Source organism: Pteronotus mesoamericanus, unplaced genomic scaffold (genome assembly GCF_021234165.1).
Source record: "Pteronotus mesoamericanus isolate MK-2021 breed Mesoamerican mustached bat unplaced genomic scaffold, CSHL_Meso_final contig_164, whole genome shotgun sequence".
NCBI lineage: Eukaryota > Metazoa > Chordata > Mammalia > Chiroptera > Mormoopidae > Pteronotus > Pteronotus mesoamericanus.
The window spans coordinates 712361-856539 of NW_026555065.1; the positions used below are offsets into that span (position 1 = coordinate 712361).

Sequence of the window (144179 nt, forward strand, 5' to 3'; positions counted from 1 at the left end):
TCAGGAGAAAAGAAGAGGATCTGTGCCCAGGGCCTCTCCCAGGCTGTGGGCAAAGATGAATTTGACGGTTCCTGCTTCCAAGTAACCCACAAAGACAGGTAAGTACAAAAGTCAATGCCCAGAATTAGCCCACTGCCAGCCACCTGTTCTCCCAAACCAGCACCCAGCCACCATGGGACATGGCTGCTCTTCCTCCAAGTAGCCAGGAGGTCATGCCTTCCATTTTTATAGACTTCCTTTAATGATTGGTTCTTTTGCACATACATATGTATAAAAGAGTAAAAGCAAGAAGAGGGAACTCCAAGCCCTTGGGGTTTGGGGAATCCCCTTAGACTCTCCAGGGAGGACCTGGCCACGGCACCCCCAAGTTCATCTCCACCGCAGGAGACACTTCCCATTTCTGATTTTTCTTGCTAAGCAAAAGGCCAGTCAGATGCATTAATTCAGATAAAAATATCTGCTTACCTGAGCGGCGCTGCCAAGCTCTGTCCATATCTGCAGCCCTCATTCATATTTGTTAAAAGATGAGAAGACAAATATATTGACAGGTTGTCTTGAAATAGTCTCTCCCCAAATCTAATATACTGTGTGTGATTCAAATCTATTTATACTCTTTAAAAATTAAAATCAATATTTCTGTTTGTAGCATGACTGTTTGTTCTTATCGAGTTTGTCTTCACAATGAAGGTATGAAGATATAAAGTGTGGTGAGAGCTTTCTCCATTCAGGAAACATGTGTGTTTCTGCAGGTGGCTGATGGAGCCAAGGTTTTGGAACAGGCCATTGCAAAGCCAAGGTCGAGGGTGTCGTATTTTGTGGACTGTCAGTTTAGTTATGTTTTATGGTCATAGAATGTAAGTCCTTGAAATTATGCTTTTGGGGAAAAGAGAGACAGGAACTTGCCTGTACTGCTGGGGTTTCTATTGGTACAAATAATTCATACGTTTTTAAAAATGTGCATATTCTCACATATATGCACAAAGCATATTGCAAGATATTTCCTGCAACATTGTAGTAATAGCATAATGCTGTGAACAACCTAAAAGTCCATCAACAAATACATTTTTGTACCATATACAATGGAATACTATGTGTTTTATGAAAAGCTGGATATATTTGTCATCTAGGGCTGCCATAACAAATGAAACAGGCTGGGTGTCTTAAACAACAGAAATTTGTTTTCTCAAAGTCCTGGAGGCTGGAAGCCTGAGATCAAGGTGTCAGCAGATTGGTTTCTTCTGAGGCTTTTCTCCTTGGCTTATAGATGGCCGCCTTTTTGCTGCGTGTTTACATGGTCATCTCTCCGTGTGTGCATGTGTCTGATGTCTCTGTCTGTGTCCTAATCTCTTCTTAAAAGGACACCAGTTATATTAGGGCCAACCCAAATGACCCATTTTAACTTAATTACCTCTGTAAAGTCCTTGTCTTTAAATATATTCTGAGGTACTGGGGATTAGGGATTCAACATGTTAATTTTGGAGGACACAGTTCAGCCCATAACACTGGACTAGCTCCATATACTCTGACTTGGAAAAATGGTCATGAAATTTAGCTTAGAGAAGAAAGCAAGGTTCAGAAGAGTAAGTATAGTATGAGTCTAATGTTGCTTCAAAAATTGTGTGTGTGTAAAAACATCAGCAAGAACACACACCAAACAGTTAAGAGTGGCTTCCTCTGGAGAGTAGGGTTGTGGTGCAGAGAACTTCAACTTTTTATTTTCTAATTGTCTATATTGCTTATTTGAATTTTTGTTACAACCAAGAAATAAGTTTGTAATTTGTGCAAATCTGGCAGGAAGAAAGGAAGGCTGCTTTTGCTCTCTGGGAAGGTCCAATGATAGTGAGTGCTTCAGCATTTTCATCATTGTCCCCATATCAAATGCCTGCTTTGTGCCAGGTGTTTTACTACAAGTTCATTTGACCACTCCCCAACTATAATGCCATAAGCTACATATTAGCAACCCGATTTTATAAATGGAGTACTTGGGCTCAGAAAGGTTAAACAATTTGCCCAAAATCACACTGCAAGTAATTGGCAGAGGCAAGAGTCAGGTCTGTGTCTTCCAGAAGCCATCCAGTGGGCCATGTGAATGGCTTGAATCAAATCTTTCCCTTTGTCAGAACAACAAGTTGGATTGCCTGCTGCTGAGTAGGGGGTTGTTGATGGTAGGGGATTAGTGACATTTACTTAGAGAAGAGATGCCCCCTCATTGACTACTGGGGGCATAGCCAGAAGATGACCAGGATGAGTTGTCCAACTGCTATTCCTTCAAGCTAATGTTCATGAGTGTTCACCATATCCCTGGCTCTGTTATAAACACTTAACATCTATAAATAGGTCTTTTACAACGACCCATTTTATAGATGAAAATAGTGAGCTATGTCACACATTGTTTACAAAGAGAGGTAGTCTGAGCCAGCATGGACTGTTGGCTTTGTGCATGGTGCTGAATATCTCAGGGCCCTGTTCTCAATTACTCACAATAATAATGAGTCAGGAGAGCATGAATAATACAAATTCCTTGTATTAATCAAAAAGGGTCAATTAAAAAAATTTGTCCAGGTGGCAGTGGAAGTAAATGAATTCACCAATAATTGAGATAATGGATGCTATAGGGCCAAGAGGAGTGCTTGGCACAGCGTATGTCCTCCTGGACATGCAGGAGCTCAGTCTCAGCCCACAGGCCAAGGGCTAGGTGCCTCGGATGGGCACTGCGCAGGGGCCACACTGATCTTTGCAGGAGAGTGTGGGCTTACATCCAGAGGCAAAGCTGAGGTCCAGGGCCAAATACAACGGTGGGCAAAAGAAGGTTCACAGTTGTTCATATTTACCTAAAAGATAAATCATAGGTAAGGATACAAAATAATAACAATATAAGAAGAAGACAAATAATACAATAATTAATAAATAATAATACAAGAATGAACTGTTTTATGTACTCGAGTCTATAAACCTACTTTTGCTATATAGTTCAATCAGGAATCAATCTGGGACTTCAAGACCAGAGCTGAGTCCAGACTTAAGGTTCTCGGGTGCAGCCTGGGCGTTCTTTCTGGTCAGTGGGGCAGAGCTGCAGAAGGGGTCCGTGCAGTTGTCAGGAAGGGGGGATGAGGGAGCTGGAAGGTCTGAATGCAGAGTAGCTCTCAACTAATTCTGAACACAGACTGGTTTCCTTCATTCTGAACCTAATGAGTGTCATTAGTGCATTGGTGACATTTGGGGTGCCTTGGAGCTCTATATTTCTAGTCAACACCTTTTATTAATACCTTCAGCCTGGTCAGCGTTCATTAGGGTATTGGGTCCAGCCAGTGTATTTCAAGGAAGGACCATTGTTCAAAGCTGTGCACAAAAGCAGGTTAGGGAGAAATAGACAAAATTCTCCAAGACAGAATGGGAACCAATAGGGACAAATACAAAGTCATGCAGTGAAGTTCAAAATATCATTGCACAGATGGATTGAGGGGTTAGTCTGGACAACACATTACAACTCACTCACTTGGCCACAAGTTTAAAGTGACCTTAAATTATAATTTGACACAGCTGCTAGGAAAAGCTATTGCAAATTTAGCCTGCATTTCTAGATGCATAGTGTTTCGGTCAAGGGAGCTGTCCTCGGGACTGGCTGGACTTCATGGGGATATTGGGTCAAACTGGTGAAAAATATTAGCTATTAACCAGCAGCCCAAGAGCTGGATCAAATGACACATTTTGTTTGGATTACAGAATGCTGTAAGAAAAGATTTTTTAAAAAAACACCTGATCTGATAAAAATTGAAAGTTTTCAAATAGAAACCCAGATTTCCAGCAACTTTTGAAAAGTTCAAAAGATCTAGCACAATCTTTTTTTTTTTTATTTTTATTTCTTTTCCTAGCAGCATCCTTTAGTGGCAATACTTGGCTGGGTCTGAGCAGTATCTGCTTCCTTTAGATCAAGCGTGTGCTGGCCAGTTTGTCACAGGGCTCACCACTCCCTGTTTCCTCCAACAGGGAACTGGCAGAGAAAAACTTCTGTGTATCCACATCTCTATGAAAAGCCGAAAAATGAAAGAGTGAGGGCCGTGTGATTTCACTGGACCCGCACTGCTCTATTTATTTTCAGTTCTAGTCTTGTGTCTGGAGAAGTTTGTATTTGCAGTTTGAGGGCAGTATACATAGAAGAAGAAATGTAGCATACAGGAAGGTTTTGTGGGCCAGGGTTAGAATGGTATGGCTGTATGTGTTTATCTTGGAGAAGAAAGGCCTAGAGATGCGTGATTGTGGAGTGCAGATACTGAAGAACTGTCGCAGAGCACAGGGACTGACCAGCCTATGTGTTATTTCAGTGGGGAGACCAGGTGACAAGAGTTCCAGAAAAGTTGACTTCAGCTCCATTTATGGATCAGTTTTTGAGCAACCAAGCCTTCCGAATAGGAATGAGTTGTCAAGAGAAGTGGAGAGCTGGGAGAGGTAAGGCAGAAGTTGTCACAGGATGGAATAGAAAGAACTAAGGAGTTGATGGTGTAGAGGCGGGAGTTTGGGTCCTGCCATTCACTGTGGCCTTGAATAAGTTACTTAACTTGATGCCTGTAAAGCAGACATTAAAATCATACTATGTTTTAGAGCTGGGGTGAAGGTAAAATTAAAGAGTGTAAGTGAATTATTTTGTATATTGTTTGTCATGTAGTAAACGTTCAATGAATATTAGCTATTATTATTTGCAGTTGGGAAAAAGGTTGGATAATTTCTTTCTAAGAGCATTGCCAAGTCTAAGTTCTGTGATTTTAGGTCTCATTCATCTCCATTTCCTCTTTCCAAGAAGTTGCTGAAAAGAAAGAAAATGAGTGAATTTCAATCTCATTTCCTTTTATTGCTTCTCCCACCAAGGCACTTCTAACTCATGAAATGGCCACAGGCTAACTATGTAAACTGCAGACTTTATTTTTAGCTCTTTCTATGGCCTCTTCTTTTGTGCCAGACATCCTGGGAGCCTGCAAAGGTCTGCAGAAGATATGCTCATTTGGAAATGTTTGCTCATCTCCATTTCTTCAAATTTAAAGTTGATTGCCCTAAGACCTTTACTCTGTAGTGGTGATGTCAATGGGCTGAATCAAGTTCAAGATCAATCAGCTTCTTATTAAATGAACCTGGAAGAAGCAGACAGGCAAATGTAAAATGCTGGGCCATTAAATTGAGACAGAGACTTCTCCTTTTGAACATGGGAGAGCTGTGCACTGGCTGTTCAGGCTGCTGGGCATGTGGTTTTATGGCTACATTTGGTAGAGAAGAGGACAATTTTGAGAAAGACACAAGCTGTTTCTTTTTCTAGCAGAAGCTGGTAGTGGAAGACACTGCAAAATATATACCCATTCCTCCTTCCTTCTTATGAGTCAAACCCCCATTGTGTGGGATGTAAATGTGCCTAGTTAGTCCATCACCCTTCCCCCTCCGTACAGTTGGTTCTGACCAAGGAAACACAGGTTGTTTCATTACATGAGCATGATAAATTGCTTAATGTTTAAGTCAATGTGTGTCAGGTGTTCTATTTACTTCCAGCCAAACAGAATCTCTGCAGTTCTCAAATCCTCAACTGGGTATCCAACAATTCAATTCAATTCTGATACTTTCTACCTGAAGTTAGCATCAGACCCTGCAAGGTAAGGGCTCAGTCCCACAAGACTGTACCCACCTCAGGTCCTAGTCGTGTACTCCTGACCAATCAGCTATAAATCAGGGATTCTCAGGAAACTCCCCCTCACATGAGATCTGATCATTTGCTAAAATGGTTTTACTTCTGTTTACTGGTTTATGATCTCAGTCAGGAGCAGCTCAATGGAAGAGATGCACAGGGCGAGGTGTGAGTGTATGTGTGGGGTTTTCAGTCCTTCTCCGGGCACCGCCCTGCCAGCACTTCCACGCATTCACCAACCTGGAGGCACTGCGAACCCTGTTTAGAGGTTTTTATGGAGATCTTATTACACAGGCATGACTGACTAAATCATTGGCCACTGGTGACTGAACTGGAGGTAAGATAGGGTAGGGCTCAAAATTCCAACCTTTAATTGTGCCTTGGCCCTTCTGGCCCATCCTGAAGCTATCTAAGAGGGGCCCCAGCCCCCAGTTATCTCATTAACATACAAAAGACAGTATCATTCTGTCTGGGAGATGCCAAGGGTTTTAGCAGTTCTGTGCGAGGAACCAGGAACCAGGCACAATGATCAAATATTTATTTTTTATTATACCAGAGAATCCTATCTGATTTATAAGTCCAGCTATTTACTAGATGTTTACAGTAATTTTCACTGTATAACCAAACTTAGTGGCTGAAAACAGCCACCGATTTATTATTTCTCATGACCCTGTGGGTTGATGGAGGATAGCTGACCAATTCTTCTACTCACCTCTCTTGGGGTCTCATGTGGGTACAGTCAGGCAGTCCGGGATGGCTTTACTCCAATATCTGGCACCTTGGCAGGAACAACTGAAAGACTGGGCCCCCTCTCTCTCTCTACATGGTCTTTCTACATGGCAGCTGGATCCCAAAAAGAAACATTCCAGGAGGGCACATTCCAACATACAAGGATTGATCAAGCCTTTGCTTCCATCACGCTTGCTAATGACCCACTGGCTAAGCCCAGTTAAAAGTCTACCACACCAGGATGTTGTAGAAGTGAAATATTCTTTATGTAGAGGATAGAACTATATAAGCTCCCAGGTCTCTTCTAAATAGTAGATTCCTCCGTTTTACAATATTTTTCATTATTTCATTCTTTTCCCTTTCTTACTCTTTTGTTTTTCTCTTTTAATAACTAGCCCTCACCCCCCAAGAGCAAAAAATGTGCTGAATTCCTACAGAAGCATACCTGTGAATGAGCATCCAGGAAGTAGGACTTGAACTCTTTAAACTAGTGTTATAAACTGAGCCTACAGACATGTTTTGATTGGCGCTCAGTTTTTAAATGCAGGGGAATTTCATATTAGACTTAAGATTCCCGGTGTGTCTTGAAAATTTTAAACAGCAGCTATTCCTGGGCCCACATTCTTCCATACCAGTAACAGGCAAGAGGTGAGTAGAGGCTCCCCTTTCAGAAGTGTTACAGAGTGGACCCGTTTGGAAGCCCAGACACTGCTGTAGAAACAAGCCCCCTCCCCCAGGGCCTTTCTGTTCAAGGTTCATCTTTGCCTGTCATCAGTATAAACTGTGGCTCCCGATCCCAGAGTTTGGTTAAAAGGAAAGGAACTATTTATTCAAAAGTTACACAGGTTTAGAGTAATGGTAGAATGTCGCCATTAAATTTCAAAGTCACTTTAAAACAACCCCCCCCACACACAGTCCTGCCTTCCCGGGCTTTGCTCAGTCAGGTCAGTCTCAGAACATGCCAACCAGTAATACTGGCCCCCAGAAGAAAAAAAAAACCTGAAGTGCACAGCACCATCAGAAGAACTGCCATCTCCAGTTCTTAATCCAAAACCACAGGGCACCTCCTCATGGCCCGCCAGGGAGAGTCCTTTCACCCCTTTTCTTCCCGCACGGTCCCGCTGCAGCCGCCACTGCCGCCGCCCGCCGACCCGGCCCCCGGCCCCCGGCCCCCTTGGCCCCACCCCCAACCCCGGCCCGGCCCAGGCCACGGCCCGGCCCAGGCCACCGCCCCTCCCGCCCCACCCCCTCACCTCCAGTTCCTCCTGGCCGCCTGCGTTTCCTTTAAATCCCAGCTGGGAACCTCCTTCAGGACCCCATTTCCGACTCCACCCACAATCGCTACACCTGCTAGCACTCCTGTATTCTCTGCCTTTCTTGGCTGCTATAGTTATTCCAGGCAGGCTTTGGCCCTGTGGCGTGGAGTGAACCATTTCCAAGCTCCAACCCAGGCGCTATACCTGGCGGAGCTGCCTGACAGTTACATCATGGGTTAAAGTCATGCATACCTTTCTGGTTCCACCCAGGCTGTGAGACTAGTCCGCTGTTATTAATATGCAAAGTAACTTTCAAACCTTGTGTTGCTGCTTTTCCCAACCCCCAAGCTAGACTTGTCACTGGTGCCTGTAATTAGCTGACACCAATTACAGAAGGGCCAGGGGTCTCCAGTTTACTATAGTCTTCACTACTCCATGTTGTCTTGTTCAATTTGGAACCACTGGTTTTAATTTGATTTGTCTGCTTCATTCATTTCTATTATCTGTCTGGCCTCGAAGGTTTTTGAGTTGTAACCTCTGCTTTAAACTTAATCTGAATTTTCTCTCTCTCACCATCCTCCTCCCAAATTTATCTTCACTCAACAAAATGTGCTCATTGTTGTTTCCCATTCGCAAACCGTAGTTCCATTACTGTGCCTTATCTAAAGCCTTTCCCAGCTTGAGGTCAGCTCATCAAATAATGCCTTGTCTTTCATTTGAGCAGTACCCCAAATCCCACCTCCTTTAAAAGCTTATCTTGATTTGATAATTATAAAGCAGTAGTGGATCATCTGGATTCAACTCTGTTTAAATCCAGGACTTTGGATTCTAGTCCTCCTTCATAATGTCTCAAGTTAAATCTTGATTACAAATGCCACTGTTTCTGGATTATAGAAAGATGTCCAAGACAAAAGGACAGAGTTTTCATGTAAAGTAATACTCAATGATGTGAGGACCAAGAAACACAACTGAGTCCTTTTCAAAGAGACACATTTGGCCCAAATTTGGAGAATCATTGAGGGCAGCGCTCTCAAATTTTGGTCCAAAGAGTGGCAGCACCAGCTTGCTAAAAAATGCAAAGCCTCAAGCCTTACCCCTGACCTGGTAGATCAGACACCCCCGGGAATGGAGCCCGGCAATGTGTATTTTAATGAGTCTTCCAGGTTGTTCTGATGCACTGATCTAGAGCCATCCATACCATTAGACCTCATGGTTCCACTTGAGGAGCTAAGCAGAGTAAGTGAATGGTTCCCCATGGGGCAGCTGGTTCCCCATGGGACACTGCCTTTTTTATGTTTTCTGAAGTCCCTCTAGACTGCAAGTCAGTGATTCCCAAAGTGGCTCAGCATCGGCACCACCAGAGGAACAGTGTCCACCTTATCCCCACCCCCACCTCCCACCCTTCCAAATCAGTAGGTCTGGGGGCTGGAGCCTGGAAGTGTGCAGCTCTGACAAGCTCCTAGGGGATGCCAGTGATCACTTAGGCTTGGAAACCATTTGTGGAAAGTACTTGCCAATGGGTTCTTGTCGTTTCGCCTCTCACTAAGCAGAGGTTGAGGCAATCTGACACTGGAGTTCCTAGAAAACTGCTTTCTAAGCCTATTAATCCTGCCGCTAGTTTTGGAGGGCTGCTGAGTTGGGGCACAGGGGCATCTGCGGAGTGACACACCTGTATGTACACCATGCTTCTGCATGCAAACTGCAGCTCTCCCGCCCACACGCCCACTTGGCCAAACAATTTGGTCGGCTTGCCCTTTGGGGCTTTCTTGTAATAGCATCTGACCCATAATATGCTTTCTGCCTGGCCACAGGGGATTGTTTGCAGACCTTCTGGAGGGTTAATAAATAAATGATGGGCTTCTTTCTGGCCACAGGAAATCATCTCAAGGTCAATGATATTACAGAGCAGGGCTTTTACAGAGCTTGCTAAGATTTAAAAAATCATCAGCTTCCACTAACCACATTGCCTCTTTTCTGAAACTTTGAAGCTTTGCTGCTGCAAAAAGGAGTGCAATTAAGCCTCGATAAAATTTTAATAGCGGGAATTATGCACTCTGCAACCAGCCTACAATTAGCTGTTGCTATGCTACGGGCAGAACCTAATCATGATAATGAGGCAAACAAAGGGAGGGAATTAATCAGGGCTGTAAGGTTAGTGCACAGCCGGTTCCATCTCAGAGCACTGATTTCTGAAACACAGCAGTTGGGCCCCTGGGAAATCTCAGTCCTACCCAAGGTTAGATTAGCTGGTGTGGGGTGGGTGTGTGTGCAATCTTCGACTAAGAAAAGCTACTTGCAGTATCATTCCTACCACCACTATAAGGATGCACTCACTTAAAAAAGTGATGATGCCCTACTCTGTATAGGAAACCATGCTAGATTCTGTGAGAGAAATACTGCTACACAGGACACAAACCTGCCCTCTAGGTCTTTGCTATTCCAATGGTTGTCATTGGACAAGCAGTATCAGTAGCACCCAGGAGCTTGTTAGCAATGCAGAACCTCAGGCCCATCCCAGACCTTCTGCATCACAGTTGGATCCTAACAGGTGATCTGTAGGCATGCTGAAGTGGGGACGCCCTGCTCTAGGAGATTTCAACCTAGTGATAATAACAGTTTTTACTATAGTTATAACAGCTACTGTTTTTGACAGGTTCTGAGTGAGGAATTCTACATGTGTGATTATTTCATTTAATCTTTACCATAATTGCATGAGGTTTTCTCCATTGTGCATGTGAAGAAATTGAGGCTCAGAGAAGTTAAGAAACTTGCCAGGTCACTGAACTAGGAGGAAGAGGAAACAATCATAATTCTAAGGTTTCCTGATTGTGAAGTCTGGGTTCTTAGCCCCTGGTCCAGAATGCCTCCAATCACACATAGATGGAGAGTGAATAAAGGTCATCACAATTCAGATTAGTATACGATAAAGGGTCATAAGGAGGCTGGTTGTAAGAGACCATAAAGGGGTTACGGTCCCTTTTTGTTGGGGTGATCAGGAATGGAGGAGGTAGATTTTAGCGGGAATTTAATAAGTAGGAATCGTATAGACATAATGGTGGGAAGGGCATTCCATGCCGCAGGATCAGCATAAACAAAGCACAATACTTGAAGGCATGAAGAATGCCCGTGGGACGAACAAGTAGAACACTTTTGTGATATGTGCGTGAGGCGGGGCTGGATTATGGAAGGTCTTGATTGTCAAGATAAAGGTTTGAATGTTATTAGGAGGTGATGAGGATCCATGGAGAGAGTCTGAGGTGGGGGTATATCGCAGTCTGGCCCAGCTCTAGAAAGAGCTTCTTAGATGTCATGAACTGGGTAGAGAAGAAAAGACCAGAGAGAAACCTGAGAGCCCCCAATCGCCATGGGGTCTGTGGGGTCTGAACTGGCGTCAGTGAGTTGGGAAAGTAAGGGGTGCCTAGGGATCCTCTGCTGGGGATAAGGGAGCCAGTCTCTGGGATGAGTCTCTGGGGACTGGGTGAGAACTGAGTCAGAGGAGAAGATGGTTTGGGGAGAAAAACGACAGTATGGTTTGAGATGTATGACATTGGACGTGATTCACAGCCTCTCATCAGTAATATCAATGTTCATTCCACAGACATGTATGGGGAAGGACAGCAACATGAATAAGGCACAGAGCAAACAAGAGATAGCTCACACTACCCGAGGACCATGTGTGGTACCTGAGCCCCGTGCTGTACAGGCCTTGCCCTTCTCACCCCACTACAGCCTCCTGAAGTGACTTGTCACCCAGTCCCGCAAAACCCAGGAGGCACATTATAGTCATCTGGGGAGCTTGAAAAAAAAATACCAGAACCCACCTCCCCCAAAAGATGTCTGCACAATTACTGAGCTGAGTGAGGGTCCTGGTCCAAGGCAGTGAAGGTCTCAGATGATTCTTGGTGGGACCTCTACTTCTGTTGATGCCCTTCAATGAAAGACCGCCCGGAACACATCTGCAGTTAAATGGGAATCATGGGAATTACAGGTGCATCCTCCCCATGAGAAGATGTTAGAAAGAACCTATGGGCTTTGATGGGGTGACTTGGGGGGGAGCCTAAGGAAGTGAGGGGGTTACTGTAGACTGAATGCCTGCAGAAATCAGGATAATTCTGACTAAATAGCTCAATAAATCTCATCTATAGGGAGGGGAGATTAGAATGAAGACAAAGTTGAAACGGATAGAGGTAGCAGTCACTCATCTTGCCAAGAGAAGCGGGTATTTTGTATTTGAGGGGGTGCGTAGAGTGACTTTGTTTTTGTCTGTGCTTAGACAAAATCATGAAATGGCCTTGCTTCATCTCTCTTTACCTTAGTCTCAGAGTAAACTTGCGTGGGGTTGGTATTCCGTGAAACCATTTATATCTGATAGGAGCATAGCTTGGCTTGGCTGTGCGTGTCAGGCCAGCCTCTGAATGTCAGGGGCTGCCATTTTTTCTTTCTCACCCTTCACACCCTCCTTATTACTCTCTATCCCCCATCCTCTCCCACCACCAGCAAAGGAAAGAGGAGACAGAGGAGAAGAGGAGGAAAGAGTGAAGAAGATTAAAAAATAAGGAAGCAAAAAAAGAGGAAAGAGGAAGAAACAGTGAGAGTGGGGGTGGGAGGAATAAACCTCATGGATTTATTTTGCTTCCCAGCTCCACACCGAACCACATCTCAGCAGAATGTGGGCAGCAGGACAGCAGGGCCCTGCAGCCCAGCACTCACTTGTTAGCAGTGACCTTGCTGCCCGTCACCCCTCTGAGGGAGTGTTCCTTCCCGCCATCTGTTTGGCATTGGGCAATTGGTGATGCTCAGCTTGATGTGAAGAGAAACCTGTTCATGAACGGGGAGCCAGCCTGCAGCTGTGTGTGTGCGTGTGCACGTGTGTGCACTCTGACTTAGAGAAATCTTGGCCAGACTGTTCCATAGGGACGTTGACACCCAAGGTGTGTTTGCCGAGGGCTCTCACTGAATCTGGAGTCTGGTCCCAGAGCAGGTGTCTGCAGCCTCCCCATACACTCCAACTTATCAAGAGGAGGAGGGGGCATGCGCCTGAGCCCTTTAATACCCCAACCTGGCTCAGGGGCTGCCGTCTGGGAGGCTGGCGCCATTCCTCTGCTTTGGAGCTGGCTCTGTGGAACTCATGCTTCCAGGACCTTGGAGGCAGCAGGGTCTAGGTGGCATCAAACATGTCTTGTCTGCTGTACCTTTCTGGTCTTGGCTCAGGCTTAACCTCTTCCTGGAAATCCTGTGCCTGCCCCGCCCTATTCAACCTTCTGGACTGAATGCAAATGTCTGCCTACCCGGTGCAATCAATGATCCCCTCCTCCAAGCTTGCAGAGGGAGGCTTCTCCTGATTTGCAGCTGTAGTTCGTATCTGTACTCCTTACCTGAGTGTCTATCTTACTGGACAGGGAGCTGGCTTATTTATTGCTTGGTCCCCAGCCCTTTGAACTTGGTCAGAGCATAGTAGACATTTGGTAAATAAATGTTTGGGAAAGGAAAGGAATGGGGGAGAGAGGACTGGATTGCCATTCTGAACACTAAGCAATGTCCGAGGGGGTGTGGGGGCTGCAGCAGCCCTCCCCCTGGCAGCTAAGTGTGGCCTGGTTGCTGCTGAAGACAGGCAGGGATTCCTCATTGGGGCCAAGCTGCAGCTGGTCCCCTGCCCCTTTCTCTTCCCATCTTACCAGAGCTTTGATGGAGTCCGGAGGGAAAGAGGCAGACATGGGAGAGTCTTAAACTCAGGAAGAATCTAGGCCACAGAGAGCAGCAGGAATCTTGATAGTAGTTCAGAAAGGCCTCAAAGGAAGCGGTGACTGGCAGGTGGTTCCCCTATCGACTTAATCTGCAATTTCTGTTCCTTCCTAGAATTAGCTTCTCACTGAAGCTACAGAGAAGAGTGAAACTAAACCAAAACCTAGAGCAAAGTTCCCACGGCAATAAGATGGGAAACTTGGGGACTAGAAAACATATACCCCTGAGTTCCTTTGGCACAAGCAGAGCTATTTCATCACTCATCTGGGGCAGCTGGGTCCCTGAGCAGCTGCAGGCTGTCTCCTGGCCCTAATTTGGCCCTGCAGGTGGACCTGTGTGCCATGAAGTTCAAATAAAGCTGGGTATCCTCTTTACAAACCCAAATTGTGCAGTGTTTCATGATGCACTTCAGCACCTGGAGCTTCAGTGGAGATGCTAAATGAAAATGATGATCAGCACACATGTAATGATCCATAGCATTTGTAATTGGTGAGACACATAAAGAGAATAGGGAGAGGCAGTTAATATAGGAGGGATTTCTTTTCTCATTTTTTTTCAGCTTGAGATGATTGCAGTGGTCCATACCTCAGTACTTGTCAAACCTGTCAAGTCCTACCTCTGGCTACGTTGGGAGCCACAGAGCCCTTGTTTCAGAAATTCAGAACGCCAGCCCAGGCGAGGGAGAAGTGGTGAGAAAGTTGGGAATCACATTTGAAATGTCCTCCTGGGTGTACCCCTGTGGGGCATCAAAGGGCACAGGGGCAAGGTGTTGGCCCTAATGATTTCAAGAGGCCCCTCAGCATAGTGGAGTGAAGTCTTGGAAGTCCTATAGGCCAGGGTTCAAATCCCGGCTCCACTACCTCCTAGTTTTGGGATCTTAGACAAAGCACTTAAGCTCCCAAGCTTGTGTTCCATCTTCTGTTATAAAGAGATCGTGGCCCTCCTCCAAGGCTGTTGGGATTTGGATTAAATTAAAGGAGATGCCCTATAGGAAATGAGGGAGGAGACGCCTACTCTATGGGAGTTGCCTGACAAAGGAAGTTCTCTTCCCTCTACCCCCATCTCCTTCCCCTTCCTACGACAGGAGCAGGCCCTCCCAGCACCCTCCCTCCCAATACACCAGCCAACACACCAGACAGCCTGGTTTCTCAGAAAATTAAATATCCAGGAATTTGCCTGTATCTAAATAGTCTGTGGGTATATCCTTGATAAAGAGGAATTGGCTGGCTGGAGGTGGCTGTCAGCGGGTTCCAAATATTGACTTTCTTATGTGTAAAGCAGAACTTCTCATTTGTCCTACAGGATTGCCATCCAACTGCGGGGTGGGGGGTGGCTCAGGCTGGAGCAGGCTGGGATTGGGTAAGAGTTTTTCCTTCCTCGTCACAATTTTATCGACCCTAATGATCTCTCTGTCCAGACTTCCAGCCTCCAAGTTTTCAGCTTCAAGTGATTCATCTCAAAGGCCACCCCTATGAGCCCCTCATCTGCTATTTAATTGGAGAAGGGGGTGCTGGAGGTCCCAGCGCCTTAATTGCATTTGTTAATGGGTAGGTGCAATTATCCCTGCCACACTCCTGCACACTGCCAGGCAGACAGAAGATGATTAAGGGGATCTTTAAAACTCCAGCTCCCTACAGCCCTCTCCACTAATTGAACAGTGAAGGAAATGATATTGAACTCCCCCACTCCTTTCTTTAAATTAACTCCTGGCTCCAAAGTCCTCCTTGGATGAGTGTGTTGGCCACATGGCTTACAGTCTTCCGTTCCAACCCCATCCGTCACCTATCACTTAGGCACAGGGCCCAGCCAGATCGTCAGTGGGTCCATCCGTTACCTAGAGACTGGGAGTGGACTGGGGGCAGGGAGGTGCCTTCAGGGCCCCAGAGGGTGATACCATCCAGCCTGACTATAGCATCTGATTTAACTGAGAGGAGGCCCAAAGATGTTACCCCGTCCTCTGACCTTGCCACCTGCGCTTAGCCCCAGTCCGGACTGCCATAATCACTTACTGACCGGCCTCCTGTTCCCTGATTTAGTGTGTTCTCCACCGGGCAGCCAGAGCGATCAGCTTGAATCACAAATGGAGGGAGGGGGTGTCACTAATGTTAAAAACCCTTTGGGAGATTAGACTTTGTGTGGTGAGCACACAAAAGATATAGATAACATATTATAGAATAGTATACTTGAAACTTCCATAATGTTATTAACCGGTTACCTCAACAAACTTAAAAAAACAACAAAAATCCTTCAACAGCTTCCCAATTTACCCAGAATGCAATTCAAACTCCATGCCATGGCCTACATGGCCTACATGGCATACTCTTCATCCTCAAGGACTGTATCCTTCTGGTCCTTGCTTACTAAGCTCTAGTTACACTGGTCTTCTCATTCCAGTTCCCAATATAGCAAGCTCTTTCCAGCCGCAGGACATTTGCACATGCTCTTTCCTATGCTTGGAAGAATTTGCCCTCACAATTTTCATGGTCAGTGGCTTCTCATTGTTTAGGTCTACATTTAAATGCTGCTTGAGAGAGGTCTTCTGTCCTTCTGTGACTGGCATATCTTAAGTAATTTTCTATCTTTTTAGTTCTTTTTAAAAAAACCACTTGTTTGTTTCTTTCAAAACATATGTCACAATTTTTTATTATTTTAGTTTTGTTCTTTTGCTATAAGATCTTGTGGTTGCATCTGTCTCTCTAGACTATAAGCTCCACAAAGTCAGGGTCATTCTTTCAGCTCACTGTTATATCCTAAGCGCCTATTGGAGTAGTTGGCACATGCTTACTCATTCAGCAAATACTGATTAAGCACCTACGATATGACGGGTACTTTTTTAGGTACTGGGGATACACCAGTGAACACAAAGGAGAAGACTCTCTGCCCTCCTGGATCTTACATTCTAAAGGGCACAGAAGAGGCTGACAATAAACAAAGGACACAATAAATAAATCCTACAATATTTATAAGGTGACTAGGGTTCTTTCTACTAACCAAGTCTAGTGATGAATAGTTCTCTGTGATCCTGAGAATTAAACATTGCATTAAATAGCTGAAGAGGAAAAGAGTGTGTGTATCGAGGTGTGGCAGGCCAGTTAAGAACAGGTGGAGAACATTGAGACGTGGGTGTATTTTGTTCCCATGAAAATGAAGACTCAGCTTATAGCTTCCTTCTTCCAGGTGTCCATCTTCTAACTGCTGCCTGGGTTGACTCCAGCTTCTTTAGTTAGCACCCCGATTCATGCTTCTTGCCTAATCTTCCTCACTCCCAGCAGAAACTTCCCGGCCCTGTGTCCTGTCACAGCACGGTACAGTCAGGTGAACCTGACTATTGCCTGCCTGGCATTCATTCCTCTTTCTTCTCGAAAGAGCCCCCAAGTTTCCCTCAGGGGCCACTCCTTATCCCATTGGATATAGACTTGGTAAAACTGTCAGTCACAGCCTCTGCCACCTCCCTCCCAACAGGTGGCATTGGACCCAGGCCCTCCTGAATCGGAGTCCTAAGTGGAGAGACAAAAAGATAAAAACCAAAATGCATTCATTCTGATGCATTTGATCATTCTGATTGTCCATTCATTCCTGACACCCAGTCGCTCGAAGCCGCTCTGCTTTCTGACCTTGGTGATCAGGTGTCTCACTTGTCCTTTCCTTCTGGAGCTGCACCGCAGTCCTTTGGTACATTCTTTCTTGGTTGGGAACTTGGGGGCTGATTTGTTTTTTGCTTGCAGCCGGCTGACCGAGGCTAAATGCATCAGTACCAACTGATGAGGTTTCAGAAAAGTTCTCTTGTTTTTTAGTGAATGAACTTGGACTAGAGACCCATATTTTTGGACCTCAACTTGGTTGTTGTAAAATGAGGACAATAATAGCATGTTCCCCTCGTGATTATCGTGAGGATTAGAAGACCTGAAGTGCTTGCACATGAATGTGCCTGGCAGTCCTGCCCTCTCCTTTCTCATGCTCGTCCCAACCTCTCACAGGCGTCCAGGAGGCGCTGTGGTGGAGGAGGGACAGCAGGTCCCACGGGATTTGGTGTGGGGGCCCGAGCCACATGTGCAGCACCCTGAGGGGTGCCTGCAGCTGCGGGGGGCGAGGGCTGGTTGCAGTGACTACCTTATGGAGCAGAAAGGCCCAGCTGTCCTTGTCTCCCCAGGTCCCAACTTAGCTTGGTTCACAGAACTCCAAACAGAGCAGCTGTTCAGCCTGGGGAGACAGGAGGAAGAATATACTCTGTGCAGCTCTCAGCTTCCAGTCTCAGGGGAGGCTGAGGGGAAGAACATTACTCAGCTTAGAATCCTCAGGCTGGAAACAAGCCTTCGGGAGCCATGGAGGCAATCAATCCAACAACATACCTTTAGTGCCTCAGTGCTGGGAGCCCAGCCCTGAACCAGGTAGGTAATGAGGGGAACAGAGGATAGAAAACCTTAGTGGAGGACCCCAGTGGAAACAGAAATAAATATTAAAATAGCAACTACGATCCTCACGAGGCTGTGACTGACCGTCCTATAGCCAATGGTCAGGGCTCCATGCCAGGGGCTCAAGGAAAACCCGAGCTGCTGCTCTCAGGCAGGCCAAAACAGCACCCGCCATGTGTTAGCCGGTCAGCTTAGTTCGTCACATACATCCCTGCAGTCCATGCCGGGAACTCTGCCGGGAGGCAGCAGTACACCCTCAGGAAGGCTGAGCGCAGAGAAGTTGCAGCACATGCCCGGGTATCACCTAGCCAGGAAAGATCACCGCGTATGATCCAATCATCTCACAGACTGATTCACTTACTCACATCCAGAACTCAGCCGAGCCCCTGTTGGGAGCTCTGTACTAGACCTGCTCAGAGTTCAGTGGGAGAAGCTCATGTGCACACAGGCGATGATGATACTGGTGAGGGCCAAAGAAAGGACTATGAGGGCTCTGGGACAGGACATTGGCAATGCCTTGAGTGTCAGGGTGAAGCGGGTTGATGTTGGTTGGCTGAGCTGGGCCTTGAAGGATGAAATGAGTGCTCCTTTGGTAGAGGAAATGACGGAAGTGGAGAGAAGGGAATTTCGCATGGTGAACCCAGGGTGAGCAAAGGCGTGAGGCCTGGGGCAGGGCAGCTCCCTTCAGGAGGCCCTCAGCAGGGGCACTGGGTGCCCAGGGCTCCATGCCAGGGGCCGAGGCCAAACCACAAGCCAAAGCTAGATTGCCAAGGGCCTTATATTAGATGCTGAATGATTTGAGCTTCATTCTGTTGGAAAGGGGAGGCTTCTGAAGGGTTTTAAGCAGGGGAGTGATGCAGTCAGATCTGTCTAATCCCCCGACAACCCCTGCTCCTGTGTGTTGGATGGACTGAAGGGTGGGCCACAACAGGGGCAGCCATCCAGCCAGGAGACTGTTGCTACTGCCCAGTGGCCCAGGTGGGGATCAAAGGGACTAGGGCTGTGGCAGGGGTGGAGAAGAGGGGTGGAAACTTGGGATGCTATTAGGAGGGATTTCAGAGATGGAATCAGTAGACTCTCACTGGCAGGAAGCTGAGGACGAAAATACGTTCTTTGCCAGAAACCTCTGGGTATGTTCCTGTATATTTGTGTGTAGATGTGAGACTACATACATGTCATGTGCACGCATCGTATGCATACATGTGCGAGGCTGCTGCCAGGGTACACACTGGAGTCATGTATGCACCTGTGCATACGAGAGTGTCTGTGTTCTCAGGCACATTTGCACGACCGTATTTGTGTGTGTCTGTGGCCTGTGTGTCCGTCTGCGGGTCTCAGTCCAGCTGTGAAGCCCACACCCCCTCGTTCTGCTCCAGGCTCAGTGCAGGATTCTGTGTGCCGGGCACCCCCAGAGACTTAAGCCACTTTCGAGGCTCCCACTGCTAAAGGGAGATGTATCTCCCACCCCTGTTTGATGCTGCGGCATGAACCCTGAGGCTGTTCTTCAAAGAGAGCAACTGAGAGTACAAAGAAAGAGAGTAAACATCAGGATCAAACGGTGAACTATCTCTGTCCCCCTGGCCCAGGGACCTGACCCCCACAGACAGGCTTTGATTTGTCAACTGCATTTTCTGGCCAGGCCGAGGGCAGGGGTGAGGGTGGGGGTGCGAGACTGAAAGGGATTCTTGGACCAGAGAGCAGGGCTGGGGGTGGGGCTAGGGAGCTGTCCCCTCCCACAAGGCAGGTTCCCGCTGCTTGGGGCCTGCCTTTGCTGTGTGAAATAGGCTGCCAATGGGCCTGTCCTCAGGGGCATGGACAGAGGAGTCCTGTCTCCTTCCCTTCCCTTCCTGTCCTTCCTTCCTTCTTTACCTCCCTCCTTTCTTTTTTCTTCTTTCCCTGTCTCCTTCCCTACCACCATTTCCAGAGGACTCTGAGGCTTCAAACTGACCCCTATTTGAGTTCCGTGATATTTTGTAATTGTGTGATTGTGGGCAAGTGTACCTCTGTTTTAAAAGGCAGCTACTCACCTCACAGGGTTGTTGATTAGGATTCAGTAAATGCGGTGAGTGCACGGCACAGTGCCAGCCCTGTCGGAGGAACTCAGAACATGGTAGCCATCAGAACTATTGCGATTATTGCCCAGGGATCAATGAGGCATCTCCCCATCTCAAATCACTTCCACCAGTGGGAAACCAGGCAGATAAACAAATAGCACAATAAGAATTTTATAAAAGATGGGACGCTGAGGGGCTTGGAGTGGCTCAAAATAGCAAGGGCCCACTCTTCTTAGGGAAGGGGTGGGATCACGGAGAGCTTCTTGGAAGAGGTGAGTCCTGAAGGACAGCTATTTCACCAAATGAGTCCGGGGTGAGGGCGTCCGTACCAAGGAGGATATTTTACTGAGGTGTGAGAGGGGAGCTGCACAGACCCCATGGTGGGTCCAGGCCTCAGGTTCTATGTGGGAAGCCTGCAAGAATTTATATACTCCTGGAAGAATTTAACCAGATGAGTAGTGCTGGGGCTGAGGGCCCTCAGGAAATCTTTCCAAAAGATCTTTTCCACTCAGGTGGTCAGCTGCCGGTGGTGGCTGCCCAGATGTCCCTTCAACAAGGGACTTGCTGGGATGGTTGTGGCAGGCACAATGGTCAGCCCTTTCAGGGCTGTGTAAGCTGCAGAAAGCAGCCCCTTCTGAGGTCACGCCTCGTCTCCTGGTGGCCCACATCCGGTGGCTGACCAATGCCAGAGTACAAAGGCCTGGCCATTGCAGCCCAAGTCAGGACAACAGTGAGGGGAAGATCTAACTCCAGGCCTTGTTTTTGACCTTTAAATTAATGGAACTGTGAAGTGTTTACTGTTACAGGTCTGGCTTTTCTCACTCTACGTTATTTTGGTGAGATTCATGCATGCTGTTGCAGGTAGCAGTAGTTCATTTGTTCTTACTGCCACACATATTTCCACTACTTTATTTATGGTCTAAATAATACCATATTTTGTTTATTCATTCACTGCAGAGGGGCATTAGTGTAGTCTCCAATTTGTGTCTATTATAAATAGCTCTACTATGGACATTTTCCATATGTCCATATGACTTTGGTGCAGCAATAAAAAATATTTCTAATACATGCTGGGTTTGGAATATCTGGGGTAGGTATGAATATATTCACCTTTAGTGACACTTCTGAACTGTCTTCCAAAAGGACCACACCAATTTACCCATTCGCCAACAGTATATGATAGATAGTTCCATTAGCTCCACACCCTCACCAACACTTGACATTGTCCGTCTTTTAAACTTTAGCCAATCTGATATAGTTCAGATTTGAATTTCCCTGATGGCTAAGAAAGGTGAGCATCTTTTCATGCTTCTTAGCCCCGTGGACATCCTCTCCTTGGTGAAATAGCTGCTCTGAGCTTTTTGCCTCACTGATTTGTTGGAGCTCTTCACATACTCTGTATAGAAGTCCTCTGTTAGGCCCCCGTGCTCCTTTTCAGGAATTCAAATGGGAAGGTGAGGCCCCGCATCACCACCACTTGAGTGATAGCGAGTTGCTCTGCCCTTCTCTGGGTTTGGGAAGCCCTGGCTAGAAAGGAGACCTCCTCACTGAGGCTGTGTTTCCCTTCCTCTTACCAGTCTTCTTTCAGCTGGGAGAAACTGAAATGCAAAAGAAGAGATGCTTAGATACAATTCATAGTTTCTCTCTTAAAATCGGTTGTATAGACTTGTGGTTTCTGAAACAGTAGTCACTAGCCAGCTACACAGGCCTAACGAGCGTTTGAAATGAGATATGCTATGAGTGTAAAGTACCAACTGGATGTGGGAAAAAAAATATCTCATGAATAATTTTAATATTGTTTACATGTAGAAATAATAGTACTTTGATATATTGGGCTAAATAAAGTATATTATTAAAATTTAAAAACATGCACACAGAAGAAGAGACACAAGGAAGACCCAGGAGTAGAGTTCTGGAGTTTTTACAGCAGGGAAATTGAGTAAGGGGAAGAATTTTGTTTTATTTTGTTGTTTTTACATTTAAAAAACAACTTTTTGATTACAGTTGACATTTAATATTATTTTGTATCAGTTTCTGGTGAATAGCATAGTGGTTAAGGGGAAGAGTCTGATCTCCCCCTCCTCCTTCCGGGCATGAAGAAGTGGTGAGCGCCTGCTCTCCGCCTCTGAGTGAGGGGAGGTGGAAGGGGCAGCAGGAGCTCCCAGGCTCAGGACACCTGGCAGGGTGCTGGAGGACAGGGAAGCGCCCTCATCCTTCCAGTGAGACAGTGCACTGAGCCCGGGGGACCCTGGGGAAAGAGGTGAGGAGGAAGAGCCAGGGCACCAGAAGGTCTTGCTGGGAGATATGACCCCCTCAGTGGACAGGCCTCTCTCTTCTTTATCCCCAGGCCCCTGGCCCTTAGCAACTAAGGGTCCCATATTTGCCCAGCGAAAAGGGGACATGTGGAATTTTCAGAAAGTAAGGTCCATGAGAGGAGAGTGTAGGTGCTCATTAGTATGAGTTGAATGAATGAAGTTCAGCATGCCACGTAAATAATAATAGCTTTATTTTTACAGGTGCATTTACATACTAGCAGGTCATTTACTGCAATAAGTACTTCCACTTTGCAGATGAGAATACGTAACTTGCCCAAGGTCACTAAGCTGGAATTCATACCCAGCTCCACCTGAGCCAAAGCCATTGTGCTTTCCCTTTGAGCTGCAAAGCTCCTCATCAGGGGAACCACAGAGGGCAGCTCACCAGGGGTTCCATGGGCAGGAGGCGGCCTCTCCTCCCTTCCAGGGGATGGAACATGGGGCAGCTCTGAGAAAAGGAGCAGGGATACAGGTAAAATCGCAGGCAGTTCCTTTATCCCGCCCATAACCTCCCTTAGGCACTATATTATTGCCTGCCTTCCCTCCCTCCCTTCCTCCCTCCCTCTCTCTGTTCCTTCCTTCCTTCCTTCCACAAACACTTCTAGAACATGTATGTATTCATATGCATCGTGTTAAGCGGTTTGTGTTTTCTCCCAGCAAGCCCTGCACTAGAGCCAAAGTGAACAAAACAGGTAGAAAAATCCTGCCTTCATGCAGCATATGCTCAAGTGGTGAACCCAGGAGACAGTCATTAACCAAATACATATGTAATTACCAATGGAGGGGGGATGGTGGAGTCATTCACTTGTGTTTGCTCTTCCTGCCACAGGCATTCCCCCAGCATGGGAGGCAGCCCAGCATTTGTAAATTCTGTTCCCAGAGGCCTTTCTGTGGCCTAGTGAGCTGGGAGCCACAGGCTGCAGTTCGTTGCCAAGCACCCAGAAGACACACCCCCACACACATCCTGGCTTTTGTTTTGTGAAAGCACATTTTCAGGGAAATTATGCTGCATTGTCTGAGGGAGGGAAGGCTTGCAGAAAGCAATGGAAGCAGCTGGAGAAGAGAATTGGGGCGTTTCTCCCAACCAGAAAAATGGTAGGCTTGGGAGGTGGGGACCATGCCCTGATGGGACCTTGCAGGGGAGTGGCCATCAAGGATCCTATTTGTCACACAGGCTGCCACCCTTGGCAAAGACGAAAACAATCCTATACACACACACACACTCAGCTGTTTGCTTGGTGAGGACATGCTAGAGGTTCTAGTCTTTGGGGTCTGGGAAATACGGAAACAGCTGTTGCATGTGGCTTCGAGGGTAAAATGTAGACCAGAGGACACAGCCTGAATAATGTGGGTTCCGTAAGGCCCCTGATACCCTTGCTTAAGTGGGGAAGAGCCCCCAACACCATGCAATGGTGTTTCCCACCCCCATGAGCACCCCCAGTTCCTCACCTGGTTTCCCCACTTCATATTCAAAACTCTTTCCTGGTCACAGAACACTGTGAGGGGCTGGGTGATGATAATACTACTGCTCGCTGGGAAGCTGTGAGGATTAAACGAGATAATCCCCGTGCAGCATTAAGTGCAATGCCTGGCGCATGGAAAGTGCCCAATAAACATTAGCTAGTGCTATTAATTACCCCTCTAAGTACAGGGAAAGCAGGGATGCAGGCCCAGAGGCGTGGAAGTGCCGGGCACATTCAAACAGTTTGATTACAGTCAGTGTAGGGCTGGGCTCATGCGTAGGTAACCAAGGTAGGAAGGTGACCTGGGATCTAGGATATGGATGTCATCACGTGTGCCATGCTAAGGGGTCTGCGGTTTGTCCCCGCAACCATGGGAAGTACAGGCATTTTTTAAGCAGGAGTGAGTATTTTTAGAAAGCCCACCCACTCACACTGCGGAAGATGGACCTGCGTGGGGAGAAACTCAAGGACGTGCTACCACATGCCATTGACCCTGATTTAGGAGGACGGACTTCAGTGTGTGAGCAAGCCACACAAGGAGAGGGAGAATCTAGCCTATTTTCCAACAACATCTCATTTTTAGTGAGTAAGCAACTTTAAAATCATGTTAATTATACTGTCAGGGAGTGATACAGCAGGAGTGGAGGAAAAAACCCTGCTAAAGAGATTGCAAGATAGAAAATAGGACATCTGCCAATGTGGTTCTGTAGGTAACAGTGATTCAGTGTCAAAGTTTCTGTAATCCTGCCACCTCCCCCTCCACTCCATGTTCTACCCACTGACCCGAAGAGATCTCTTTCTCAGGTTGTGCATTAATTAATTAGGGCTCTGTATTGCAAGAAGCAAATCAAACAAATAAAATCTCTGCTCAAATTGACTTAAACCGGAAAGGGAAGCTATTGACTTGCATAACTGAAAAGCCCAGAAGTAGTATAGCTTCAGGTGAGGCTTGATCTAGTGGCTCGAGCAATGTTACCTAAAACCTGGCTTCTCTCTGTGCTGCCATCTGCAATTTGGGGTTCATCTTCAGGACTCACTTAGAGCACCTCCAGCAGCTCCAGGCTCTCCTCTCCACTCACACTAAGGCGGGGAGGTGCCTGACCTCCCCTCCTTAGCCTACTCTTTCCAAGCCAAGGGGGAGTCTCTCTTCTGGTAGAATTCCTCTCGCCCAGGATAGCCTCCTTTTTATCAGACCATGTGAAAAATAAAGGAGAAAGGGTGGCTTCCCAAAGAAAACTGCCCTCAGAAAGTGGGGCATGCACACAGGGCCACCATGAACTCACCTTCTCCGTGTGTCCTCCTTACTATCAACAACCACTCCTCTTAGATGTAGGGGCTCCTCCTATCCTTAGATCCTTTAACTATGGGGCCCTCAGGGTCCTGTCATAGGTCTTCTCTCTCCTGAACTGTCTTGCCTTCTTCTGCCTTCCCTGATGACCCATTCGTTGGTGACTCCTGACCCCACACCACAGTCCAAATGTCACTCCTGTGCCACAAAGCCATAGATGCAAGGGGCTTGAAACACCACATGTCTAAAACCCAGCTCAGTCCCACTCCCCGCAAGCACATGGCTCCAAAGCTGCTTTCCCTTGTGTGTTCTCACCGTCGCCACTGAGCTGGAAGCCTGCTCATCCTTGACTCCTCCCCTTCCTCCTTCCCAAGATGGAATCGAGCTCCAGGCCATAAATCTCTGTGGAATCCATCTGCTTCGTCCTAGCCCTACCGCCCAGGTTGTGTTAGGTCTCAAGAGGTCCTAGGTGACCAATAGTGCCTATTTTAGCCAATACCCCATCCTCTGTGCTGTAGGACCTCGTCACTGCTGCCTCAGCCAGCTGAGTGGCCTTGTCCTGAAGACAGGGTCTACATCGCTGTCACTAATGCACTAACCGGAGCCTAGGACAGTGCCTGGTATTTAATAATTGCCACAAACATGTGTGGGATGACAAACAAATGAATGGGAGAGAAAAGAGTAAGAAGGTACTTTTTGGGAAGGAGAGCCCACATTTCTGAAGGCCCGGGAGAGCGGGAGGTGCCTCAGAGCACCTGCGCTGGCCATGGGCATTTGACCCCTCCTCAGGTCATGCTAATCAAGCTGAAGGTGGCCCACCACCAGGCAGTGGGACTTCCAGGGAGGCTGCTGGTGTAAGGGCAACCATTAGAGCAGAGCGTTCCTAAAGGCCCTTCAAATCTCCGGATCCTGGGATTTCAAGAGTCTGTCTTTTCCCTTAAGCTCAGTCCAGTGAGCCCCAGTTACCACCTGGAGCAGCTAAAAGTAGAATTGCTCCATTTCTTGTTTGAATTCACCTGAAAACTAGCACATCTCAGCAGGGGCTCTGGGGACAAAGTGGGCTTGTTCTTCCCCTCCCCTGGTCACGGGTGGTGGGCATGTGGGCTAACGACAGCTAGGATTTCAGCTACTGCAGCGACATTAAAATGTGTATCAGGGAGGAGGCACTGTGTGCCTGTTTGGCTGTAAAAGACTCACAAACTATTAACCTTCTGTGACTTGGCAGAGACGGCAAACTGGTGGCAGACACACAAATGTGAAAATAGATATGTGTCTGCGTGACTTTGGTTTTCTCTATGAGGCCTCTGTGCTCTTACAGACAAAGACTCGCTCTTACCTCTCTTCAGCTGAACAAGGGCCTCCTTTAGCCCTTGACAGGATTGGGAAGAAAGGTGAGGAAGGAGAAGAAAACTTGGTTTTGTTGTGCTTCTGCCTGGGCCAGTCTCCTTGCCGCCCGTGCAGCTCATAAGGATTATCTTAAACCTCACAGGAGCCCCGATAACAAACCTCCTCACCATCACTGTTTTTACAGATGAAGACACAAAGGCCCAGAGAAGACCCCGGACTTGCTAGAGGTTGAAAAGTTAGTGAGTGGCAAGACTGGGACCTGAATGCAAATCTGTTCTCCCCAGAGCCCCAGAGGCACCAGGCTGACGACACAGCCATGTTTAGATCTTAGGGCCTTGGTAACCCAGGTCCCAGGTGCCAGGAGCCCAGGGGACTGGGGATTTATTACACTTCTCTTGGCTCTAGCCCCCAAGGAGGAGCCTGAATAATAAGCCTTACTTACAGAGCAACCCAGTGCTTCCTGTTGCCAAGAAAATAATACACATATATCACAATAGATTCTCTGCCAGATTGGTCCCTGTGTGGTCCACCTTTTATTATGCTGGTTAAACTTTAAAAAAAAAAATACAGAAAGATACCAAGAAGAAAACCAAAAATAGGTCATAATCTCCCTGGTCAGATTAGCTTTTATTGACATTGAAAAAAAATTCTATTAATTATACTTACTGTGGTAATCATTTTACAACATATACATGTAACAAGTCATCATACTGTATACCTAAAACCAAGATGTTTTCTATGTCAATTGTAGCTCAATAAAATTGGAAAAAATTCAAAGTATAAGTTTAGAAAATGCAAATAGCAGGAAAATTTTAAAAATTAAACGCCATTCCCCTCTATGCCTCTCCCAAAGGCGATATTTGCTATCATTTTCTCACAAGAAATCCCTTCCAGTAAAAAGGAACATGTGTAACGCTGTGTGTGCTACTCTATTTTGTTTTTTTATACAAATGGGGTAGTTTGAGCCCCCTAGACATTCGTAACTTAATGTTTCTCGCCCAGTCACATACCTGACAGGGTCTTCCCACTCCAGCACAGAGCCGTCCAGGGTTATTTCCTCCATACAGAATGTTCACATTCTTGGCTCATTGAAAAACCTGGTTTGGGTCCTTTTAAATGCTTTGTAAATTAAAGAAATTAGTTCTCATTCAACTTTATGTGTTATAAATATGTTTTCCCTGATTTTCACTGCTTACCTTCAAAAAAGTGTTGGTATTTCTTGCTTCTAGAGGTAACTCAAGGGATTGCCTTCTGCCTAAGGGTCACAGGGAGGAGAGAGGCCTGTGTTTTCTTCCGCTGCCGGAACAGAGTACTGCAAACCTAGTGACTTGAAACAAGCCGCACTTACTGTCGACAGTTCAGGAGTCCGGAAGCCTAAAAATGAATTGGAGGGTTGCATCCCTCTTGGAGGCCCTGGGGAGAATCCGTTTCCTTGCCTTTTCCAGCTTTGTGAGATCATCTTGGCTCGGAGTCCTGTCGCCTGTCCACAGCACCAGCAGTGTAGCATCTTCTCTCTTCTCTGGCTTCTGTTTCCATCCTCACATCTTCTCTTTCTGTCTTAGCCTCCCGATTCCCCTTATGAGGTTCCATGTGATTACATTGGGACCATTCAGATAATCCAGGATCCTCTCTCTGTCTCAAAATCTTCAGTTTCATCACGTCAGCAAAACTCCCCTAGCCATGTTAAGTGACATATTCACAAATTCCAGGGATGAAGACATGGACATCTTTGAGGGGTCATTACTCAGGGGAGAAAGAGAAGATAGGGTGGGAGGAAGGGGTGGTACCCTTGCTCCAAAGCTTGGCCATCTCTCCATCTCTGGAACTCTCTATTCGTAAGGTGACCTAAGCTTCATGGCAGACCTCGTTTTCCAACCCCACCTTAAAGGTAACGCAAATCCTTGCACTACAAAGGCTATTGCATCACCATGTTTATTTCTTATATGTCACCTCCTCCCCCTCTTGGGCACAGGGACAATTTATGGAAATCAAGTGCATGTGCTTGGAAGGTAATTCTCCCAGCTGGGCTTGCCTCCTCATTAGGTTTTAAGCTCCTGGAAGCGAGACACCAAGTGTTAAGCTTCTGATGTTGACATTGTATTCTATACACTATTCTTGGCCCCGTACCTCACACCGTTATAGACACAAGGAAGGAAAGAAGGAAGAGAGGGAGGCAGCTGCTTCTTGGCAGACCCGCTGGCATTCCTTGCATGGTCCTGGATGAACAAGCTCCCCTCTCGCTTCCCCCAGGGCCTCCCCTCACCCGGGGCTCAGCTTGGCTTCTTTCCCCAGGGGTAACAGGCTCTTCTAAGAGGACACTGCCCACAGCTGGTCCTAAAGCCACAAGAGAGCAAGGGCTTTGCAGGATCCCACCCCATTTTCTGTTTAGGAGAACACTGGGACCACAAGAGTGACAAGGATACTTGGCATGAATTCGAACATCTTTTGGGATTCTGCTGCGGATGGAAGCAAGGGACGGTATTTGACGTGGGGGAGGGAGTTCAGACATTGTGTTCTCTTCAGGTATTTTGTATCCGAGGTAAGGGAGATTGACTGAATGGCCTCTCATGGTCCCTTCTGGTCTGACCTGTTCATAACCACCATGACCCCATCCTCATAAATCTACCTCTGACTTCTTACTAAAGCATCTCCAGCCCTAAGGCCTTCCTGGGCATATGGACATGGGATTTTTTCCCCCTCCTGACTATAAAAATAGCATATATCTATTATTTAAAAAATTGAAAAATTCAGGAAAGCATAAAGAAGCAGGAAATATACACCCCTAATCCAGATATTCAGAGAGAACCATGATTAAAACTTTAGCCCATTTTCTTCTAGACTTTTTCCCATGCATATATATTTGGAACTCCTGTGAAAGGCTTCTTGCTGGGGTCTTCTGGGAAGTGGGTGTCAGGAGGTCAACTTACTGCCTCCAGGTGTCTCCTGTGGGTGAACACTGTTCACGCCCAGTGGCTCTCAGAGAAGGTACTGCTTGGCTCACTCCACCAGGAGGTTGGGGAACCTTTCTCTGCAGTGACCCTGGACCATGAGGAAGATTCCAGTTTTCTAGTGCATGGGAAGGTAGAGTAGGTGTCTCATAATGTTCCATGGGCCTCCACAAGGTCTTCCACTTGGATCTCTTTCCCTCTCTCCTCTCCTTCTGTTGCCTCTCTGACTCTTCACCTCTTCCTGCTCAAAAATCCAGCCCATCCCCTTCTGGGAATGAACTTGCTTCCGAAAACAAATGAGGCGCTCTTGAATCCACTCCTGGGCTTCCCACATTCCCAGCCTCTCCACTGCTGCCAGCTGCTCCTGATCCGGAGAGGAGGGTGGGTTTCCTGGGGGGAGGGCAGGTGAGGGGGAGGGGAGGGAACAGTGTTCTCTGGGGTGCAGGGGTGGGAGGTAGAGTATGAGGGGTCTCCACTTAACCTGTAGCTGCTTCACGCCACAGTGTATCTAAAATAAACTATCTCATTACCCCAAGACTAATTTCTTCCAAGAAAAAACCCCACAACCATGCAAATAACATTCGACCCACATAAGAAATTAATATTCTTTTTATTACTATACTTGTAACTCTATTTCCTGTGAGCAAACACCCTGACCTTATTAGCCCAAGAGAACATTTACCTCCTCTCTGTCAAGGTTAGATGACAAGATATCCTTCATTAACTTGACAGAAAAGCATATTGCTTTAATTGCTTGGAAGGGAAATAAGGGTGGGTGTGGGGTGGTGGGGAGAACAGGATGAGAAGCCTCTTTTTATTCCATCACACATATTTTTAAACATACTTGAAATTATACAGTTTCGTACCCTGCTTTTCCCACAGTAGAATTAGCATTCTTCCCAAGTTTTTAAAAACTCCCTAAACACCCTGCTTTATATTGCACCTTTGTAAATGATTGTATGGCATTCCACTGTAGAGCACAGCCTGGGATTTTTAGGGGCAGAAAGTAAACATCTCAGGATTATCCTTGCTAAAGTAAATCTTTGAGAGCCCTAATGACTAGTTCAGGAATTGCTGGAGACTTTCCAAAGGAATCGCTAATGGGGAACAGCTTAGGTTAGACTGGGAATGTGGCTCCAGTTATTACAGCTGTGTGTAGAAGGCGGCTGGCCAGGCCTGCGGTGACCACGTGACCGGGTCAAGAAGCACATTCTAGGGGGAGCCAAGGTAAAAGTATTTTATAAAACTAGATGCAAAAGACACATTACGTGGGTGACTGTGTCAGCAGCCATCCATCTGTCCCCGGGGAGTAGAATGGAAGCCATCTCATCTTGGACACAGGCAGACTGCTGTGTTACTGGGTAGGGGTAGCCAGGCCTGCGCCAGCAAATCCCTAAACTTTGAACCCTGACCAGCTGCGGGGCGGTGTAGACTTTGGTTCTCAACCCTGGCAGCAATTAAGGGGAAAAAAGAAAGAAATGCCCAGAACTTCTCACATACTGATTAAAGAAAAAAAAATCAATTTTTTTTTTTTCTCTAGAGAAAGCCAAAGCTCTCTTTAATTTTGCAGTTTAGATATCTTAGAAAAACTTCCTGGAGGCAGGGAGGGACCTATACGACTTCTAACAGGTGACCACCCCACCCTGCCCCGCATACCCCAAGTTAGGAGCCTATACTTTTCAGTCAGGACTTGGCAGGAAACATTGGGAAAGCAACAATTTTTACAGAACATTTTGTACCCAGTTTTGTTTCTTTTTTTAAATTTATTTCTTTAGGCATTTAATAATTTTAATTTTTTGAGGGAATCAAAAGTCTTTTTTAAGAAATTAAATTTTGTACTTAATGTTATTTTGTATTAATTTCAGGTGGACAGCATAGTCGTTAGACAGTCATATACTTTACAAAGTGTCCCCTCTGATATTTCTAGTACCCACCTGGCATGATACATAGTTATTACAATGTTATTGACTATATCTCCTTTGCTGTACTTTACACTCTCGTGACTGTATTGTAACTACCAATCTGTAGTTGTCTCTCCCTTCATCTTTTCATCCAGCCGCACAGTATCCACACTCTGGCAGCTGTCAGCCTGTTCTCTGTATCTATGAGTCTGTTTCTGTTGTTTGTTTGTTTATATTGTTGTTTAAAATTCCATGTATAAGTAAAATCTTATGGTATTGGTCTTTCCCTGACTGACTCATTTCACTGAACATAACTTCCTCTAGTTATCCTAATTTAATGGTTAGCACCTCCTCCGTTCAACCTCAAAAGTGCCCTGTTGGACAATAATTTCTGTAGTTGCCCTACTACGAAGCCATTTTGAGACACGTGCTTTTTATCCTAACAGCAATGAGAACAATTCAAGGGTTTGAAAAGAGGAGAGTAAGAACTAGCGTGGACCTCTTCTAGGTCCATGCTAGGTTTTTTTGTTTGTTTGTTTGTTTATTTTGTTTGTTTTTTTTAAATCTTGCAAACCTTATTTGCAGGTATCATCAGCATGAGACTTAGTCAATAGGATAGAAATTTCAGGATGACAAGGAACTCAGCTTGTGACTGCCTCAGGGCTTCTCAGACGTCTCTGGCAGTGAAGAGTTTCATCCAGATACCTGCAGGGGACCTTCCAGGGAAGCACTGGGAAGCTCACTGCCCACTAGGACCATCCCCTCATACCCTTACCAGAGGGCCCAGGCTTGGAAGTGGGCAGGAAGCTGTAGAAGAGGAAGCCCAGCTCTGCATTCCGTCCCAAGCAGCTTCCGGAAGCCAGCCCTGAAATATTTCACCTCCTGATCTGTGCCCCCCACCCCCACTCACACATCTAATCAGCCAGTAAGAGTTACCCACACTACCTTCTCAGTCTCTCTCAGATCCACTCCTCTGCTTCCCAGCACCAACGCCCCAGTGCGGGAGCAGCTCCGCACGGGTACGCCAGCCTCCTGTCTCTTTGCCTCCGGTCTGTTCTCCATGCCACAGCTGGCAGGATCTTCCCAGTTTTAGAACTTTTGATTCAAAGACGGTGTCCAGTAAGCAAGCCCCACTTCTCTTATTGGAAATAATCCGAAACTAAAAGGGAGTTGAGAAGTAAGTACACAAACCCCATTTTTAGTGAAAGCAGGAGTCACCTAAAACACAAAATAGGTGTTAGAGTTGCCTCAAACAATGGATTGTCAGCAGAGGCACTGGTAGGAGTAAGTGGAGCGAGGACACCATGCCACAGAGTCTCAGGGACAGCTCAAAAAACACTCATCTGGAAGGTGAGGGGTACACCTGGTAGAGGTGCGATACAGAAAACCCTAATTTGCAACAGTAGGAAGCAGGTGCACGTGCTGGTAGCATGAGTCCTGGTGTGGACCGGGGCCATACGAGGCCTTACCCAGGCTAGCCATATTTGTAGGAAGTAGTCTGTCTCTGTGGCAACAGGCGAGGAGAAACCTTTCATTGGGAAAAGCCTCACCATTGGCGGGAGAGAATTCAAGCCAATGTGACCCTTGGCTTATAAGGAAAATTCAGCTTACTTGGAAGACAGCCTTGGCTGCTTTTATATAGAAGGCCCGTGGGGGAGGAAAAAAATCATCTGCTTCAGTCTATACAAAGTTATCTACCTCCACAAAGATATGACAAGAAAAAAAAGAGGGGAAAAACAGCAGGCAAAGAAGACACATCAAAAAATGTTTCCATGGAGCAGGTGAAAATTCTAGCCAGCAAATTTTAAACACACAGTGCAGACATTGTCTCTGTGAAGGAAGCAAACACATTAGGAATCAGGGAAGAGGTCATGAAACGGTAGGAGGCGATGAATCCTGGCCTGGCAGAGCCCGGAGAGGGCGTGGAAGAAGAAAAGACAACTATCCAAACTTCATTCTTAATATAAAGTCTAAAACCTAAGGAGGAAAAGGGAGGATAAACACTGCTAAAAACTCAGCAAGAAATAAGGAAAGTCGGCAAATTAAATAGAAATAAAAAAAGGATTAGAGAGAAAACAAAAGATATGAAAGACAAAGAAGATCTGTTTGCATACGCATTAAATATCTCTGAGAGGGCACGCAAGGAATTGACCATGGGGGTTGCTTCTAGGAGGGGGAATTGCGCGGGTGGGTGGGAGCGGGAGGGCAGGAGAGGAAGAAAGAATTTCCCCTTGAATGTCCTTTAAAACTTTGACTTGGGTGACCATGTTAGCTCATCAAAAAATTTCTGATTAAGCAACCCCACCACTCCCCCAGCACTCAGACCCACTCACAAATCTGACTGTGGACTTACTCTCCTCTTTTCAAACCCTTGAATTGTTCTCATTGCTGTTAGGATAAAAAGCACGTGTCTCAAAATGGCTTCGTAGTAGGGCAACTACAGAAATTATTGTCCAACAGGGCACTTTTGAGGTTGAACGGAGGAGGTGCTAACCATTAAATTAGGACAAAAGTTCCCCGATTTCTAAGGCCAGCCCTGACCTGGCCCTTGGTGCCCTCCCCAGGCTCCCCTCTCACCTTCCAGCCCGGGGACCCTCACCCCAGCCGTGCTCCCGCCTCTCAGCACACGCCGCTCCCTCCACACACACTCCACCTGCTCCACCCCACCGCCCTCCGCGCCCTTTGCCTTCTTCTGCCAAGTGTCCTTTGGATGCGAGTTTACCTCTCAGCACTTACATGTTGATGTTTTATCAGTTCTAAAGTGCACATTTCCCCCCTGCAGTTTCACATCTGAAATTAGCATAGGTCTTGCAGCCCCTGGCCTGGCATGACTGAATTGGCAGCATTCGTGTTGGCGGCACAAACATTAATGGTACCTCTTGCGGCAGAAGGCACCTTAGATTTGGTGACACGTGTTGCCACACTGTACTGTCACTGTACAGTTCCGTGGCTAGCTTTCCACTAACTGGGATATCTTTGGGGGCAGGGCCACGTATTATTTTTCATTGACTGCCCAGTGGCACTTACTGGAAAACAGTGGTTACACAATAAATAGATTCTGAAAGAAAGCAGAAATTTTCAGAAAAAAATTGGCTGGGAATAGGGAATTTTTCTCTTGAAAATTTCTGAAAGTGTTTAAAAATAAATCTCACAGATTTAGCTAAGTTTATTTATTTATTAAATATTTCATTTATTTATTTGTAGAGAGAGGAGGAGGGAGGGAGAGAGTGAGAGAAACATCAATGTGAGAGAGAAACATGGATCCGTTGCCTCTCATATGTGCCCTGACCAGGACCAAACCTAGAACCCAGGCTTGTGCCCTGACTGGCATCCAGCTGGTGACCTTTCACTTCGCTGGACAATGCCCATCCAATTGCGCCACTGGTCAGGGCTGAAAGTTTTTTTTCTCAAGAACATTTCTGCTGTCTCTGGGTTATTGGATCTCTAAATATCCAATTTGATGATCGAATGAAGGAAACCAAGTTCCATATAAAATACATCTTTATGTTTCTAGCAATGGGAATTTACATCTACAATAGAAAGTGAAATAAAATATTGTCTGTATTTCTATTTTCTTTCAAAGTTTCCATTTCAAGCTTGATTTGGTTCATAAGGTAGAAGGACAAAATACAAAAAAAATTTATTCATTCAGCAATGAATCATGGACTCCCCATGATTTGCCTGCACGCCTCTTCATGGTGAGAATACCTCAGTCAGCAACACTCGGTTCCTTCCTCCCTTGGAGCTTATAATCTAATGATGGATGTAAAACAATAATGTACACACAAATAAAAATATAACCTGTCAAAAGTGGTGATTATAATGATGATAATATGAGAATATATTATTTTATGACAGTTGTGGGTCCCCAAGCTTAGCTGATCATAACAACCACCAAGGAGATCTTTAAAAACACAGAGTCACTGGTCCATGTCAGATCCACTGAATCAAGAGCTATAGGGGAGAGCCCTGGGCATAATTATTTGGAGGAGTTCTCCTCCAGATCCCTGGGGTCACTGGATACCTAGGCTGTATCAGAGATTTTAAACTTTGGCTTCATGGTAGAAGCCCTTTGCCCAGGTCCCTGCCCCATAGATTCCAATTTAATCCATCTGTAGTGAGTCCTGAGCTTTTGTATTTATTTAAAAGCTCACCAGACAATGTTAGTGAGCAGCCAGGGCCGAGAACCAAGGGCTACACTGTAATCAGGGATGGTTAGAGATCAAAATGAACTTTCTGCCTTCAGCCCATCCATCCCTACCAGGAATAAGGTTCTGGCAGACACAGCTGCCTGTGTCCAAGATTAAATGTCTCAGATCTACACCCAGAGATAGACTCATGGCTAATTCAGGTACTGTCTTTTACAGCTGGTTTTATACTTTTGTTTTGGATCCTCCTTGGGTGTGCTTCCTGTGCAGAGCTACGTGTGACAGGTGACCCTACTGTGACATTTCAGCCATGCCTGGACCAATCCCTTCTGTGCACAGCTGTGTCAACCTGGAGCAACCCTTGCAGTCACCCCACGCAAGCCGCTCTCTCTCTATTATCAATTTCTTCAGAAAGTCCCCAGTGAATAATTTCCATTAGTAACTTCATTTTGAAATCTCCTCAAGTCTACGAGGTGCTATGCCAGGAACCCAATAAGCAAACAAGCTAACAGCTCCCTCTTAAAAAAAAAAAAATTCAGTAAGTGTTTTCCTCCTTCAGCTCAAAATTTTCAAAATCATGACATCCCGACACCTGGCCTCTGGGGGAAATTGAGGAGCGAGAAGATAGGGGCTGCAGCTGATGCCCACTCTGTGCGAGGAGCATGGCTGTGCCCTTTTCCTGGGTCTGAGTCCCTCCCACTCGGACATGCGGTTGAAGGGAAGCCCCCAAATGGTCTCAGATGTAGCTGTGTGATATCTGTGAGCCTCAGTTTCTCCATCAATCAGTGTTATTTTAAGAATCAGCAGTGAACATAACTGAAGCAGCAAGTATTACACCTTGCACATAATAGGCAGCTGTGATTGTTATGACCACTTTTCTGTCTTTTGGTGTTTTTGTTCTAGAAAACTGAGTGCTTGGGGACATTCTTATGTCATTGCTCAGTGAGCTGGAAACAGCAGCCCTGCTGATTAAAATTCTGATTTGCAGGGAACTGGGTGATAGTGTTGACATTTGCAGAAAGCTTTCTTGCTAAACTTTAAACACTTTACAGATCTAATCCTGCTGGCATTTCCTGTTAGTGATATTTCTATGGCTATGACGGGCACACCAAGTTCAACAGACACTGGGGAAAGGGCAGGATAATTGGTTTCAGTGAAGCTAGGTGGACACCAAGTCTATTTTAGCATGAAGGAAACTAACATTCATTGAGAGTTACTGAGAAGGGCCAGTAAGCTGGGACAAGTGGAGGAGGGAAGCTAAGACAGAGAGTAAATGACCAAGCAGTTTAAAGCCATCCAGTAAATCGCAAAATCCTATCTGCCCTAACTTAAGAGTTTATAAAATGGTTTATAATTCTCCTTTCCAATCACAGGATAAATGTCTTAAATCACCCTACACTTTTGCACCTGGTTTTATACTTTTGTTTTGAAACGGAGCAGAAATACAATTAGTGCCATTTGAGCCAACCACACTCAAGCACTGTTGAAGTCAGGGGAATAAATCTCATTTTGGCACATCAGCATAAAACTGATGAATATTCTACTGAGGTCCTCCCTAAACTCCCAGCCTTTAAAACCCTCAAGCCAAAGGACCCACTGTAAGCTCTCCCCACACCTTTCTTCCTCCATAGGCGCACACCTCCCAAGCCCTAAGGGTCCCCATGAGACTTGCAACCAGAGAAGCAGTGGGCAGCAGTAGCTCATCCTGGGCTTAGGCCCCGAAGCTGTCTCCAAGGCCTCTTTTCTCTGACTTTCCAATGAGCCAAAACTGCCTCGCCTAGGCTCATTTCTTTCCTACAACATTTCTAGGGAGCCAAAGCAGCCCCATGTAGGCCCTTTCCTGTTGTTTCTTCCATCCTAAGCCCTTCCTTGTTTCACTGTCCCCAGCTTTGATAAACTTACTCTCCGAATCACCTGGACTTGTGTTGTGAAACTTTTCCTGCGTGAAGTCAAGAATGCACACGCTACCCGCTCTGGGCCTGGTTTCTACCTGGTATCATGTGTCTGGCACATAGGAGAAGCTCAAGAAATATTAACAAACTGAATAATGTAAAGGAATGAATGAATTAATTGCATGGGTCAGTATGAATTATGTATTTTTATTCTGTACTATTTGCTATGCATAAATGGCTAATTTCAAATATTGATGTATTTATTTGCATGCAGTGGTGTGTCAGGCCTCATGCTAGGTTGTGGGATATAACTAAACAAAACAAACAAAATCTCTATGCTTCTGAGACCTCTCAGTGCAGAGAGGGTGACAAAAAAGAAACAGGAATATTATCTGTATTAGTCTGCTCAGGCTGCCATAACAAAAGACCATAGAATGGGTGGCTTAAACAACAGCAATTTATTTTCTCACAGTTATGGAAGTTAGAAGTCTAAGATCGAGGTCCTGTTGATTCAGTTTCTTGTGAGAGCTCTCTTCCTGGCTTCCTTCTTCCTATGTCGTCATATGGCCTTTCCTCAGTGTGTGTGTTTGCCTGTGTGTGTGTCAGACAGAGCGAGCTCCCAGGGGGAGGGGGGAGAGCTCCCTGGTGTCTCTTCTTATAAGAATGGTAATCCTGCTCTGGCTGGCATGGCTCAGGTGGGCATTATTCAGCAAAATGAAAGGTTGCTGGTTTGATTCACGGTCAGGGCACACGCCTAGGTTGCAGGTTCGGTCCCCTCTTGGGGAAGGCAGAAGAGGCAACCAATCAATGTTTCTCTCTCACATCAATGTTTCTCTCCTTTCTCTCTCCCTTTCCTTCTCTCAATTAAAAAAAAAACAAAACAAAACACCCCCCACAAATCTAATCCTATCAAATCAGGGCACCATCTTGTGACCTCATTCCATCTGAATTATGAATTTGAGGCGTGGGGGGAGGCAAACATTCAGTCCATCACATTACCCGACAGTGATAAGTCCCATGATGCTAACTCAGCCTGGATGGGAAGCTGGGAGGGAGGAAATCAGGTGAGGCTGCCGGGGGAATGGAAATGTAAGCTGGCTGGGAAGGATGCGTGGAAGTTAGCTATGTGGAGAGAATAGAGGGGCCTGCCAGGTGACGGGGACGTCTTAGGAAAGGCCTGGAAGGATGAAAGAGCTGAGCTTCTAGAGAATTGGCAGTTGGTTAGTAGGGCTGGTGCAGGGAACAGGGAGGAGGCAAGATGGAGAGTTGGGGGAGACTCCAGCTAGTGAGTCGCAAGGCAGGGGCAAAATGGGGGTAGTTGCTCATGTTGAAATAATTTGATGGGGGGAAAATGAGCTCTTAGGTACCATTTCATTTGTGTCTTGCTTTTATTTTAAATTACATGGATAGTGGTTCCCATAGCTTTGTAATGTTTGGGGTCTCTGAAGGTCTGCATTAGGCTCTGATTGTGAGCTCCTTAAGGCCAGGGTAGCAAGGGGATAGCAACAAGCCCACCTTACTCCTAGTTCCATCTCAGGTGCAAGGGAAGTTGGTTCAGAAGCACAAACAGGCCTGGCTGCCGCGATGTGGGCCCAGCCAGCCCAGAGGAAGGCAGAGAAGAGTTGGGTACTGTACTTGGTTTCTCCCTAGACACAGCCTGTCCAGGTGCCTCAGGTCGACCCAGGCAGGGTGAGGACAATCAGGCGACCAGGTGGCCAGATCTCAGAGCAAGAGGCCCACCTCTCCCCTGGTGGTGCCATGACCTCATAGGGGTGCAAACCGACTGGATCCTCTCCGTGCCCAGAACCCCAATTCTTCTCTAGGCCTTTAAGCACAATCAGCCAGAGCTTGCTACTGTCGCCGCAGGCCAGTGCATAGCAGAGCACCAGGAGAGCAAAAGCTCTCCGATACTCACCCTGCTCTAGGTTCACCACTGCGACCTCTTGACCTCCTCTCCCCTGACACCCCTTCTGCCACTCTGCACAGGCTGCCATCCTGTCCTTTAGGGTGCAGAGCCCACCTCCAACCTTGTACTCCCTCAAACCCCACAAGTGGAGCGCAGGGGTGGGAGTAGGGGAGAGGGAGGTGGGATCAAATCAGGTAGTTATCATCTTCCTCCCCGTCAAAAGCTACCCCAGCCCCTACACTAGCCAAGCAAATCCAAGGCCAGTTCCTTCTTGTTGTTTTTAAATGAGGGACCTGTAGTCAAGACTCAATGTGTTGTCAAATGTCTCTCCTACTCATCCTCCCTTCCTTCTATCTCCTTATCTGCCTGCCTTATCTCTTTCTCCTTTTAGAATTTTCATTGTTTTATCACACAGTGGAATCACAAATGCATTTTCACAATGAGAGGCTGAAACAATACACGCATGAGATCAGTAAGCAAAATGTCATCGTATTGAGCTCCCACTCCCCCCTCCCAGGTAAGTGCCTGCCAGCACTTTGCTCTGCACCATTTCATGCCTGTTCACGCACATATATAAATACATACATGTGGGTAGGTACAAATATGGCTTTATTACAGATGTGACTATGTGTACATGTATATATAATTGGGGCCACATCGTAAGTATTTGGTAAGTTCTTATTTTCACATGGTAATATGTTTGGGGGAGCTGTCAATAACAGAACATATGGGTCTTTTGCACATAGCCCTATCTCATTCTAACAGCTGCACGTTCCAAACTGTGGAAATCTCATGGTTTATTTAACCTCGCATCATTACCATTTCTGGTGTCTCTAATTTTTTTTTTTTTTTTTTTTTTTTGCTATTACAAACAAGAAAGCAATGACTTTTGTATTAGCTATCTATTGCCTAATACATTACCCCAAAACTTGGTGGTGTAAAACTGATAAATATTTATTATTGCTCACAGCTTGTGTCAGTCAGCAAGTTGGGAGCTACTGGTTGAGTAGCTTCAGCCTCACTGTTTTTTTATGAGGTTGCAGACCAGCTGTTGGCTGGGCCACAGTCACTGAAGTGTAACCATGGCTAAGGACTGGGTGTTGGCTGATGGTGGGGAACCTTTGTTCCTCCCCATGTGGGCCTTCCCACAGGGTTGATTGAGTGTCCTTGCAACATGGTGGCTGGCTTCCCCCAGAGTGGGTCCTTCAAGAGAAAACAAAGCAGAAGCAGGAGCGCCTTTTATGACCTAGCCTCCGAAGTCACACTTTGTCACGTACGTCACATCTATTCATTGGAAGCAAGATACAGCCCTTTCAGAGGGTGCTTTATCAAAGAATGTGTGAACATATTTTAAAACCACTAGTACTACCCTTACACATAATTTTTATATAGTTGTATGAATATTTCCTTAGTACATATTTCTAGAAACAGGATTGTTAGGTCAATTGATATATATTCTTTTAATGTTGATAATTCCTCTTTGTGTTAGACACTGTTAATTGTCCTCTAATCTCCATCATCTCTCTTCTTCCTTTCTAAAATAGAGCTCCTGAGTTTTTGCTACACATTTTGAGTTTTATTTCCCAGGCTCCTCTGTGGCTGCACAGGACATATAACCAAGTTCTGGCCAAAGGAAAGAAATGTGCGAAACTTCTGGGTCATGCACTTAACAAGGATGCTAGCCTACTTTTCTTTCCCCCTGAAGAATGCTTTTGGAGAACAGATGTGGTAAGAGACAGCTTATACCATGTGATGAAGGCAGCACCCTTGGGGATGATGGGGTAACCATAGAAAGAACTTGGGTCCCTAAATAACCTTGTGGAGGTAAACAACCCTTTTCCCCAAGACTTCCTACCAGCTCAGACTTTTGTATGAGAGAAACATAAAACTTCTGTCTTGTTTAAGCCACTGATATTTACTGATGAATTTTCAGGCATCAGCAAAGCTTAATGAGGACACTTGGCCCAACAGGTGGTGCTTCATTGATGCTGTTGAAATCATAGTTTTTAGGGAACTGGTCTCAATTTTCTCTTCTCCCTCAAATCCTGGTTTTCTCTCCTCTTTCCTCTCCCCTCTCCTGTTTTCTTTCTGTCTATCCTTGCCTAAATGGCCATCTGAGTCCCTGATGATTCAATGTGATTATATTTCCATAGGCAGGTGTGTGTCTTGTTTAGTCACATTAAAAATAAATCACTTGGCCACACACAGTCGATGCATCAATCTGTTACTTTCCTCTGCTTTCCAGGAACAGATTGCTCAAAAAGCAAATGACTGTGGGTGAAATTTGAACAGGAAAAATAGTGAGATGGAGTGAACTGAGCCCTTCCAAGCTTGCCCTTCAGACTTCCACCAGTCAGAAAAGGAATCAGTCACGCCCACAATTGTGCCAATCACACAGCAACGTGCTGCATTCTTGGGATCAATGACAGGGAGCTGTGGAAGGAGACAAGTTTGGGAGGAGACATGGGGCTTGTGTTTGCTGAATACCTACTATGTGCCAGGCCCTGTGCTGCTTGCTTTTGCATCTGTGCCTTTCTAAAGGGGAGCAGGGCCCTAGCTGGGGGACTCTGGGCAACTTTGTCTTTAAGGTCTCATTTCTTTATGCGCATTACATCATCCTCTAATAATTCTTTTTGGTATGATGAAAAACTCCTGTTGTTGGACAGACCGAGCTCCACCACTGTGGGCAGATTACTTAATGTCTCTGAGCCTCAGTTTCTTTCATCTCTGAAATGGGGATGGAGGTTAGGATCAAATGAGATAACATATCTAAGACATCTTATAAATAGGCAGGAAAGAATAATGGTGTTTAATCTCTCCTTCATAACATATACACAACTTCACCCTATTCAAGACTTTGTAATTTTCATAGGTTGAGGTGGCAGTGCTCCAGGGAGGCTGTGTGTATGTGTTTCTTATTTTTGATGAAAACAACCTGAGGGAGAGAAAACCTTAGCCTTTCAGAAACCAGACCTTGGCCTCGATAAAATGCTGTTGGGATTCATTCAGAGACAAGTGAGTGTCAAAGACATCGCCCAGTGAAGCATCCCCTCTCCATAATCCCAGCCAGTTTGCTCTTCTTCCCCATTGGATCTGGGCTGGCCTGTGACTTACTTTAACTAATGAAACGTGGCAGAAGTGATCAGGGTACAGTTCTAGGACCTTAAGAAGTCCTAAAAGCTTACACTTTTGTGCTTTTGGAGCCCTTGAGCCAACATGTGAGAATTTTGTTTTCTCTGTGTTAGAAAGACCCTACAGACAGAACACGTGGAAAACGAGAAAATGTGGACAAATAGAGAGAGTCCCACCTGACCCAGTTCCCAACTGAACCTAGCCTTCCAACCACCCCTCCAAGGAACCAAGAAGATGAGTAACCTATCCTGGACACTCCAGCCCAATCCAGCCCCCAGATGGCTGTGGCCTCAGGCAATATCATTTGCGACCTGAGAACAGCCCAGCTGATCCAAATCAACATGTAGACTCATGAGTCCTAGAATGGTTCTCCTAAGCCAGGAACTTCCGGAGTAGTGTATTACACAGCAATAGAGAGTTGAAAGAGTCAGCAATATTTTCAAACTTTCACGATGTAGCAAACCATGTGCTCTCATTGTGTGAGAGAGAGAAGAACCACTGGCTGGAATTTAGTTTGGGAAGGAGACTCCTCTTAGGCAAGTAGAGTGTGCTCAGAAGCACAACGCAAGCAGACCATTTAGTGATGGGGTTGGGAGGGTGAGGCAGGGAACACTTTCTAGAGAAAAAGTGTTTTGACCTGGATTTTGAAGGAAAGGGCAGATGACATTAGATGACATGTCTGAGAATGGGGGGGGGGGGCATTGATGGCAACATGACAAGAAAATGAGGAGCACGGAGAGAGGGAGTGGGGAAACTCCAAGTTTGATGTTGGCCGAATATCACAAAATGGGGCTAAAAAGAGACCTTGCCAAGTCAGGTTCTAGGCCTGCAGCAGGGACCTCAGGAAAGCTGGTTATTTTGGGATCTTTACTGTCTCCTTCCCATTTGGTAAAAATATAACTTGCAAATGGCAGCATCTCTTCCCTGCTGAACTAGACATGCTCGGCTTGTGACTGTGGAGTCTCTTAAGGAGAAGTTCCCTTTCAGAACTCCAGGGGGAGCTCAGGAGGATGGGCAGGACCGGTTCACAGGGCTCTTTGGGTCTCCCCCAAGGACAGCTTGGCGGGGTGGGAAGTGAGGTTGACAGGGCCCCTCCACGGAGCTGGAGGCTTAAAAGACTGTGAAAGCAGCAGCCTCAACCAGAGCTAATTGGTTGGTAATTAGCAGGTTAATGGCTCACATCAGGGATAATGCAAGGCTGGAGCCATGTGGCAGGAAATGACTTTAAAGTGCCCCCTCTTTGCTTCCCTCCCCTCCTGGCGTTTGGTGGGGCTTTGACACTCCCCTTGCTTGGAAGAGCTGGATCCAGTTTGCCTCCTCAGCTCTGGGAGTCACAGCCAGGCCAGAGGGCTAGCACCAAGGAGCTGTAACTCCCAAGAAAATGAGCCACTCTGCCTTTCCTTTGTGGAACAGGGAGGGGTGCAAGTGCAAGTTGTGGGGGGGGGCAAGTGATGCTCACTTTAGGTAGAAAAAACCTAATTAGAGGGCCACATGGCTTGTCATAGCATCTTGTTTCAAATTTTAGGGTGGCACCTGAGTTTGTGGGCCCATCAATGAACTCCATTTATAATCTTAGCATGTACTATTATTAATTTTTATAGATACTGAATCAGTTAGGAATATGTTTAGTAGTAAATAATACATCTCCCAACTGACAGTGGCCTAAGCAATACGACATTCCCTCAATCCACAAAGAATTATTGAGGGGTGACCATGTGCCAAGCCTAGTAGCCCAGGTGAGGGCAGGGGCTTGTCCCTGCCCTGGATGTCTGAATGATCTGTCTTTTTCCTCCATTCACCCTGTTATTGGCTCTACCTCATGGCCGTTGGATTGCTCAGGAAGTCCAGGAATCTCTGTCAGGGCAGGAAGCAGGAGATAAGTTGGCACTAGCCTCACCTGTTCCTTTATCAGGAGAACGAAGCTTTCTCGGAACCCCCAGCAGATTCTCCCTTACTATCACAAGGGAAACATGCACTTGGCTACATCAGAATTTTCATGACTATTAATCTAGTCATTATTTATTCCCTGGGGCTGCCCAGAGCAAAGTCAGCATTCAATGAACAGAGAAGAAAGGGGAAAGATATTGGGGTCCAGTGGCCTTGCTCCCTCCCTGTTCACAGGCTGAGGCACACACTGTCGGAGGTCAACACTCCATGGACAAATCCACTATTATAAATCTTTGTAAATTTAACAATGACATAGATACAATTCAAGATCTGGTAAATTGCCTTTATTGAATGCCTGCTGTTTACTCTCTTTCAAATGCTCTGTAGGAAACGTGCAGGGGGAAGAGAGGACCCAGCTTCAGGGAACTTCCAGACCAGCTGGAGGTCACACCCACACATAGGAAGCAGTCTGTGGCCATGAGAGAGTAAAAAGGCTTTGGGAGGACCTGAAGGCATGGGGATCAAGTAGAGCCCCAAGTAAAGGCAGGTCAAGAGGCTGTCTCACAGCCTGTCCTGCTTACACCCCTTCTGGAGAATGTCATAACTTCTAAAGGGGCAGTCCTATGATGTCCAGTGCCCCCACCCCCAGCCCCAGCCATGGCAGATGTCCCTGGGCCAGAGGCAGCCAACCCACTGGCCGGCAGCCACCAGGTAAGCCGAGCCACTCAGATGCTCTCCCTTGAGAATCCGAAGAGGCATAGAGTCTGCTGCCCCAGTGTGAGAGGTCCTGGTATCACGTGGGGCCATGTCAACAGGCCATGCAGGTCCTCGCTCCTGACCTGGCTCCATCCTATCCTGGGGTTGGGAGTTGCCTGTCCCACCCCGACTGTCAGCTTTCCTTTCATTAGGGCTGGTTTGAAGAGATTTTGTGTCTCAGCTTGACTAGTCTTGGTGTGAGAAGGCTTCGACCTCCGCCTTCACCTACGTCTTACCCCTTTCCTAGGTCACCCCTGCCTCTGCCTCAGTTCAGGTCCTCTTCCTCCAAATGCTCTCCCTGCATTTGCTCTCCCCTCTCTGTTTCACCTGCCACATCTTTCTAAGATGACCTGTTACAGCCTTGCTTTAAACCTTTGAACGGCTCCTCATAGCTCAGGCTCCAGACCCGTCCCTGCCCCGACACTCCTCCCCACACTGGTCTCCCCCCCGCACCCCCTCCAGCGACCCCAAGATAAAGTCATACATCTGTGCCTATGTACGTGGTGTCTGGACTTGTATGTACAAATATACACCCCCCAACCATGCATCCCTGTTTCCCACTCCTTCAAGATGAAGGTCAGGGGCCATCTCATCCCAACCTGACCTTGACTCATCCATCCTTCAGCCACCATCACACTTCATGAGGCTTTGAGCTGGCACCTACCTGATTGTATTGGCACAATCTTTGTCCTTGTCTGCTGGCACAGTGCCTGGCATAAGGCAGGCATTCACAAATGCTGTGGGGTGAACGAATGAATGAGTGATTTTCTAATGGTAAAGTAGTGGGCCTCAGCTCACTTGGTAGGGATAGCTGGGCACAGTGGGAGCATGAGGAAGAGGTTGTCCTTTGTGGGAGATCAGCCTGGGGTGGCCTGGGGGTGTCAGGTGCTTTTTGAGGCCCTCCAGCTTCCTTCCCTTAAAGCCCCCTATCTCCCTCCTCCCCTGGAGATGGGTTCCTGAAAATTGGCCTTCCCTCTCCAACACTAGAACCAAGCATTCCTTCACCGGGAGCATTTCCCTGTTTTCCTCTTTTGAAGAAGAGGAGCTCAGAGCCAAAGCCAGAGGGTGGGGAAGCGTGGCTCAGATTTGATAAACAGGCAGGAGATTTCAGAGGCAATCAGGGAAGAAAAGAACATACATTATCCCCGGAATTCACAATGCAGCACTAATGAGCTGGGGGAGCAGTGATTTGATCTCCTCCTGCCTCCTGCAGCCCAGGATTAGTGGGTTTGGAAAAGGAGCCTGGAGGGGTGCAGCCTGCTCCAGCATGCCCACCCTGCACGGCCAGGGCTTCCCCAGGTGCAAAGGAGGGGGCCTGGTGTTTGCTGGCCCCTGGGAGTCTTGTAGCCCCCCTGGGAGAAGGGAGGACATTTATTGGTCCCCAAATGTGGCTGATCATAAAGAACCAGACATCAAGGGGCTGCAGATGCCTCCTGGTAGCTGTGGGACCACCCAGAAGAGAGTCCTCACTAGAACCCCACCATGTCAGCATCCATGCTAGCATCCTGATCTTGGACCCCAGCCATATGAACTGTGAGAAATAAATTCTGTGTTTTATAAGCCACTTGGTCGATGGGATTTTGCTATAGTAGTCCAAATGGACAAAGACAGAACTAACCAACATCTACTGAAACTTAACTACATGCCAAGCCCTGTTTGAAGCACCTCTCTCCCATTAATTCATTTAATCCTTCTCATTCTCTTAATAGGAACCATTTTTATTATTGTGCCCATTTTACTGTTGAGGAAACTGAGAGCAGGAATCTTGGCTCTTCTGTCCACGGTTGAACTCTAGCACTCAGAACGGTAGGAATTTAACAAACTCATCTACTTAACACCATGATGGGCTCTGATGTGGAGCCCGGGGGCCAACAGCCTGCCAGCAAATGGCACAGTGCGACCTGGAGATGGACTGAGCCTCTCCCTTCCCTCCTGCACTCTTTTCCCCCATACTTATTTCGTTAAGGGCCTCTGAGATGCAGAACTTGTGCACAGAGAAGCATCAGATTTAGCCTGTGGCCCAAGTAGATTATAATTACAGATTAATGATCAGGGATAAGCTATGAATAAAAATTATGATAAAGTAATAAAACAGAAAAAGAAGCAGACAGTATGCTGTAATAGTTCTGTTGTCTGTTCATCCATCCATCCATCCCCTCAGTCACTCATTTGAGGAGCATCCATGGCTAAGCCCAGGGGTGCAGGGCTGAATGTGACTTAGGCGCCCCTTCTGGTGGGACGAGGCAGTCGCTGCCTCCCTCAGCCAGCAGAGGCTTGGGGGAGAGAGAGTGGCCCAGAGATCAGGCCTCAGGCCTCAGGCCCACCCCCAATCCCTCTCCTCTCTGCTCTGAGGGGTGCTTTGCCCAAAGCTGGCCCAGCCCAGAGTGGGGCCTCCAGGCACTCTGGCCTGTCAGGAAGGCAGGTCAGAGAGCCTTGTCCTTGGCTTTTGGGCTGCCTGTTCCCTTTCAGTGTCTCTGGCCTTTCTCCCTCTCTACTATGCAGCGGGCAGAGGGCCCCAGGCTCCTGGCCTGGCCTTTCATGCACAGAACTGTCTGCAGACAGCATGTGGCTGCTCCCACCCGCCAGCCCCCAGAGCTCTGTGGGGTGATTGATGGGGCTGCTCGCACTCTGGGTCCCAGAGAGCTCCTTTGAATAATAACTTGGCAAAATACTCTCTCTCTCTCTCTGCTTTTGCTTTCCCTATTTCTGATTCATTTGTTCTAAGTCATTCATCTCTTTTAAGTTCGAGGAAGAAGAACGAGGAAGAGGAGAAGGAGGTGTTACAGGTACAGGAACCATGAGCCCCACCTCCTCATTTTACAGCAGGAGCTGGAGACAGACTGCCCCTCCACTGCTAGGAGATCTATGTGAAAGCTGACCTGCGCCTGAAGAAGAGAAGCAAGTGTGGGAGGTGTGGGGGTCGGGAGTAGGGGGAGGCAGGACTCTTTCTAGGGCCCCTGAAGTTGTAGCTTGAAGACTCACTCTGTCCACATGTAAAGCTGGTCTTGTCTGCCTGCAGGATGTTGGCATTTTCTCCTTGAATGGGAGAAACAGAGAAAGTAGAAAAAGGAAGGAGACATGGAGGTCTAAATGAGTCATGTCAGCTCACTAACACCCTCTTTGATCAACTCCTACATGCCAGGCACTGGGGAGAAGAAGACGAATAGACATTGCTCCTGCTCTCAAGTTGTTCACAGACAAGTAAATGGGTAAATACAATACCTGTGTTGGATGTTCTAGCTACAAAGTGGGTCACATGCAGACATACAGAGGAGATTGTTTATTCTGTGCTGACAGGGACCTGCAAGGAAGTCTTCACAGATGGGCTCATGATAAAGTGTTCTGAAATCTCAGCCTGAAGGTGGAAATGGGTGCTGCAAATGTCAGGCATTGCAGAGGCAAAGGCTTGAAGGTGCGACACTGTATGCTGTTATGCGGAACTCTAAGTCACTGGTATATTCTATCTTCAGAGCATGGATGGACATTGGCAAGACACAAGAGACAGACAAGGGCTGGGCATAATACTGGTTTTAATAATAACAGCAGTTTTAATGGAGTGCTTATCTCGGCGAGGCCCATGTGTGCGAGTCTCAGGAGTTTGACGACAGCAATAGGACAGTTATCTAATAGGAAGTTGTGTGATCAGATCCCCAACAGTGTGGAGGATGGATTGGAGCTGAAAGAGGCTGGAGAAAGGAAGATCAAGAGGTAGATGCAATAGTCCAGGCAAAAGGCGATTTAGAGACTGAATCAAGGCAGGGCCAAAAGGAAAGGGAATAGATTTGAGAAACAGATAGAATCTCACATTGAGAGGGCTGGGTGCTTAACCGAGGCAGGGAGAATGGGGGAAGATAGAGGAGTCAAGGATACTTGCTGGTGCCACCAGCTGAAACAGGGGCGTGGGGATAGAAACATTTATGAAACACTGTCAAGCACCTACTAGGCGGTAGCGCTATTCCAGTCACAGAGATGCAGAAACAAATAATTCATTTCCCTTGAATATTCTTCAGGGTTATTTAAAGACAAGCTTCATCTGTATATAAAAACTCACATCCAGACTGAAATTTGGCTGAATCTCAGAACTTTTTTCTTTTACCAAAAAATGCACCATTTTCTTGTTCTGGCCGGGTGGCTCAGTTGATTGTTGCGTGTCCCCTATACCAAAAGCTTGCAGATTCAGTTCCTGATTAGGGCGTGTACCTAGGATTCAGGATCAGTCCCTGGGCAGGGCAACCAATCGATGTTGCTATCTCACATCGATGTTTCCCTCTCCCTCCCTCTCTATCTCTGTCTCTCTCTCTCCCCCTTCCTCTTTCTAAAAATCAATAAACATATCCTTGGATGAGGATTTTTTTAAAAATGCACCGTTTTCTCCCCTGTTGTATTGGGCTGGTTCAAGATGGCCCCATTTGTCCATGAGTAGGAATAGGGTAGCTCATTTGGAGCCACTCCTGCAAGGCTAAGGTTGGGAGGCTGGAAGCTTCCTTGAGAATCAAGCCTCCTTCCAGCCATCTCTGCCATTCAGCTTGGGTATTTTTCCCCATGGGATAGATTTCCCCATAAAATAAACGTCTTTTCTGAATTAATCTTATTTTTAAAAGGAGAAAGTCATTATGTTGTAAAGACAGATCATAAAAAGATGCACCAATCTGTCAGGAAAGTTGGTTAATACAAGTATTTGTTTAGCAGAGACAGTGTGCCCTGAGGCGTCTGGGCTGTGGGGCTGGGTAGGGGCAGGGCAGGTGCTCGGCCCAGGCCTGTGTGCAAAATTTCACCGAATGTCGATGGCCTCTGCAGGCTCCGGACCAGCCTCAGGCTGGGAAGGAGCCTTTGTTTTACTATTTAGACCTTTGAAGGCGGGCAACTTTGTGTTCTGAGCAGGGGCACTGGAGAAGAGCCTCGTGGAACAGGAGGGGCGGCAGCGGGAGGGGCAGTCGGACAGCCCCCCACGGGTCGGAAACACTTCCATCTGAGAACTAATCAACACGAGGCAATTTTAGATGTTAGCTCAGACAATCTCTCCATTTTGTTTTATTCTTTTAAAAATGTACACAGGCCATAAGTACATTGATAAAAAAAGTAAAACATCACATGAGGAATACGTGAGTGCATGGTGTAAAAATTCTATACTGTGAAACATTACATGATAAATACATAAGTATATGATATAGAAAAGAAAAAAACGCTGAAGTCCTCCTTTACCTCCTCCACAGTTGACCACCATGAACTGTTGGGTGTGTCTCCTTCTCACCCTATTTCAATGCATTTCTACCTATTTATCCCATGCACAATACACATACATTTTATGTTTTGTTACATGAATAGAATCATATCAGAATTTGGTACATTTTTTTACTTAACATTCTATTTCGGGTTTATTTTAAAAATAAAATTATAAAACCAATACATGCTTACTATAAAACCTTCAAACTTTAAGAAGAAAATAAAGAGTAAAAACAAAAACTATTTCCTTTCTGTCCCTCTATTCTCACTCTTCAGAGCAAGTGGATAAAATACATGTTTCTGTATATCTTTTAAGCCATGATTATGCATATACTAGCATTTAAACACATATAGCCGTCATTTGTTCATTTTATAGATGAGGAAGTGAGAGCTCAGGAGAGGTCATGGGCATATCCAAGGTCACACAGCTGACCGGGGCAGAGGAAACTGTGAAGCTCAGTTCCCTGACTTCAGAGGGCACAGACCCTTCCACTGCACATCTGCAAGGTGTTGGCGCACAGCCAGTCTGGGCTGGTATCTCTAATCCCTCCCTCACTTTGACCTGGTTTGCAGGGGGGTGACATTCCTCACTATTGCCCATGTCACCCTCCCCTCCCTGGAATGCTGTAGGTTCTCAGTGTATTAATAGACTGCGCTTGTGCTGCCCATTTTGGGACCTGCCTAACTGTTTCACTAAAGCCTGCTATGTCAGTCAGAGCTGTCGTCACAGCAGACCAGCGTCGTGGAATTTGGCAAAGCGAGTCAGTGAGCTGTGTTTGCACCTTTGTTTCTAGATTACAAAAGACAGTTATATGCAGAGGGCCCTTCCCAAGGATAATCCCATTTAAGCAACCTCGTGGCTTGGTTGTAACCAATGTCTGCATTAGGCCTATTGGCCTTCCGTTTGTGCTAGATTCTGGGGCCACAGGCTCGACCCTGGGGAGCTCATCGCACACATCCTCTGTCTGCGGTCAGCCTGTGCTCCCGTGTGTGTGTGTGTGTGTGTGTGTGTGTGTGTGTGTGTGTGAGCCTTAGTTACCTTGAGTCAGATGTGTCTGCAGCATTGCCAGCATCTGGGTGAAAGGATAAAAGTCAGCCAGCCATACAGACGCATGTTTCTTGTTGACAGCAGGACGGCCCCAACTGGACATCTGGGAACCATCCAGATGGACAGACCGAGCGATCTGTACACCCACATGTTTGATCCTGCCGCCTATGATAATATGAGATGGCAGAGCGTGGGCCTGCAAGCTCTCCCCAGGTAGGCCTGTCCTGTCCTTGCAGATGGGAAAGAGGAAAGCCCAGAACCTGGTCCCTAGGTGTGGGCAAGAAAGGGGGCTGTGTGCGTGCGCATGCGCATGCACCTTTGGGTGTTGGGACGAGAGGCTGGCAGCTAGAGAAACTCTGATCTTGAAAATAAACTCTCTGACGTCGTAGTTCTGCCTGAGACTGGGCCTGGAGGTGTTGCCTTGAGCCGGGAGCTTTGGAGTGAGGTGCGGTCTTCTCCGGTCCGTCTTTGATTCAGGGCGATTCAGGAATCAGTCTCCTTCCCAGCAATTGTTCCTGGGATCCCTGATTCTGCATCGCCCTCCAGTGGGCAACTGGAATATGTCTGGAGAGAAAGCCTTTCGACACACTTGGTTACAAGTCAAACACGTGGAGTTTAGAATCTTGATTTGCTTCCTGTTCTTCCCCAGGGACCTCCAATTCAACAGGTGGGAAAAAAAAAAAAAAAAAAAGGCACAATCTACAATCCCATTGGGAGGCGTCTGAACCCAAGCCCATCAGGGCAGCTTTGGGATGAGTGTTTTAGACTGTCAGAGAAAAGACAGGACCTGGCAAGATGAGCTGCAGGGTGGATGGTGCCCAGGAACCGTGGGGTTTACAGGGGTTTGTGGCATGGGGCAGCTCATATCCAAGGGCGTGAGGCCAGCCTTCTCACCCCTGCCCTCAGCCCAGGGCCTCTCCTCCCTAAAGTGTGTCCTAGGGGAGCTCTCCCATGTGCTACCTCTGCCACCTGCTCCTGCCCAGGCAGTGACAGATGCAAACAGAGGCTGGGATGCAGAGAAAGAGGGAGCCACGGCATAGCCAGAAGATGCAGAGACAACAATGTCTGGAGCATTAAAGAACCACACAGGGAGGGAAGATGACTGTCCTGAGCACTTACGGTGAGGTCTCATTTCACTCTCAGTTGTGACTGGGAGATGTCATCAGCCCCATTATTCAGATGAAGAAACAGACCCAGAGAGCTTGCCAGGGCCATGCAGCTGGGGCGTGGCTGAGCCGAGCTCCAGGTCACAACCTGCTTGATTTTCAGCACATGGCCCTTCTGTGACCCTGCAGACACAGGGGCACTGTCTCTGCCTATTTCTCTAATGACTCAGTGCGTGGAGAGAAGAGAGAGACTGACATGCAGAGCAGAGGAGGGACACTGAGGGACAAGCCCAGGAGGGAGAGACAGAGACAGAGAGGGAGGGAGAGAGAGGAAAAGGGGCACAGATAGAGAGATGAAGATGATGGGACAGAGACAGGTCAAAAAGGGACGCTGCTTATGTCTCCCGACAGGAATAGATTTTGGAGAAAATAAGCATTCTAAGTCTCATCCCAGGTCTTCAGAATCAGAATTCCTGGGAGTGCAACCCAAGAACCTGCATTTATAGGAAGCTACTCTGAGTGGCAAAGTGTGCTTTGAAATGCATCAGCAAAGTAAGATGCATTGCTGGGGGGCTAGAGGGAGGGATGGATGGATAATATGTCATAAAGCAAATATAGCAAAATGTCAATTGAGGGCTCTAGAAACTAAATAATACTGTTCACTGTGCAATTCTCTTAATTTTCTGTATGTCTGAAAATTTTTATAATAAAACGTTGAAGGAGAAATTTCCCAAATGATCGTGAAGATTAGGCGGGTCTAGAACCACTATTGAAGGGGAAGGTCCTCTCGGGGGTGCTTCTGGAGGAGCAGTTGCCCTGGAAGCCTCCCTGCCACCTCCCCAGGGAGGGAGGTCCATCTGCCTGTTGGAGCCTCCTGTTGTGTGTGGAGCAGGATTAGGTCGCTGGCTGAGGCTGGTCCCTGTGAGGCACAGGTAGCCCTGCAATCCAGCTGGTCAGTGGTGTAGATTTGGGCAGAGACTGGTGAGGTGTGGCTAGAAGTTCTCTTGGAAGAATCTGAAGCCGAACTGCTCACAGTGGACCTTGAGCACCTTGGCCAATGCTGGGGAGCCACAGAAGAAGACTTGCACCTTGCCCTTATTCTCAGCGGCCACTTTCTGGAACACCTGGAGTCCGCAGGGAAGAGCAGCGTGAGGAGAGGAGGGACTGTGGACCCACTCAGTGGCACACCCACCTGAAGCTGACAATGTAATGGATTGGCAGCGGCAGTGAGGGCCAATGGCCATCTGTCTGTCCCCATGAGGAATGCCCAGACTCAGCTGCTTGTCTTCAGAGCAGAAAATCCAACATGCAGCCACTCCATTTAGGAGGCATTTGCTCCACCGATAACCTGACCCAGACCTCAGGGAGTGGGTGAGTCAGAAAAAGCATAAGACCCAGGCCCTCACCCGAGGAGCTGTGTCTGTGGGGAGATGCACATCACTAATTGCTGAGTTGGTGCACAACGACAGAGCCCTGTGTGGCTTGCTGAACCCGACTGCCGGAACCTCAGGCCGGTCCCTCAGCTGGCCACGTGCCTGGAACATCTCTTCCCTCAAGTTAGGCATTCCCCTGCCCCAGCCCCTCCCCGTGGGGACCCTTTTCCACCCCAAATTCTGCTTAAGAATTGCCTTTGCTAAAAGTCCTCTTTGGTGCCCAAGCACCACTGGAACCCCGCCCCCTTCTCAGCTCTCACCACCTAGGCCTGGATTATCTACGGAGGTTTGCAAAGCAGTACTCTCTGGGTCACTGGGTGGGACTCTAGACCCCAGTTGGTAAGCACAGAGGAGAACAATAATAAAACTAATCTGAGAAATAAAATAGGAAGACTGGAAACTGTTTTGTGTCCCTGGGACTCAGTTCCCTCATTTGTACCAGGAAGGGATTAGACGCTGTCTGCTTGGGCCGTCTGACTCTGGTTTGTAGGAAGACAGGGCTGGGAGAGGCTTTGGAAGTCATATAGGCTACTCTCTAAACAGATGGGGAAACTGAGGCTACTGATGGGACAAAGTGAGCTAGTGATGGACCCAAATGCAGGCCCCCTGCCTCTGGGCCCAGCCCTGAGATACAGGCTGGACCCCACATGCCGGCCTTACGCGTTGCCACCAGCTGCTTGGCCCTAGTCTGCCTGGCCACCCCTCCAGGCTCTCAGCGCTGGTCCCTGCAGGCTGCGTGGCCCCAGCTGGTCTTTACCTTGTTCCAGTCAGGTCGCCCAGGCTGGGTGCGCGTCTGCAGGCCTGTGACGCAGTCCTTCTTTTCCTTCTTGGCTACAAGGTCAAGAGCCATCTGCAAGCCGATGGCCTTCATGTCATTCTTGCCCAGCGCAGAGGTCATGTACATGTGCAGCTCCAGGAAGCGGCCTAGGTGGTAGGAGGAGGGGGTGGCACTGAAGGGCCAGCAGTGGGGATGGGAACAGGGTATTGTTGGCCACCTCACCCTCGGGCTTAGAGGGACACCAATAGGGCTTGGAACTTGCACCAGCGGCCACCGTGTTCACCCAGGACCCCCATGTGACCAGTGCTGTAGAGAGGAACGATGTTCACTGCTTGAGCTGGGCCTACTCTGTGAACAGCATACGCACATTGCTTTTTATCCGTTGTTTGAGGGGAGCCTCACAATGCCTCAGGATTTATAGTTCTAGAGGGGAAATTAATCCCAGGGCAGCGCGGCAGTCCTTGGGCTCTGAAGTGCGTACCTTCCATTCTGCATGGTGCCTGCTCAGTCAGGCTGGGGTACAAGGCATGCACACATGAAAAGGTAACTGGGAAAATTATGTTTTTTTCAGATGAGGAAATTGAAGCAAAGCAGTTAATTAATGTGCCCAAGCTTCTATAGCTATCAAGAGATAAAGATTTCAAACCAAACAGAATGATTGACATTTAAGCAATAAAAATTAAAAATGATAAATCACAAATTCTTTAACTCAAACCTCAGTATAAAATTAAAATCAGAGGCCACAAGTTTCAGCTGCAGTTAATGAGAAACCTGGGTGGAAATTTGACTCAAGTGGCCTTGGAAAAGGAAAGCATTGGGTTAACTCTTACCTTTTTTTTACACAGATCAGGAAGGAGCAAACAGCAAATACTTATACACCAGTATAAGTATAAATTAAATCTAAACTTTTCCCTGAGCTTGTCATCATAAAATCCAGTCTATAATGAATTAATATACAAAAAGGCATTTCGAACAAAGTAAATGCTATATAAATATTTGCTATACTTGTTCCTTACAAGAAAGGGCAAGGAGCTACCCTGCAGCATTCTAAGCTTTAACAGTTATCTTCCAACGACTGTTGGAAGGGCTTCAAGGCCTTGAGTGTTTGTTATAGTAAATTACATCTATTTGAATGTTTCTTGTAGAAAACTATGTTTGATTACTTGAATTTATAAACTATGTTTATTATAGGAATTTCAACTTACTCACGGCAGCCTTGTGATAATTAAACAGCCAAATAAGACCTAATTCCAATGAATTCAACCAATATAAAAAGTAACACCAATTCTCTTGAAGTTAGAAATGTATCTAAAGATATTCCTCCTTGTATAGGTCATTCCACAAGCAAAGCAAAATGAAACAAAAATAACAAATCTAACAGATTAACTTTAGAATGCAGGACAAAACCTCAGTATGCCACAAAGACATCCCATGGAGATAATGACGTAACTCAGAGAAGAATGCAGTCATGCATGCTAAGCATTGGTTTAGTAAAAAATGTAGAATATGTGCTGGGTGGGGTGGGGACAGATTGCAGGGGCTGGAGGAGGGCATTTGAGACATTCATTTTCGGTGAAAGTATAAAAGAAGGAACCAAGTGGTAAAAGAACTCATATATGCTAAAGTCTTTATCTTAGACCGTTCTTTAAATATTTTTATTGCCACTGCATCAGGAAAAATATTGAAGCTTCAACCCCAATAAACATATATGTTTATTCACACGTTCATTTCTACTAACTGGTTATGTACCTTAACACGTATGTCGGAGTAAGAAGAACCATATTTACTTTCTCACCTTGAACAATAGACAACATACGTAGAACCATGGTTAACAGGTAGTACAGGACTGTAACTGCCAATGGGGCAAACAAAGTGAGCCCTGTGAGTGCCCAAGCCTGGAGCTGGGGAGACAGAAATGAAGTTCAAGGAGGCCAAGACAACCAGCACATGCAGGCACAACGCTGGAAAAGGGGAGCTGCAGAGACAGGGGAGGGAGGGAAGAAGAGAAGGAGGAAGGGAGGAAGAGAAGGAGTCAAGAGGAGGGAGGGAGGGAGCTGGCTCTGGAAATCTGCATGAAGTTTCCCTTAAGCCTTTGGCTAAGCATCAATCTGTACATGTGTGAAAGAAAATTTCCAGAAAACACTAGGCTGAACAGTACCTGGAGCTCAAACAGAGTTGGGAATAATTTGGGCTTCCACCAGCAAACGTGGGGAGACCTTGTAATACATAGGGGCAGTAGGCAGAGTTCTCAGAGGTGTAAGGTCTTAGCACTAGAGCTAAATTAATCCCACAATAAAGTCTGCTCTGGACTCACCATACCCAAAAGTTGAATGCAAGTCTTTAAAGGATCCAAATTATCCTAAATAATGTAGCTGTGCACCAGAACAAACTAAATACTATTTAAAAAAATACAAAAAAAAAAAAAAAAAAAAGGAAACACCATAAAATCCAGAATACAACAACATGCAATTCACAATGCCTGGCATCCAATAAAAAATTATCGGACATGTGAAAAAGCAGAATATGATTCATAACTAGGAGAAAATTAGTAATTAGAAACAGATCCAGAAACAACAGATATGATGGACTTAGACAAATATGTTTCATAAATATGAGAATATAAAATCAAAACAAAGCAGGTATGATGAGGAGAAAAATGAAAGACATATGAGACACAAATGGAACTTCTTAAGAAGAAAAATACCAACACAATGGATAGGATTAACAGCTACTTAAGGTCCTGTGGTTTTCCAAATAAATTTTAGTATCAGCTTTTCAATATGAATTTTTTAAAAACCTGCTCAAATTTTGATTCGACTAGGAATTATAAATAAGGTACTGCAGAAGAAAAGATCAGTGGTTTTGAAAACAGCAATAGAAACTACCCAAAACGAAGAACAGATTGAGAGAAAGGGAAAAACAAAAAAAGGAAGAGTCTTAGCGGCCTGTGGAATATCAAACTATCTAAAACCTGTGTAATTGAAGTGACAGGAGTAAAAAGGAAAAGAGGAAAAATGTAAAGAAAGAATGGCTGAAATTTATCCAAATTTGATGAAAACTATAAGCCCATATATCTAAGAAGTTTAATGAACCCCAAGTACAAGGAATATGAAGAAAACCACTTCTTAGAAATGTTTTGCAGTTCTCAGTGTAGAGATCTCACCCTTATTTTGCTACATTTATCCTTAAGTATTTTGTGTTTTTTAAATTTTTGTTTAAAATTTTTTAATTACAAATTATTTGTTGTTAGCAAATAGTAATTTATTTTTACATATTGATTTTATATCCTGCCCCTGTTGAACTCACTATGACAATGATGTAAATAAAGAGATAAAATTACAAAATTTTTAGAAGAAAATATAGGAGAAAATACTCAAGACTTGGGTAAGGCAAAGATTTTAGATAGGACCAAAAAAAAGCATGAAGAATTTTAAAAATTGATAATTTGAACATTTTGTGCTTCAAAAGGCAGTTTAAGAAAATGAAAAGATGAACAACAGACTGGGGAGAATGTGTCTGTAAGATGTCCACCTGAGCACGAACCTGTCTCCAGAATATGCAGATAATGCTTACAACCTAATAAAAAGAAGACAAACATCTGGATTTAAAGAGTGGATTGAATATTTGAAACTTTACAGAGATGTACAAACAACAAATAAGAGCATGAAAATATGTTCAATATCATTAGTTATTAGGGAAATGCAAATTAAGAGCATATTAAGATAACACTATACACCCACTAGAACAGCTAAAATTAACAAAACTACCAATATCAAATCTTGGTGAGGTGTGAAGCAACTGGAACTCTCATCCATTGCTGATGGAAATGCAAAATCATACAGTCACTTTGGAAAACAGTTTGGCAGTTTCTTAATAAAGTTAAACATAACACATACCCAGCAACCCCACTTCTGAGCATTTATCCAAGAGAGGTGGAAACATATGTCCACATGAAAACTTAAATGCACATATTTACAGCAGTTTTATTTAAAATAGCCAGAAAGTGAAAACAACTCTAATATCTATCAACTAGTGAATGGAAAAAGAGATTGTGATATATCATAAAATAGAACACTACTCAGCAATAAAAGGGATTAACTACTTGCTGATATGTGCAACAACATGGATAAATCTCAAAGATACGTTAAGTGAAAGAAGTACCACAAAAAATACTACATATTATATGGTTACATAGATATGAAATCCTAGAAACTATAGCAATAGAAGGCAGATCAATGGCTGCCGAGGGCTACAAGCAGAGGGCGAGAGTGTTGATGCCAAGTGGGATGAGGGAATTTTGTGAAGAGGTTATAGGAATGTCCCCTATTCTGATTGTGCTGCTGGTTAGGCAACTGTACCCATTTGTCAAAATGTAATTGCATTCATTGTGCAGTTATATTGATGAATTTTACTGTATGTAAGTTACCCCTAAGAAAATTTTTTTAAAATATGATATGAATAAGAGTCATCTGAGAAGTATGTTAAAGTGTATGTTCTGGGACCTCACCCAGAGAATCTGCTTTGGAAGATCGCGGGAGAGGCCTGGAAATCTAGATTTGTTTAAAAAAAGATTATTTATTTATCTATCTAGTTTAGACAGAATAGAAAGAAGGGAGAGAGGGAGAGAAATATTGATGTCCGAGTGCACCAGTAATTGGTTGCCTATAACCCACCCCCAGCGGGGACCAGGCCTGCAACACAGGCTTAGGCCCTGACCAGGAATCGCCCCAGGGACCTTTCCCTTTTTGGGACAATGCCAAACCCACCGAATCATACCGGTTAGTGCTGGAAATCTAAATTTTTAACAAGCACTCACTTCATATTAAAAGAAATGTAATGAGCCCTGGCTGGGTGGCTCAGTTGGTTAGAGTGTTGTTCCATACACCAAAAGGTTGTGGGTTTGACCTCAGTTGGGACACACTCCTAGGTTGTTGGTTCAATCCCTGGTTGGAGCACATATGGGACACAACTGATTGATGTTTCTCCCTCCCATTGATGTTTGTCTCTCTTTCTCTCCTTCCCTCTCTCTCTCAAAATCAGTAAAACATATTCTTGGGTGGGGATTTAAAAAAAGAAAAGGAATCAAAAAGAGAAATTTTAAAAAAAGAAGCACATACATTTTTGTAAACTGTGAATAAGAAAACAATACCAGTAGGAAATCCTTTAACATGCCTGGAATAGTCTGGATAGCTGGAGAGGATTATGAATGCCTTTTTTTCTCCTTTACTTTTTGTTTCACAGAATGTTACATTTAAGTAGGAAATAAAAGGAGCCCTCTCTCCCCCATAATTTTGATAGATGGGGGGTAATCTAAACACCTTCTCACAAAGACCCTGACCCTGAACCCTGCGCCGCACCCCCACCTTCCTCAGGCCCCGAGGCCCTCCCTCAGTAGACTCAGGCCCTACCTGTGTGAGTCTCCTCGGCCTGGTCCATCTCCAGTCTGGTCAGCAGGCTCACAAACCACTCGAAAGACCGCTGGTCTCGGTTGATCCAGATGAAGTCCACCTAGGGAGAGGGGCCCTTTGGTTCTGGGGCGGGGCCTACCTGCTCACAGCATGCTCACATCTGTGATCTCCAAGGCCACCCTAGTGTGAGCAGGGCACACATTATCATCCCCACTTAATGGAGGGGAAAACCGAGGCTCACAGAGGTGAGGAACCCTGACCAGGTCACAGAGCAGCATAGTACCAGAACCCTGGTTCCTGACTGCGGGGTCAGGTTTCTCTGTCATAATCTATTGTTACAGCAAGCAGTGTTCTGACATCTTAAACAGAGGACAGCCGGAAAAACATTACTTATTTTTTAAGGAATTCTTTGAAGTGGTCCAGTCAAAATAATATATTTTCAAAAGGCAAATATTTTCATTTTTAAAACCACCGCCAGGTGATCGTAAATATCGTGGCTGTAGCTGAATCCAGGCTGGCTGACTTTCAAGCTCCTTGATGTCTGATAAGATGCTGTCTTCAGACATCTCTCAGAGGTGACAAGGGGTGATACAAGGGGGAGGCCCGGACACTTAGGGGGCACCAGGAGAATGTGGGGCACTGAGGGGAGTGCAGGGATCAGCTGGCCCCAGGCGGGGAGAGGTCATCTGTCCCTCCCCCGTGGGAGGCCATGCTCACCTTGCGGAGCTTCATGTCATCGTCCTGGATGCCCTCCATCCAGGAGTGCTGGCAGTTAGGGCAAAGGCGCTTTCTCTTCTGGTACCTTAGGGGAGGCGAGAGCGGGGGTTTTGAGTGTGGGGTGAGTAGGAGACTTTTCAGGACCTCAGAGAACAATGTGGGGAACAGGGAGGGAGGGTGAGGTGACAGAACCCACCCTATGAGGAAGGAAGGAAGGAAGGAAGGAAGGAAGGAAGGAAGGAAGGAAGGAAGGAAGGAAGGAAGGGGATGAGACCCAAAGAAGAGAGGCTGGAGGAGCAGGGAAGGAAATAGGGAGAGGGGGAGAGGGAGACAGGTGAAAGGAGAGAAGGGAGGGAGCGGGGAGAGAAGAGGGGAGGGCTCTCTCAGGACTCCGCCCCAGGAAGCAGGCAGGGACCATGGTCTGCCCACTTACCTGTACATGATGCTCTGCAGGATGGAAGCAAAGGGGGTGATGCCAATGCCCGCCCCGATGAGCACGGCGTGTTCAGAGGCGAAGATCCTGCGGGCAGGGGTTCCATAAGGGCCGTCGATGTAGCACTGTGCACCGGAGATGTTAGAGGAAAGAGACGGTGAGTGGGTGTGAGCAGAGCCGGACCCTGAGACTTCAGGATCCCCTTTACATGCAGTCATCTCCTGGCCTGGAACCCCAGGTCTAAGAGGCTTGCACTCCTGTGCTCTAAGCCGGGGGAGCCCTAGGAGGCCAGAATGCAGAGCCGATAGGAGCAGGGCTCAACCAGCACCCCTATGTGCGCCTGGGACAGGAGGGTTCGGTTCCACTCCCTGGGTACCTGGGAGTCAGCCCATGGGGACTTGCAGGACTTGGGCGCTGAGAGCCCCAGCCAGCCCCCGCTACAGGCAGGCAGAGGTGGGGGTTCCTGGAACCACTTACCTTGATGTTACAGAATTGGTGGTTCTCAGGGGACATCCCAGGGACCTGCAAGGAGTACAGTAGCGAGCTGTGGGCCTCGGAGTGGGCACGTCAAGCATCTCTCAGGGGCTTCCTAGTCCTTGCCCATCTCAGCAACTTTACAAAAAGGGAATTACCTTTTCTGTCCCAACCATTCCAGGGAGCACAGAGCCCTTTAAAGGGAGAATATCAGTAGTGTTCTTGTAAATTCACTTTTCAACAGCACTACCACCAAAACTCCTGATTGCTAGTGTCTGTTGACTGCTGGTGTAAATACTGCCATCATGGCTCCCACCAAGGTCTGTGTTTAATAACACTCACCCCCAGTTTCATGTCCGCAGACCAATCCTTTGGCCTTGAACATTTTTTTTCTTTTTTTAAAAAATTAATTAATTTATTTTTTCAACTACATTTGTCTCCGCCTTCCCCCCACCATTTTTTTTTAAGATTTATTTTATTTTTAGAGAGAGGGGAAGGGAGGGAGAAAAAGAGGGAAGGAGACATCAACCTGAGAGCAAAACATTTATCGGTTCTCTCTCGAAGACTCCCCAACCAGCGTGGGGGGACCAAACCCTCAATCCGGCCATGTGCTCTGACTGGGGATCGAACCGGTAACCTTCCTCTCTGTGGGACAATGCCCAACCAATGGAGCCACACTGGTCAGGGCTTTGACACTCTTTCCTCTCAACCTAGAACAATGTTTCCTCTGCCCCAGCTGACAGATTCCTCTGCATCCTTCAGTCTCCAGCTCCTTGCAAGTGGCTGCTCCTCCTCGGAGCATTGCCCAGCTGAACCAGGCAGAAAAGCCAGGGGGTGGCCTGACTGAGAGCTACCTGGGGACAGGGAGCAGGCCCACCTGACCCCTCCAGTCCTGAGCATGGGCAGGCAGTCAGACTAGATTTGTTGAGGTCAGATTCTGGAAGGTAAAGGAAGCAGAACCGAAAACCGAAACTGTGATAGTTTCCTCTCTGGGGCCAGAAGGCAGAGTTAGGAGTGACCTTCACAATCATCCAAACCAATCTCTCATTTCTCATTGGAGAGCACAACAATGAGTCACCCAATTCTTCCCGAGCTTGGGGCAGGGCCTGGGTCTCCTACCTGTCCAATGTGCTTGACGATGGTGAGACTGAATGCTGTGTTCCCCAAGGTGTTAGACATGAACTACTTATGGTGGCTTTAGCAGTGTAAGGGCCTGGGAGAGACCTTTACCTTTCAATTCTCTAAAATCCTTCTGATTGCAAAGGGAAAGCCTTACATTATAGCTTCTATGTCTTTAACATTTACTAATCCTTCCTCTTTTTTTTTTCCGCTTTTAACAAAGTAAGAAAGAGTGACAGCAAGAGGGTGGGCGGTGGGGAGAGAGAGAGAGAGAACACCAGCAGAGTAGTGGAGTGTGGCTCCAGGCTCCAAGCCTTAGCAGGCAGAAACATCTGGCAAGAATCTAATAACACTGGTTTTCATTGTTTTCACTTTTAGAGCTCCCTTCTGTTTATGGCACAGGATACTGGTTTTCCATTAACAAGAGCCATTGAAAGAGTCCTTAAACACAATTAAGTTTAAAGTAATGTTGGGATGTAAAGAGAAATGTTAGGTAGGAAATACTGCTGGTGCGAAGTGAATATGGCAAAAGTTATAAAGGTGGGACGCAGATGGCTGGTTGCAGGAATACCATGAAATATGTGGTGCTCCCCAAATGTGGACTATCCTTAAGGCCCTCTCTTCCAAGTTTCAAGGACCTGCCATTCCTAGGGAGGCAAACCACTGGCTCTCCAGCCTCTAGCCCAGCCTCCTTAGTCTTACCAGAAGCTGGTTGCTGGCCAAGGCTCCCCACTGTGCCTGAGTCCTGTCCTTCGTTCCTTTGTGCCCCAGCCCTTCGTCCCCCTGCCACGGAGGATCCTCATGCCTGTAGGCTGTCAGCTCCACAGTGACGTCCTTGTTGGAAGTCACTGCTCCCTGTGCCAACGCCTTGGAATAGTTGGGCTGGGCTTGCAAACCCTGTTTGATATCAAAATGGGAATTGCTTTATTATTTAAATCACAAAATTAATACATTAGTTTTAAAGATTGAGATATTACAGAACATTAACGAATAAAGTGAAAAAGTACCTGAATCAGGCAATATAACTTCTCTAAACATTTTCTCCATGTCCTTCCAGACTCCTCTCTCTCAATATCTCTTTCTCTCTTTCTCTCTCTCTCTCCCCCTCCCTCCCTCTCCCTTTCTCTCACACTTTTGCTTAAGTGGAACATACTGCCTTTTAACCTGGCTTTTCCATTTATTACATCTTGACTAGGTTTTCAGGTTTTCCAGTGCATATTTTTGTATAGGTGACCTACTGTTCCATTATAAGAGTGACCGGTAACTTATTTAGCTCCTTCCCTACTGTGGAATTTGGATTATTCTCATTTCTTCATTATTGTTAACAACTACCACATACAAATTGCACCTTTTCCATCTCTATGCTTTACCCCAGTGATTTTCAACTGGTGTGTGCTGTAAGAATTATTAAAATGTATAATATACTTGACTATTTAGTCAGGGGCACTGACCTCTTTTCCCTTAGACTGTCAAGTGAAAAAATGACAACAGCCAACACAGCAATAGTTGTCCGATTGCATGCACTGTCTTGAACCATAAATACACATATATAGGTCATATAAAAGAGCTGCATCTTATTGGTCATGTTCCATAATAAGATTGTATCTGATTGGTTAATTCTTGGTATCAGATATCCTCATACAAGCATAGGCACCTGATTTTTTTTAAAGTCACTTTGGAACAAAAAGGGTAGGTAATTTCTATTATTATTATTCTTTGTAAATCAATCAAAATTATACCTATTTTTGTCATATTAGCAAAAAATATATTTTTTGGTGTGCTGCAGAATTTAGTAATTAGCTTATGCATACCATGAGATGAAAAAGCTTGAAAATCACTGCTTTAACCTGATATATTTTCTTCACAGCATTTATTATCACTTGATACAGTATCTATTTTGTTTGATAATTGTCTATCTCTTCAGAATGTAAGCAGTGACTGTGTCTATCTTGCTTTCTGATATATCTTCAGCATCTAGAACAGTACTTGAAAAACAGCAGTGCTGTGTTCAATAAATGTTTGCTAAATGAATGAATGAACAAGGTGATTAACATATTTCTTGTGCACCTGTCCAATTAGCTGTTTTAGGATAAATCCCTAAAATGCTGGCACATATGGCCAGGCTTTCCACCAGACAGATTGTGCCAACTTATTCTTTGGTGGAGATGCTTAAGGTCCCAAGGAAACACAGCCTTTAATGATTCCTGGTGTGCCATGACTCGCCTGATTTCAGAAGACGGCTTCCTCCTTCAGGAAGTATCCCCTGATGAACAGCAGAGAACGTTCTCTTGTTTCTATCTACCCTTCCATTTCCCAAAGCTTTGCTCTTGGCAGCATTCTAGAAGGGTCTTCTGGTCTGGCCAGGCAGGATTCCACCCAGTTTTCCCACTGGACTTTCAATTTTTCTAGGACAAGTCAGGGCTGGGTCAGACCTGGGGGTTTCTCTTCTTTGGACCTTCAGCAGGGTTTCCACATGTGAACCTGTCTCCCAGCCTGGTGGTACAGCCCATTAGGTTTCAGGCATCCTCAGCCTCCTTCATCTATTCTTACTTCCTCAGGTGCTGCTCTGACCTGTGTATTCCTCCCCAACTATCCCCACACCCCCCACCAAGCCTGTATCCTCTCCAGGCACTGGCAACTTGTAAGCTTTGTGAGTTTCATCAGGGCTCAAAAGACAACAATGCTAGGTTGTGGGGAAAAGGGACCTCTAGTGCACTGATGGTGGGAATGCAGACTGGTGCAGCCTCTGTGGAAAACAGTTTGGAATTTCCTCAAAAAGCTAAAAATGGAACTGTCTTTTGACCCAGCGAGTCCACTGCTGGGATTATACCCTGAGAATCCTGAAACATCAAATTGGACCAAAACACCAAAAGAACCTATGGACCCCAATATTCATAGCAGCACAATTTACAATAGCCAAGTGCTGGAAGCAACCTAAGTGCCCATCAGTAAATGAATGGGTCAAAAAACGATGATACATTTACACAATGGAATACAATGCAGCAGAAAGAAAGAAAGAGCTACTGCCTTTTGAGACAGCATGAAAGGAACTGGAGAGCATTATGCTAAGTGAAATAAGCCAGGGGGTGAAAGACAAATACCATATGATCTCATCTATAAGTGGAACCTAATCAACAAAACAAACAAGCCAGGAAAGTATAACCAGCAACATTAAAAGAAAAAAGAAACTGACAACAATGAGAGGGAAGGAGGGAGAAGGGTAAACAGGGAAAAGAAGGGGAAGGGTCAAATCAAGGAACATGTATGAAGGACCCATGGACAAAGCCAAAGTAGGAAGGATTGAGGGTGGGAGGTGGGGGTGGGTGGGGCAGGGGAAAATGGTGGTGGGAAAATGGAGAGAAATGTATTTGAACAATAAAAAAAAATTAGAAGACATACTTGCATATATGAATATAAATCCGAAGTAAAATCACTTTAAATAATTTAAAAAAAAGACAACAATGCTGATGCTAATGCTGATGGTGTTGATGGTGATAATGAATGGTCCACCCCGGACCATGCTGCCCAGTTCACGCGATACTTTACAGTCATTCATTCCATTGGTCCTTAAAAGAACCGTGTGAAAAATGGAAGCCAAGCATGAGAATTGCCCGCAATTCATAAATGAAAAACCTGCGGCTCATCAAGGTTAAAGGATGAGCCCCTGGCCGTATGGTTAGCAAGAGCTGGAGCAGACATTGAGGTGAGTTTTTCTGATCTCACCTTCCTTTTCTTATCCCCCACCTTCTAATGGAGGACATGGACTGGGGAGGACTTGGGGGCTCAGGCTTCAAGGAGGTTCTTGGACTACACCATCCTCAGCTGCCTTGGCCCCAAAACTGCCACTCAGCCAGTGTACATACTGCTGCTCAATGATCGGTACCCACCAACTGGAAGAGAGCAACTTGGCCTCTGTGGTGGACCCTTCCTCCCCGACAGCCACCTACCTGGGGCCTCTCCTGGCTCCTTCTCATTCTCAATCTCCTTGACAGCCTCTTGGAGTCACAGTCCACTGGGTCTGATGCCTTGAAGGACTCATAGAGCCTGTTTGTCCACTGTCCTTCTGACCGGATGTGTAGCCAGATGGTGTCTGAGCAAAAGATGGGTGGGGGAAGGGGGTGTCAATGCTGGACTCCAGCGGGGATCTCATCTGAGGCACCGGGGCTGGGGGTCTGCTGCTCAAGTCCTGGATGGACTGTCCTTCCTCAGATCCAAACCAGCAGCCATGGCCACAGGACATGAAGATCTGATCTTTTCCTTGCAAATTTTCTCGATGAAGTCAATCTAAGCCTACACAATAAGGGTTCAGTCTCCTCTGCCAAAGCAGGGGTCAGAGCTGCCCTGAGCACACCAGTAGCCCCCTAGGGGTGGGGTCCCTGTCCCCTCCATCAGGCCAGGGTCTCACCAAGGAGGGGATCATTTCCCGCCCACACTCAGCCAGGTGCCTGTTAATGGCTCTGCACAGTATGTGCTCAATTGGTGGGACCAATGACTTCTATTTCACCCAGGTCCTGAGATGTAGCAGATGATTACCAGGGCTCTCTGTTAAGTGGGTGACTGGCGAGAAGGTGGTGGGGGGCGGCCATCCTTCTGCTGAGGGGACCAGAGAGAACCCACAGCGTTAGAGTGAGGAGGCCCCTAAGAGACCTCCTCTTTCATTTTTTTTTTTTATTTTAAACTATGGACTGTTTTGGCAGTTCTAGGAAGGAAATGAATAGACTTCTTACAATAGGGTTTTTAAATATATAAAGTAATACATATAGGCGTTACAAATGAAACGAGTTATAATGAGAAAGTTGCCAAAATATTTTTAAAAACTAAATGTGTGATTTCGTAACACAGGTGCTTCTTCGTTAACACATGAAATAACTCCCCACTGGGGGCGCATGGCCACTGGAAGTCTGATGTAGTGATGAGGTAGCAGCTACAACTGTCATGTGATACAAAGGAATCTATGGTTTTCATTTAGAAAAAGTCACAGGTGTTGTTAACACTACTGTAGTCACAGTAGATAACACTACTGTGGGTTGTTATCTGCATTCCTAATTGAAGAAAAGGCTAAATTTCAATTACAGGTTAGTGAAAATAAAGATGTCCCTTTTTTTACCCCCATCAAAGTTCATGAATAAACTGGTTCAACCCTGTATTTGCAGAGGCCCGAGGCGGTGTGGCACAGCTTTCTGAGGAGGGAACTGAAAAGTCAGGCCCAAAGCTCAACTCCTCAAACCTTTGCTCCCATGCTTCTCTCTCAAGCTTCCCCCTTCCTCCTGGGGCATGTGTGGGGCGGGCCGGGGGGCGGGGGGGCTATGCCTTCTCTGCACATATGCATCCTGAAGTGCCTCACACAGTGGACTCACACATAGGAAGCTTCCCTTAAATGTCAGCTGCGTTCAATCAGCCACAGCTGCCAGCTCGAGTCTCACTTCCGATTTCGGTAAACCAGCTTTATAAACAAAGTCAGAGTATTTACCAGTCCCCATAAGGACTCAGTTCATTGCAGGAGTTTCGGGGCTCAAGAGATAGACAAATTCCAAGTTGAGTCCCTGAAGAAACCCCTTCAAAAACTGGTCAAATAAATGACCCATCCATATATAAACATAGTCATTATCATCAGAGGAGTAGCTACAGACTGGAATACTGTGCTGCCACAAAAAGGAAAAGTTCTTTTTGAAAGAACTGACATGGAAAGATTTTCATGACATACTGTTCACTGAGGAAAAACTTGGCTGCAAAGCGGTGTGAACAGCGTGATCCCAGGTATGCAAAATTATCTCTGCCTCTGATTACCCATGTAGGTACACAGGTTGGAAGGCTGTTCACCAAAAGATTGACAATAGTTTCCCTTGGCTGGAATTATTTGAGAGACTTTAATTTTCTTTTTTACAAATGTCTATGTTGTCTGAATTTTCTGAGAGCACGTATCTTCTTCAAAAGACAGAAAGGGAAGAAAAATAGAAAAACAACCCACCCTCTTCAACGCCCATCCCTGTCTTCATCCCACTGCACATCCAGGTCACCAGTCAGGCCATTTGAGGGCAGGTGGTACGCAGCCTGGCGCGGGGGGAACCCGGGCCTCGGGTCTGCACCCCGAGCTGTGGGAGCTGGGTCCTGCTGGGCCCTGGCTAGGAGGCATCCTAAGTGAAGCTATCTTTTAATCGGACGTGTCAGAGAACCCCTTTATCCTTCATGAAGCCAAGCAAGGGTCCCATTGTAACAGGCCATGCCAGGCCTTTCCTGTCAGAAGCACCGCCGGAGGTGGGAAGGCCAGTCTTGGGCCTGGCCAGGAGGGCAGAGGCCCGGGTGCTGGCTCCAACGACAGCCCAGGACCAGAGGGAAGGCACAGGCAAGGGTGGGGATCCGAGGACAGCTGGGCTAAGGGAGGATCAGCTGAGCAGCTCTATGGGTGCTGGGGCCCCACAGGGGAATGGGAGTAGTACAGGACCAAGGGCAGAGGACGTGAGGGAGTCGGCCGCTGGGGGCTCCACTGGGCTCATGCTCACAGGGAGAAGGGGAGCCTGGCTTCTTGTCACAGCCCCCTTGAAAGTGCCCAGGCACCCCTTCCTGTGAACTGGCTACTCTTCTGCTTAAGGCATTCACAGGCTGCCAATTGCCTGTGCCATTCACCTTCTAACTCTGCATTTGAAGTCCTCCTTGGACCCACCCTGGTTCTAATTGGCTTTTTCAGCCCTTGCCTGCCTTTCATCACTTTTCTGACCCTCTCTCCTGTCCCCTCACTCTCTCTCTGTCTCTCCCTTTCTTCCTCTCTATTCTACCCCCACTCCTAGCTCTAACATCAGATGTCCCATGTTTCCAGTTTTTCATACTTTCACTTCTGGTTATCCCTCCCTCCTCCTGCATCTCCTTCCCTGTCTACTGAACTCCTAGTAACCTTTCAAAGTTCAGCTGAAATGCCACGTGTCTGTGAAACCTTGCCCACTTATCCCATCATGTCAAGCCCTCCCCTGTGGTCCTCAGTAGCTGGCACAACCCTGACCACGCCATTCAGTGAGTGTCTGCCCTTCTGCCTCCTTGTTTCAGAGGGAGTTTTGGGAGGTCAACTTCGCACCTCTGGTTTTGTTCACCTCTGTGTGCCTGGTTTCCAGCCTGTGCTTAGCACACAGCAGAGCTCAGTAACTACCTGAATGACTGGAGACCGTGGCGTACCTCTCTGCTCTGGAGCGCTGCTGATGGTGAAGGGGTGCCACTCGTAGCGAGCAATGGTGGGGATGTTCAGGTACAAGTAGTCACCAGGCCTGTAGTTGAAAAGAGGGGGTCTCTTGATGAGGAGATGAGTCACCTGGGGAAAGAAGGTGATCAGCATCCATCATGCAGACCCGAAGCTGTTAGAGGCCCCTGGGACCAAAGGGCAGAGGCTGGGCCATCCTCTGCCATTAACCAGGCCAGCGCAGATGTGAGACCTTTCTGCACCTGTGAGTGGGGCCACGGCTGAGCACATCTGCCAACCAGGGGTGGGCAACTATCAGAGAAGGGAGAAGTCAGGCTGTGTCTGAAGAGGGATTCATGGCTTGATTCTACTCCTTATGGTGTAAATGCCGCTTTTTAGTGGCCCTTCCTCTCTGAAGCCCTTCCTGACTATTCCAGCCCCTTTCTTAGGACTTTCCCCTTCCTATAGTGTCACTTCTGAAGGCCTGGTCTGGGTCGTGCACTTTGCTTGTCCCCTCCCCTGTGCTGCGGCTCCCTATCTCCTTAGGGGTAGAACAGGGTACCCAGCTGCACCCCACCACCACTGCATTTCCCCTTGGCTCCTGAGGCCCTTCTTGTACCTTGGAGGGGAGGAGGTTGACTTCCACGATGCTCAGGGCTGCCATGCGGGACACTGCCAGCCCGATGGCCTTCTCCAGGAGGAACACGATGCCAGGGACCAGCAGCCACTTCCAGAAGTTGGGTCCATGCAGGATGAGCAGGAGCCACATGGGGAGGTAGGACAGGTGGGTCCAGTAGAACACCTGTGGGGAGTGTAAGCTGCTAGAGTTCAAAGCCTGGGGTGGAACAGAGCCAGGGCTCAGGACCATCCTTAGAGCCAGGATGGTACCCAGAGTCTTGGCCATACACACCCTCTCCTGGGGACCTGGCTGAGTAAAAGGCTGGGGGTGGGAAGCTTCCTTGCTTCTTTGTTCTGGGGGCCCGGCCCAGGGAGCCTGTAAGGGAAGATTCCCGGTGCCAGCAGGCAAACATCTGAAACATTCCCCTGGGGATGATCTGAGCAGAGTGGAGCACCCCCAAAGGGCTCATCAACGTTAATGTCTCCTCACACCGACCCTGTCTCAGGGGAAATAAGGAAAAGACAGCAATGGTTTTCTGGGAATGGAAGAGAAAAAAAGCTGAACACTGAGTATTAACATCTGCTCTGCTTCTAGCTTGGGATGGTGGCCTAGCAGTGACTTTTCTGAGCTTTAGATTCCTCCTCAGTTAAATGAGGGTGCTGATTCCTACTTCAAAGGACTGTTGCTGGCCCAGAGTAGGTGCCCTGTGTATGTCTATTTCTGATGTGACCAGATCAGTCCACGGGACAGCCAGGTGTTCCTAACTAGATCCTCTGTGACCTCCTGTGTCTTGAGGAGGTTAGAGAGAGGGAAACAAAGATGAAACTGTTACAACATTTTTGGAGCACCAGTGTTCCAGGTAGGTAATTACTGGCTTCACATATATTATCTCATTTAATTCCTAAAATAACTTCAAAGGTAGAGAATTATAGTGTTATTTTACAGATGAGGAAGTTTAGTGACCTGTAAATAGTAGGGTGGGGATTAGAACCCCCGGGGCCTATGTTCCTTCCCCTCCCTATGCCATTTTGAGCCCCGTTTAATCCAATTAGGGTAAAGGGTTGAGCCAGATAAAATACAGAATCTTCTAGAGCAAAATATTTCCATGTGGCAGACATTTACTACAGCCCAATGGCAGACCCCAAATCACATGCACATAATATGCCTACTGGCCGGGAAGCTTCCTGGACTCTGGAATAAGTTAGAGGGCACACAGCATGAAACGAAGGGGCGGGGGCCCAGCCTGGGAGAGGCAAGGGAGCAAGGGCCAGGCACCTCAAAGTGGCCACTTCTGCGGATGCAGGAGCTGGAGCAGGCGAACATGAGGAGCAGCAGCAGCAGGAGAGCCACGCCGGTCGGGGAGGCCAGGCCATGGACCCAGCCAATGCCAGGCCTTGTGGTGAGCAGCAGTTCCCAAAACTGGAAGCGGCTGGACTCCGACTGAGCCTGGAGCGCTGGAGACAAGCAGAAGGCAAACCCTTGCCACTTGACCTTCCCTTTGTACCTCCAAGTCTCCCCACCATATACATGTGCAAGCAGGGACTTTTGTCTGGAGTTCTGGTTCCAAGGGCACCGTTTCTCCACCCACTGGGCAGGCACGACACACAGGGGCTGAGTAACTGAGTGATCTGTGAAAGGATCAGTCCCACTATCCCCCCAGCCCAGGCCACTCACCAAAGTTCACAACATGGGCCACAGTGTGCACGAGGGAGAGCCCGGCCACCATGTAGCCCATAAACTGGTGGAACTGGATGTTCTGGTCCAGTGGCAGGACCTGAGCCAGCCACGTGGTCCTCAGCCATGTGAGGCAGCGCCTAAGCATCAGCACCTGGCAGGGAAAAGGCGCAGACAGCCCCATCTGGCTCTGGCTCTGTTTTGTCCTCCTTCCCCAGCAGATGTCTCCCTGCCTCCCTCCGACCTAGCTGTGCTTCCTGAAGGGGCCCCATCACCATCCGCCCTCCCCACAAGCCTTCCCTGCTCTCCTGGGTCCACAGCTGGGGTCTCCAGAAGTGGGATGGGAAGAGAAAATGTTATAGAATTCTTGCTGGTATTACTTTAATCTAAACACATGAGGAGCATATATGGCTTTACTAACTTTTAATATCTGTGTTGACATGGTGCTCTCATTCAGTCTGTGTGTCAGATGGGCATGTGTCACGTGTGACTCTCAAGGTGTCCTGGGGAAAGACTTAGCTTTCCAAGGGACTTTCGACAAGGGCTCCGTCACTTGCTCAATTGCTTTTGATGTAATTCTGTGTGCCCAGATACGTGTATTTGTAGTTTAATTTATATGGTTTAAACTTTAAAGTAACTACTCTTCACAGAAGTGACAAGTAGCTTAAAAAGATTCACTGCAAAGAAAGTGAAGATTAAAAATAGTGTTGATAATGCAATAGCAAGTTACCAAGAAAATGAATTGTGTATCTCCCACTCCCGGTATGAACTCTTTGTCCCAGTTATGAGGTTAAAAGTACAATCCACTTTAATAAGAAGCTGATATTATCAAGAAGAGTGTTTGGACTAGAGATGTACATTCCTGACCATTAAAAATGAACCTTGTCTGCTCTGAATAGCGTGGTTTAGTTGGTTGAGTGTTGTCTGGCAAAGTGAAACATCACCAGTTCAATACCCAGTCAGGGCTCATGCCTGGGTAGCTGGCCTGGTCCCCTGTTGGGGTGCACGTGAGAGGCAACCAACTGACATTTCTCTCACACATTGATGTTTTTCTTTCTCTCCTTCTCCCTCCCTTTCCTTCTCTCTCTGAAAAAATAAATAAATTTTAAAAAACTCCCTTTGGATTTCTACTTCAAAAAAAAAAAAAAAAATGAAGCCTGGGTTAGGGCCAAGGCCAGGGCGGAGGCAGGGCGTGGCAGGAGCAAGTTTGCACTGATTGGGCTGGTGGCAGAATGGCCCTGCTCCTGGCAGCAAAGTTCACGCTGGCCAGATTTAGGCCTTAGCGCCTTCTTCCAGGGAAGAGGGCCAGTGCAGCTGCTCTTGCAACCACAAATTTTGACCCTCATCCATAGATTGGAATATTGGTAACTCCTCAGACACCCTACTTAGGACAGATGGCTGCATAGGTAAACAGGGCTTGCCTCCTCACACAACCAACGGGCTGGTCCTACACCCGCATGTGGCAGATAAAAATCAGGAGGGATATCTCAGGAACGAGGGGTCCCAGTCACATACCAGGCACCCCAGCCCAGGGTTCCAGTGCCAGGAAGATAAGTCTCCATAATTTCTGCCTGTAAAAACCAGTGGGGTTTGAGGCTGTGGAAGACATAAACTTCTGGAGGCCCAGGCAGTTCACCTTAAAGGGCTCACGCACAGACTTACTTGGACTCATTCTCTTTGAGCTCCAGTGCAGGGGCAGAAGATTGAAAGGCATCAGAGACATATGGGAAGGAATTGAATTGTCTGGCATCAGGGTGAGAGCTGGGGGACAGCTTTTTCCCAGAAAGAAGTGCTGGCAGAGGCCACTGTTCCTTTTCTGAGCCTTCAACCCACAGAGCTACAGAGCTGGCAAGCGGGCACTGTATCTGAGACTTCATCAACCTGGTTCACACTGTTTGCCCCACCCTGATGATCCCCTGAGGCAGTGCGCCACCTAACTTTCAGGCCCACCCAAGCTGTTTCTGGTGGCTTTTCCATACCAATGGCTTGTCTTAGCCTAGGCTTCAGATTTTCCTAAATTCTCTCAAACAAGCAGGATCTGGCTTCAGGTGCTAAGTTGCCCCAGGCCCAGCACTAGCACCATCCGGCCTTAGCTCACAGCTTGACCTTGCCTGGGCATCTCCAAGACCAGCACAAGTAGCAGCAATCTACAGATTTTTTTGTAGCTTATGCTGTAGGACCCCGGATGGAATGCAGGCAATGGCTTATCTTGGATGTGTCAATGGCCATCAAAGATCAACTGTAATAGGAGAGTGTACACAGCCTACATGGGTGTACATCTTGAATACCCAGCCTGGGTAATGGGGAGGATGTGCCACTGGACCCTACAGGACACCTAATACCTTAGGCTACTCTACCAAGCCTGGGAGACATAGCAGCTCTATCTAATACATAGAAACAAAAACAAGTAGGCTGACAAAATGAGGAGACAGAGAAACATGGTCCAAATGAAAAAAACAGATAAAAATTACAGAAAAACAAACTAAAAAAAAAGAGAGAGAGAGAGAGAGAGACAAGAAATCTAGTAGATGCAGAGTTCAAAACACTGGTTATAAGGAAACTCAATGAACTTAGTGAGAACCTCAACAGCATAAAAAAAGATCCAGCCAGAAATGAATAATGCACTAATTAAAGTAAAGAACAAGTACAGGGAATCAACAGCAGAGTGGATGAAGCTGAAAATCAAATTAGTAATTTGTATGTAAGGAAGCAAAAAACAACCAATCAAAATGTCAAAAAGAAAAAAGAATCCAAAAAAATGAGGACACTAGAAGGACCTTGTGGGAAAACTTCAAGCACACCAACATTTGCATCATGGGGGTACTGGAAGGAGAAGAAAGAGAGCAAGAAATTGGAAACCTATTTGAAAAAATAATGACAGAAAACTTCCCTAACTTGGTGAAGGAAATAGACATACAAGCCCAGGAAGTACAGAGATTCCCCCCAAAAATGAACCCAAAGAGGCCCACACCAAGACACATAATAATGAAAATGCCAGTGTTAAAGACAAAGAGAGAATCTTAAAAGCAGCAAGAGAAAAATCAGTTACCTACAAGGGAGCTCCCATAAGCTTGTCAGCTGATTTCTCAAAAGAAACTTTGCAGGCTAGAAAGGATTGGCAAGAAATATTCAAAGTGATGGACAGCAGGGACCTACAACCAAAATTGCTCTGCCCAGCAAAGCTATCATTTAGAATCCAAGGACAGATAAAGACCTTCCCAGACGAGAAAAAGCTAAAGGAGTTCATCACCACCAAACCAGTATTACATGAAATGTTAAAGGATCTTCTTTTAGAAGAAGATAAAAAATATTAACAATAAAATGCCAATAAATATATACCTATCAACAATTGAATATAAAAAAACAAAATAAACAAACAGCAGAACAGAAACAGAATGATAGATACAGAGAACATTTTGATGGCTGCCAGATGGAAGGGGGGATCAGGGAGAGGGGTGAAAAAGGTGAAGGGATTAAGAAGTACAAATTGGTAGTTTCAGAATAGTCACGGGGATGTAAAGCGCAGCATAGGGAGTGGTGTAAGCAAGGGACATCTATGCATGACCCGTGGACATGGACAATGGTGGGGGGACTGCCTGAGGGAGAGGGGGCTGTGTGGAAGGGAGGCAAAGGGGAAAAAAATTGAGACAACTCTAATAGCATAAACAATAAAGTATAATTTAAAAAAAATGAACCTTGCCTTATTGTTATATTGTGCGATAATTTTATTGGCTAATAACAAGACATATATATAATAATTATAAGGAAGTAAGCATATACTAGGTTATTGGAAGGGTCTTTTGTTTTGTTTTGTTTTAATTGTAGGAGTCTGCAAAAACCCTTGGTGACCTCATTTTCTGGCCAAGAGGATCAGTCACATCGACTCCTTAGTCTGGCATTCAAGGCTCTTGAAAGGTTCTCCCTGGTTGAAGCCCTGCCCTGGATCCAGTTCTGCCTCCTCCAGATCCACCATGGTTTGTTGTGAAGATCAAATGGAAAGTACTTAGCACCCTGACTGGTACACAGCAAAGTACACAAAAACGCCAGCTACGTTATTTATGTGCTGTGTGAGTCTGGATAAGTCACTGCCCCTCTCTGGGCCTCAGTCTCCACCATTGAGTACTGAAGCTGATTTCTAAGACGCCATCCTGCCCTGGCACTCCAGGTGCCCACCTGTCGGTTGTTTAGTCTATGAGGAGCCTACATCAATCCCCCTGCCCACTTCCTTGCATTGCGCCCTTGGATTCCTACCGCAATGAAGCTGCAGTCGAAGTTGAGGCATTGGCCGCAGCCCTTGGCCACCATGATGCTGATGCCAAGGGCCCGGTGTGCACTAGCTGCCAGTGCGAAGAGCAGCACGTGGAGGCCCACGTAGGTTGCCAGGCAGAGTATTTGGCTGCGGTGATTGTGCCAGTAGGCGGAAGTCAGTGGGCGAGGCCGGTGCAGGCGCTGCTGGGTGGTGGGGGGTGTCAGCCAGTGGGCAGCACTGCAAAAGAAGGATGCGGTGGGTCGGCCTGAGGAGGGGAGGAATCCATGCAGGCTGGGATGCGGACCACCGGAATCTGAACCTAGAGACCGCGCTCCCCACTGCAGCCCACCAACCGTCTGGAGCCTTGTGGAGAGCAGGCCAGCTTCCTTTTACAGTAGGAAGCAGAGGACAAGAGACTTGCTTACAGTCACACAGTTGTGTGGAGCTGGGATAGAACTTCAGTCTGTGTGATGCCACATCCGTGACTGTTTTTATTACTTCGCCTCACTTCCCAATTCAAAAACAAAAACAAAAACAAAAACCGGGAATTGAAAGGAATGAAAGAAGCTGAAATGTGCGTTGTTAAATAACCCACAAGAAAGCTAATACACATAAAGAATAAACTACAAAACTGGCACAATTCAGAGTTTAGGATAAACCTGGGTCTGTTACATTCTATTTGTATTATTTCTCCACAGCATTTATTACATTTGTACTTCTCTACCTTATGTATTTGTTTATTGGCATAAATTACGGGTCTTTCTCCCTGGAATGCAGCCCCACCAGGGCAATGCCGTTATTCAGAACAGGGCGTGGTACATAGCAGCTGCTCAACCAAGTCAAGTAAATGACTGCCTTTGCTAATTAATTGTGTGATCCTAGGTATGTTACTTCAGGTGAAATAACTTTAATTTCCTTTTACAAATATACCAGTACTATAAAATGCACTGCTATAATTGTAAAATGTCCAGCACATAGTAGGTATTTAATACTGTTGAGTTGATTCTGAAGAGACAGTAAAAAATGGAGGCATGACTACAGCCGTCCCCTGAAAAAACTGAGCAAAACTGGGCAAGATTGGGCTGGTTTGGATTAGGGTGGGGTGGGGTGGGGTGGGGCGGGGCTGGACAGGGCGGGGTGGGGGTGATCTGTGGGCTAGGAGGGCTAGGGTGGCCAAGACTGGGGCTGGTCTCTACTGGGCTAAGCTGGGTGTGGCTAATTTGGGGTGGGGCGGGGCTAAGTGGGGATGAGGGAACGCTGGTGAGTTCAGAGTTCAGGTCACTCTTTGCACCTGGAGCCTAAACCCGACATTTGCCCTGCCAGAGACTGGATGATACCTGATAGTCAGGTTCTCCATAACCCCGGGGAAGCGCTGTAGCTCTTCTCGGAGCTCTTCGAAGGTGATGTCGCCGCTGCAGTCCTTGTCCGCAGACTCGAAGAGAGCCAGCGTCAGCTGATCTAGCTTCTCATCCGGCAGAGAGATGGCGCTCTCGTGCAGGCATGACTGAAGAACCAAGCGCAGCTCATCCGGGTCGATGGAGCCATTGCCTGTCTCAGAGGATGAAGCCAAGTGGGGGCCTGCTCCCAGACCCCACTCTGACTTGCAGACACTCCTGCCCTGCTCAGTCATAGAGTGGTGAACTTTGCCTGCTCGTCCCCTCAATCTTCCTGCCAACCAATCCTCTTTCCGGGTATAGAGCAGACGGACAAAGGACGTGTGTCACTCTCAGCTCACAAACCCTCCATGGCTTCCTGTTGTCAAGCTCAACAGAAATAAACCCCTACGCAAGCATGGAGAATCTTTGGCCTTGATGCATGCCTGGCTGCAGAATCTGCAGCCTCTTTTTTAAGTATCACTCAAGGTACAAGGCCAACTGTACAGAAGATACAGTTGCTTGCTTAATCTATAAGGAGCTATGTGCCCAGAATCTCAATTATCCAGAGGCAAACTGTGTATGAGGTGATGGTGAGGAGTGAGTTCCCTGATGTTCCCCAACTTGTAGCAGGTTGTGCTCATCCATGCATGGCTGGGCACTCAAGTCCGGGATATGGCCTAAGGGGAACATGAGTGAAGTGATGTGAAAAGGAGGCCAAAGCTATCAACTGAAATGAGATTTGGGGCATTTTTTCCCCCCAATATATATTTTATTCTTCAAAAAGAGCAGGACCCTTGATTAATGATTTGTTGGCTGGCTTTGCACATAGACACACACGTAACAACATGCCTCTGCCCCTTACTACCTGTGTGATGGCGAGCTATAAGTCCTTTATAGTAGTGAATGCTACTTTGCTCATCTTGAAAGTGAGGATAATAAATCCCCCCTTTCAGACTTGTGTTAAAGGATGAGTGATAATTAATTATAAAGCACTTAACAGGGTCTAAAAGGATGTAGTTGCATATAAATGGAAAGTCTTAACTGGCTTTGTGATCACCATTTGGGCCAAAGCAAAGGTCTGTGATCACCTTACAGAGTGGAGTCAAACACAGCCCGCTCCAGCCACACCTCCTGCCCTCAGCATTCCTAATGAAGAGCACCCGTGCAACAGGTTTCAGACCGCATCCAGAGCTCCAGTTCCTCCCCCTGCCCCCTTCACACCCTCTCATCCATCCAGCCCTATTCTCTCCTCCACCACTGCAAATCCAGAGTCCTCCTTCACAATGATTATCATGCACACATTCTTCTTCCTCATTCACCTGTTCTTCTATTCCACTAACCCTAAAAACATCCCATCCCTGGGTGAATACAACCATCTGTTTTCTACTTTCCTGACCAGGGCAGCTAAGTGAACATTGCTGAAGAAAATGACCCAAGAGGGCAGGAATTGTTCGATTCCTGGCCACAGCAAGGCCTGCAACTTGCCCGGCGTCCTCTCCTGCTCCTCTGGTAAGGTCACTCGTGCTGTCTGCAGGGACCACGTCTCACCTCCATGCCCCTCCAATTAATCCCTCCCTGCCTCTCATTGAAAACTGGAGCCACCGGAAGGGAATGCCCTCTAGATCTTACTGTAAAACTACAAACCTCCTTACACCTGCCCTCCCCTATTTTCCTCCCCACCTCATCTGCAAGAGGAGGAGTGTGTTGCTTCCTCCTGTTACAAACGAATCTCTCCATCTGAGGTCATCAAAAAAACCCTGACGTGAGCAAAGCTTGGTGGTCAGAAAGCAGTCAGTGAAGAGGGTCCCATGATGACCGAGTGGGTCTGAGGAAGATCCCAGGAAGCAGCATGGTCAACTGCCCATGGAATGGGTGGGCAAGTCAGCTTGGGGAGTAGGTTCCAGGAATAAGGTCTGGCTAGATTAAGTCAGGTGGGAATGGGAGCAAAAGAAACACCACAGACCAGAGGGCCTTGCCCAGCAGCAGGTCTGCAAGTAGGTTGAGCTTTTTAGGAGGGAAATCCAGCCTTGTGACTTCCCTGTTCAACACTCTCCAATGACTCCCTATTGTTCATTGTACTGAGACTTTAGACCATGGCCTCCAGGGCAAGCATAGTCTGGCCTCATTCACCACTCCAGTCTCATTGGATGTCTTTCCCATTTCAGCCTCCTCTGTCCTGATGATTCCAGGCCTTCAGAAACCCTTTAAGCTACAAAGTCACCGAAGATGTAAAAACCAGGATGTTTATTGCAGTGCCATTTATAATGTAGAATGGAATTCTCCATTTTGGTATTAAGGCTTGAGTAAATAATAATAAATAACAGCTGACACCTATAAAGAATGTATCCTGTGCTGGGCACTGTTCTGAGGAGTTTAGATAAGTTAACTAATTTAAACCTTAGATCAACCTCATGAGTATGTAACTGGTGGACCTGAGATTTGAGCCTAAGTAATTTGGACTCAGAGAGAGATTTTAACTACTAGGCTATGCCCTATGGAACACATGATCACATACATACCATGAAATATGACATAGCCACTAAACTGATGCTCTAACTACACTGAGTTACCACTTCACATCTACTAGGATGGCTATTGTCAACAAAACAGAAAATAGGGTGTGAGTCTGTCCTGCATGTGTGCTCTACAGACCAGAAGTCATTGATCTCCATCCACATTCTCTCCCACCTAAGTGCATGCTGCCACCCCATGGAAGATGTGGTGGACAAGGACATGAGCCTCTCAGGCCCCAGAGCTATCTTTCCAGTTATGAACTCAAAGCTGACAAAGATTATCACTTGAAGGTAGATAATGATGAAAATGAGCACCAATTATCTTTACCAACAGTCAGTTTAGGGGCTGGTGAAAAGGAGGAATTGCACATTGTTGAAGCAGAGGCCATGAATTATGAGGGCAGTCCAATTAAAGTAATGCTGGCAACTTTGAAAACGTCTGTACAGCCAATGGTTTCCCTTGATGGCTTTCAAATAACACCACCTGTGGTCTTACAGTTGCAGTGTGGTTCAGGGGCTGTGCATATTAGTGGACAGCACTTAGTAGCTGTGGAGGAATATGCAGAGTCAGAAGATGGAGAGGAGGAGCATGGGAAGAGGAGGAGAAACGGGAACCCTTGTGCATTGCTGGTGGGAATGTAAAATGGTTTGTGGAAAAGAGTGTATATGGTTCCTCAAAAACTTAAAAATGGGATTTCCATGTGATCCAGCAACTCCACCTTGGGTATATGCCAAAAGAATTGAAATCTGAGTCTCAAAGAGATATTTGTACATTCATGTTCTTTGCAGCATTATTCACAGTATTCAAGAGGTAAAAACAACCCAAGCATTGACTGATTGATGAATGAATAAGCAAAATGTGGAATATCCATACAATGGAGTGTTATTCAGTCTTTTTAAAAAATGAAATCTTGTCCCTCAGTACAACATGGGTAAACCTTGAAAACATGATACTAAGTGAAATAAGCCAATCACAAAAGGGGAAATATGTGATTCCACTTATATGATATACCTAGAATAGTCCAATATTTAAAGATAGGAAGTAGAATGGTGGTTGCCAGGGGCTGTGGGAGAGGAGAATGGCAGTTCGTGTTTAATCAGTACAGAGTTTCAGTTTGGAAAACAGAAAAGTTCTGGAGATGGAGGGTCGTGATGGTTGTGCAACAGCATGACTACACTTAATGCTGTTGGACTATACACTTAAAATGGGTTAAAGTGGTAAACTTAATGTTGTGTATATTTACTACAATAAAAAATAATGTTATAAAGCTTTATAGTCTTTCATGAGCAAATGGTCATGTTGTTTAGTCATAAAGGCAGCATGTATAGTCTAATCCTGTTTTGTTTAGAAGATTTGTATGTGTGGTACCTGTGTGTATGATCAGTTAGAAGACAGTATAGAAAAAAAGTTATGAGTAATTTTTGCTTTCTTCTTTAAGCCATTCTGTATTGTCTATAATGTTCACAATAGACTTATATAATTATTGTTACAAGGAAAGGGCAACAAAGAGGGTTTATTTGTTTGTTTGTTTTGTTTTGTTTTGCCCAAACACAGAAAAAGACAAAGGAAAGCTCTAGTTTCTAGTAAACTGAATCAAGGGCTTTTCTCTCCTGGGCCAGAGTCCTGTCTCCCCTTCTCCTCCATCCCCCTCCCCCCCACCATACAGGAGAGGCAGGGACCAGACAGGAAAGATGAGGGGAGGGAGACACATCAGCCTCACCTGGGGAAAACAGCCCTGTGTTGGTCACAGCACTTTCCACTGAGGCCCCACTTTCCCTACAAAGGGCCCTTACCATCGACGTCATACACCTGGAAGAGGAACTTGAGTTTGTCCATGGGGTTGCCATGGATGAGCAGGGTCAGTGCGTCCTGCAGCTCCTGGAGGGTGATGGTGCCACTTCCGTCCGAGTCAAACAGGGTGAAGAATTTCTCAGCGAAGAAGGACTGTGGCCATAGAAGGGAGGAGACAAGCACAAGTGTGGGCACCGGCCCGGGCTTTGAATTCATTCGCCGTGTGTGCATGCACGCGAGCGTGTATCATGGGGCAGTGGGATTCAGGCAGGCTCCCGTTGTCATCTGCCCATAAGGCCACACCAGGGTGCTGTATGCATGGCCCATCCAGCCTCCTGAGGGCAAGCTTGGGCTCCAGTGGAAGAGCTATTCAGAGCCCTGCAGCAAGGATGGATTTGTGCTTGGGGCTCAGGCCCCCTTCTGGCCCCTAGGCCTGGTCATTTGTGTAGGCTCTCTGTCCCTACATGCCATCACCCCCATCAGCCTTGCAGTCAGACCTCTGGTGGCCCCTCACTCAACATGGGGAAAGGGTCGGGCAGAGGGTCCTTCTGCAGGGTTTTTCTGTCCCCTTTGTGGTACTACCAAGGATAAGGACTTACAGAGTAGATGTCATTTGTCTTCTCCTTTACTTGTTTAGGCTGTCTACAGCTTACAATTAAGTCTTGTTCTTAAGTGTCAATTTTCTTCCTTCCTTCCTTCCTTCCTTCCTTCCTTCCTTCCTTCCTTCCTTCCTTCCTTCCTACCTTTCTTCCTTCCTTCCTTCCATCCTTCATTTCTTCACTCAGCAATCATGTCCTGCATAGCCCCTGCTTACCAGGCCTGGTGTTAGGCATTGGACACATATTAAGAGGATGGCCTGGATCAGTGTCTCAGCTGTGCTGTGCCCTGGGTGTTTCCCTCAATGTAGGGAGAGAAGCCCGCTAGGCTTCTGTGTCTGACCTAAAGAAACCATGAGTTCATAGGAAGCATGAAGTCAGTTGTGCACAGTCAAGCCTGCCTTGGTTTTGCTCCTTTCCCCTGGATCCATTGAGTAATGTCTTTACCACTCTCTATCATCCTGAAGTGTCCTTTATCATAAAACATTTTACAGCCTCCTATGATGATGGTAATGTATTGTTAGGCAGAAGGTTTTCTTTTCCCTCTCCATAATTACAGTGGAAGGAGGCAGAGAATCTAGGGTTCTTTGAAATATCCCATGTACCAGTAAGTGAGGGGCCCTCCAATTCAAAAAGGGGCATTCAAATGCTCATTGGCTGGCCCTTATCAAGGACATAGGCCATCACCAGATGGCAACCCAGAGGACAACAGGAGAGAAGTTGGCATTTACAGGCTCACTCCTGTTGTTTCTCTCTAATGTTACCACTGTTCGTCAGGCATGCAGGCTGTTGTGGAGATGGGCAGAGGACCCCCCCAAAAATGAGAGTGGACTGAGAATAGTGTGGCAGTGAAGAAAGCTCATTTCCTGAGGCTCCAGCGTAAGATTAACTCCACCCATGAGGAAACAGTATTTCTTAATATTTGACAATCTGCTGATTCCTAGTTTCGTGTGTTGTTCTGAAGATCTCATGAGGCATGGCTACCAAGAGGGATGGAAGGGCCCTGGTAATAGAAACAGAAACACCCTCCAGTTCTACTTAGAAGTGGGGCCTCAGGCCTGGAGGAAACCCAGTCCCTGAAGGAAACCTTCCCTCCTTGTGAGGCACGGTGTCCTGGGGACCAGATTGTTCATCCTCTATAAATCCAGAGCCACCACTTCTGGAGTGGACACTTGCCTCTTTCACATTCAGGGCTGTTTTGAATTCTTGCAGGTTGATCTCCTGGTCTTCTCCCGCAATGGTCTCAAACTGGTGTGTCACCCACTGAAGCCACTTGGCATCCTCCTTGGCACTCATGGTGCTGAGAGACAAAGGAGACAAGTTTATGGATTTGGGATGGCCTAGCCCTTTAGTGGTCTCAGAACCTGTGCCTTCCTCTAACTAGGACCGTGGGCCTCCCACGGAGTTTAACCAGCTTTGGCCATGGAAGCAGAGCCTCCCCACAGGTGTTGCTTTATGTCTTTAAGAACATGTCTCTTCCTTCCATCTAGGATCAGCTGGCCTGGCTTGCACCTATTTAGGTTCTGGAATGATAGGGCCTCAGTGAGATGAGCCCCAGACTGTGGGCATAAGGTCATAGAATGGCACACTCTCTGAGTGCTGTTAACATGACAATGACCTTTTCACTCTATAAGCAACTGTGTACTGTTTTCCAAATACTTCCTACCCACTACTTACTTTGGTCTCTGTGACAATCTGGTGGACTACAACATTTTATAGGGAAGAATAGGCTCAGAGTGGTTGAATAATTCAGAGAAATTTACTCAGCAAGTTAGAGACAGAGCTCAGATCCAAGGCCGGCATTTTTTCCATCATACCACCGAGTCTCCACCCTCTGCTTGAATACTTCTACTGCAAGTCATGAGAGGACTCAGACCTTGGGTCTTGACTCACCAGGTCAAGTATCTTTTCTATAACACCTTAGGGAATCAGCTGTCTGAAACATTCACAGATGAGCTAGCGATCCAGTGATCTGAACAGAGGTTAGTGATGAAATGAGGACATCAGGACCCAGAAAACCAAAATGAAGCAGTAAGTGAGGATTTATAGCATACTGTTGCTATAAATTTTCTTCTGAGAGAACGGCTTTGTCTATATCCCATGAGTTTAGTGTAATCTTAGTTACAATCAATCCTCATTAGTTACAAATTCCGTATTTGCAAATTCACCTACTTGTTAAAATTTCTTAGGAACCCCCAAATCAATACTTGCAGCACTTTTGCGGTCATCGTGGACATGGACAAAGCAATGATTAATTTGAGTCTCTGGATGCACACCTTCCCAGCTGAGGTTAAACAAGGCGACATTCTGCTGCCTTGTGTCAAACCTCAGACTGTGAATAAGTGTCTTTTTCATGATCTATTTAGTACTGCATGTTTCACATTTTTGTGCTTTCTGTTGGTGATGTTGCTCTTTAAAATAGCCCCCCTATAGTCGGGCCAAAGTGCTGTCTAACGTTGTGTTCCTAAGTGCAAAAAAGGCTGGGATGCACTTATGGGGAAAACATGTGTTAGGTAAGCTTCATTCAGACATGAGTTCTAGTGCTATTGACTGTGAGTTCTATGAATTAATTATTTATATTGGTAAAGGAGTCTTTAAACAGAAACACACATAAAACAAAGTTATGTATTGATCATTGGATGAAAATTTGTGCCCAGATGTTGGCAAGAACCAAAACCTATACTTTCCCTAGCAATAATTGTTCAGAATTCTCTACTGTTTGCAAGTGATTTTATGGGCATAACTGATATGAAAAGTAAGAATTGACTGGACTTGTCAGAGCACATCATCTAGATTGGGTGCCGGATTCTGTGGTGCACTACTTTTGGTCCCAATTTACTTGAGCTTTGCAAGTCCAACCTTACGGACTCTAGGAAGGCAAACCTGAGTCTTAAGCCCAGGTCTTTCAGCAATGAATGTTCCCAGGTATGAAAATGAGAAGTTTTACAAGTGACGAAACAAAGAGCCCAAAAGGTTTGTTCCCTGTCCAAAAGAACATAGCTTATAAATGGCAGACCCAGATGCAGATAAATTCCAGGGACCCAAAGCTTACATCAGAACTGCTGCAGTTGCACATGAAGAAGTGCAAATTAAGAAAAGGAGCCACATTGGGCTAACAATTAGAAAGAGTTTTTATTCCCCTCCAACTGACAGGAGACCAGGCTGGGTGAGCAAAGAACAGGCTCCTGGTGTTGCCACCACTACTAGGGTGTTAGGATTTTTTAACTATCTCATGCTTTCTTCTAGCACTTTCTTTCCTAAAATAAAAACGGCTTTGTTTGTTGGAGCTTACTTAAACAATACAGAAAAATTAATTCAAAAAAGGATTGACTGTATTTATAAATGCAGGTTAAAAAGAAATGAGCTAACTTCCACTTATGGAACTAGAAAAAGAATAAAATACACAGACCAAGGAATAGATTATTTAAAAAACTAGAAAACTTTAAAATTGGTCAAAGTGGCCCATTTATTTTGATTATGGTGATGGTTTTACAGATATAGCTATGTTGGCTCTTTGAAAAGACTAAATAAAAAATCATGATTAAAGAAAAAGGAGTGAAAAAATACAGTATTATCACTGATAAAGGCAATAAACCCCAGAAAATGGAGGGCTACAGAGACATAAGAATATCATTACAAAGAAAAAAAAAAAAACAAAAGTAACAGCCGAAACCAATAATCATTTAAGAAATTAAAAAGACAGTTAAATGTCAGCCACTTAAATTAACGGCAAGCCCACCTTGTTTTTATAGCTGAGTTCTATTTAATCTTCAAAGAGTAAGTCCAATGTCAAACTGTTTCTGATTGTAGAAAATAATGATAAGATTTCTAATTTATTTTATAAAGATGGAATCACCCAATCCCAATGAAGATTGCATAAAGAGAGGGGGGGGGGGAGAATTCTAGACAACTTTAACTACAGAGATGCAAAACTCAAACTAAAATATAACCAACCTAAATCCTGCAGTCTACTTTAAAAAATAATAGTCCACCTTTATCAGGAAAGGCTTACTCCAGTAATATAAGGATAGTCACTATTAAGAAATCTGTCAACGACCCTCTGCAACCCAATGGTGCTGTCTGCTAAAGAGTAGTGGTCCCCCACACCCCCAAAAGAAAAAAAACCATAAAAAATAAAAAAGTGTTGGTTCCCAAACTGTCTGATAGGTGCCTTTCAGAAACAGGGAGAGCTTGCTAAAATGCAACTTTGAGGTGGGGCCCAAGAATCTTCACAGTTAACCAACACCCTGGGGCCTTATGACCCATGCCAGGCTCATACCTGCAGATATGCTGCCCCAAGAGTTAATTAGCCCCCACTTTGTTCACCTCTCAGGACCCCTCAGGAAGACATTCCACAAAGCAAAGAGAACTCTAGAAAATTAACTGCATGCAAGAGCTAACCCAGGGAGAGTAGAGAGAGGTTATCTGGTGTTCCCCTGCCTCATCTCAGAAATGTCAGTGTGTTGGCCTGTGGAATGAGAAAGGTAACTCTGGGAAGGGGATGGAGAAGAGACGGGAACAGGTGGCAACAGACTGAGGGTGAGGGTATGCGGGGAAAGAAGATCAGCACCAAGTGCTGACAGAAGTCCTGACAAGGAACTTGGGATCTTCAGAGTCCAGAGCTCCAGGGACAATGTGTTCACAGAGGCCAGAGTAGACCCCAGGAGATCAAGGTTTTAGGTCCAGCCCTGCTTTAGATTGAATCACTAACTCCATCACACTCTAGTTTCCTCAGCTATGAAATGTGACAAGCATCCCTCCAAACAAGGGCTGCCCTGAAGACCAAATGAGATGCTACTTGGGAAAGTACAACTGGCAAACACTGTACAAATGCTAGCTCTTTTTATTATTCTAACTTGGCTAGTTACTTATTTTACAGATGAGAAAACAGGCCCACAGAGAACTAGTGACTTACCCAAGATTGCACAGCTTGCTAGTAACCAGGCAAGATCAGAGCTCAGGTTTCCTGACTTCTGTCCTAGACAGACACATTCACCATTTGTCGATCCCCCAGAACGCAAAGAACCCTACCCTTTCCCTTGTCCCTGGCATTGAAAGCTTGGCAAATGAACCACTCACCCTGTACAGCCTTCAGAATCCCCCTGCTCTGGTTTTCCTGGCATGCTCATCCTTTCTCTTGTCTTCTTGACAACAGGTGCCAGAGTAGCTGCTGTCCATACAGCAGCCTGTTTGGTGGAGCCCACAGCTCACTTTTCCCCAGCTCCTCCTTTTCTGACTTTCCTAATAGCTGCTCACACCCATGTCATCCATGTGATGAGAAATTCCAACAAGGAAGCCTGGTGCAGGGGTGGAGCAAGACTTTCACTGGGAAGGATGTTGGCTGTCTTTCTTCTGGCCTGGTATCTTCCTCTCTCCCTCTCTCAAGTAGAGAGTGCAGGCAAGATATTTGAAAAGGTACCATGAAAAAGTTACCAACAATTGGAGGCAGACCCTGCTTGGTGCCAGTGAGCTACCTGAGACTTCACTGATCGCATTAATATCAATTACCAACAAAAATGCTGAGGCACTTACTCTGAGTTGAGCGCTGTGTTAAGGACTTTACAGATATTGCTCAATGTACTACACAACACAACTTTGCTGATGGGCATTAACCTCATCATTCTACAGGTGAGGAGAGGGGTGAAGTAACATATCCAGGTGGCTTAGCAGGACTTCAACTCATGTTGGGATGACTCTGGAGACAGCATTTAACTATGCAGTGAGCTAAACTCATCCCCCACATACTGTGTGAAAAGATATTGGAATGGTTGTGCGTAGAGGTTCCCAGTCCATGGGTCTTGGGGAAGAAAGGAGGTCTGCCAGCTCCATTTGTTAAAAATATAAGATAAATTATATAATTATTTAGATAAGACCACCCTGCAACTAAAATTCAAAGTGCTTTTCACTTTTTTTGTCCTGCTTGGTAACAGATCAGCTCAGGCTGATAACCCTAGATATCCATTGAAGATTAGGACCCCCTACTGGTGACTTTAGATGTCTCTGATTAATTTCAAAAATGAGGAAAATAATTTTTGTTTGTTTTGTTTTAAAGCAAGTTGGTAGACGAAATCTCTCTAGTTCTGTGGTCCATTTGAGGTACTTTAAAGGGCTCCTTGGTTGATAGGCATATCAGGGTTCTTGAACCACGGGGGGCTCACCAGAAGCCCTTTTGCTGTCACCCACATATTCCTCTGACCACAGGTTCAGAGGTTCTCATTTGGGCAAATCCTAATGCAAGATAAGGTCTGCAGAACTGGGATAATCTCAGATCTCTGGGAATACTTTCATTCTGACTTGGCAAGTGATTAAATCCACTGGGTCCAAATGTTTTAAAACAGAATATCAGGCCACCTCCCTCCCTAATGGTTCAATGGCCCTGCAGGATAACCAGGACCTCATGGTTACAACTCCTCCCTCAAATGACACCAGACCTCTATTCTGAGCCTGAAATTGGAGCAGGGGAGACCATAGGGATAATATCCTTGGACAAGGACTTAAAAAATAAAGAAAACAGGACTTCCAGTCAAGATGGAGGCATAGGTAAACACGCTTAGCCTCCTTGCACTACTACAGAAAACATTACAACTAGACTACAAAACAAATATTACCCAGAACCATCAGAAAGTTGAGCTGTGTGGAAGTCCAACAACCAAAGATTTAAAGAAGCAACATTCATCCAGACAGGTAGAAGGGGTGGAGACATGGAGATGGGCAGAGAGGCACAGAGAGGGGAAGAGGCGGGGAAACCACAGAGTGGCAGAGAGAGGCAGTGGAACAGGTAGTCCCACATTCATGTGTGAAAGATAAAAATTGAGAGGGATACCTCGGGAGTGAGGAGGGATCCCAGCCCCACACTAGATCAACCACCCAGCCTAGGGTTCCAGTGACAGGAAGATAAGTCCCTATATCTTCTGGATGTAAAAACCAGTGGGGGTTGGGGTGGCAGGAGAAACTGCCTTATTCCCAGGAAACTCCTCTTTAAAAGCCTTCACAGATTTAGGACTTATGCAGACTCATTCCTTCTGGAATTCAGCTCCAGGGCAACAGCTGGAAGGGCAGAAGTGGCATACCGGGAACAGGGCAAGTACTGGGAAACAGCTTCCTCAGGTAAACCTCCAGAAGCCCCGCAACAGCATTGTTGCCTATCTAAGCCCTCCCTCATACAGAGCCACAGAACAGTGACATGTATTGCCTGCCCTGGGATTGCCTAAGGCTCTGTCCCACACAATTTACAGGGTACACTTTTCTACAATAGGCCATATTACTAATACAAGGAGGCAAAACAGCCCTACTTAATACAAAGAAACATGGCCTAAATGAAAGAACAAAACAAAACTCTAGAAAAGGACCTAAATGAAACAGAAACAACCAACCTATCAGAAGTGGAGTTCAAGACACTGCTTTATCAGGATGCTCAAAAAACTCCTTGAGAACGGCAACAGCATAAAAAAGACCCAGGCAGACATGAAGGTTCCACTAAGTGAAATAAAGAAAAATCTGGAATCAAGATGGCGGAGGAGTGAGTGGAAGTCATCTTCCCACTGACCTCTTCCCAGGACCAACCTGGACCTACAACTAAATTGTAGAGAAATCGCCTGGAACAAACAACTGAACAACAGTGAGAGAGGAGCCTTATAACCTTGGAGACAGAAGGATCGGCTTTAGTGCAATCTAACTGCTAAGGAGTGTGGTAGAGAATCGAGAAGGCAGGTGGGGCACCCACGCGTGGCAGCACAAGAAGGATATTGAAATGGCCAGTTGGATCCCCCCGAGAAGAGCGGAGTCTAAACCAAAAGCGGAGATCTCAAGCCTACAGCACCAGTGCCCAAAAAATACACAGCAAACAGCCAGCTGCGGCGGGCAGCAGGATTGCTCTCTGCTGGACATGGGTGGCTGGAGATGCAAAGTGCTGTTCAAAGGGCCAACGCATAAATTTTTACTTGCGGCCACTTACCCTGGTTTCCGGGAAAGGCAGGGGCACAGTGGGCTAGAGGCTCCTGAGGAGAGACTGGGGAAGAAGGCTTTGGGGAGAGAACTGAGAGAGTAGCTGTGGCATCTCAGTGCTGACTCATCCTCCATGGGCAGCAGCCATCTTGCTCAGGCAGAGACCATGCCCCCTGAGCAGCAGCAGCATCAGAGGACCCAGTAGCCCCGCCCCCAAATGGGATTCCACCCCACCCTGTGCTGTCTAAGCTACCTGCTGAGTGCAGAGTGGCACCCACAGATAATAGATCCCTGGCTAAAGGGGGCACAGAGAGGTCTGGAGACACTTGAGGAGAGACTGGGGACAGAAGCTTTGGGGAGAGAACGGAGAGAGTAGCCGGCAGGATCCCAGTGCTGACTCCTCCCCCATACAGCAGCAGCGAGAGAAGACCCAATAACTCCACCCCTGGGAGGGACTCCGCACCCCACCCCCCGCCCCAAGCTGTCTAAGGTGGCCTGCTGAGTGCAGAGTGACTAGATTAACAGCTGAAGGAGACAGCCACAAAAGTAGATTCCTGTAAGTCTCAAACAGACTGCCTAAGGTCAGATAGGGACAACATCTGACATCATCAGAGGCAGATCCAGAAAGTAAAAACAGCAGTCTCCAACCATGGAAGTCCACACCACAAAGTCAGGAAATAGAGACAGGTCAATTTAAGAAGCAGAAGCAAAAAAGAAGAGTCTCACAAATAATGGGAAGACAAAGAAATACCCCCCGCCCCTGCCAAAGGGAAAGGAGGAATCCCCAGAAAGAGAACTAAATGAAATAGAGGCAAGTAAACTATCAGATATTGAGTTCCAAACAATGGTTCTAAGGAAGCTCAATGAGCTCAGTGAGCTCAGAGAGAATTTCAAAAAACTACAGGGAAACTACGAGGAACTTACTGCAAACTGTATCACCATGAAAAAGGACATAGAAACTATCAATAAGAGACAAGAGGAAATGAAGAATATGATTTCTGAATTGAAGAACACAGTGGAAGGAATCAATAGCAGGCTAGATGAAGCTGAGGACTGAATCAGTGAGCTGGAGGACAAGGTAGAAAAAAGCTTCCAGAAAGAGCAAGAACATGAAAAAAGACTCAAAAAGAATGAAGAGATATTTAGGGAAATGCAGGACAACCTGAAACATACTAATATCCATATTATAGGGAGAGCAGAAAGAGAAGAGGATGAGGAAGGGATAGAGAACCTGTTTGAAAAAGTAATGATGGAAAACTTCCCTAATTGAAAAAGTAATGATGGAAAACTTCCCTAGTTGAAAAAGTAATGATGGAAAACTTCCCTAATTGGAGGAAAGAAAAGGTCACACAAGTCTAGGAAGCACAGAGGGTCCCAGCCAAGAGGAACCCAATGAGGCCCATTCCAAGACACATCATCATTAAAATGGAAAATATGAAAGACAAACTGAGAATCCTAAAGGAAGCAAGGGAGAAGCAGGTAGTAACATATAAGGGAGCCCCGATATGGCTAGCAGCTGACTTTTCAACAGGAAAACTGCAAGCCAGCAGGGACTGGCAAGAAATATTCCAAGTCATGAAAAGCACAGGCCTGCAACCAAGACTGCTCTACCTAGCAAGGCTCTCAATTAAAGTGGAAGGTGAAATAAGAGTTTCCCAGACAAAAGAAGACTAAAAGAATACACCTCCACCAAACCAGCACTGTAAAATATGCTAAAAGGATTGCTTTAAGATGAAGAAAAAGTTTCTATGAATACCCAGTTCCTTTCAAAGTTGCCATTACTTGATATTACCAATGTTTTTTAATATGTATTAATCTGATTGTGACAATGATTTGTTATTTTAATTGTTTCTTTATTATTTGTTGAAACTAAACTTGTTTTTGTGTATTTCTTGCCTATTTCTATTATTTTTAAAAAGCTTTAAATGACTTTTTGGTATTCTTTATCCATTTTTTTATTAAATGTTTGTAGAATTTTTTTCCCTAAAAAAAGCAAAACAAAACAAACTGTTAATCCTTTTTTAGATGTGTTGCAAATACTTTCCTATTCTATTACTTGTCCTTTAACTTTTTTTATATGTATATTACTGTATAGTCTTAAATGTTTAATATAGTCATATTGTCAATATTTTACTTTATAGCTTCTGGATTTGAATATTTTACTTCAGGGTAAGAAAAATATTAGTTTGTATTTTCTCCTAAAACTCCTTAGACTCTACATATTGATTTTTAACTCACCTGAATATTTCATGTATAATGTGTGAAATAGGGCTCTATATTTGTTTTATTTCAAGTAATAGTGGTCCATGAACCTTATCTGCTGAATAAGCCTTATTTTCCCCATTGATTTGAAACATCAACTTAATCATATATTACATTGTTAGACAGATATATACGTTTGTCTCTAGAATGCTCATTATATTTATTTCATTGATCTACTTGATTATTTCTGTGCTGGTGTCATGTTGGTTTAATTGCTGAGACTTTATAATGGTTTAAATTTTTTAATATTTTATAATGAACTTTGACATTTAAAAAATAAAATCAATCTGCATTTAAGAAAGAAAGAAAGAGAGAGAGAGGGAGAGAGATGGAACTCCTACCTTTTATGACAACATGGATGGAACTGGAGAATATTAAGCTAAGTGAAATAGCCAGTTGATGAAAGACAAATACCATATGATCTCACCTATAAGTGGCCTCTATTCAACAAAATAAACTAACGAACAAAATAAACCACAGGCATGGAAACATGGAGCAGACTGAAAGTGACCAGAGGGGATGGGGAAAGAGGACAATGATGGAAAGAAGGGGAAAGGACTAGACAAAGAACATGTATGAATGACCTATGGACATGAACAACAGAGTGGGAATTGACTGGGAGCGGGGTGTGGGGGTAGGGTGGGTGGAGGGGGTAGGGTGGGTGGAGGGGGTAAAGGGGGAAAAATTGAGACAACTATAACAGAATAAATATGATTTATAAATTTTTAAAAAATCTACAAGGAACCAACAGTGGAGGGCATGAAGCTGAGAATCAAATCAATGATTTGAACACAAGGAACATAAGGAAGAAAAAAGCATTCAATCAGAACAGCAATAAGAAAAAAGAATTTAAAAAAAAATGAAGACAGGCTAAGGAGCATCTGGGACATCTCCAAATGTACCAACACTCAAATCATAGGGTTGCCAGGAAAAGTGGAAGAGCAAGAAATTGAAAACCTATTTGAAAAAATAATGAAAGAAAACTTCACTAATTTGGTGAAGGAAATAGACACACAATTCCAAGAAACACAGATAATCCCAAACAAGTTGGACTCAAATAAGTCCACACCAAGACGCACCATAATTAAAATTCCAAAGGTTAAAGATAAAGAGAGAATCTTAAAAGCAGCTAGAGAAAAGCAGAGAGTTCCCTACAAAGGAGTTCCCAGGAGACTATCAGGTGATTTCTCAAAAAAAAAACGTTGCAGGCTAGAAGTGTAGCAGCCGGCCGGCCGTTGTCAGGAGCGCTGCTTGTCCCAGGTCCCGGCAGCAACTGCCGCCGGGAGCGCAGCGCTCTGGGATCTCAGGGTCACTGTCGGGGGCTGGCTGAGATGGGACGGGGACTCTGAATCCCGCAGAGCCCATCCCAGGGGTGTCACAGATGGGGGGAATAAACACTACTCATCTCAAACACTTCTCTGTTTGCCAGGAGAGGGGACGTGGCACATCCTTCTAGTGGGGAAGGCCCAGAGTCCCTTTGTTCAAAGGCTTTTATTGAAAAGGTTATCAGTAGGGCTAGGTAACAGGAATGTACAGGTTGTCTCATTACATCAGTATGTTAATGTCCACAGAGAATGGGCGATGTTTTGAAGAAAACAAATGGCAGGAACACACCGATTTACAGGGGTCTGAGAGGAGACTAGTAAACAAGAGAAACAACTAAACATGAGAGCATAGTAAACATAGGAGTGCCTAAGGATATAGGGTTAGAGTCTGTGAAAAATGTAAATGTCCTCCCCAGCATGAGCTGGCTATGGCTTTTGAGGGAAGAACAAAGTGCACTTCAAAGAATTTACTTTTAGACCTGATTTCCCTGGGAACTGCCAGATTTGGTTTAGTATTGTTTGGAGCCTGAGCCAGGCTGGGGGAAGGGAGCCGCTGAGAGACAAGGAGGCTTCTTTCGGACAGAATGAGGACTCTGGCCATGTCCAAGCCGAGCTGAGGGGTATGGACCTTTTTGCCCTTTCTCCATGTCCCCCAGGTTCTTGTCTGCTGCCAATACCTCGATCGATATCTGGCTTAGGTTGTCATCTCGGCTCGAGATAACTTACCCATCGTGGATTACTGATCATCACATGGCAAAGCAGAAAGGCAGGAGCTACACCCCAGCCAGGGGGGAAACAGGTTATGTCTTCTCAGGAACCTATTTTTCCAAGGCCTCCCTGATTATTTCCAGCCTTGGGGCCCTCCAACCTGTCGGTGGGGTTACAGTTCCTGAAACAAGACAGGGCATTTCCCAACAAGAAGGGACTAGCAAGAAGTATTCCAAGTGAGGAAAAACAAGGACCTGCAACCAAGATAACTCTATCCAGCAAAGCTATCATTTAGAATGGAAGGGCAGATCAAGTGCTTCCCAGACAAGGTAGAGCTAAAGGAGTCCATCATCACCAAACCTTTATTACATAAAATGTTAAAGGACTTACTTAAGAAAAAGAAGATCAAAACTATGAACATTAAAAAGGCAACAAATTCACAACTATCAACAAGTGAACCTAAAAAACAAACTAAGCAAACAACAAAAACAGGAACAGAATCATAGATAGGAAGATCATTTGGAGGGTTACCAGCTGGGAGGGAGAAGGGTGAGAATGGGGGAAAAGTTGCAGGAATTAAGGATCATAAATTAGTAGGTACAAACTAGACAGGGGGATGTTAAGAATAGTATAGGAAGTGGAGAAGTCAGAGAACTTATATGCACAACCTATGGACATGAACTAAGGGGGAGGGGAATGCTGGAGAGAGCTGGGGGTACTGAGTGGAGGGTAGCAAAGGAGGAATATTGGGACAACTGTAATAGCATAATCAATAAAATATATTTAAAAATTTAAGAAATCAGAGTATCAGAAATAATGAAGAACATCTGTTTAATTTCTGCAAGTGTTTGCACAGTGATGAAAAGTTAGGAGTTCAGCCACAGGATCTTCGTTTAAGCTTGCCTTGTTTTTCTTAGAATCAGGATTGGAAGCCCCTTCAAGGTCATAGAGTTCAATCAATTTGTTTTTTTTCCCCTTCCATCCCTTCTGCCCGCTTCCCCAACCACACCTGTGATCTTCCATGCTGACAGGCACGCCTCCAGTCACACGGTGCTCACTAACTTGGGAAGCAACAATTTGGGTGGGGGGCTACTTTGACTGTTCAAATGGTCTTCCTCATACTACAGTCAAGACAGAAATAGAAAAAATCTATTAAACAATTTCAGAAATAAAGTGTAGAAAATGAAAAATTCTTTTGAAGAAATAAACCGAACAGTAAATATGAATTACGTTTTCAAGTTATGGCCAATTAAGGGAGAAAAGGAAGAATGAGAAAGGGTAACACACAGTTGCCTGTATCTCAGTGCCATTGTAATTATATGGCTTCTGTCTGGCTACCTCACTAGCCTGTGAGCAAGATCTGTGTCTCACTAATTTTGAACCCCAGGAAACTAGCACTGTACTGAGCACATAGTGGGCATTCCATGGACATTTGTGGAATGAATAAACCAGCCTCCATTCAAATAACAATTATGAAATACTTACCATGTGCAGGTACTATCTGGGTACACAAAGATGCGTAAAACAGTCCGACGTCACACAGGTAGACACAGAAGTATGTACATGGCAGAGAGCTCCAAGAAGAGAGCAACAGTAGGGCTTGCCAGTGGAACTGACTGATCTGAGATGGGTTTTAAAGTGAGAATAGGGGTTTTTCAGGTGGGAAAGGAAATTCTGAGCAGGTGAAAGATCAAATACAAAGGCATGATGTTGAGGATGAATTGTGTGTTCAGGGAGTTATTATAAACAGTTCAGGCGAACTAAACAGTCACATGGGGAGGATCTTGTCCAGTCTTGCAAGCAGAACTGGACAGGGAAGCAGGGGTCAGATTGTGAAGGGTCTGGCATGAGACAAATTAAAGAGCTAGGACTCCGCTCTGGGAGTTGGGGAAGCAGTGAAAGATGTTAAACAATGGAGCAACATGATCGGATGCTTGCCGAAGGTCAGACAGATTAAAAAAAAACAAAACCTAGTTCATATCTTTGTATCTGCACAAAATGCAGGTGTTTAAAAGGAAGATGTTAAACATTGTGGAACTTTATTTTTAAATGCAACTTCTTTTTAACAAACATTTTGGAAGAACAGAAGTTTCCCTCAATAACATTTCTTTATGATTATAAAAAATTAGAAAAGTACCTAAAAGTACAAAAGAGGATTAATTATTTTAAAAATTAGAAAAATACCTATAAGCACAAGAGACAATTGCTCCTTGGTGACTGGACCCGCAGTATTCTCACATCTTCATGGATGGCAGCCACAAGCCATGAAGATATGGCTCATATTGAACTGAGAGGATTGGGAAGTTCAGTGGAAACAAAGACAGAATCTCTAGAGATGGGCGGAACAGGAACACACACGCGTCAGCACGCGCGCGCGCGCACACACACACACACACACACACACACACACACTATTCAAGATAGGCCTGCAAGCCGGTATTTCAAAACACCCAAAAAGAATGAATGCTAAGAAGATATCCAATCAAGCCAATAATAGGGAGAATTAGTTCTGTAAGAAGTGAAGATAGTAGGCTTTAAGCTTATGTATTTTAGAATCCTCAGAAAGAGAAAGGAAATAAAAATATCCATTAAAAAAGATAAGAATGTAAATAAAAATAGGAGGAAATGAAATCAGCCCCAGTTGGTGTTACAGAAAACCCAACTAGATACGTGGAGAAATATATGGTTTAAAAAAATTTTAAATAATTTGATAAAGAGAATAATTTTTGGACTAGACATAGTTGAAAAGTGGTTGTACAATCCCTAAGATAGTACTCATTTGAAATAATTTTGTAACTTTTTTTCACTTACTAACATATTTTAAGGTTCTCCATAACATAAAATATGAATATATCAAAATGTTGTAAATTAGTCCCATACGCTTGGACAGTTAATTTTCTTTATATGTATTTCATTAGCTGGAACTCGATTTCTCAAATTTGTGAGATATCTTGTGATTAAACCTTTTTCAAGTTTCCAATGGCTTCTCTAGACTGGACTCCCAATTACTGAGCCCCAAAAGTACAAATTTTCCTAAGTCTTTCCGTATAGCCAAACTGCATCCCAAAAATCTTGAACCAATTTTCACTCTCACGCTTCTTTGAAGAGAATGCCTGTTTCATGAAACACTTGTGATTATAAGGATCATCTTTTAAAATATTTTCCTATTCAGCTAAAAAAAAATGATATCTTGCAGTTTTTATTTACCTTTATCCCTTTGCTTTCTGTGTCATTTTCCCCTTCTCCGCTCCATCTGTCTTTCTCCAGCTATTGACCAATTTCTCCTTAATGGTAGAATTTCCTGAAAGAGTTACCTAAACTCAGTCTCTACTTCATTTCCTTTTTTTGGTACGGGAGAAACCTTCTCCAATCAGACTTCTATCCCTTTCCCTTTCCCTATTCACCTAAGTATTTAGAGTGAGAATCATAGAGTACTCATCTATTCCTTTCTTCCCCACCTACCTGCTATCCAACCCACAAAGCAAATTCTGTTGCTTCTACATTAGAAATAGATCTAGAATCTGACTGCCTCTCTGCAGCCACTACCCTAGCAAAAGCCAGAATAGTCCTCTTACCTAGACTATTCTGACAGCCTCCTAACTCACTTCACTGTTCCACCCTTAACCTTTTACAGTCTGTTCTCTACTCAGCTGCCCTGGAAATTCTGTTCAAATGTAAGGTAGTTGAGGTCACTCCCTTTCTCAACACCTTCATATGCTTTCTCACCCCACTTAGAATAACCACCAACACCCCCCACAGCCCCTCCACGACATGGCTCCCTGACCATCTGCCCTCATCTCTGGCTCTCCCCTCTGGCAGTCGGCCCTAGCCACATCGGCTCCCTCAGCATTTCTTGAATATAGCAGACGCACTTCTGCCCCAGGGTCTTTGCACTGACTATTCCCTCTGCCTGAAATACTCTTCTCCATGAGACCTACCTGGCTAACTCTCTCGCCTCCTTCAAGCTTTTGCTTGTCTCACACTTTCTCAATGAAGTCTACCCAGAGCACCCCATTTTAAAATTGGGTCTCACCTCACCCTAAACTACCGTTCCCTATTACCCTGCTTTCCTTTCTTCTTTCCAGACATGAAGCATCTTCTACCATGCCATATCACAGGCTTCTTTATTACATATATTGTTTTATGCTTGGGAGCCCTGGGGTTGCAGTGAGTATCAGCATTTGCAGAACATCTCTCAGACTGCAACATGCTTCTGCAGACACATCCCCTACGAGAATGTGAGCTCCATGAAGGTGAGGACTTATGTCTGTTTTATTTGCAGATGAATCTCAAGAGCCTAGTAGAGTGCCTGGGCTAAAATAGTCACACAATCAGTATTTAGTAAATGGTGGATATGGGCTGGCTACGTGAGTGTCCCATAGAGGATGCTCCGCACTCCAGTCAACCATTCACAATATCCCACCTCCTTTCTGAGGGATGTCAGCAGGAACAGAGGACCAACAAGCTCCAGGTGTTAATCAGGAAAGGTGGCCTCTACACCCAGCCCAACTCACTGCAAGGCCTGGGGAAGTCATGTCCTCTCCCCAGGACCCAGTCCCTTGCCTGCTCAAGGGAGATCATTTTCTCTGTAATCCCTGCCTCAGGGCATAGTATGAGAGCAGACAGGGATAGATATTTTTAAAGCCAAAAAAGTCCTCTACATTATCTCATATCTAGGAGAGAGGCTTGCAAGGAGCCATTTACAGGTCATTTGCTGAGGATAATTTTCCCTTGGAGGCCTGTCCACCAGCTTGGAATCCATGGAGTCATGAAAAACAAGCAGATTGGTGATATAACTAAGCTTTGTTCTAATGAGATGAAATATTGTCACGCCCCACCCCTCTGGGTTGAAATGAACTTTTCAAGAAAACAAGGCCACAATTTCAGAGGATATGAAATTTCACGTTTTTTTGTATCTCCTATTTAAGCCCTGGATGGCTGGGACCCATCTTCCTCCTCCTATATTTCCTGCAGGGCTCAGCCCACCAGTGGGTGCTGCTCCGCCAGCAGGGGCTGATATGGGTCCTCATCAGTTTCCTCTACCCTGAGCTACTGCCCCTCAGCTGGAGGAAAACATGAGGAGAGCAAACACTGTGCCTTTCTCAAACAACAGGTTTCTCAGGGAGCCCTGGGGTTGCAGTGAGTATCAGCATTTGCAGAACATCTCTCAGACTGCAAGATGCTCTGCAGACATGTCCCAGGAACTCGCAATAAGGCCCCAATGGGATGGACTTCTGAGTCTCTGCTTATTAGACAGATGAACAGAGGGGTATGGCCTGGATCAGAATGCTCTGAGCCAAGCTAGTCCTGCCCGGTCTCCCTTCTCTCTGCGGCAGAGACCCACACTCTTTTGGAGAGCTTGAGCATGCCTTGCTCGTTTTCAACACAAAGGCTTTGTAGGGGCAAAGTCTACCTCATCCTGGAGGTCCTTTCTGCTGTACCCAGCCCAGAATTACACTATGTTCCTTCAGCCCTTACTGACTGTAAAACAAGTTTGGCCTGATCTCTGCCCCACCTTGCAGTCCACTGACCCTCACTCACTAAGCCTGAGCACTTCGTACAATGGGAGTCATGTCCGCCCTGCCTACCAGATCACACAGTTGTGAGGATTAAGTGAAACACCTGGTCCAGAACAGACACAGGTCACTTTCATTCATTCCAAAGGTCATCCCGATTATTTTCAACCTCCTCCTTTGTGTCCCAGTTTCTAGAAATAACTGAGTGCACAGGACCTGAACTGCCTGCCCAGGGGCCATGGGCCAGATGCCCCAGCTCCCTGACCACCCACAGAATCGGCACTTGGGTCTAGCACTTGATGCCAGGGCCAACCTGCATTCCTTCCCTGTTCCTCATTTTTCTAACCTGTATAAAGGGGTCACTTAGACCTATGTCCGTTAAGTTGTTGGGCTCTTTCGAGACACCACAGGTACACCCCTAGCAGGTGGCACTGGATCCATGCTAGCTCCATTCCCCAACCCCCTTTCCTTCTCCTTCCTGGAGGAATCGGTTCAGATAGTGTGGGCCGAGCTCTGAGGCTGGGCAAGGGCTCTCGTTCTTGGCTGCCCACTCCCGTCCAGCCCTGGCATCTTTAGCACAGAAACCCCACTTCCTCTGCAGAGCCATCCAAAGGAAACACATGCAACAAGAGCCAGCTGCTGTCATCACCACCATTTAGCTCAGGAGACAGGTGACATGGGTGAGACACACTCTTCTTTTGTAATAAAGGGCAATGAATGGGAGAGGGTCGCTGTGGGACCCGGCTGCAGAAAGAAGTCCAACGCCATCCTCCTACTTTTTCTCCACTTTTGCTCTTTAAGTCTAGAGACTTATACACATCAGGTCTGGGTACCGTCTTAGAAATTATTTATTCCAGTAGCTTCCAAACACTTAAAATTCTTTTTAGTTACGTGGTTAGGATTTTTATTCACCCCTCCTCCAAAATGTACATGCTTATCTTTTTCTATGAAAGATTTTGTGCAACCTTCCCTCACTAGAAGGGAAAAATCAGGCCCACAGAGTGGTGGTACCGTCCTGGAAGTAACTCGGGAGTTGGCCAAGCTGGGACTGGAACCCTGGTCTCCTAATGCAGGGCTCTTCCCACCAGCCTCCACTCTGAGTGTGTGACTGTAAAACATGAGACTGGGCCCTGCATCTAAGAGGTAAGGAGGAAAAAGGCAGGGTGGAGTACTTGCAATGTAAGTGGAAACAGAATTTTAGGCTGATCCAATTACTCTATCATTTTATGTTTTAATCTGGTTTCCCAAGACTTGTTTTTGGAATAAGGCTAGAACTTTTTGTTGGAAGAAATAAAAATATTATTCTAACCCTTGGTTTTTTAGAGGTGCCAACAATCAATCATCAGGCTTTGGGAGTTCCAGGGGAAGGAAATAGGAGCCCTGTGGATGAAGAGCAACCTTGCAGGGTGATCCCGTCATAAATTCCTAACTGGGAAGTTCATGGCCGAAGATCTTCACAGAAGCAGACTTGCTTTTCCCTGCCTTTCTCTATCTTGCCATGACTTTCCTACCCCGCTTCCTTTTTCTTCTTTTAACCCTACACAGTTTGTACAAACGGGAATCACAACATGAATGACAAAATCTTACTTTGAGGCAGTGGCCCCAGCCTGTTTTCAGAATACTGGCCCCACCAGAGAAGGAGTGGGACATCTGGTGACTCAGTGCACGCTGTCATCTTACAGGTTCCATTCTGACCAGACGTGTTCCAGCCAGCTGACAAGAGGGCACTGCTTCCTTCCAGGCTCTGAGCTCACCCGAAACCCGCTTCGTAAGCCCTGGACGTGCGGAGAGGGCGGGGCCACAGTGGCATGGTATAGTTTGGGGAATCTCCGGACAGAGTCAGGCCCTGGATCTTAGCACCCAGCGCATCGTAGGTCTCCTCCTCATTTCTTCGCCTGATGAGTTACTGCATAACCTTCAAAGGTCACTACAAATGTTCCCTTCTCTAGCACACCCTCCTCAAGAGACCTAAATTAGCTCTCTCCTCCAGTTCTCACTCCACTTTACTCTTATTCTGTCAAGACATTCTTGAACTAAAAGAGAACTTAGTAGGAATTTAACATAGCACAATAATTTATTGAGAAATTAATTGATGTCACTTATTGTATTTATTGACTCAGCAGGGAAACACCAAAGGGAAACACCTTTGGTGGGTAGCCTGATTTTCTTCTTAAAGACAATATTGGTTCTCCAACCTTTGAGGAGCAATAAACCATTCTTCTTGTTTCTGGGCCAGGAGGGAGCCTGGTATCAGAATGAGCTGCCCCCAAGCCAACCTCTGAACAGTGTGTTCGAAAACCGATGGAGACAGTTAAACTAGCCTATCCCAGAGGGAAGGACAATGGGTACGTGGTGCTTCAAAAGTAGAGGGTAAAAATGTTTTTGAATAAAGAACATTAGTCTTTAGAGAGTGTATACTATGCAGCATAGAGGACTTAACACAGTGTCTTCCTGAAATAACACTGCTGACTTACACACTAGTGCTGATAGAGACATATTTTTAATATTTGGGACCCGGATTGCTGTGGGAATGCTGTTGTCCAAGCTTGGAGGTTGCGGGGGTTTGATATTGTACAACCCCCCTACACAGAGAGCTAGGAAGGCCATGCCTGCATCTTGTACCACCAGGAGCAACAGCTGCCATGGCAACCAGAGGCCACCGAACCCCTTTTTCAGGTTCGCCCCAAGCATGTAACTTCTTTCATTAAATGTTTATTGTTGCTTTAAGCAAGCCCCTTCCATTGTTTCTGTGCATCTAGATTAAAACACCCTTGAAACGTTCCCCTTTCAGATCCCTAAGACAGGGGTCTCCAACCTTTTTGGCACAAGGGACCCATTTCATGGAAGACAGGTTTTGGGGGGGGGGCACAGACAGGTGGAGGTTGAGCTCAGATGTGCTTTCCTCACCTGCTGTGGATGGTTCGGGGGGCAGTGTCCGCTCACTTGTCCACTGTGGGTGGTGGTGGGGGAGGCTGGGGTGGTGGGGGAGACAGTAGGCAGAGCTCAGGTGAGCTTTGCTTTTTAAGAGAGCACTTGTTTTTGCCTTCAGGAGCATGTTTATTGTGTTTGAGATGACACATCTGGTGCTCTGAGCTACAAAGAGTAAAAGGAAATCCTCTTATTACAAACTGACAAAGATAAAAGGTAAAACATTTTTCATAACAGGTCTGGATTTAATACAAATGACAAAACTACTACTCACCTACAGCTACTTTTATAACTTCATACATATAAGGAATTGGGCTAAAATTCACTATATTTGGTAGACTCTAGGACCAGTATCCTTAGTACATCACAAAATACATTTTGATATCCTAAAGAAGAAAGACTTGCAAGTAGGCATTTAAAACATAACAAATCTACAGCTACAAAGTTCCACTCTTGATAGCATTTACTCTTCTGAGGAGTTTCCCAGTCTCCAAAGGATAAAAGCTGAGAGTAGAATCAGTATAACATACACACAGAAGTCCTATTGTAAAGGCTATAAAGATTTGCAGCACAGTGAGAAGATGCCTCTGCTCCTTCACCCTTGCATACAAATTGTGTGAATCATGTTGTATCTCTTAGTCAACTGTCTGGCTGGCTACCCTGTCATGTTCTGCTCTGTTGGTCAAATACTGGGCAGCTCTGCTTCCAACCAGAGGATCCCCAGCTTGCAGTCCGTCAAAAGATAACAACAAATCGACAGCAAAACTTTTGAAATAGTCAAAGCAGGACTCTAATTGTCTTTTAGGATGTCCAGAGAGATGACTCTCTGACTGCTAAGGTTGCAGTGATAGATTCTGGGGCAGAAAGTAACCTTTGGTGGCTTAAATGGATAATCGGATGAAAATGTGATATCCAGCTAAAACGCATCACCTTCTTATACTGAACCTGGGAAGTATAAATCGATCTCCATTCATAAATGTTACTCCTTCAGGCCCACCACTGCAGTTAGGAGGAGGATCAAGGGTTATTTCAACTAGCTCCTTCTGAATTCTTCGAGCACTAGTGGATAACTCAGCAGCGGTTTTGCTAGAAAGTGGTGTTTTTCTTCTGCCGGGTGGCAGATTTTCTTTCTTTTTGTTCTGCAGGCGCCAGAGCGGCTGGGTCTCGCTCGCCTGCATCTGAGGACCACTGCTGAGGCCGGGGCTCTCGTCATCGGACCTTTGCCTACCCCCGGACGTCTTGGTAAAGACATTGCTTGGAACACTGGGCCACCAGCCTGGCCCTCGGTCGCGGAGCTATGGGTTGGGGGAGGGAGAGAGGAAAAAAGCCCTTCCTCAAGGAAATGGTGGCTGCTGGGGAGGGAGGCCGAGGAAGGAGGACAGGGGCAAAAAAAGTAGCCGAGGAGGCTCTGGCGGGAGTGCGGAACACAAAGTCGGAGGGGACTGTGCAGTGCCAGCCTCCGGCTGGAGGGTGGCGCCCCCAGCGCCTTCGGGGGTGGGGAAAAATGGGGGCGTGGTGGTGGGGGGAGTTGGAGCTCCGCTGGGCGCGGCGGAGGGGGTGCAGGAGATCCTCGCGCGCTGTGGCCGCCGCCGCCGCCCGGCTCGACTCGTCCCGGCCACGCCTTGGAAAAGCACATAATCTTAACTACCCTGCAATCCCATCCCTCCAGGGCTTCCTCTCACCTTCACATCCTCCTCCTTACCTTCGAAAAAAGAAACTGCAAACCGCTGTTCTTGGAAGCGTTTATCTCAGTCTGGTGACAACTTGTTTTCAGGTTTCAGGTAACCCCTTTCTGACTCAAATAAATTTTTATAAAAATTCTGTACAGGTTTGGACGTTCTGACGTTGGCATAGCAGTGGTTCTTGTTTGTTAAAAATACAGCTTCTTAAACTCTCCTGTTGGAGAGTTAGATTTAATCTGTTTAATGTGGGGAGGTTATTATGACATTGAGAAGGTATGACTAGTATTTAATAGCAAGAGCTTTAGTTTGAGAAACAACTCTTGTGAACCTGCTTAATATCACCAAGACTCAGTTTCTTGATCTGTAAAATGGGGCAATACTGTCATGCATTATGCTAATCTCCACTAAAGAAAGTTTAGTAAAATGATTGAGAGCATGCACTCCAGAGTCAGACTGCCCAAATTTAAATCTGCTCCACTACTCACTAGCTTTATGACTTTGTGCTTAGCTTTTCTGTGCCCCAGTTTCTTCCGTCTCTAAAATGAAAGTGATACTAGTATCTCCCTCAAAACGCTGTTAGATTTGTGTTCACACTTGTGTAGTTTAGAACAGGGTCTCATGAAGAGGAAGGACTCAATCCGCCTGCTGCTCTTATCAGTATTGTTATCATCATCACCATCTTGGCAAGAGAAAAACACGAGGCTTTAACTAGGTCAGTGGCAGTAGGACTAGATAAAAAGGAACACGGGAACAAAATTTTAAGAAAGAGCTCTGAGGGGCAGCAAGAGTGAGAAAATGGGGGTGTGTTGACCTTCATCCAAACACTTGGTGCTGAGGGCAGTGGGTGGACTTGGGGGGCTAATCCTGGTTTGCCACTGGCTTCCTGAGGGTCTTAGATCAATCTACCCTGTAGGTCTCCAATTTTAATATACTGAGATTCTCAGAGATTTCATGCTGGTGTTAAAGAAAAATGCCCTTGTTTGCTGGTGAGTTGGGAATCCTTCCATATTCCCAAATTGTCATATTTTAGGTTTTTTTAAAAAACATGCTGACTTTCAACATCACACTGGCACAGATCTGTGAAACCTGGGCAGGGAAGGGCTTTTTGTGCCTGAAATTGAAGCCCAAAGGCTACTGGTTGATACATCCTCCAGATCCTGTCTTGGTGACCAGACTAGAAATCCCATCTGACCCCACCCCCACCCCCCACTTCAAGAAATGCCAGCGTGGCCTCTGAGAAGTTGTGAAAGAAAAACAAATGCAAGAAGTTCGGTCTTTCCTCATCTCCTGCCACCTATGGAGGGCCCAAGTATCCAGGATTGAGGGATCCTGGTCAATGGAAATGGCCACCCAGGCTTGGTTGCCTGCTCAGCGAGCGTCTGCAGAACTGGATGAAGATGGAAGGGACCCCAACCCACTGTCACAGAGACAAATCCAGCATCCTGCCTCCAGGCTCCTAGCCATTCCTTCCAAGCAAGAACACAGAGATGTCCCTAGCAGCCTGGTGTGAGGCAATAAACACTGTTTTGGCTCCTGAGTAATTTAGTATTAGATTTCCAGCTAATGTTGAGGGAGTGAAAACTCTCACCCCGTTACTGTTGATGATGCAGCTTGGAAACCATGCCTTCTTCGTGATCCTGGAACATGCCCCACAAGGAAGGAAAATTCTATTTCCATAGTGGAAAAGATACCTTGCATAAAAAAATTTTATATTAAAAACAAAAGCAAAACAAAATCTATAGAGTCAAAGCTATTGCCAGTTTTTTTGTGCTGCTAAATGTAGACCCGCAGGAGATTGGCAAATGTTTATTGGAGTCTCTTTATGCTGGAGCTGAGAAGATGAACTCAGAATTTCATGCAGAATTGGGTTGTGAGCTGGAAGGTGATGGAATTTTGGGTTGAAGCCAGGCAGCTGGAAATGAGAGAGTTGAGAGGGTGTGCAGGGTCCACGAAGGTGGTGCCACGGTGGAGCCAAAGAGGAGACTGGCAAGCAAGCAACTCCTCTTGGTGAAGAATGGCAAGTGAATTTTAGAACTGTGGTCTTAGAGTTTGCTAAGAACTTTAAAGAATTATCTATTGTTGAACTGCCAGTCAAGCTACAGGAGTAGGCTACACCACAAGTAGTGAGAGAGGGAAGAAGGGTATGGCAATTTCTATTTTTCTTTTCCCCAAATATCTGTTCTATTCATTTGATAGTGTTGAGTTAACATTTGATGCTATTTGATATTGTTGAATTTTAACTATCTTCTAGGGTTTTCACTGAAAGTAGTAAAGTACAATATGGTGCTTACAAAAAAAGAATTATTTACTGTTAAGAACTTGCTGTTACTATCACTTATTGTTAAGAACTCATTCTCAAAACAAATGTGTGTAGCTGAGTCTACTTTTATCAGTCCATTGTATGACTGGGAGTTCTCCAAATTAAATTCCATGTAGCATGTACTATTTATTAAAAGATAAGTAATAAAAAATAAAAAAGTGATCATTTGGAAACTTACATAATTTTAAAACTCAACAGAACCACAGCAATGGCCTAGAACTTGAACTTACAGAAGATTTTTGGGAGGAAAGGAATATTTCATGTAAAGCAAATACAAGGGAAGGCCAAGGCCTAAGTGATTCCACTGGTAAAAATACAGAGAGCCACCGTTAGATTCAGACGGTTCAAACCTTCCACAGACAGTCAAAGAATGAGTAGCCAAAGATGCCAGCTGCCTCATGATCCCTGTCCTACATATCAAAAAGTATAGCACTAAAACGAAAGGGACCGGACGACTACAACAAGACTTGTAGGACAGACGGTTGCTGAGGAGCCAATTCTAGACTGCAGCTGAGAAGTTTTATATCCTGCAGCTGTGTTCTTAGAGGGCGGGGCAGGAAGCCCCACAACTCAACAGCATCCAGAAAATGATGAGAAACAGCCCATGACAGCCTCCCAGGGGAGCTGTGGAGGAGACTGGGAGATGACTCAAGGCAGCTTCCCACACTCCTCATTCTCCAGTGTTCCAGGGGGACCCCAAAGCTTTCTTTCAAGACTCACATTAGCCATTTAAGCTGTTGCCTGCATGGCCTGTGTGGGTACATGCAAAGTCACTAGGTTGTTGTGGTGGAGCCCATAACATTTTATCATTGATTTTGTTTAAAACTGTTTGTGTGTGGTGACAGTGAAAAGCAAACCACATTTTATACAATTTTATTACTTAGGTCACAGCCCCTATTAGCACATAGCACTCTGTCTGCAGGTGCTGGTAAATCTCCTTCCCCTCTCCCTTCCAGGTTAAGGGAGATAATGGTGTCCCTCCTATTACTTGCCCTGGGTCGCTGCCCTCTTCTCTGTGGTATCCCTGCTCATACCACTGTACAAAGTCTCTTTGTTAACTCTCCTCAAATTACCTAACTTGAGAGTGCCATCTATTTTCCTAAAGTGGTATGGAATATGACCCCAAGAAGACACCCTCAGAATAGGATTCCAGGATTGGATTGCTCATGTATTTGAGGAGCACAAAGTTATGTTCCTGGCCTGGGAGAAATGACCCATGGCATATGGTGGCAGCATAATTACTGGTGTGTCCTGGTGTAGATCAAAAGGTGCCCTAATGCCACATCCTCTCAACCCATCTCTGACTTTGGCCTCCCCTTTCAGATGCCTGCCTTGTTCTCACTACTCTTCTGCCTCAGGAGGACGAAGTCAGCTCACGGTAATGCAGAGCCTGGAATGGCAAGGGAGTTACTATCCACAAATGGGGGCCCAGAATGGTGGTTAAAAGACTCTGCCACTCTTCTTCTGGAGGGACATTTCTGAGGTACCTCATCGTTTGGCAGAGGGTGATTTGTCAAAGGGTTATTAAACCCTCATTGACCACAGAGATAGTAACTCAAAGATACTCTTGTATTTCCTGTCTTTCTCTCCAAATTCCTTTATCCCTGCTCTCTTAGGTCATCTTCTAAATAAACTTGCTGTACTCATGTCTCTGTCATATGTTCTGCTATATGGGAGTAACCAAATGAACATAATTGGTGCCAGAAATGGCACTAGAAAGAAGTCTCTTTGGGATGAGATTCTGGAATTGGATCATTCAATCAGATGGCGACAGGCATTTCATTGCTGGTAGTACGTGGTGGTGTGGTTGTAACCCCTGGCATGCTTAAGCTTCATAGTTCCTGAGTCCCCTGTGTGGTAAGTAGCGGGGAGGTATAACAGGAAGAAGTCCTGGGATATGCAAGAGCTCTGCACCAGAATGGATGAGGCTGTCACACCGGGGCAGGACTAAGATGAGGTAAGAGTCCTGGGCACGACATTCAGGAAGATACTCACTCTCAGAGTTATACAAGTGCATGGATAGCATCTGAGGGTGTTTCCCTTGAAGTCTGCACCTTAGGTACCTCACTTGCTTCACCGTGGTCCTGGAGCTGCATTGTGGCTCCCGGTCAGAGAGAGGATTCAAGAAGGCCAGATGGTAAACTGAGCTCTTGCTTAAGGTTGTCTCATGGTGGTTCCAAAGGGTTCATATATCACCTACTGCTCATTTTGCCATCCTTGAGTGTGTAACTGAGACCAATTTTCTTAGCAGCGCCTAGTCCTCATATTGTTTTCCTGACCTGCAGCATTAGAGCCATTGTATAGAAAGGGCAGGTGAAAGCTCCTAAATAAATGCCCTCCCCCCACAAACAAGATGGCAAGTCAGTAGAAATACTGTATCCTTGATGAATGAATGACCCAAAAATCTAAAGATGCTAGGGTGGTAATCCCCATTATTTTCCCCATTCAATTCACTTGTATGCCCTCAATGAAATCAGACAGATTGTGGCAGCAACAGTGTACTAACTGAAAACCCAACCAAGTGGTAGTTCTAATTACAGCAGCTGCGGCAGGTGTTATAGGTTTACTACAGCAGATATAATACTTAGAATGTGACTAATGTTTTTGGCAAATGCAATATTTTCAATCTCCGCTAACAAAGAAGAGCAAATGGCAATATTTACATGGAAAGGACAGAAGTACACATTCATTTTCTTGCCCCAGGGCTGTGTTAATGCTCCTATTCCCTGCCACAGTACAGCCCAGAGGGACTTCGATCACTTTAACATTCCACAATATAGCTTGCTGGTCAACTATATTGATAAAATGTCATGTTAATTAGATTCAGTAAACCAGAAGTGAGATGTTCTAAGGAAATGTGCCAGAGGGTAGACGATAAACCCTATCGAGATTTGGGAGCCTGTGGATCAGTGAAGAGTCTGGCCATGCCCATTCATCCTTTCACAAGATCAATTTTTTGTATCTCTCACCCCATAATATTAAGAAAGAGACACAATACTTGATGGATTTCTGCATTTTGGAGACAACATGTACTTCTTTGGGGAATATTGCGCCAACCCATTTATTGGGTAACTTAGAAGACTAACAGTTTTGAGTGAGGCTCTGAGTAAGAGAGAGCTCTATTGCAGATCCAGGCTTTCAGCAGTCCTGGCATTTAGATTAAATGATCCAGCCTAGCCAAGGTGCTAGAGAGATCTGTGGTAGATGAGGAGCCTCTGAGGGGTCTCTACGAGGAGTCTCTTGCAAGTCCAAACACGAAATCTATAATTCGGACGTCTAGTGTTTTGGAGTAAAGCCATACCTTCTGCAGCAGAAAAGGAGGTCCTGTTTGAAAAGGGGGTCTTGAAGTGAATCCTAGTAGAGACTGAGCACCTAACCATGGAACATCAAGTAACTATGAAACTGGAGTTGCTCATTATGAGGTATATATTGTCAGATCCACCACGTCAAGAGATGGGCTGATGGCGCATAATCCTTTGTATGGTGGAAATGACATATTCAGGATTGGGCCCAAGAAGACACAGAATGCATGAATAAGCTACATAAACAAGTGAGCAAAACCTTCAAGACTCCCACATATTTTGCAGCAAGACTTTACCTCAAAGATTGTGAGGGTTCAAACAACCAGATAAAGGAAGAAGGAAAAACTTGGGTCTAATTCGTGGATAGGTCAGGGTGGTATATTGGTATGAGCCAACTACTGCTGCACCACATCCCCACTCAGGGGTGTACCTAAAGCACAGTGTTAGGTGGTGGTGGGGAATCCTCTCTGTGCATAGAGTTTTGAGAACAGTCATCAGTTTTGTATGGAGGGAGTAATGATCTAAATGAAAAGTATGTAGGGGTGCCTGTGTAGTAACAAATGATCTTAAAGGAGAAAGAGAGGAGGCTAGGAGCTCTGGGAAAGACACATGTAGATGACCCATCAGAGGTGGCATAAGAGTGTAGAAATTTGTCTCTTAATCAATGCCTGCTTGAGCATATCACTTCCGTGGGGCTCTGAGAAACTTAGTGAATAGGAAGATTCATCCAGTGCGCATCAACTAGCCTTTGTCTTTAGCCACCTCAGTGCTTGCAAAATGATCCCACAAAATGGAATAGCTATAGGGGCAGGGGTGAGGCCAAATGTTCACTCAATAGCATACACTCCTATTTTACCAAGGCTGATCTAGTTATTGACACTGCCGACTGCCTGATTGTAGATCAACATAGAAAGAACCCGAGTAGACTTCCAGTCAAGATGGGGTAGGTGAACACAGCTTGCCTCCTCACACAACCACAGCAAAACTTAAAACTAGACTGCAAAATAAATATCACCCAGAATCATCAGAAAAATGAGTTGTATGGAAGTCTGACAACCAAGGAATTAAAGAAGCCACATTCATCCAGGCAGGTAGGAGGAACTACAACATGGAGACACGGAAATGCAGAAATACATGGAGAGGTTTAGAGACTCACAGAGAGGTGTGGAGAGGCAGAGGTGCAGAATGGGCAGTACCACACCCATGTGTGGTAGATAAAAATCAGGAGGGATTCCACGGAAGCGAGGGATGCCAGCACCACACCAGACCACCCAGCCCAGAGTTCCAGAGCCAGGAAAATAAGTCCCCATAACTTCTGGCTGTAAAAATCAGTAGGGGGTGGGGCAGCAGAATAAACAGCAGGATTCTCAGGAGTCTCTTCTTACAGGGCCTGCGGCAGACTTAGGACTTACACAGACTCACTCCCTCTGGGCTTCTGCACCAGTTGCATATGGGGAGAAATTGAAGTGTCTGGCATCAGGGCTAGTACAGGTAAACAGCTTCCTCCCAGGCAAAACTCCAGAGGCCAGGCAGCAGTATTGTCCCCTCACTGAGTCCTCCCACACAAAGAGCCACAGAGCAGTGACACGGGTTGCCTGCCCTGGCAATTACCTATGGCTCTGCCCCATTCAACTTACTGGTGAGCTTTTCTACAATAGGTCATACTACCAAGACAGGGAGTCATAGCAGCTCTACCTAACACATGGAAACAAACACAGGGAGGCTTTCAAAACAAGGACACAAAGAAATATGGCCCAAAAGAAAGAACAGAACAAAACTCCAGAAAAAGAACTAAATGGAGATAAGTAATCTATCAGATGCAGAATTCAAAACACTGGTTATTAGGATGCTCAAGGAACTTACTGGGTACTTCAACAGCATAAAAAAGACCCAGGCAGAAATGAAGTGAAATAAATAAAAAATTATAGGGAACCAACAGTAAAGTGGATGAAGCTGAGAATTAAATCAATGATTTGGAACATAAGGAAGGAAAAAGCATTCAATCAAACCAGCAAGAAGAAAAAATCCAAAACAAAAGAAAAAAACAAAAAACAAGGGTAGGCTAAGAAGCCCCTGGGACATCTTCATATGTACCAACATTCAAATTATTAGGGTGACATAAGAAGAGAAAGAGCAAGAAATTGAAAACTTATTTGAAAAAATAATGAAAGAAAACTTCCTTGATTTGGTGAAGGAAATAGACATACAAGTCCAGGAAGCACAGAAGGTTCCAAACAAGTTGGACCCAAAGAAGACTACACCAAGAAACATCATAATGAAAATGTCAAAGGTTAAAGATAAAGAGAAAACCTTAAAAGCAGCAAGAAAAAAATCAAAGAGTTACCTACAAAGAAATTCCCACAATACTGTAAGGTGATTTCTCAAAAGAAACTTTGCAGGCTAGAAGGGATTGGTAAGAACTATTCAAAGTGATGAAAAGCAAAGACCTACAACCTAGGTTATTCTATCCTGCAAAGCTATCATTTATAATGAAAGGACAGATAAAGTGCTTCCCGGACATGGTAAAGTTAAAGGGGCTCATCATCACCAAGGCTTTATTATGTGAAATGTTAAAGGGACTTATTTAAGAAAAAGAAGATCAAAACTATGAGCAGTAAAATGACAACAAACTTACAACTATCAACAATTGAATCTAAAAAACAAACTAAGCAAACAATCAGAACAGAAACAGAATCATAGATATGGAGATCATTTGGAGGGTTATCAGCTGGGGGTGGGGTATAGGAGGGAATGAGGGAAAAGGTTCAGGGATTAAGAAGTACAAATTGGTAGGTACAGCACAGACAGGGGATGTTACAAATAGCATAGGAACTGGAGAAGCCAAAGAACTTATGTGCATGACCCATGGTCGTAAACTAAGGTGGGGATAGCTGGAGGGAATGGGAAGTACCAGGTGGTGAGGGACTAAGGGGGAAAAATTGGGACAACTGTAATAGCATGATCAATAAAATATATTTTTTTTAAAAAATGAAAGAACCCGAGCAGCCCATAGGGTACCATATCTTGAGCAGAATAGGCAGATATTTACATCAACCCCTTTCATCATGGAAGGGGCACTTATTCCTCCTTCCTGGGATTGGCATGATTACATTATATAAAGTGTACAGAATAGGCAAATCCATAGAGAAAGAACACAGGTTAGTGGTTGCCAGGGGCTGGGGGAGAGAAGAGAAGAATGAGGAGTGACTGCTAACAGGTATGGGGTTTCATTTTGTGGTGATGAAATTCTGGAGTTAGATAGTTGTGATGTAGTGTCATACTACATCCAAAACAGTGGGTAGTTTCTTACAAAAGTGAATATGCAACTGTGATACAACACAATAATTTGAGCATTTATCTGGGCATTTATCCATGAGACATAAAAACTTATGTTCACACAAAAACCTATAAATGAATGTTTGCAGAAGCTTTGTTTTCAATAGCCAAAGTCTGGAAAAAATCCCAGAGGTTCTTAAACAGGTGAATGGTTAAACATACCACTCAGCAACAAAAAAAGAATGAATGGATTGATACATGCAATAACTTTGACAAATCTCCAGCAAATTAAGTTGAATGAAAAAAGCCAATTCCAAAAGATTATGTACTGTAAGATTCTATTTGTGTAACATTCTTAAAATAACAAAATTATGGAACTAGAGAACAGAATAGTGGTTACCAATGCCTAGGGAGAGATAAAGGCAGGAAGGATGTGGGTGTGGCTATAAAAGGGCAACGTGAGGGTTCCTATGGTGATGGAAACATTCTGTATCTTGTTTCAAAATCTATGTCTTGGTTGTGATATTGTACTACAGTTTTAAAAGATAATACCATTGGCTGAAATGGGTGCAGAGTACAGTAAATAGATCTCTTTGTATTATTTTTACAACTGCATGTTTTTCTATGATTATTAAAATAAAAGTTTAATTAAAAACTAGAAGGTCACAACAGCAAGACCACTAGACACCTTTTAGAATGGTAAAAATTCAGAACACCAACAACAGCAAATGCTGATGAAGATGCAGAAGAACAGGAACTCTCATTCATTACTGGTGGGAATGCAAAATGGTACAGCTATTTTGGAAGAAAGTTTGATAGTTTCTGCAAAACTAAACATACTCTTATTATACGATCAAACTACTGTATTTCTTGGTATTGTCATCTGATGGTAATTGGCACCAATTCAACACCAACAGAAATCCCCAGTTCTGGGTGTGTTGAAGAAAAACTTTATTCAATGCAAAACAGCTCAATTGTGATACAGCACAGCTATGAAAACATCACGTCTATAGAATAGCTCTGGGGCCAGGCCCCTCTCCAGGTAGACAGCTCTGCTCTGTTTTTTTTTTTTTTTTCCCTTGGAGTTTAGCACCTTATTTTATTTATTTATTATTTTTCATGCTATTACAGTTGTTTCCACTTTTGCATTTCAATGGTCTGCCCTGCCAAGACATTGTCCCTGTTTCAGTTTACAAGGTGCCACAATCCTCAGTTTTCCGTGGAAAGGGAAAACATGCTCTCTGACCTTACATGAACAGGAGTCCCTGTCCTTGTCCATGAATGGTCTGTCCTCATACATATAAGGAATCCAAATCCTTGCAGGTTGACTGGTCCAAAAGGCACTGTCCTGATTGGTCAGAATAGAGCAGCTCTGATTGGCCTGAGTGGCACAGCTCTGATTGGATGGGGAAAGGCTCAGTCCTATTGGTTCAAATAGGATTCCGGGAACTCCTTAATTAGGGCTGTCTCAGGTGGCAGAAACACAGTACTGGCAGGCAGTTCAGTGCTGGCTTTTCCCTGAAGTGCAGTTTGTGTGAGATCCCCTGTGCAGAAATGGCTGCTAGGCTCTGTTTTCTTGTCTTTTTGTTTTTGTTTTTGTTTTTTAATTGAGCCCAGTGAGGCAATAGGAGCCTTTCTTAGTAGGTTTCTTTCCCCACAAGCCCTCCCCACCACCCCTCCCCACCATGGTTCACAGTATTTACCCAAAGAAATGGAAAGCTTATGTTCCTGCACATAAACACCTGCACATGGATTTTTTCTAGAAGCTATGTCAATAATTGCCCAAACTTAAAAGAAACCAAAATAATATTTAATGAATAAATGGCTAAATGAACTATGGTACCTTCCCACAATGGAGTATTATTCAGAGCTAAAACTAAATGAGCTATCAAGCCATGAAAAGACATGAAAGAAACTTACATGCATATTTCTAAGTGACAAAAGCCAATGTGAAAAGGCTGTATACTATACGATTCCAACTATATGACATTCTGGAAAGGGCAAAACTATGAAAGCAGTAAAAAGACTAGCGGCTGCCAGGTGTTGGTGGGGGGGGCGGGGGGAGGAGGGATTACTAAGCAGAGCACGAAGGAGTTTTAGGTCAGTGATACCATAATGGTGGATACACATAATTATACACTTGTCCAAACCCACAGGATGTACAACACCAAAGTGAACCCTAATGTAAACTGTGGACTTTGGATTATAATGATGTGTCAATTTAGGTTCATTAGTTGTAACAAATGTACCACTCTGGTGGGGACACTGATAATGGGGGAGGCTTTGCAGATGGGGGTGTAGGGTGTAGATAGGAAATCTCTGTTCCTTCTGCTTACTTTGCCTAAAACTGCTCTAAAAAATAAAGTGGTTTAAAAAAAAAAATATATATATATATAAAACCAAACACTAGAATAAAATGGCAATATTGTAAAACCTGAGTGGGGAAGACAGGACACAAAACATAAAGGCCCCCAAAGAAATAAATTTGATTTATAAATATTTTAAATTTCTATCTGGAAAAGTCAAAAGGCAAATAATAAACTGGACCTAATATTTGTAAAAATATAATACAAAATGCCAAATCTTCATTATATAAAAAGGTTATGTCACTAATAAAAAGCAAACTAAAAGAGAACTAAACATGAACAGACCATTTACAGATAAAAATGTGAAAAGAAGTCCAACTTCACTTATAATTAAAGAATCATATATGAAAACAATAACTAAATAGTGCTTTTCATCTATCATATTAGCCAAAATGTAAAAATTTGCTAAAATATTGCATGTTCAAAAGTGTGAAAAAACTGGCACAATTGAAAGTTCATGTCTACACAAAAACCAGTACAGAAACTTTATTCATAAATACCAAACCTTGGAAGCAACCAAGATGTTCTTCAATAAATTGGATAAATTGTAGTATATCTATACAATATAATACTATTTAGCACTAAAAGAAATGAGCTATCTGGCCATGAGAAGACATGGAAGGATCTTAAATACATATTGCTAAGTGAAATAAGCCAATTTGAAAAGTCTATACACTATCTGCTTCTACCTATGCTGTATAACATTCTGGAAAAGGCAAAAGTATAGAGACTGTAAAAATATCAGTGTCGCCAGGGGTTAGAAGCATGGGGTAAGAAGAGGACAAGATGAATAAGTGGGGCACAGGGGATTTTTAGGAGTGAAACTATTGTGTATGATACTGTCATGGTGGATACACGTCATTATGCATTTGTCAAAAACCATAAACACGAAGAGTAAACCTTAATGTAAACAAAGGACTTCAGTTAATAATAATGTATTGGTATTGGTTCATCCGTTATAACAAATGTTCCACACCAATATAAAATGTAAACAATAGAGGAAACTGTGGGGGAGGAAGTGAAAGTATGTGGGAACTCTATACTCTCTGATCAATTTTTCTTTAAGCTTACAACTATTTGAAAGAACAAAGATCTAATTTTTTAAAAATAGTCACAATTGGAGGATTCTATGAACTATTTTGAAAATTGTTAAACAGAAGGAGGATTCAAGCATTTGATGTCTTTCCAATACACATTGGACTACTGAAAAACCGAATCAAAGAGAGGAAATTTCTCTTTATAAACATATTCCAGCTAATAAAGGAAGGAATGCTATTTCCATTTTGCAATACCTGACCACTCAATTTGTCTACGTAATGATCATCAAAGCCTGCTAAAATTACAAAAGGAGACACAACCAAATGGTAAAATACACCACCACCTTGATCCCTCCTCCCCAAAAAAAAGAAAAAGAAAAGAAAAAAAGACAAACCTGAGTCTGATTAAGTCTTTAGATCCAACCACTAATTTACAGAAAATACAGGGGGCAGAGAAACGTATACTAAATGGCACTGCGAGGATACAATCAGCAAAATCTATATTGTGTAAAACCATAGGCCAAATGACAAATTTCTTTAATAAATAAATTTCAAGGAAAAAAAAAGAGATGGAAGAAAATCTTAAGATGAAAAGAGACCTATGAGCCAAATCAACCAATCTCAGTATGTGAACTTTATTTGGATCTTGATTCATACAAATTTTATATTTAAAAAATTATTAGACAATCGGAAATGTTAACATCAACTGTATGGTTTATTATATTAAAGAATTATTAAATTTTGATGTGTGATGATGTTGTAGTAGTCGTTTTAATAAGGCTTTAGAGCTTCACACTGTTATATTTACAGATGAAATAAAAAACTATCAGTGATTTATTTCAACATAAAGTAGGAAAGAGGGAAAAAGGTAGGGGCTTAGGTGAAACAAATCTGGTCATTAGTAGGTAATGGTTGAAAGTGGATAATGGGTACATGGGTTTATTGTATTAATCTGTTAACTTTTGCACATGTATGAAATTTTCCATAGTAAAATTACTTTTAAAAATAAGCAAGAACAGTAAATAGTAGAGTACTATAACAAAATAAAATCTATGCAGTCCTTTTAATAATATAGCTAATTGAGTGGAAATTATTTTTGATCCCTGCTACTCCCTCAGTCCCCTTACATCCATTCAATCACCAAAGTCTACTGATCTACCTCTTAATTGTCACTTCCTTCCATCTATTCTCCAAGCTACATTTGGCCTGTTTATAGTATACTTTTATTGTTACCTTCCTCCAAAACTGTAGCCAGGCTGGTATTTTTCTTTTTTTAAAGAAAACCACTTAATCATACCCATCATATCCATCCTTTGCTCAAAACCCACGAATGACTTCTTATTGACTGTAAAATAAAAGCTAAAATCTTCAATATGCAATTTAAGGCCTTTCCGACCTCCTGTACCCCACCAGCTCCCTCTTGAGATGCACTCCCTTGCCTTCTACATAGTCTAGCTATTTCTTCAACTTGCTACACTCATTCTCAACTCAGAGCATTCATACTGCATTCATGCAGCATCCCATGTTGTTCTCTCTGCCTGGAACGCCCCCTGCCCCTTACACACACCTTCATCCTTCAGCTCTCACTTAAACGCTACCTTCTCAGGGTTGCCTTCCCATTATTCTTGGTCTAGGTGAGGTCAAATTTCTCGCACCTTCATAACAACTTGTCACAACTGAAATTTAAATATTGCTAAAGTTATTTGTCTAGTGTCTGTCTTTCCTGCTATAATATAACCTTAGAGAGAGAAGAAACTAGACCTTATCATTGTATTACCAAAGCCTACCATTTTGTCCTGCACATAGTAAAAGGTCAATCAATATATCTTTATTAAACTATAGATGACTGGCTTGATGAATGAATAAATAACTTGAAATATAATACTAGTCAAATCATGAAACAGGCTTACCTCCACCATAATTACAGTATTACATAGTTAACATTAATGATGTTAGTCATACTCCCAAATCAAAGATTTGCGAAGCTTCAATGTACACGTATATAAACAAAGAAAAAGAAGAAATAAGTCAGGATGACATTACTACCAGTCCAGGTTACAGTCCCTCACTGATAGTCCAAAAATACTTAACAACAAAGGAAAAGGGGTATCTTGATATATCATCCATCTTTCAAAAAAGGCAAACATATATCCAAATAAAAGAAGTTTTGATACAAGCTCTACTTTTCTATGCTATTCAGACAGAAAATTCAGATTCTCTATAAGAGTAATAAATACCGAATACCCTAAAAATTGACATTTATATGCAATCATTTAAAACAAGCTACATGTACAGATTGCACAGTCTCTTAACTCATAAAATGGATGAATTTAACTAATTTATTCAAGTAAAATTGAAGCTTAGACATTTTAAAGATTAGACTTTCATAACTTTTAAAATTAATTGATGAAAGAAAACTACAAACTCCTGAACCAAAATTTTATTTTAAATTATAAGGCATATTAGTGCCTATGAAAAATTTTCATAATACATGACGTGAAGATGTTAGCACATTGAAAACAATGGAAAATATTTTTATACAGCTTTTGAATCACTAATATGCTTATCTCTCCTCTGGATGCATACCGAGTTTTCCTAAGTCACCTTTGTCATGGAACATCAAGTAGATTTAAAATTTTTATATTATTGTTTAATAACTTCCTAATAAGGTTTTGAACTTCTAGTCGACTTACACATAATATTTTTTTCAATGTACTGATCACTGTAATAGCTTTTTCTCTCATCTCTGATGGAACATATCTGGTATCTAAATATTGAGATAACTTTGATCTAGAATTATACAGCATGTTAATAACAGTTTCAACGTCATCAATTCCTAAACTGTTTTGCCCTAGTGGTAATACCTGGGATCTATACATCTTGTTTAATCTGTGTTCTGCTGCTGCCGCTACAGCAAGGCTTCGTTTTAGGTGCTCTCTAACGGCTTCAATGTCCTCTCTATATTCTGGGTTGAGGCTCTCAGCAAGAGGTACCTGATGCACTTTCAAGCTAATATCTGAAATTTTTTTCAAAATTTCTTCATTACTTGACCTTTGTGGGTGGTTTTCAAATGCTTGTGTTTCATATTCTCCCAAGAGCTGAGGAACATCTTCTGCTTCAGCAGAGGTGTCCCAGTCAGTGCTCCGGCTTGAAGAACTTGTAGGTGATTCAGTAACATACGGCCATAACATCGGTGCCTCAGTTTGTTTTACATCTGGCTCTGGCTCTGGCTCTTCTTTTTCAATATAAGGTTCTTTTGCACGCAAAACAACAGAAACATTGTTTGGTTTAATTGACCAGAATGCTGTACTTTTAGTATTTTTTTTCCTCCTTTGTTCCAGTGAGAAGCTTCTAGTCGGCAAAGTTGTAATTTTATCAGTCACAGGGCTGGTTACAACATTCTCAGTTGAAGCTTTGTCATGTGTAATTATCTCCTTAAGTTTTGATGCCTTCGGTCTCATAGAGTAAACATTATTTGGAGATCCTGATTTTTTCTCATGGGATGGCTCCCTAGTGGGAACACTTAGTAGTAGGTTCTGTAAAACTTGTACATAATGATTCACATTTTTTTCTTCATCAGGTGTCACGGTTGTGCCTTAAGGGAAAAAAATCAAACAATAAGTAACATTTATTATGATATATGACATACTGGCAATATATACCCAAATTTATTTCATGTGATATCACTTAAAAGTTAAGGTAAAGCTCTGGCTGAATGGCTTAGTTGGTTGGAGCATCGTCTCATACACATGAAGGTTGCGGGTTTGATTCCTGGTCACGGCACTTACCTAGGTTGCAGGTTGGATCCTTGGTCTGGGCCTGTACAGGAGGCAACCAATCGGTGTTTCTATATCACATTGATACTTCTCTCTCTCTCTCCCCCCACCCCGCTTCTTTCTGCTCTCTCTAAAATCAATACACATATCCTCAGCTGATGATAAAAAAAAGTTAAGGTAAAGAACCAAGAAGTAAAGCATATCTGACAGTCAACTCTCACTTGAACAAAATTGTTTTTCAGATTCTTATTAAAACAGATGTGCAAGATTAGTGTAAAAGTTGCATATTAACACAATTCTATCTTTTTGCTTTTACTTTCCAATACAACATACAATTCAGTAAGTAACTTTTTAAAACAAAATTCTTGATTATGTCTTCCAGTACACTGGTGTGCTGGAATAGGTTCATACTTACTTACCAGAGCCAATTGTTAAATTTTTTAGGAATTTTGTAAGCCAGATATTAAACAGAAACATCATTAAAAATCAAACTGTCTGAATTTGCATTTAAATAAATCATATTAAAAGTAAAAGTAAATAAGCCCTGGCTGGTGTGGCTCAGTGAACTGAGTGCTGGCCTGCAAACAGAAAGGACATTGGTTCCATTCCCTGCCAGGGCAAATGCTTGGGTTGCGGGCCAGATCATGTGAAAGGCAACTAATTGATGTTTGTCCGGCACACTGATATTTCTCTCCCTCTCTTTCTCCCTCCCTTCTCTTCCCTCTAAAAATAGAAAATAAATAATATCTTTTAAAAAAAATAAATGTAATAAATATTCAAACCTCTTCACTTTCTTGTATTTTATTTTACTATTATCTATGTTCTTGAGGTTATATACATCTAGGGTATCTGTATGGTAGAAATGCTGTGCAATGGTATGCTACTGTATATCTCTTTCTACATCCCTGTTCAGTGATGTCAAGTAGGTAGCTTGCAATCACCCACGATAGGGCAAATGTTAAAAGTCAGGGCTTATTCTTTCCAAAAAACGAGTTAAACAGTTACCAATATACCATTGCCTTCAGCCCAGTGAAGATCTAAGTACAGCCTGTGGGTCATTTCCACCCAACTGTTTTTGTATATGAAGTTTTATTGGAATCAGTAAGTCTTGCCTCTTTGTTTATGTATTGTCTATAGCTGCTTTTGGCTGCAACAGCAGAGTTGAGTAGTTGCAACAGAGACCACATGACTTTAGAAGCTGAAAATACTATCTGGCCCTTTGCAGAAAATCTTGCAGATTCCTGTCTAAAGCCTCAATATTTCACTCTTACAACAATAATGACAGTTCTATTTACATTGGTATTTTGCAGCATTTGAGTGATGAAGCCTCTCATTTCCAATGTGGAAAACAATGCCAACAAAAAAGACTACTGAATAAGATATTCTAAAACTCTGCTCAACTTCCCTACTCCTAGTCAAGAGTTTTTAATTTTAATGTTGGAATTTTGTATTGCATGTAATTTTGAATAGCTTGTGCTGCTATCAAAGATACAAATTGATTTAATTCAAGGAAGTAGATCACTTTTTACCAAACTCTAATGCATAATTACCGGAACTCTCCCTCTGCAGGCACAATGAAATACAGTCTCAAACTTTCTGTTCAAAAGGCATTTTTATTCAGCTGTTAGGCAAGCACAAAATACTCCAAAAGTGCTTTATATGTATTGTTTCACCTCTCTTCCTAACTCTTCTGTTAAAGAAGAGTTATCACCACAATCTAATTTTAAAAGTTTCATCACTCCCAAAATAAATTCATTCCAAATTTCCCCATCCCTCAGCCTAGGCAACCACTAATCTACTTTCTATCTTTATGGATTTGCCTATTGAATACACTACATATAAATGAAATCACACAATATGTGTTCTTTTGTGACTGGCTTCTTTCACTTAGCATGTTTTTAAGGTCATGTATATTGTAGCATGTATCAGTATTTCATTCCTTTTTTTCCTGCGGTGTCAGTTGTTAATTCTCTTTCATTTTTTATTTTATTTATTTGGGTTCTTTCTTTTTCTTTTTTCTCCCTTTTTATTGAATTGTGTTGGGGTGACAGTGGTTAACAGAATTATACAGGCTTCAGGTGTACAATTCCATGGCCCATCATCTGTATTGTCTGTTCACCACTCTAAGTTAAGTCTCCTTCCATCACCGTTTATGCCCCCATGTCCCCTTCTACCTCTCCTCACCTCTACCCTCCACTTTCCTTTTCTTGATCAGGGTGGTTAAGGGTTTATTAATCTTATCTTTAAAAAAAAGGTATTGGTTTCATTGATTTTTTATATATTTTTTTAGACTCTATTGTTTATTTCTGCCCTGACCACTTTGGGCTTTGTTCTTCATCCAGTTCCTTTAACTGTAAAGTTAGATTATTTATTTGAGATTTTTCTTGTTTCTTGACGTAGGACTGTAATGTTATGAGTTTCCCTCTTATGACTGTTTTAGCTGTGTCCCATAGATTTGAGGTTGTTGTGTTCTCATTTTCATTTGTTTCAAGGTATCTTTTGATTTCTTTCTTGATCTCATTGTAGCCCATTCATTGTTCAGTAACATGTTATTTTGTCTCCATGTGTTTGTATGTTTTTCAGTTTTTTTTCTTGTAATTGATTTCTAGTTTCATACCATTGTGGTTGGAGAAGGTGGTTGATATGGCTTCAATCCTCTTAAATTTACTGAGATTTGTTTTGTGTCCTGACATGTGGTTTATCCTAAAAATTGTTCCATGTGCACTTGAAAAGAATGCATATTTGCTGCATTGGGTAAAATGCTCTAAAAATTTCAATTAAATCTATCATGTCTAATGTGTCATTTAAGACTCTTGTTTCCTTTTTATTTTCTGTCTGGAAGATCTGTCTATTCATGTCAATGGGCTATTAAAATCCCCTTTGATGACTGATTTTCTCTCTATCTCTCCTTTTATGTCCATCGATATTTGCGTTATATATTTAGGTGCTCCTATGTTGTGTGCATAAATGTTCAGAAGGGTAATATATCCTTTTGCTGGATTGATCTCTTTATCATTATGTAACATCCTTTTTTGTCTCTTGTTATAGCCTTTGTTTTAAAGTATCTTGTCTGATGTAAGTATTGCTGCCCCAGGTTTTGGGGGGTTTTATTGGTTTGTTTGTTTCTGTTTACATAAAATATCTTTTTCCATCCCTGTACTTCCAGTCTGTATGTGTTTAATCTCAGGTGGGTCTCTTGTAGACAGCATATCAATGGGTCTTGTTTGCTTTATCATTCAGTTACCCTATGACTTTTGATTGGAGCGTTTAATCCACTTACATTTAAAGTGATTATCGATAGGTAATATTTATTGCCATTTTATTATTTATAATAATGTTCCTCTTTTTTTCCTTCCTGAAGAAGTCCCTTTACCATTTCTTGTAATACTGATTTATTGGTGATGAACTGCTTTGACTTTTTCTGGTCTGTGAAGTTCTTTATTTCTCTAATTTTTAAATGATAGCCTTGTTGGGTAGAGTAGTCTTGGTTGTAGTTCCATACTTTTCATCACTTTGAATATTTTATGCCAATCCCTTCTGGCCTGTGAAGTTTCTTTTGAGAAATTACCTGACAGTATTATGGGAACTCCTTTGTAGGTAACTCTCTGCTTTTCCCTTGCTGCTTTTAATATTCTCTCTTTGTCTGTAACATTTGGCATTTTAATTATTATGTGTCTCAGTGTGGGCCTTTCTGAGTTCAGCTTGTTTGGGACTCTCTGTACTTCTTGGACTTGTATGTCTTTTTTCTTCACCAGGTTAAGTTCCTTGAGCATCCTTATAATGATTGTTTTGAATTCTGTATCTGGTAGATTGCTTTCCTCCATTTCATTAATTCTTTTTCTGGATATTTCTCCTATTCTTTCATTTGGGAGATGTTTCTTTGTCTCCCCATTTTGGCTATCTGTCTGTATTTGTTTCTATCAGGTAGAGTTGTTACATCTTCCAGTTTTGGTAGAATGGTCTTATATAGCTGGTGTCCTGTAGGGCCCAGTTGCATAGCCTCCCTGGTCACTTGAACTGGGTGCTCCAGGTGCGCCCCCTGTGTGGGCTGTGTACACCCTTTGGTTGTATCTGAGCCTTGATTGCTGTTGGCATGTCAATGAGAGGAATTTACCCCTAGGCCAATTGGCTGCAAGGACCAGCAGAGGAGAGGCTCTCTTGCCCGATAAGACTGCCCCTTGACTGTGTCACTTGTGAAGTTGGTTGGGTGGTACTCCGGTATGGTCTGAAGCTTTCCACCCACTGCGCTGGCTCTGGGCCTTCCTGGGGGCCAATCCTAAACTTAACTGTACCCCTGTCGGGGGCCACCCAACAGGAGCTACAAAACATTCTACAAATAGCTACTCCTTGGGCAGGGTTTGGAGGTGCCTGGGAAAGGCCAAGCTATGAAATGAGGATGGGCCTGCGGCCTCTTAGTAGGAGGTACAGTGCATGTGGAGGCCAGATGCTGCTTGTTTGGGGTTTGTGAACCTTTGAGAGATTTTAGGAAAGTTTTCAGGAAAGGCTGTTTGTGTGGAAAAGCCATTGGAAGTGCAACTTGGGTGGGCCCACAAAGGGTAGAGCCTCAGGGAATCACCAGGGTGGGATGAACAGTGTTAGCCAAGTGATGGAGACTCAGATTCAGCATCTGCCCGAGCTTGTAGGGGAAAGGAGCGATGAAGGAACAATGGCTTCCCTCCAGCCCTCGCCCCAAAACCAGGCAATTCAGTTCCTCCCTGTGTATCCTTGGCACCTTTCAAGCTGGTGGCTCAGGGTTGGAGCTCGAGTGAGTATGTCTTAGTAAGTTCTGTGCATGGGCACTAAGAGGAACACCTGGGACTCCAGAAGCCCTCCATCTCACTCAGCCACAATCCCTGCTGGTTTTTTCACAACCAGGAGTTACGGGGACTTCTCTTCCCAGCACTGGAAACCTGGGCTGGGGAGCCTAGTGTGGAGCTGGGACCTCTTGCTCCCTCAGGTGTACCTCTGCAGCTGAGATATACCTCCTGATTTTTAACCCTCATGCATGGGCGCGAGACCAGTCCATTCTGCATCTCAGCCCCTCCTACCTGTCTCAATGTGGTTTCTTTTTCATATCCTTAGTTATTCAACTTCTGTTCAGCTAGATTTCAGGCAGTTATGACTGATGGTTCTGTAATTTAGTTGTAATTTTGATGTGGTCGTGGGAGGAGGTTAGTACCACATTTACCTGCTCCACCATCTTGACTGGAAGTCTCACATTCTTGTGTTTGTAGCTGCAGGCCCATGAATATTTAGTGACTTCAAATTGTATAAGACAAATTATGTAATTTATTTTAATATCAATTAATAGTACTTGAATATGTAACAATTATGTTAATATTACTTTGAAAGTTATAAATTTTTTAAACAACAAAAATAATTCTCTTAAAAAAGGCAAGATGTACAGTGCAGATATTAAAGAGGAATGATTTTTTAAATTGGAAAATGTTTAAAACTAAAATTATGAAAAAATCAGATGTGAGGACATTAATTGATACGTGTGTGAGACAGTGTGTGTGTGTGTGTGTGTATAATTAGAATTTAAATATATAATTAGAAGATGTTTATCCAGCGCCATCAGGATGTATGTGTATGTAGAAAATGTAGACTGCTCTACACCCAAGTTTCATTCCTGTCATGCTGAATTTAAATTAAACAAGTACAAGCTAAACTTGGGTTGGCCTATCAAAAAGGTATCAGCAGTTACCAGAAGTACTGAGGTTTTCAACAAATGTAATTACTTAATATAATACCAAGGATTTTTGTATAAAACAACCTCAAAACTGCCTTATTACTCTACAAAAAATTGTCAAAATTACACTTTTATTTAAGAAAAACCCATGTGCTTTTTCTTCAGCATGAGAGGAACTTTTTTCCTATGATTCTCTCACAGAAAATTGTTGGAATAGTGGCCATATAAAATAAAGAATATATAACTGATTTAAATCAAGCACAATGATAAACCTGGTTTCTTTTGGTATACTAATTTCAAAAATAAACAAAATTAAAATTGCTTAGAGAAAAAGAATGAGAGAGACAGAGATGGATAAAGTAGCCTTGTTAACATTGCCTACATATCCCTTTATCCACTTGTATAGATAAGGGGTATATTACATTTTCTAAAATATTTTCTATGATCTATGACCGTATATATTTTCCTCATGTCTCATTGTATGTCATCTATATCTTCAACACAAAACCATTCCTTTTTCTAAGAAATGTCTTTTCATTTCCTATAAGCTTTAAGAAAGTTTAGAGAAAAGGGTTCAAAGAAAAAGAATGGGCCATGACATTATAAAGTTAGCATGTAGGAAAATGCTTTGAATTAAGTGATTCAGAGACTGCTGTTCACCAGTCCCAGAGTGCACTATACGGCAGTATTAATGTCACCTAAACTAAGCTCTCCCTATATGTTAGGCAGTTGTGACCTACTGATGTACAACCACCAAAATGAAATAACTGATATTAGTAATAATGACCCTAAGACATCAAGAAAAAATAGCACCTTCAGTATTTTCTGTTCCTTTACAGCAAAGGACATTTATACAAAGATTTTTGTTTAAAATAACAATCATAAGTGCTAGTATTTAATGGGCTAAAGTTATCTAAGACACTTTATCCAGAACTTTTGCCACTGCTATTCATGATTTAGGTTGAGTTGTATTTTCATTTTTAAAATATAATTTCTAACTACAATCTTTTAACAATTCTGAAATGTAGCCATGCATAGCAAACATGCACTTCAGTCCTTTACACCTACCTAATAAATTTTATTTGATTAAACCAAACCCCAACATCACAAAATGCTATAGTGAACTACAGTTAGAATAGATGAACAAGCCACAATTCATATCTGGAATACCAGATATCAGATGCTGGACTTAACTACTTAAATACCTCAAGGTGTCCACGTGATGCTAACGTGGTAGTCTTAGTGCCCCTGAATTTGACCTTATTAGTTTTCAGCTATTAGGGAGGGACAAATCGTAAGTTATAATTCTGCTTAACAAAGGCTTTTAATGCTGTGCTCCCAAGAATGCTCTGTAGGAGTGCACAGAGGGTCAGTGAGTATCCCAGACCGCTGCCCACAGTCCATATGTTCTCCACGTTTCACCACAGAGGTTAAACTTTCTCTGTAAAGGGCCAGACAGTAAATATTTTGGGCTTTGCAGGCCATACTGTCATTGTGGCAACTATTTAACTCTGCTGCTATGACAAGGGAAAGCAGCCATGGACAATACATAACAGACTGTGTCTGTGTTCCAATAAAACTTTATGGACAATGAAATTGGAACTTCATAATTTTTCACTTATCATTAAAGATCACATTTCACATTCACATTTAAAAATGTAAACGCCATTTCTAGCCCCCAGCCATACAAAAACAAGCCACCTTGGCCGGCTGTCTGCAGTTTGCCCACCCCTGCCTGCGTTATCAGGTTTGTAGGGATTCTTGTAGAAGGGGGCAGCGTTAACATCAAGGGCCATCTCCGAGGGGTAAAGAGGTCATACCCGCGAGCGCCATGTACTCAGTCTGCGCATCCCATGTCAAGTCTGGGACCCAATGCCTAGACCGTGGTGGCGTTGCCAAGTGAGCCCCGCAGCGCGCAGGTCGGAGACAAGCAGGCCACGAGTAGAAGAGGGACACACCTTGGCATCAAAGGCCAGGCCCCTGTACAGTGGAGTTTGGGAGGAGTGTGGGACCAGGGCAAAGAAGAGCCCAACTCCGGCAGGCCCCGGAGCTGGTGGTTCCCCCAGGTGTGTCCCTCAGTCGTGGCTCCTTCAGGCTAGGCCACTCACTTGGATACGCGGGCAGGAACGAAGGCCATAGCAAGAGCTCAACCAGAAGGACTAAGGACCTCATGGGCATCGTCCGCAGCACTCCGACAGGCGACTCAAACGTCCTGGCCCACCAGGCCAGGTATTTCAGGGCCAAAAAAGGAAGTCTCAGTGCCCTAGGGGCCCTACAACGGCTGTCCCCAGCCCTCAAGCGCAGCCAGGGCTGGGGGAGGGTAGCACGAGCGGCCTAGCCCCGCCCCATCCTGGGCCGTGAGCAGGGGGCGGGGTGACCACGCCCTGCCCCGTTCTGGTGCGCGCTCTCTCTGCTTAGGAACCTGGGCTTTCAGTGCGGGCCTCGAAAAGGCTTCACGGTCGGACAAGTGCAGGTGCTCTGAGGAATTGGGAGTGGCGCGGCTTGGCTTATCCAGGACAGCTGGGCATATAACAGTGCCTAAAGCACGATCCCTGTGCGGAAGGAACTGTCTGTGGGAAGAGACAACCTGGCCAATGCACCAGCGTGAGAGTGTTACGATGGAGGAAGTGCTGGGCACTGTGGAGCACACCTCTGTGTGACTCCTCTCCAAAAGAGCTGGGAGGAAGTTGCCTAGTTGAAGGAAAGCTTGGAGCTCCACAAGAACTGAGACTAGTTGTCTAATTGCAAGGGGAGAGGGGCAGTTGTTGGAGGTGAGGGAGGAGAAGTTCACACAGTCACTTTAAGGGGCTTAGGATTTGTTTTACTTTTTCAAAAGATTACTCTCCCCTCGCCCTCATAAAAAAGACAAACCTATAGCCATGGAGAACAGATTGGTGGTTGTGAGGGGCTAAGGATGGGGAGGGTGTGACTATAAAGGAAGAGCATGAAGGAGTTTGGTTTTTTTTGGAGGGGGGGTGATGGATAGCTGTGGTGGCCACAAAATATAAACATGTCAAACTTCATAGAACTGTATGCCACAAAGAATGAATTTTACTGTACAATAACGTAAAAAATTCCGACACCTGTAATCTCTGCTTCAGGAAACAAAGGGCTTGGATTTTATTCTGAAGTGTTGGGGACATACTGCTGGGAACTGTGTAATTAGATTTGCATTTAAGAAAGGTCACTCCTTATAGCATAAAGAATGGGTTGAAGGGAAGCCAGGCTAGAGGCAGGGAGCCAAATTAGGAGTCTGTTCCAGTAATAAAGGCACAGATAAATGGGCTGGGCTCATGGTGCCAGAGGGCATAGGACATGTGGACAGATTTGACAGATCCTTGGAGCTAGAATCAAGATGGGGAAATTGAATGTGAGGAATGAGGAAGGTGTAGAAGATGATGCTCATATTTCTGGGTACCTCTTCATGTGGTGTGAGATGGGTAATACAGAGGTGGAGCGTGGGTAGGAGGAGTTTAGTTTCAACATTGTTCTATTGAGATGGGCTGTGACCTACTGGGGTGGCCAGTATAGGAGCAGATGGATGTAGGGCCCTGGAAAGAGCTGAGATGGAGATGGGGGTTTAGGAGGCATCAATATCTAGAAGTGGGGAGGTATGAGATTGCTTGAGGAGAGTTTTCAGAGTGAGAAGGTCATTGGGCCTTAGACAGATCCCTGCGTAGGCTAGAAAGAGAAGGACGGACCAGCAAAGGAGCCTGAAAGTGGCAAGTTGAAAACCAGGAGAACATAGAAGCTTCATGGAAGAGGAGGAGTGCAAAGCTGTTAAACGCCTCTGAGAAGTCAAATGAGAGAAGGACTTAGATTAAGCAACATGATCCTCAGCAGAAATAACTTTTAGTGGAGTGGTTTCATGTTGGGGTTAAAAGCCAGTGCACTTTTGTAGGAGCACTACTTAGGTGAAAAGTTTTATTTGTTTTCTTTGTGTTTTAGCTGGACATGCTTGGCTTTGAATATCAAAGGCCAAGAAACCTGGAGGACTGGAGAGTATAAACCATTGGTTAGGGACAGATGCAGGATGATGTAAGGTGTGTTTTCTTGATCCAGGGTAAAGTTTCTGGGAGCAGAAAAAGAGAGTTGCAGTTTTCATAGAGACTCCCCTGATAGATTTGGGGTGGGGGTGGGAGGTTGCAGAAACTGCTTGTGTCTTCCTTTCCAGGGTAGAATTCAGAGGAAACTTCAAGTTTCTCAGTGTGAGGCCAGAGAAACTGTGTAGGTATGGCTGACTCAGTTAAATGAACAAGTCAGATTGACAGCTTAGATCAGGTGAACATTCTAGCATTCCTAAGCCTCAGGGGAACTCAGAAATGCTGAGAGAGCACTTCTGAACTCAGACAAGCCTATGGCTTAGAACAGAAGGAGGCACACTGTGTCGATCTGGCACATAATAAGCACTCAGTAAATATTAACTTCATTGTGGGCTGGACCTAGTAACTTGATTCCAATGAACAGAATACAACAAAAGTGATAGGATATCACTTCAGAACACAAAGCTTTGTGGCTTCCTATTGGGCACCCTCTCTCACACTCTTGCTCATTCATTGTGAGGGAAGCCAGCTGCTGTGTGAGGTGCCCAGGCAAACCATGCTCAGATTCCTGACCAAAAGCTGTAAGATTACAAATGCTTGTTGTTTTAAGCCACTCAGTTTGAGAGTAGTGTGTTACATGGTAATAGATAACTGATAAATGGTGTTACACAGAGCCTGTGATCATTGTACAGATGAGCCAGCTGGAGTACGTGTTGCTGATGATGCTGCCATTGGTAGTACCACCACCATGACATTGCATGACCCCCGAGACCCGATATCATCCTTCTTTTGGTGCGCCCGCCACAGCCAGAGTCCAGGATCACTTCTTGCTTGATTTCCAGGGCACCAGCTGCTATTGCCACCTCTAGAACCACACAGGAACCCAGGGGCCCACTCTTGTCCACAGCTACTGCTGTCGGGAAGTAAGCCAGAGATAGGAGGCGGGGGGGAACCCCGTACAAACAAAATATACCTTCTCCCATCTTCTGTCTTTCATTTTCAAAGCCTAACTGGAACCTACCTGGCAAGAGAGTCTGAGAAATGTGTTTGATAGACTTTTGGCTCCTTATGATAACCAAGAAGGATATAGAGAGATGAATCACACGTGTACACCCTCTCTCTCTCTCTCTTCTCCACTTAATAATGGAGGGCTACAAGGCAGCTCACCAACCGGATGGGCCACTATGATAGCCTGTGGGCTAGCAAGATGACCTTGATCTCTGCTTACCAAAGAGTGGCAAAGAGCCTTACAGTTATATCAACACTAAGGCAAGCTGATGTTCAACAGTTGCTTCCAGGTGAAAGCAAATTAATTCTGGTATGTTTTATCTATTAAATAGATGGTGTGTCAGGGGGAGGTTGCATTTGTCCAGGCAGTGGCTCCATGCCAGTGCATCCATTGGTATGTTCCTCAAAAGAGACCACACCTGGAGAAGCATTGGCAGTTGGATATATTACCTGATAGAGTTTATAATCCTCAGTCATTCTTTAAGATCCATCCATTTTCACCCCTAACCAAGCTGGCAGGTTAAATGCATATTTCAAATCTTTGATGGTGACACTTACTATAGTCATTAGCCAAGGAATTTATATAGCTTCTGTTTTACTCTTTTGATTTGGGAAAGGGGATATAAAGCTCTGTGGGTTTCCACTTAGTCTTTTCTATCATAATCAGTCTTCTTCTATTTTTTTTTGTTGTTGTTATTGTTCTACTTTTTTATGTATTTATTGGTTGCTTCTAGTATGTGCCCTGACCAGGGATGGAACCTGCAACCTTGGTGTGTCAGGACAATGCTATAACCAACTGAGCTACCTGGCCAGGACTAGTCACTTTTGTTCTAAAGGTCAGGAAACCGATGTGAAAATTTTGCCAGTACCTGAGTGTATCTCTTTCAACTATACACTCAAGATTTGGAGAAATAATTACAGGAAGAGTTTAGGGTCACACTAAACTTACTGAAAGGTAGATTCAGATTACAGTTTCTTTGACCACCTCTCCCCTCTATAGAGCCCTGCTCTAACCAGTGAACCACAGTGGCATTCTGGATCTCCAGGAGTTGGTGTAGTTCATAGCCAAGGTTCAGTAATCTCAGAGAACTGGAATTTTCTTTTGGTCTGTGCAGACTTTCTGTAGACGATCACTGGTCCCTTTGGGTAAGGCTAGGAGTAAAGGTCACAATACACACTTGTGGTATTATCACTTATCACTCCTCAAAGGTTTCCAGCATTCCTTTCATTCAGGAGGGTCTGGGTTTGCAAATGGACTCGGGTCTGAGTGAGGGGCTGTCAGTGAGAGGTTTAAATAAGATGTCTGTTTGTTAAGCCCCGAGTTGGGGTGGTTTTTGCCCGTTAGCTTGTTTATATAAATCAGGTAAGACCTTAGTGGCTCTCATCTTCTGGACCTTTAAAATGGACACATGGAAATAGCCTAGTTATAGCCCTACTGTGGAACTCTAGTTCATAAGAATGAGTTTTAACTCTATGTAGTCTATGATCTATGTACTAACAGAAAAATTTCCAAAATATGGTATTGAGTAAAAAAAAAAAAGTACAAAACCCCCACGTATCCATTTATATAAAATCACAGCACAGTTCTATATTTACATGAATTGTTCTGGAAGGAAACACAGCAAGTAGACAGCAGTGCTTGCTGCCGGGATGAGAAATGAGATTGGGGGGAGAATTGGAAATTTTGAAGGATTTTAAGTTTTACTGTAAATATTTTCCTTCTCCCTTGAACTTTTCCAAACAAGATTATATTGCATATTTTACATTGTTCATTTGACTAAAAACAAAACAATAATTTTTTACAAAAGCTAGAAACTTGGAAAAGGGGGGCAGTAATAGAAATAATATGTATTTTATGTTTCATGCTTTCTACTACTGAAATACTTTTCAAGTGGCTAATTCACTACCGAAAAAAAGAAAAGTTTAGCCTGCATCTCTGCTTTACTTCTGAACTCTGTAGATGGTATGATACCTAATTACACAGCATCATTTATTGTAGCTTTTTTTTTTCAGGAATGTATTTTGTCTTCCTTTGCAGTGGTTCTTATGCTTCTCTATTTCACACAGTACTTTGTTGGTGCTCAGTAAAGATTTGCTAAATAATTAACATCTCATAATCTTGCAACCTAAAGGAAGAGGATTCTCCCACAACTCCTAATCTCCCCGGTCTATCAATATCCTGTATTTCAAGGCCCAAACACCGCATCTGCTAGGAATCCACGTCCCCCATCCTCCCTCTTAGATTGTATCTTTCCTATTCCATATTTTCATAATACTATGTTATGGCCATTATTTCATTGAATTACTGAATTTTATGCTTTTATAAGTCGATCTTTCCAAGACCAAGGTCTTTGAGGCCCGGGAACAAGATCTAAGTTATCTCTGCTCTGTACCCTCCCCAACCCAGCCAGTCTTGCATTCACCAGGTGTTCAACAAATGCATGTTTGAGTTCAACTGAAATTAAAAGGTTGGGAATTTTATATAGACTTACAGAGTCCTAAAAAGACCTAAGAATAGTAAGGCTGCTCTAGAGGCAACGTCCAGCACAACTTTCAGTCTTAAGACGGAACTCCTCAACTCTAAGTGTCTGTGACTATAAATGAATGGCATGTGGTGGTCACTTCCTCTCTTCTTTCCTTCATAGCCTGGAGCAAGTAATTATGGACAGTGAATTCCTAACTGTGGAATTGCTGTGTCAAATGAATTGCACCAATTTCATACCCATCCTTAGTATAGTGACTTAAGTAATATTGGGTATCATTATCTTTGAGGATAAGCCATGTTAAATATGGCATCTTGTTCTGTTAGTCTGTTTCATTCTTTTCAGTGGGGCGAAGTGTTCCGTCTGCTCTCTCAGTCCCCACTTCAAACTTTCCATATTTTCCTTTTAGTGTATATGGAAAATTCACATTTACCTACTTCATATGTCTTCTCCCAATGGGTTTGAATTAATAGGCTATGAGATATATTTGTCCCCCTTAAGGGATAAGCATATTTGGGAATTCTTGTCTTTATCTTCATAGGTCACTTGCCTCTGCTCCCACTATTTTCGTGGGACTTATGCACAGGGTAGCTCTGACCATAGCAGTTTGCAGATGTCAGATCTCAAATGTCACTTCTTAACAGCACTTGTAACAGTGCCTGGAAAAAATAATTTAAATTATATATCTACTAACTGAATAATCAAATAAATGAATCCACCTATTTCCATATAACCGTTAACAGTTAACAGCATCAGAGCACCTGCAGCTTTGTCAGGGAAAGGATTCAGCCACGTGGGGGCAGCAGAGCCTCACCAATGGCTAAAATGGTAGCTGGCAATTTTTTGAGAACATCACTCTGAGTCTGAGAACTGGATTCTGATTTTGTTGTGCTGGAGCATGGTTGGCTATTGGGTGTTTTGTTTTATTCTCATATCTTGCATTTTAAATGCACCAATAGCATGTAATAATATTTAAAATGATTCAATAATAACAGCCTTTGTTCTCCAAGTGAGATTTTCTTCACTGCAAGCTGTCTAGAGGAAAGTTGCACATCTAGTTTTCCTCTGACTGTTAAAGCTACTCCATGTGCAGCTCACTGCAGACAGACCTGGGCTGAAGTCAGTTTAGAAGATGAGACCTGGGCGCACACAGGAAAGGCAGGCTAACCCTTGGAAGTGCCCTCTTTCAACAGGTTCTGCCCCACTTCAGGTAGGTAAAATGCATTTTTTATTCACTATACAGGCCCCATGGCATGTTTTCTTACCCTCATGAGTGTTTTTTGTTTTGTTTTGTTTTTTGTCTGAGCTTATATTTTTATTTATAAAGTGTGCATTTTGGAACTGTGGGACAATGATTTGCTTATATGACAGAAAATGATTTTATAATTAATTTTTCTAGGTGCCGCATACAGGAAAGAGAGTAGAGTAGAGAAGCACAAGCAGCCACAATTCCTTTTGCCAAATGTTCAGATTGAAAGGGCCTGATTTCCATCACTGGGTTCCTATCCTGGGTCATGCTGAGACCTGCCTGTAGGACTTAGGAACAGCACAGAGGCACCAAGACTAGTAAGGGGCCTGACAGCCTGGGAGGCTGGAAGCGCAAGGGTCTGGGAGTAGTTGGAGGGCGCTGCTCATTCTGGTCCCTTATTTCTCTGGTCCCTTAGTTCTGTGCTATAACAGCAGTTACCCTTGGCTGCTCCTAGGACTTGGGGCCTGGCTTTCTTCTCTGATGGCTGTTTGTTGGCTCTGTGAGCAGAGCTCTGGAAGTCCCTTGGGGTGTTTTTGTTTTGTTTTAGTAAATGGATGGCAAAGAAATCCTGGAATGGGGATGGGAATAGCTGGAAAGTGGTTGCAAGCATATGAACCTTGAAGTGATTTTAGTTCCGTCCAGGAAAACATTCCCTCTTTCCTTTTGGCTCTACCAAAGTCAGCGTGCAGCCTCGTGAAAGTCTGAGAATGTAGCTGGTGACTTACAGAGATGTCAGAGCAATGATTTATTGCTTCATGGATGCATCCACCTAGGAATGTCCTGGAATTCTAAAGTCTTTCTCAATATAAATTTAATTTGAATTCAGTTAACCTTTGAAAAATGGAATGTGTCCCTACTATGAAGGAAGATTCTTAAGGTCAGGGACTGTGTCTTTTTGTGTTTGTGTCCCAGGGAGTTCTCACAGTGCCTGAAAGAATGTGGGCTCTGTATGCCTTGTCAAATAACATGTGACGCTTCCTGGTGATGCCACCAAATCAAATAGAAGGTGACCTCAGGCAAGAAGGTGACCTCAGGCAAGAAGGACCTTAATGTCTTGGGATTTCATTTTCCTTATCCCTCAAGCAATATCCCTTTATACTTGAACACTGGCTTTAGTCTAACTCTAAACCTCTCAGACTCTGTATTTCCTTTTATCCTGGAAGGATAGGCTAAACAGATGGTAGCATCCGCCTTCTATAGATGAGAAGACTGAGGCCCAGGCTAAAAGGTTTGGCCAGGTCATCCAGCCACATCCCGATGCAGTAAGACTGCAAAACCCAGGGTTTTTTAGCATGATTTTCACTGACCTGCTCTGGGTTATAAGAGATAATTGGACTTGCCAGTCTCTTGAAACCCTTTTTCTAGCTCCAGCAGTCGTTCTCCGTTCTTAACAGCACATTAGAATTAGTGCAGAGCTTTAAAAACAAATAACCACTAATCAAAACTGTGTAATATTGGCAGAGGGATAGATACATAGTTCAATGGACTGGAATGGAAAATTCAGAAATAGATCCAGACACATGTGCCCGGCTGATGTTTTACAAAATGCGAGAGCAATTCAATGGGGAAAGGATAACCTTTTAAAGAAATGATGTTAGAGCAACGGGACATGGATAAGTTTAAAAAAACAAACAAACAACTCAACCCAAACCTCACACTCCATAAAAAAATTAACTCCAAATGGATCACAGATATAAGTCTATAAAACGTTAAGAAAAAAATTAGTAGAAAATCTTTAGGACCTAGAGCTGAGCAAAAAGTTCTTGGACTTGACACCAAAAGCAGGATCTATGCCAAAAAACAATTGATTAATTGAAGTTCATCAAAATTAATAACATTTGCTCTAAGAAAGACCCTACTAAGAGAATGAAAAGATAAGCTACAGTTTTAGAGAAAATATCTGCAAACCACAAATCTGACAAAAGACTCCTATCTAGAATATATAAAGAGTCCTCAAAACTCAACATTGAAAAACAAAAATTAATTAAAAATGGACAAAAGACACAAACAGACACTTCACCCAAGAGGATAGACAGGTGACAAACAATGCATATGAAAAGGTGTTCAAAATCATTAGCCATTAGGGAATTGTAAATTAAAATCACTGTGAGTTACCACTACACACATATCTGAATTACTAAAATAAAAATAGGGACATCAAAACTGCAGACGACGTGGAGAAATGGAATCACTCATAAATTGCTGGCGGGATATAAAATGGGGCAGTCATTATGGAAAACAGTTTGTCATTTTCTTATAAAGCTAAGCAGGAAACAAACAATTGTATGACTTGAGAATTGCAATCTTGGGCACTTATCCAAGAGAATTGAAAACATGTGTATACAAAATCTGGACATAAATGTTCATAACAACTTTATTCATAATAACACAAAAATTGTAAACAAGTCAGTTGTCATTCAATGGGTAAAATGGTTAAGCAAGCTGCAGTACATCCACTCCATGGAATACTACTTAGCAACAAAAAGGGATAATTTATGGATACATGCAACAACTTGGATGAATCTCCGAGAAATTATTCTGAGTGAAAAAAGCCAGTCCCATTTGGTCATACACTTTTAAATTTGGTTTGCTAGTGTTTTATTGAGAATTTTTATTTTTATTTTTTAATTCTCACCCAATGATATGTTTTCTTAAATTGATTTGACAGAGAGAGAGAGAGAGAAACATCAATTGTCCATCTTCCTTGCTCATCCCGACAGAGGTCAAACCCACAACCCAGATATGTGCCCCTACCAGGAATTGAACCCGCAACCTTTTGTGTGTGGGACATTGCTCCAACCATCTGAACCACCTGGCCAGAGCTCTATCTCTATATTACATTTCCATTTCTGCATATCTGTTTTCAAGTTTTTCTTTAGCTATTGGTAGTTTCCTTTAACTGTTTGAGAATATTAAAGACAACTGAGTTAAAGTATTTTTCTAGTAAGTTCAATGGCTTCCTCAGGGACAGTTTCTTTGTTTTATTATCTTTTGTAAATGGGCCATACTTTCTTGTTTCTTTTCATACTTCCTTTTTAAAAAAAAAAAACCTGAATATTTTGTCTGTTATAATGTGGCAACTCTGGAAAGCAGACTGTATCTCCCTTAGAGACTGTTTTGCTGCTTGCTGTAGGTATAGGCTTCAGCTGTTTGCTGAAGTCCCTATTCCTTTAGCTTGTGCTCAGTTAGTGTTTTGACAGATTTCCTTGGATGCCAGGAACGGAATGGGTTGCGGGGTTGAGAGAGAGAGAGAGGGAGAGACCTCTCCAGCCTCCTGGCTCAGTCCTAGGGCACTCCCTCAGTGCCCCTCCACTTTCTAATTGCTCTGGCTAGAACTTTCAGTATAATGTTAAATAGGGGTGATAAAACAGGGCATTCTTGTCTTGATTCAGATCTTAAAGGGGAAGTTTTCAGTATTTCACCATTGAATATGATGCAGTTATGGGTTTTTCATGAATACCCTTCTTGGATCTTCTCTTGTTGTTTTGTTTTAGTTTGTTTTTTGTTTGTTTGTTTGTGAAGCCTGTACAGAGCCACCAGTTACAGAGAATCACTGAATGTTGTAAGTAGAAAGGACCTAAAGTTTATAGCCCAAATCTCCCATTGCACAGATAGAAAAGCTGAGGCCCACAGATGCCACATGTCTTATCCAAGTTGACTAGTTGTTAAAGGCAGAGCTTGGACCTATAATAATAATAACTATGATTTAGAACCTGCCAAATGAATGTCAGTTACTATGTTAAATAACATTCTCTCATTTATTCTTCATATTAACCCTGTAAGGTAGTTACCACCATTTTCAGCTTATAAATTAGGAAGCTGAAGTTTGGAGAGTTTGAAACTTGTTCAAGGTCATACAGCTGTTAACTTGATCATCTGGTGAGCCTGGGTAATCTTGTTATGTCAGAAAGTAAGGAAACTTTCAAATGCTTATATAAAAGCTTGTCAAATGGAAGAAACCAGCTTGAAGGGGTTATACCAGGCAAATGTACAACAATGTAAGCATCAAAAATACTTAATTGAATTGGTTGAAATACTTAGAATTAATAACAATATATTATAAATCCATAATTCTATTCAAGTAATAATAAAACAACAAATTCATTTGTTACCAGAGGTGGTGGGTATAACATTAACTATGAAAATTGGTAATTTCTCTCTTACTTTGAAAACAGGTTATTAAAGGAAAATAATTAAGCATTTATCCCACATTTTCATTAGGAACTATTATCAGGACAACCAAATAAAACTTGTTGATCAGGAAAAGTCTTACTTATAGAGGGATGCCAGGTAATAAATATAGAAGAATAATAAAATAAGAAAATCAAGTTATAACCCCTTGATTAAATAATTGATTCAGGCAAAGATCAATAAAAGATGCTAAAACTATTTGGTGAAAGATTGATGGAAAAGTGATGTTTTGCACGTTTGCAAAATTTCACCTCATAGGTTACTTGCTAAACATGAAAAGGAAATGCAGTTTTACAATTCTAGGATCAGTCTATCATCATCTTAACTGAAGAATCAGTCTTAGCTTTGTAAATATTGGAGGAACTAGATTCATGTGCCTTCTAATATCATGAGATATGAAGAATCCAGCACCACCTTTGAAGAATTTTTTGCCAAAAAATATTCAATTTATTGTTAAAAGGAAGCAGAAGGGATGGAGAAATAATTCCACTGTTCTTTGAGAAAACAAGCAGACAAACCCAGAAGGTGGGCTTAGACAATAGAATGGTAAAATAGTTAAAGACTGAAGAGACATACAATAAAACACAAATGAATAAACCAGCTATAAAGACATTTTGGGGACAGTTAGAAAATCTTGAATAACTTGTGGATATTAGATTATATAATTATAAAATTATTATTAGTATCATTATAGATGATAATGTTATTGTTATCATATAAGAAAATGTCCTTAGTTTTTACTGGTACCTGCTGAAATACTTAGGGTGAAATATCATGATGTCTGTATTTACTTTACAACATCTTGACAATAAGATCAGCATGGCAAATGTTAACAATTGTTAAGTCTAGTTGATTGGTATGTGGATATGAACTATTTGACTTGCTCTATTTTTCTTTTTGTTGAAAAATTTTGTCATAAAAATTGGGAGGAAGCATTCTAAGTAAAGAAGGTGTTCCTCTTTGCCCTTAGACATACCAGCATAAAGAACAAATTTCAAGGAAATTCCCAGAATGAGAGGTCAAGTCACATGGAACGGTCTGCAGTACCTCTCCAAAGTGATTAGCAGGGAAGGGAGCTGGGCTGGGAGTTCTGCACTTAAGATAAAAGGCCACAAAAATGCTTTGCTCTGGGTCACCCTAAAAATCCTTAGTGGAGGACCTGGAGAAGAGTGGCATGAATGATGGAGGATGTCCTGTGCAGGAAGGAGGACACCAAACACTCACAGTGACTGGGATGATGAAGTGGAAGTGGTAGCCAAGAAACCAGAGGCTCCCCGTGGCAATTTCATTCACCCCATCAAGCCAAGGAACATGTCAACGCCCTTCCTGGAGGATATGATGAAGCAGAACATCCCCCTGCCAGGGACCCTCAGAAGCCCCAAAGAAATTGATGAACTTGGTCACTGTCTTCCTGATTTTCCTGCATTTCTCAGGGAAGTTGTTGAATCATAGTTTCCCTTTGTAAGAGATAGATGATGTTCATGGATCGGAGAATTCAATATTGTGATAATATTATTTCTTCCCAAGAGAGCCCAGAAACACACCCACACATATACTGTTATATGACATTAAAAAAAAACAAAAAACGAAAACAAGGGGTTTCTGGAATGCTAATGTAGTATTTCTTAATTTGGATACTGACTACATGGGAATATTGGGCTTATGAAACTGTAACAAATGGTACATTTATTAAATGTGTACTTTTGTTTTTATATATTATACCTGAATTATATTTTAATCCCTTTATAAAAATTCCAGTGATGTTTTCCAAGATTAAACTGCTATTGTTTAGAGCAATGTTCCTTAATTCTCTGCATTTTCAGTACTCTCTATTAGCTTTTTGGTTGCTTTCAACAGAGTACTGTTGATTGACAGGCATCGTTAATGGGTGGGAACTGAAGTGCCATCTTGGTGAGTTACCCTTGATCCCTGGATAGTTGCTCTTCAGTCTCTTAATAATTGTTGGGTCACTTATAGGATCCCACAAGTATGTCCTGACCCACTCTATTCACCCAACCCATTTGGAAAGTTCTAGAAATATCACTTCTTTTAGAGCCTCTCACAGACAGCTCCTGCTTCTTGTTTTAAAATATATTAAAATTTACTTTAATGGAATGGTGTCTAGAGAGAGATAGATGTAGGCATGGGATACCCAGGAAGTGAGAAATAATGTAGGGAAGAAGGAAGAGCATTCTTTATATTCCAAATATAAAATAGAGCAATAGGTAGAAATATATAATTTTAATTCTTCAAGTAATATATTATCTTTATTTTATAAACTACTTTCATGTGTTTCCTAATTGAAACCTTTGCCAAAAATAAAGTAGAATCAATCAGTTCTTCTTTTTTTTTTCAATCTTTCATCTCTGTACTTGGGATGGTATGGAGAAACCTGATTTCACTCACAGGACCCACGCTATCTTTTTACACACAGTCACCACTGCCTCTTGTTGCTGATGTGGTCAGTGTCAGGAAGAAGTACAGTGATTTTCAGAATCAGAATCTAACTGACAACATGCTCCCTTGTTCTTAAAAGAGACACAAGTGAAATTCTGCTTTAAAAAACAAAAAGTGGTATAAGTACATCCTAAAAAATTCAAATGAAGCACTTCCACTTCCAAGCATTAACCATTCTAAACAGTTTGCTGTGAATATAGTATTTCCTGAATTATTTATGAGCACACATTGAATGTGTTTTCAGATTGCTTTTTTTTTACATTTATTTTACAAAATGGAATTATACTATGCATGCTGCTCTGCAACTTGCTGTTTTCTCCCCAGTAGATCCCAGACTTACTTCGAAGTTAATGCGCGTAAATCAACCTCCTTCTTTCTGATGGCTGCATAATATTCTTCAGCATGGATCTACAATAAGGTGTTTATTCTATTGTTAGACATCTAGGTTGTCAACTTTTCACTTTGACAAATATAATAAGTATTTAGTAATGAGCTTTCCTTGTTCATATATTTTTGCAAATGTGCCAGAATTTCAGTGCACCAAATTCTTACAAATGGCCTTGTTGAATCAGGGGACATTGTGTTCCAAGTTTTGTATATAGGGCCAAATTTCACTCTAAAATCTTTGTACAGTAGTCACCCATTATCTGTGGTTTTGCTTTCTACAATTTCAGTTACCCATGATTAACCAAAGTCTGAAAATATTAAATGGAAAATTCCAGGAATAAACAGCTCATAAGTTTTAAATTGCACACTCATGTGAGTAGCAGGATAAAATCTCTTGCTGGCCTGCTGTGTTGTGCCTGGGATATGAATCATCCTTTTGCCCAGCGTTTCCAGGCTGTGTGCACTACCCACCCATTAGTCACTTAGTAGCTGTCTCAGTTATCAGAGCAACTGTCATAATATCGAAGTGCTTGTGTTCAAGGAACCCTTATATGCCTGTGTCATTCACCTCACTTTATCTCATGTAGGCATTGTATCCTCTCTCATCTTCACAAGAAAATGAAGAGTAAATACAGTACAATATTGTGAAAGAGAGAGACCACATTCATGTAACTTTTATTACAATATATTTTTATAATTGTTCTCTATTATTAGTTATTGTTAATCTCTTACTCTCCCTAATTTATAAATTAACTTTATCATAGGTATATATGCATAGGAAAAAACAGCATGTGTAGGGTTTGGTACTACCTGCAGTTTCAGGCATTCATGGGGGCTTTGGGACGGGTGCCTCGTGATAATGGAGGACTACTGTATTAATTTCCCTTCCCACAAACACAGATGTACGTGTTCAAACCACAACCTTGTGGTGGTACTTCCTTCTTTGTCTCTCCATTTTCATACACCTGATCCATTTTCAATCATTCATGAATTACAGTGGCCTTTGTTTTGACTGATGTTGCAGTTTAAAACCTCACTGGTACTGCAAAGGGCCAGGTTTTAAGTGTTCAGTTAATGAAGTTTCTCTAACCTATTTATTCTTTTAATATGTTGATGGTTATATTTCAGGTCTAGAAGCCTTTTTATTGTTTTTTAAATAACAACTGGTGAAGATGTTCATCAAGCTTGATCACAAATGACTTTATTTCAGGGCTTGGGTCCTGCCATAAATCATTATTTATGGACTCCCCAGATCATGCCATTGGTTGGAAGGCAGCATATGATGCATGGAAAACACCATCATTCTCTTTTACTACTATCTGTTTCAGCACAAAACTTCCACAATACAATAGCCTGAATGTCAGTAACATTGTGTATTGATTTTTTAGTTATTTAACTCACAGGGAGTACAGCTTTAGCTGGACCATATACTCTCCAAACCTTTTATTGCATTACATATTCAAAAGTCTGTATCCCTCAACTATCTTGGACACTTCAAATTTTAGCCCTGAAATGCTAAGCCTAGGGCTTTATGAATTTACATCACTTAGCTGTGGCAGCAGCCTCCAGGTGATTTTAAGAAAGCAAAATCTCTGCCAAAAACTTAAAACTTATAAAATTTCTACATTCATCTTGTTTTTAGTTTGTAAAACACACTACTGTG

At 44.2% G+C, this 144179-nt stretch overlaps 2 protein-coding genes, 1 long non-coding RNA gene and 1 pseudogene across 3 annotated transcripts; all 4 read right to left on the reverse strand.

Annotated features, from left to right (window-relative positions):
* Window positions 1-2744: 2744 nt before the first annotated feature.
* On the reverse strand, window positions 2745-7687 carry LOC129063200 (uncharacterized). Its single transcript, XR_008528333.1, has 3 exons — window positions 7648-7687; window positions 6378-6508; window positions 2745-2831 (listed from the first exon to the last, which is right to left on the reverse strand). It is a non-coding gene; the product is annotated as an uncharacterized LOC129063200 (long non-coding RNA).
* A 45523-nt stretch (window positions 7688-53210) lies between these two features.
* Window positions 53211-87702, reverse strand: NOX5 (NADPH oxidase 5). Its single transcript, XM_054564207.1, has 17 exons — window positions 87644-87702; window positions 83741-83864; window positions 81971-82121; window positions 77625-77835; window positions 76290-76524; window positions 72039-72192; window positions 71640-71818; window positions 70365-70547; window positions 69745-69877; window positions 66528-66670; window positions 63283-63477; window positions 61465-61509; window positions 60988-61112; window positions 60555-60639; window positions 59838-59937; window positions 54409-54575; window positions 53211-53342 (listed from the first exon to the last, which is right to left on the reverse strand). The coding sequence occupies exons 1-17, from the start codon at window positions 87691-87693 to the stop codon at window positions 53211-53213; spliced, it is 2412 nt and encodes an 803-aa protein (XP_054420182.1). The 5' UTR covers window positions 87694-87702.
* Window positions 87703-103882: 16180 nt separating this feature from the next.
* LOC129064439 (ubiquitin-conjugating enzyme E2 E3-like) lies at window positions 103883-104883 on the reverse strand (annotated as a pseudogene).
* Window positions 104884-119839: 14956 nt separating this feature from the next.
* On the reverse strand, window positions 119840-128876 carry SPESP1 (sperm equatorial segment protein 1). The gene is made up of 2 exons (XM_054564213.1): window positions 128807-128876; window positions 119840-120825 (listed from the first exon to the last, which is right to left on the reverse strand). The coding sequence occupies exons 1-2, from the start codon at window positions 128874-128876 to the stop codon at window positions 119840-119842; spliced, it is 1056 nt and encodes a 351-aa protein (XP_054420188.1).
* Between the last annotated feature and the right edge of the window lie 15303 nt (window positions 128877-144179).

What these genes read in the sequence shown, in the direction of transcription:
- NOX5 (XM_054564207.1), bottom strand. Translation starts at nt 87,693, where the DNA reads ATGAGCATGCCAGGAAAACCAGAGCAGGGGGATTCTGAAGGCTGTACA. An exon ending in GGCCCATGTTGTGAACTTTG is followed by an intron (nt 71,819 to 72,038) that starts GTGAGTGGCCTG and finishes GCTTGTCTCCAG; the next exon opens with CGCTCCAGGCTCAGTCGGAG. An exon ending in CTGCAGAGCATCATGTACAG is followed by an intron (nt 60,640 to 60,987) that starts GTAAGTGGGCAG and finishes GCCTCCCCTAAG; the next exon opens with GTACCAGAAGAGAAAGCGCC.
- SPESP1 (XM_054564213.1), bottom strand. Translation starts at nt 128,876, where the DNA reads ATGCCCATGAGGTCCTTAGTCCTTCTGGTTGAGCTCTTGCTATGGCCT. An exon ending in GTTCCTGCCCGCGTATCCAA is followed by an intron (nt 120,826 to 128,806) that starts GTGAGTGGCCTA and finishes TTTTCCCTTAAG; the next exon opens with GCACAACCGTGACACCTGAT.